This window comes from Symphalangus syndactylus, chromosome 23 (genome assembly GCF_028878055.3).
Source record: "Symphalangus syndactylus isolate Jambi chromosome 23, NHGRI_mSymSyn1-v2.1_pri, whole genome shotgun sequence".
Classification (NCBI taxonomy): Eukaryota; Metazoa; Chordata; class Mammalia; order Primates; family Hylobatidae; genus Symphalangus; species Symphalangus syndactylus.
The window spans coordinates 37,978,757-38,086,270 of NC_072445.2; the positions used below are offsets into that span (position 1 = coordinate 37,978,757).

Genomic DNA, 107,514 nt, shown 5'->3' on the forward strand with positions numbered 1-107,514 from the left:
ACATGACAGGAACTCAGGGCCAGCTTCATGGGTGTGTGGCCTGCACAGTCGCCCAGGGCCCTGCACTCAGAAGGGGCTACATTTGCTTTAATGCCCTGCTGTCATTGTCTTGAAATTCTTAACAATTTTTTTAGAGACAAGGTCTCACTCTGTCACCCAGGCTAGAGTTCAGTGGTGTAATCACAGCTCACTACAGCCTCTGACTCCTAGGTTCAAAGCAGTCAAGCCATCCTCCCACACAGCTAAGACTATAGGTGTGCACCACCACATCCAGCTAATTTTTTTAATTTTTTGGAGAGCTGCGGGTCTCGCTATGTGGCCCAGGTTGGTCTCGAACTCCTGGGCTCAAGTGATCCTCCCACCTCCAAGTGGCTGTGATTATAGGCACAAGCCACCACGCCCGGCCTTAATAATTTTTTAACAAAGGGCTTTACATTTTCACTTTGCACTGGGCCCCAGGAAATGATACTGATAGAGTGATCAGGGCTATAGATCAGTGAGTAAGTGAATGAATGAATGAATGAATGAGCAAGCCTACATTCCAACCAGGTCTGTCAGACTCCATAACGCTACTACTTAACCACCGTGCCAAACAACCTCCATATGGAGGAAGAGAGGTGGGCAGGGCAGTCAGAACCAGAGACAACCACAGCTTGACAGAGAAGCTAGGGTACAGGGGAAGGGAGCACCTTAGGAGGAAGCATCTGTTTGCGCTTCCTCTGGAGCCCAGCGTTCTTCTCAACCTCTCATTTTCCTTGTACCTCAAGCGGCATGAAAACCATTTGCTGCCACCTAATGTTACTTTTTGGTTGCCTAAGACAGAGGGACCTTGGCTCTGCCTCCCAGGACAGATGTGGACCAGCCAGGTGCTCTTCAAAGCCACAGCTATGACAGCACCTCGGGGCACCCAGCACAGCCCTAGGTGCCTGGACCTTGGTAAGTAAATAGATACAATCCTTGCCCTTTGTGCCTTAGGGCTCTCATCAAAAGTACGTGGCTATGAGGTGAGGATGGAGCAGGGAGGGACTGTTGGGCTGGGAACCTGGTGGGGTTAATCAGGGGAGCTTTCTGGAGGAGGTGCCTTTGGGCGCCTCATTTTCCACTCCCCCTGAACTCTCCTTACCTCAGGTGGGCATCACACATTCTGGTCCCCAGAGGTTTTCCTTTAATGGTCTTGACTCCTAACATCTTCGGAACAGTTAAAGCCATTCCGTTTAAAATCACCCATTGATCGTTCTTCAAATTAAACTCCTCCCTCTCTTTCCCATTGCCACCCTAGGCCTGCCTCTGGCTGTTCTTGGAGCCATCCCTGATCTTCTCCCACTCTCCCCTGAACAGCAGACATGTGTTTCTCCAAACTCTCTAGCATTGTCTAACACTTCAGTTAAAGCTCTCATCATCTGTAACTTTGTATCCTGGTTATGTACACATTCCCAGACTTGGCCGTCAACTTCTTGAAGGCAGGACTCTCCTAGATTCACCTTTAAAATGTAGGTAGGGCAAGAAGGAAAAGGTTTGGAGGAAGCAAAGTTTTGTATACATTGGATGGTCTTGGCTAAATACAGGACAGTGGAGATACACGGGGGGCTGAGGCTTTCTTATGAAAAATGCAGACAGTGGGACAGTCTTTTGAGAACAAAAATCAGTCCACATGGTGATGTAGCTAGAGACATATAAGAGAAGACTTGGCAAAACAAACACATTTTAATGGGAGAAAATATTTTGAAATCACATAACTGTCAAGGGAGTAATATCTGGAATATACAGAGAACTCCTAAAACTCAATAACAACAACAACAACAACAACAAAACCCGATTAAAAACAGGTAAAGGACTTGAATAGATATTTCTTTTTTTTTTTTTTTTTTTTTTTTTTTTTTGAGACGGAGTCTCGCTCTGTCACCCAGGCTGGAGTGCAGTGGCGCGATCTCGGCTCACTGCAAGCTCCGCCTCCCGGGTTCACGCCATTCTCCTGCCTCAGCCTCTCCGAGTAGCTGGGACTACAGGCGCCTGCCACCACGCCCGGCTAATTTTTTGTATTTTTTAGTAGAGACGGGGTTTCACCGTGGTCTCGATCTCCTGACCTCGTGATCCGCCCGCCTCGGCCTCCCAAAGTGCTGGGATTACAAGCGTGAGCCACCGCGCCCGGCCCTTGAATAGATATTTCTCTGAAGATATACAAACGGCTGATAAGCACATAAAAAGATACTCAATATCACTAATCATTAGAGAAACGCAAGTCAAAGCTACATTGAGATACGGCCCTCACCCATTATGATGGTTACTATCAAAAAACCAGAAAATAACAAATGTTGGTAAGGATGTTGAGAAACTGGAACCCTTGTGCACTGGTGGTGGGAGTGTAAAATGGTGCAGCTGCTGTGGAAGACAGTATGGCAGTTCCTCAAAAAACTTAAAATAGAATTACCATATGATCCAGCAATTCTACTTCTGGGTATATACCAAAAGAACTGAAAGCAAGGTCTTGAGATGTCTGTACATCCATGTTCATAGCAGCATTATTCACAAGAGCTAAAACATGGAGGAAACCTAAGTGCCTGTCAATGGATGCGTAAACAAAATGTGGTATATACATGCAACGGAATATTACTCAGCCTTAAAAAGGAAGGAAATTCTGACATATGCTACAAAATGAATGAACCTTGAAGTGAAGATGTTATGCTAAGCAAAATAAGCCAGTTGCAAAAATACTGCAGGATTCCACTTACATGAGGTACCTAGAGTAGTCAAAATCATACAGACAAAATAGAATGGTCGTTGCCAGGGGCTGGGGGGAGAGGGAGGAGTCGGGATTTATTGTTTAATGAGTATAGAGTTTCAGTTTTACAAGAGTTATGGAGATGGTGTGATGGCTGCACAACATTATTCAGTGCTATTTCATACCTATGAACTGTACACTTAAAAATGGCTGGCTGGGCACCATGGCTCACACCTGTAATCCCAGCACTTTGGGAGGCCAAGGCAGGTGGATCACCTGAGGTCAGGAGTTTGAGACCAGCCTGGCCAACATGGTAAAACCCTGTCCCTACTAAAAATACAAAACATAGCCAGGCATGGTGGCAGGTGCCTGTAGTCCCAGCTACTCGGGAGGCTGAGGCAGGAGAATCACTTGAACCTGGAAGGCGGAGGTTGCACCATTCACTGCACACCAGCCTGGGCGACAGAGCAAGACTCCATCTCAAAAAAAAAGGTTAAGGCCAGGTGTAGTGGCTCACACCTGTAATCCCAACACTTTGGGAGGCCAAGGTGGGAGAATCACTTGAGCCCAGGAGTTTGAGACCAGCATGGGCCACATAGCAAGACCTTGTCTAAAAAAAATGGCTAAGATAGTAAATTTTGTTATGTGTATTTTACCACAATACAAAATAATAAATTGTAAAGAAAAAAAAAAGTTTTTCTAGGCTGAATCAACCCAGTTGGCATTGCTCATGCTAGAAAACCTGGGCCTCCCAGAGAAAAATGTCTGGCTTATAAGGGATAGGAAGGGGGGAACAGAAGGGATACTAACAGGGACTGGGCAGAGAGGAACAAGAACTAGGAAGCACTAAAGAAGGAATTGAGGCAGAGTACCAAGGGATAGTGACAGGCACAGGGGCACCCACGAACAACGTTCAAACATATCTTCATCCAATAACCTGTATTTACATGCAAATGTATTGGTTTATGCAAAACAGCGGAGGCCTCGGAGGAGGGTTTTTTAGTCTCAAGCTTGCGCAGTCATTGGACGTGGGGTACTCCACGTCCGCCTTGCCCCTGGAATCTGGGCCGGTTCCAGGAGGACGAAGACTGAATTAGCTCGGCTTGCAGAGAAAGGCAAGTAGCGCCCCTACCCGGAGAGTAGCAGGGCGCCTGCAAAGTAGCGCATGCCCACTCCAGCCTCCCGCCCCACTCCTAAGGCAGGCGGCGAGACTTAGTGCGCAAGCGCCATCCCTCGGCGCCGACTCCTCCCCCTAAGGCGGGAACACGCGGGGCCCAAAATGGCGGCTAGCCGGTACCGGCGTTTTCTTAAGCTCTGTGAGGAATGGCCAGTGGACGAGACCAAACGGGGCCGGGACTTGGGCGCTTACCTGCGACAGCGGGTAGCACAAGCCTTTCGGGAGGGAGAGAATACCCAGGTGACTGGCGGGGAGGCGGCTGGGACGAGGGGAGGAAAGGACGAGGCAGGGTCGGGGCCAACGAGCGTGCAAGAAGAGGGATCTGCGCATGCGCGCGCCCTTTTTCCAGGCAGCACGTGAGCACCGACCCCCTTTTCCCCCCAGGGAGCTACTGATAGCGACGCACGTTGTATTCAGCGCTCTCCCCCGGCTGCACCTTGGAATTGCCGAAGAAGCTTTTTTAAAACTCCAGATGGGCCGGGTGCGGTGGTTCACACCTATAATCCCAGCACTCCGAGAGGCTGAGGCGGGAGGATCGCTTGAGCCCAGGAGGTCAGCCTGGGCAACATAGTGGGACTCCGTCTCTACAAATCAAAAAACAAACAAAAACTTCAAATGCAGAATCTCTAGGGGTGGGGTCTTGACCTCAGAGTTTTAAAAGCTCTCCAGGTGATTCAAGGTGCAGACAGAGTTGAGACCCACACCACCAGTGGCAGCTGGTGAGCTTTTTGCTCACGTGTCACGGTACCATCACCTCATTATTTCGCAGTGTTGTGTATTGACTGAGGTAATCCCCAGTTAACTCTGCAGGTCCCCGCTAAGCGTTTGCGTTCTTCCTGAGCCTCTGTAAGCCTGTGCAGCATGTTTGGGTCCTCAGCTCACGCAGCTGTGTGTGAGTAGTAGGCCTGTGTTCTTGCTCTCCTCCAGGTTGGTGCTGCAGCTCTGGGATTCATTCATTCATATAGCTCGTATTTATTGAGCACCTACCATATGCCTGGAACGGTACTAGGGAAACAGCAGTGTTAAACAGGTGAAGTCCTGCCCGCATGAAGTTTTACATTGTAGTTCAGGACACAATAAGCAGGTAGGTGTACGTAAGACGGATAAGTACTGTGATCGATAGAAAATAGGGTAGCATGATAAAACGGTAATGTTATTAGTTGGGCCTTTCTGAGGAGGTGACACATAGGTGAGACCTAAGGCAAGAGAGGATGAGCCAGCCATGTACACTTGGCGGGAAGGACATTCCAGACACTGCACATGTCCAGAGGCAGGAGGCAGATTGACGTGTTTTAGGACAGAAAGCAAGCCAGAATGGCTGCAGGGTAGTAAGTAAGGTGGAGTTTGCTAAGGTGGAGGTCGAGAGCCAGGCACAGTAGGATATTATCTGCTCTGATTAGCTGTTAGACCTCGTTGTAAGGCCAGTGAGAAGTCACTGGGGATGTTTAGTGAGGAGACTGATGTGCCCTAATTTACTTTTTAAAAGACTGTTCTGGTTGTATGTGGTGAGTGGGTTATAGGGGGCAATAACAAAAAAACAGAGGCTGGAGAGAAGCCGATTATGGTACTATAAGCGAGAGATGGTGGGGGGTTGGATGAGGATGGCAGCACAGAAGATGGAAGTGGCTGGATTCAGGTTATGCGCAGGTTGAGTCAGCAGGACTTGCTGATATGTGGGATGTGGGATAAAGGAAAAGAGAGGAACCAAAGATAGCACCTAGATATTTTTTGGCCTGGGCATCTAGGTCTAAGATGGTGCCGTTTACTGAGGTAGGAATAGGTGAAGTGTAGGAAGACTATCCTGAGTTTGGTGTTAAGCAGGTTAAACCTGAGATGTCAAGTACACCGATTTCCAAGTGGCAATGTCAAGTAGGCAGTGCTATATTTGAGCCTGGGGCTCGGGCAAGAGACCAGAAATGAAATGAGATGCATATACACACAGTCTGAAGAAATGACTTGTGAAACTTGGCCAAGACTTGTCAAAGAAGGAACATGGTCTTTTTCTTTTTTTCTTTTTTCTTTTTTTCTTTTTGCAGTTTAACCCAAAACAGAGCCAAGCCAGCCCACCTAAAGGAGCAGGAACACACCCAGTGGCATCATTGTGACTGGACTGCAGATTGGCTGGCAGCCTGGGGAGTGTCTGGTCCAGGTTATACGATACCCAGGGCCCTCCCATCATTCATGGTGGTCTTCACTGGCCCAAAGTGTAAAGATCTTTAAGGCAAGAATCTTATCTAGTCCCAATTCTACAAACCCCGTGAACTTTCTAAAGCTGTACTCCCTGCATATTTTTAGTATGAGCTTCCTGAAAATAGAGATGATGCCATTTTTATCTTTCCCCCTCTCCCCTAGCAGTGTCTAGCATAGTTCTTGGCCCATAAAAAACACTCAGTAAATGTCTGAATGGATAAGTAAATAATTGGTTGTGGCTCATGAGACAAAGATAATTTGAATATATTTTCAGATGTAGCAGAACTAGATGAAGAGAAGTTGTGAAGAGTGAGAAAGGAATATTTGTGTGTCCTGAGTGGTGAGAATTGATTTGAGAGCTTACCATGTTTGGGAAATTTCAGGATCTATGGAAGAAGGCCATAACCTGGCCCTCACCACCAAGGAGCTTACAGTTGGGCAGTCAGAGGCTCCATCCTTGGGGAGGTGAGAGAGCGTTACATTCACTTGCTTGGTTGTTAGTGTAAGAGGAGCCAGCAAAGGAGGAAAGAGTTTTCTCTTTTGGAGTTGTCGTCACCTAGGGCAATCATTCCTGATCAGTCAAAGGCCCACACAGGTTTGAGTCCCAGCTGCAGATGCAAGTCATGGCTCTGTTAGTGATTCTGTAGCAGCTGATGAATGCATTCCTGGTAGAGTGAACCAGTGCATCACGATGGCAGCAGGTGCATTACTCAGGACCACTGTTGCAGTACCTCATCCTAACGTCACCTGAGAATGCACCTGGCCTTAGTAAATCTTTGTGGTAATATTTGAAGGGCGCAATTCCTCGCTGGAATTGAAAACACTACTGCGAGTCACTGCTACTGACATCCCCCAGATCGTTGATAAAGATCTTGAGAAAGCAAGGTGATGTGATTCTGGTAGGCTCTTCGTTAAACTGGCAGCAGGAGGTGGGGATTAGATCCAGTTGACTGACTAGCATGATTATGCCGGTTGCCAGAAGACAGGACTGGAGGGGAAAGTAGCTCTGCTCATGCCGTCTTTCCATTCCCGTAGAGGAGAGGGACAGTGAGTCCTCCTCTCAGCCTCTTGGCTTCCTTCGTCTTAATGATCACCCCAAAAGGTACACAACACACCTTTGCCGGCATGATCTCATTTAATCCTTAGTGCAGCTGAGTGGTAGCCATTACTGTTCCCATTTTACAGATGAGGAAACAAATCAGAAAAACAAGACAACGCACTGGGGGTTCTGTAACCATAAGAGACAAGCCAAGTGAGAAACAGACCCAGCCCTCCTGGCCCTAGTGTGCATCATCTCCTGGGTGCCTGGCCTTTCCTCAGCTGCTGTTCCAAGTTATTGTTAGAACAACCTCTTATTCCATGAACGTCAAACCACTTCCTTCCCCTGGTTGCCTGTTCAAACCTTTTTGGGCCATAGTTTGGGCAGCAAATGGAACTCCCTGTGTTTACCCACCTATTCTTTGCCCCAGCCACTACCAGTCCAGATGGGAAGAAAGATGGTCCTGGGTGGGACACCAGGCGGAGAAAAGCTGGGTTAACTAAAGGGCAAATTAATAATTCATACTCAAACCCAGAGTACAAAAAACCACTGCCTCCATTTATTCCACCTCAAATTGCCCTCTGGGGAGTCTTATGGTCCACCCTAAACCCACCAAGTGGGGAGGTGGTGGTGGGAGCAGGAACACATGTAACTCCTCTTACACCCCATATCCTATTGTGTAGTTTTAAAAAGTCAGTGTTTATGGGCTTTGCCCATTTTGAATACAGTTTGTCTAAGAACACATGTTTCCTACAGCGCTGAGAGCTTAATAAAAGAATTGCAATGTGGGGAAAGGTGGCACAACAACTGTAATTGTTGACTTAACAACAGAGAAAGGAGCAGATCTTTCTAATGAGTTCATTAGGTGCTTCCTAAAAGATCCCAGACTGCACACCAGCACCCACTTATGTAGCACAAGGTGCAACTCCAAGGGGCGTCCTGGAAGAGCTGCTGCTCTTCGCCCACCAGGGAGTTCTAACTGTATTGTATCCAAGTTTAAGTATAATAACATTGGCCCAGTTTGAAAGAAGTTAAACTTTTTCTTGGGTTTCTAATAATGTAAATGGTATTTCCACCTTCTCAGAGGAGAATTCAAAGGGTTTTTTATGATTCTGTTTTCTCAGTCATCCAGTTGAGGCCTGGTCCTTGTCATTCCTCAGTGTGGCAGGGAGCTAGCTCCCAAGCCACCTGGCCTAATGCTGGCCACAGTGAAGCCATCTCAACGTTGCTCACCCCCACTTGTGGGCCCCCTGAAGTCATGTTTTTGAAGAGTGTCCTAAGAACAGATTATCCTATTTTTAGTTATGTATTGAGCCCATCGAAAACCTGGAGTTGTAAGGAGAATCATCTCTAAGAGGGAATGCAAACATCTCCATCTTTTTTTCTCTCCCAATTCTGAATGGTGCCAGTGTGAGCTAGGGTAGTATTCACACCAAGGGGTGGCGTTTATCTCTGCATATGTAAAGCTGCAATGCTCCACCTGAAGGGGATAAATTCTTGGCCACTTCTGGTGGGTCACTACTTTATTCAAAGATCTTTGGGGTCTGCCCGTTGCCTCCTGGACAGGTGGCAGGCAACTTTGTGAGACCTGCAGTGCCTCTGATCCTTGGTCCCAGCCTGTGTTTCCAACCTTGCCTCTCACCACCCCAACACGAGCCCCAGGCTCAGCAAGGGTATCCTCTCATGGTCTCCCAAACTGGCCATGGTACAAGCGATTCTGATCCTTTGAGACTTAAGTGCACTGTGGATCACTGCACCCCTACAACCCCAAAACAAACACAGAGTTTATCAAGAATTTGGTGGCTTCCAAGGCTCTTGGAGCCCTCCCTGGGTTCCCCTTAAAAGCCCTGCCTGCCTAAAACACCCTTGTCCTGTGCCTCTTCATGCCTCATCCCCCCAGTCATTTCTGGTCCCCGTGTCACGCATGCCCAGGTCGGCACTCCTCACTCTATGCACTGTCGCTGCAGTGAAACTCAGCCCTTCCCTGCCACACCTCCCCATCAGCACAGCCTGGTGCCCAACTCCTACCTCGGGACTCGTGCAGCAGCCCGTGCTCTGCAGTTCTGGCTCTCGCTTGCACACTGCCCCAGGCAGGGTTGGTTTCTAATTCATGTGTATCTTGTCTCTGTAGTGTGCCTGCCAGCTTCTCCACAGCCGGCCTGGGTCTTCTTCTTTATGGCCCCTCACAGTCCCCTAGTGGAGCACTCTTTCTATAGTGGGTGCTCAAGAAATACATTTTCAACCCAATCGAAGGGAATAGGCTCCCATAACAGAATGAACTCATTTCAGAAGTTCATTACCAAGTCTTGAAAACCTTTTTTTGTAGATCCTCCTGGACCGAATCCAGCTCTACCTTAATTAACAAAGCAATTTGCAACACCCTTTCCCAAAAGTGCTTATGCGTCCCTTTGTGTGACTAGAATAGGGGCCGCTGTACCAATTGCTGTCACCACCCAAAATTCAATTTGGAAAATCGAAATCAGTGCCTGTGGCACTGATGTAGATTTGTATGTATAAAAGTTTAATATGGTAAAGAGAAATTTACTGATGACTGACTGAACAGGGGAAATGCAAAAGGAGCAAAAATAGAGCTATAAAGGACACTCGTCAGATGAACGTCTATTTTATTCACATTTGGGGAGCAGTGCTGAATTTTTCATGATGTCCCCACTGCTGCCTTTTTCAAACCCAGCACTGCTATTAGTCCTAAAACACCTAATGATCTCATTAGGTGTGAATGCAAAATCAGGTAATTTAAAGCTTGTATTAAGAATATTTCTAAAAATGCAGTCCATTTCATCAGAAAAACTGCATTTCAGAACTCAGGAATGTTAGTGCTGGAGTCTGTGAATAAAGTGTAAGCTATAGGAACGTGGTGAGGCTTCTGGAATTCGACAGATGTCTCCACTGACATCCTTTTAAGTAGTAAGCATGACTTTTTTAATTGCTGAGCTTGAGTTATCTGTGGCTAGGAACCCAGCATTGACCAAGGCTTCATCACTCCTCAGGCAGTAAGAACTTGGCTAGAAATGGGCATGTCTCAAGCTCCTGTCACCTCCACTGAGCTGCTTTTACAGCCTCAGTTAGACACCTTCTGACCTCAGACGGGAAACTGGATGGCAAGTCTGTTTTTAGGACTCAGGTGTTTGGTTTTCTTTCTCAGATTACAACTGAGTCCAGGAATTCTGGGAACTCTCTAGGAGACTGTCTCTTTCACACAGAGGAAGCTTCAGAAGTGAGAGTGGTCGGGCGCGTTGGCTCAAGCCTGTAATCCCAGCACTTTGGGAGGCCGAGGCGAGCGGATCACAAGGTCAAGGGATCGAGACCATCCTGGCTAACACGGTGAAACCCTGTCTCTACTAAAAATACAAAAAATGAGCCAGGCATGGTAGCGGGTGCCTATAGTTCCAGCTACTTGGGAGGCTGAGGCAGGAGAATGGCATGAACCCAGGAGGCGGAGCTTGCAGGGAGCCGAGATTGTGCCACTGCACTCCAGCCTGGGCAACAGAGTGAGATCTGTCTTAAAAAAAAAAAAAAAAAAAAAAAGAAGTGAGAGTACCTGAGGGTCACTTTGCTTTTTGCACTGAGACTGTGCACTTTGCTCTTACAGGAGCAGCACTCTGCAAGGGTGACCCGCCCCCGTGCCCCTCCTGTCTGTACTGCTGCTCATCAGGGATGGGACTAGGTGGCAAGGAAGGCCAGCACCTTATACCACACCTGCCTGAGGGTGTGATATAAGGTTGCTGAGCAGCCTACTGGTGACTTATCACTGCTAGAGAAGTTGGAGCAGGAAGGGAACTTGAGTTGACAAGGTGTTTGAGGGTGCGGATCTGGTCGGAATGCAGGTTTATCAGGAAGCAGTGTTAGGAGCCCAGGAGAGAGGCAGAGGCTATGGGAGGAAGGCAAATCAGCGTGTGGACTCCTTTCCTAAGAGCTTGGTTGGGAAGGTGGTGGGGATGGTGGCAGGATGGGAAGGTCCAGATAAGCGGCCATCAGGTGAAGACCGGGTTCAGCAAACAGCTGCTCTCTTGGCAGACCATGGAGTGCTCAGTGACTGCTGAGGGCCACCAGGGTCAGTCAGGAGTGAAGCCTCAGCAGTTTTTCATCCTTCCTCACTTCCGTTTCTAGCGCCACCCTTGGCATTGCACACCAGCCATGCTGATCCACTGATAACATGCTGACCCATTCTCTGGGCACGGGCTCCACCTGGTCCTGTGCCTGGAGCACCCCACTCCCTTGCTGGTACATGCGCCCATCCTCAGCTGCTCATCCTCTAGCACTTCCTGCCTGGCCCCGCAGGCCCATAGCACCTTGTACGTGCCCCTTCGTTCCACTCCCACCATGGTGGTTCTGAACTGTTCTGTCGTTTCCCCTCTTAATTTATGAGACGGGGCCTGTGTTTACTACAACTCTTTACTACTAATAACTGTGAGAAAAACTAATCACTCACATTTATTGGTGTTCCAGGCCCGGAATTCAGAGCAGCCCAAGCATTACCTCATTTATCCTCACACTACCCTGGGAAGTAGGGGCTATTATTATATTTTCTTTTAAAAGAAAGGTTAAGTTGGCCAGTATGCTTCAAAAATGTTCAGTGCATGGGAGACAAAGGCCGAGGAACTGTCCCAGATTAAAGGAGACTAAAAGATACATGACTGTTAAATGCAGCAGGACATCCTGTTTTTCCATAGATTATTATTGAGACAATTGACAGAATTGGAATATGGACTGTGCATTAGATAATAGTGTTGTATCGATGTTAAGTGGCCTGAATTTGATCATTGAACTGTGGTTATATAAGAGAATGTTCTTGCTCTTAGGAAATGCACACTGAAATATGGGGTGAAGGGGCATTATGCTCCTACTTTCAAGCGGATCAGAAGAAAGATATGTATGTACAGATACAGAGAAAGATAAACTGTGGCAACTTTTTTTTTTTTTTTTAAGTGTATTTCATGGGGGAAGAGTGAATGGTTTGCCTGACATCACATAGCTGATAAGGGATGGTGCCAGGATTCAACCCAGGCAGTTTGACTCCACTGCTCCCTACAGCCTTGGAGATACTCATTCACCCAAGTGTCCCCTGCTCATAGATGGGTCAAGCATGCTATAGGGTCTCGATGAATGTCTGTTAAATTTATAAGTGAGTGCACTTTGGGAGGCCGAGGTGGGCAAATCACAAGGTCAGGAGTTCCAGACCAGCCTGGCCAACACGGTGAATGCTTGTCTCTGCTAAAAATACACAAAATTAGCCGGGCGTAGTGGTGGGTACGTGTAATCCCAGCTACTTGGGAGGCTGAGGCAGAAGAATCACTTGAACCCAGGAGGGGAGGTTGCAGTGAGCTGAGATCTCGCCACTGCACTCTAGCGTTAGCTCTTGGCTGTGCGCGCCCTGCTGAAGAAATGTTCCAGATGTGTTTGTCCAGATGTGTGCAGAATTCCATTCTAACGGGACTTTCCCCAGAAGAGCTGACCAGCAGCAGGGAGACACTAGCCTCATACTTTTCCATTCATTCTGTCCACTCAGATAATGACTTTGATTATTATTCGGCAAACACTGGCCACCTCCTCAGGCCATAATCCTTCCTCTTCTGATGTATCTAGCTGTACATTCTCATGATGAGTAGCCTGAACCCAGGAATGGGTCAGGTAGAACTAAATGATGGATTGTCTTTTTTGTTTGCTGTAAAGTAGGGACCTCATTTGACATGCACAGAGAGACAGCAGTGGAGCTGCCTATTAAAGTGCGTTACTACTGATTTATTTATGCTCTGCCTTCTCCAAGGAAGGATTTAAGTTAGGAAAAAATCCATCATTTGAATTCTGGGTGAAAAAAATGTAAAAGAGAAAGTTTTGTTCTGGGGAGCTTTTCAAAATTCTTGGCAGAAAAATGTAAAGAACTATACATAAATAATGGCAAGGACAGAGTAAAGGGAAAGTTAGAAGAGGTGCAAGGGAAAAGACCACGCCTCCTCTGTACGCTGCCTGTCTTCCTGAGAATGTCCAGCAGGGGCACCGCTGTCTCTGGCACCAGAGAATTGACTTATATCCCCCTTTCTATGGCAAGGCCTCAGTGTTCTGGGCCATCTCCTTTCTAGCAGGACCTAACTGTGGTCCCATCTTGGTTCTCCTCAGTTTACCCATTTTATCTTAAATGTTGCCTTCTTCATGTTTCTTTCCTTCTTGTAGAGTTTCAGCAGCTCCCCACTTATCACAGATGAGAACTCAGATGATTTGTTTTTTTGCCTTTGCTAAAAGAATCTGTTGGTCTGAGGCCGGGCATGGTGACTCACGCCTGTAACCCCAGCACTCTGGGAGGCTGAGGCAGGTGGATCACTTGAGGTCAGGAGTTCGAAACCAGCCTGGTCAGCATGGTGAAACCCTGTTTCTACTAAAAAATACAAAAATTAGCTGGGTGTGGTGGCACATGCCTTTAATCCCAGCTACTCCGGAGGCTGAGCCTGGAGAATTGCTTGAACCCAGGAGGCGGAGGTTGCAGTGAGCCAAGATTGCGCCAGTGCACTCCAGCCTGGGCAATAGAATGAGACTCCGTCTCAAAAAAAGAAAAGCATCTACTGGTCTGGCCTGAAGCATCCCACAGGATTCCTGCCTCCTCTTCCTTGCTGACGGCATCTCCTCCCCCAGGAAGGCCCGCCCTTCTCCCTTCTGCCTGCTGACCCCTGTGCTTCCTTCAGAACCTAGCATCGTCTCACTTCCATCATGCACTGACCACTTGAGCATGTGGGGACTCCCCCACTGAGTCCCTGTAGCCCACTCTGCCCAGTACCCCCTTTGTTAGGCATGCCTTTCCAACCTTACATTTCTACTGTGGCATCTCCCACTGCATCTGGTGTCGTGGCTCACAAGTCACAGATGCTCAACAAATGCTTGTTTGCTGATTAATTGATCTGATTTTTCTGCAGGTTGGGGAGTTGATGAGGCAGAGCTATGCCTCCAAAAAGTAGTTTCTAATAGCAGAGCCGTAGTCCAGGTTTGCTTCCCGCAGAGTGGAGAAGCCAGTGCTAGCTGCAGGCCTACTTCATGTGAACGCTTTATTAAGTGTGGTCTTTCCTCAAGGTACAGACACTGTGGGAGGCAGGACTCCTTTGCTCACCTCCTTTGGGGTTCTTTGCTTTTCAGGTTGCAGAGCCTGAGGCCTGTGATCAGATGTACGAGAGCTTAGCACGACTCCATTCAAACTACTACAAACACAAGGTGAGTGGGCCACAGTCTTTTATATCCCCAGCTTTCTGATGGGACAACTAATAAGAATGAGTGAAAATCTGACTATGTAATGTTTTGTAAAGACTTGGCTTTGCTGTGTTCAAATGAAACCAGTAATTTCAACCAAGCCAACAGAGGTGCCTGGTAGAGGCTTTTAGGCCACCTAAATAAAAGCTATTTAAAATTGTGAATATAGGGAATAGGGAAGAAACAAAGAAAACCAATTATGAATAGAAGCCATGTATTTGATATGCCAGTGTGTGCTCCTGGGAGTATCTGACAGCCATTGGATTTATACCTATTTTCCCATCCACTCTGATGGAACTGACACCTCACCATACACTGGTGATAAAGATGGGATGATTGGGAAAGTGCCCTCCTTTTACAGAGCTGGGCCCAACATGATTACCGTCAAATTCCATTTAGAGTGGTTTTTCCCATACTTGAGAAATATGCTCAGTAACTCCACAAACATATGTGGCCATATGCCTATGTGGAAAATTGATTTTTTCTAAATCCTCCCTACTAACATGTGATCCATGAGCAGCAGCATGGGCATCACCTGGGAGCTGGTGAGAAATGCAGAATCGGGGGCCCCACTCATACCTGCGTTTTCCAGGGAGGATTCATGGGTACGTTATAGTTGGAGCTGCCTGCTGGAGACTACTGGTTCTTGCGAGGCCAAGTCTTGACCTCAAGATGGCTCTGCTCTTCTCCTTGCTAGGCCTCCTGGCCTCTGGTTGCCCAGGGCCCAGGTGAAATGCAGTTAGAGAGCAAGGCTTGTGTGCTGATCTCTCCCCTTCCTTCACTTCCTCTCTGCCCCGGTGACCAGTACCCTCGCCCCAGAGACACCAGCTTCAGTGGCCTGTCGTTGGAAGAGTACAAGCTGATCCTGTCCTCAGGTAATGAAAACACAGCTGCCTTTTCTCATTGGTTTGCAAATGATTCTGAGTTTGAGTGGCCAAGGAGAATTGTCTAGGAAGACAGCTTTGCTTGATGGAAAGTCTTGTAGAACAGCCCAGAGGAAATTCTGAAGCTACAGGGCTCATGCATTTTGACCATATACTGTGGAGAAGGTCAAAGGCGTTATTTAAAAAAGAAAATCTATCTTTAGTGCTTTTAAATTCAAGGCTGCGCAGCAGGGAACAGGGAAATACATATTTGCCAAATGGAAGTAGTTGAAATCAGGATGGAAGGAAAATAATTTTATTTTTATGGTCTTAAGAGGGCTTTATAAACAATGAAGGTTTTAATTAAAACAAAAAGCCATTCAATAAACGTATTTGGGGATATCCGCCTAAGAGTTATCTGACCCAGGGGACGTGGTCTGTGGGTTAGATATGAGTTTAACTAGGTATGTTTTAGAGTCATTGATAAACTCTGATTATCAAGAAAGGAAACATCCTGCCGAGCCCATCCTTTCCTTACTTCCCTATCTCCACTGTCCCTAAGGATGGGGGCCAGAGAGCCAGGGATGAAGTAGGCAGGTACTGGAAAATTACTATTTTTGTTGCCAAGTATATTATATACAAAAATAGGCTAACCTTTTCTGGGAGGCCATGGCCCTGACACATTTCCTTCTGGTATTCTAGAAATATGTCTTTCCTCTTCTTCTGGCAGCCTTCAGCAGCTTAGTTTTGAGGATTTGGGCTTCTAGAAAACTCTCTTCTGAGATTAAAACCTGGTGGTGTCACCTGCTATTACATGTCAACTCTAACCCTATTTTTATTCCAGTACTCTCTGGGAAACTGCGGTGAAGATATTTTGGCCAGGCAGAATCAATTTATTGGCAATTTTTTTTTAATGTGTAAATTTACTCCTATATCCCTGGGTCCATGTAATTAGCAGCATTGATGCACATTATTGAGGGCCCTGGACAGTTTGAGCAAAGTTTGAACTTGAAGTGAGGGTGGAAGTAAGTTCCAGAGGCCCTGCCTCTGCCCTCTGTTTTGTTCACCTCAGGGCAGGCTCTGCAAGTGGAAAACAGGCAGCAACGAAGGCTGAGACATAGTCCCGCCATTGGTCCGCGCTGCAGCTTGTTCTGGCTGCGAGTTTAGTTCCAGGAAATTTGCTGAGAATTTGTTTTCACAGCAAGCCTCATATTTTTGTTGCAAATTGTGTGGCGTAAGCTTACCAAATGTTTCCTCTGAAAGGACAAGAAAAGACCTGCAGCACCTTGTAGTGAGAGGCTTTGAGGGCCTGGCGAGTCTGAAATGTACTGTGTTCTGGGTCACGTGTGTGTCCACCCTGGGATTGGGGTCATGGAAAGCGCCTAAGGGAGGCCTCAGGGCTTGGTGGTGGACAGGATCCCTCAATGTCCACCTGGACACTGGAAACATGGACTTCTGGAAAAGCTCCAGAGCGAGGGCTTTTTTCTGTTACCTTTTTTGGTCAGAAAAGATACTCTTTTTTCTCCAGTAGTTTTGTTAACATGAAAATTCAGGCCGGTAAAGCAAAACAATATTATAAGAATATCTAAAATTTAACATACACGTAAAATTAGGTTTCATGGAACATTAGCCCTAGAGACTTTAGACAAATGGTTCTGTACTGGGGGGCGGGGTTTGCCCCCCCAGGGGACAAGTGGCAATGTCTGGAGACATTTTTAGTTGTCACAACTGGTGGTGGGGGCAGCGGTGCTACTGGTATTAGTGGGTAGAGTCCAGGATGCTTCAAAACAGCCTTCAGTGATGCACAGGCCAGCCCACGACGAAAAATTATCTGGCCCAAAGTGTTGGTAGTGCTAAGGCCAAGAAACCCTGCTTTGGTTCCTGGGTGTGGGGACGTGTATTTTCTTAAACAAGAGACCCTCCCGCCTGCATTGTGGTGGAGATGGCTGCCTTTTCATTGAGTGCAGGCTGTATGCCAAGCGAGTTACTTCCATGATTTTCTTTAATCCTTACAACTTTTGAGGTACGTGTGTTTTTTGTCTTTCTTTTTCACCTCTCCCCAAGTTGTCTGCAGATGTGTTTTTATCTTCATTTTACAGATGAGGAACCCGAAGTGTAGAGGGTTAAGTAATTTGCTTGAGCGGACCCAGAGTGGGAGATGATGGGCTGGGATTCATGTCCAAGTCCATCCCCCTCCCAGTGCCTGCTCAACTCCACAGCATGTGCTGGGTCCACACACCAGGATTCAAATCCCTGCTTCACTTCTCAGCTGTGCAACCTGAGCAGGTTACTTCACCGCCTCCTGCCTCAGTTTCCACACCTGAAAATTGGGGACAGGAAGAGCTGTGTGGAGCAGGCCAAATTTTGCGATGAAGCATCTGGGTCTGTGGGTTGCACAGCGGACAGCGCAGGGCCATTTCTTTGCCCTCATACGGAGCAGGGCAACGAGCAGCACACCCCGCTTTGATGCTGAGGGTGAGGAGAGGGCAGGAGACCACTGAGAGCGTGCTGGGCACAGAGCCTGGCACACAGTAGTCAGTCACCACGAGTGGTCACTTCTGTTACCTTGTTTGATCTGCTCTTCAGAAGCTGGGTCTACACCTCCCTTTTTCAGGAACACACTGTGTGAAAAGCAAGGCATGCTTGTGTCGGGAAAGCCCAGTGGGTCCAATCTATGTTATCAAGTTTTAGACTTCAGTCCCTCTCTCTTTTTGTCTTCCCCTTTTGCAGACACCTTGGAAGAGCTTAAGGAAATGGATAAAAGCATGTGGAAGAAACTGCAGGAGAAGTTTGCCCCCAAAGGTCCTGAGGAGGATCATAAGGCCTGAGCTCGGGCCTTACCCCGTGCACATACCTAGGTGTGGAGTCTTGTACATTGCCATCGTCAATAAAACTGCCCCAGTTTCCCCCTGACCTTACGGTTTGGGAATCTCCTCTAGCTTTCCCAGAAAGGAAACCCTTGCTGCTGTAAAGAAAGTTTCAGCCTGAGAAGGGATGGTGATTGAGCTATCTGCTGTGACTGCTGCTCAGGGTAGGGAAATCTCCTGGGGAGAGGAAATGCAGGTTTCCCTCTGGGCCTGACAAGGGAGGGTAATGGGGCCTAGGCACAAGGTGCTTCCTGCATTGCCACAGGAGCCCCCGCCCCTCCAGCAGGGGTCTGGTGTCTCCTGGCAAGATACTCAGGCTCCCTTTTGTTGTAGGAGCACCTGGGAGAAAGCCAAAAATAGCAGTAAATACTGAAAAGGGCATCCTGTTGCAAACAGAAAGCAGCAGAGAGGTGTGAGGCCGAGAGAGGCAAAACGCCTGCTTGGCCCTCATCCCCACTGACTCAGAGGACGGACCTTAAGCCTCTGTCCCTGACCTTGCAAAAACCCACATTGCCCAGTTGGCTTAAGGGACAGGGAAGCTATAGACAGGCCTTGGCCAGGCGGGGCCTCAGCTGCAGTTGGCTTCAGCACTGTGGGCAGGTTCTGTAGGTGGCCACAAGTCAGAGGCCCTGCTGGCTGAGGACACACACAGGGTCACCTCATTATTCCATGGAACCTTGATATTGAGCATCCTTCTGTCTGGAACCATGAGGGACAGGGGTGGGCCCACAGCGCCCCTGGTGGGTACAAAGTGGAAGTGGGTTCTTAACCTAGTCTGTGTCTAGACTCCTCAGGATGTTCTGAAATGCATAAAATAAAATGGACAGGACTGCCGTAGAAACCAGTTATGCCGAAATGCAGTTCTGGGTAGGGAAATCTCAGGGGAGGACCCCTGAGACAGGATGTCACTCAGCGCATCTCCTGAGAGCCTGAGAGGCAAGGCCAACAGGGAGGGGCTCTTGTTCCTGTCTTCTGCCAGTGTGTCCTGTTAATCCCCACAGCCACTGGGGGAGTGCAGGAAACACATCCCTTTTTAACGGACTAGATTTCTATTAATTTATTTAAGGCAATTAACATATTAGTTCTCAGGCCAAAGGATTTGTAAAACATTACACCAAAAGGAGAAAAACAAGCGGTCATGAAACAGCCACGCGAACGCAGCTCAGCCCTTGTTTCCTGGGTGTACAACTCTTCCCCAGGAAGCCTGGGAAGAGGCAGGTCCCGGGAGTAAGATCGTCCATCATGGAGTCATCAGGCCACCTGGAGCTATGCCGGGGGTGGCATGGACACAACAGTGAGGTCTGCACTGGCTACAGCAGATCTGAGGCACAGAGGGAGCTGCACAGCCATGGGCAGGGCTGAGCACAGCACCCTTGGAATAAGTTAAATAACAAAGCCCTAAAATCACTAGTAACAGCATTACTGCCACCTCCCCCAGAGGCCGGCAGCAGCCAAAATGTAGTGCTTGGAGATAAAGGGGTGACCCCACTCTTAACTACCCACAAGAGGACTACAAAGAGTTGTCAGTTATTGCTTTAAGGAACAAAGGTCTCTAGGTAGGATTTATCTTCTGCTAAGGCATTAAGGTAAACTGAGTCCCAGTGAACTTTCAAGTCTTTTTTTTTTTAAGGGCTCTAAGCAGGACTGTCAGCTCTGAGGCTCCCCCTCCATGCTCTTCAAAGCCTGGGTGGGTGTCGGGGTGTCTGGCAGAGTGGGAGTGGAGGCTGGCCAGCTGGCTGGGCCACCCAACCCGAGGGAGGGGGCAGTGTTCTTCCCAGTCGCAGTCTCCAGTGATGAGCATCCCCTGTTGGGGCCCTCAGTGGCTCTCCTCAGCGGCTCATGCAGTTCTGGACATCCACAAAGCCTAGGCGTTGCCTGCGTTTCCGCTGCTCCGTCATCTAGGGTTAAGCAGATGCCAACAGGCCTGGTCAGGCCGCCTGGCACCTTCATGGGTGCTGTGGAAGGGCTTGGCACCCGTCTTCCCCTGTGGGCCCAGCTGCTATTCAGCACTGGCGGTGGGCCAGGGCCCCTCGGGGTGCTTTAAGGATGTCGATGTCAGCACCAAACCCTTGTTCTCAATTAGCGTGTCACAAACCCTGGATTTGATGCAGCTGGGAAACCAGCCCACTAACAGGCTGCCTCATCTTCATGCAGGCACTGCCAGATGCAGAGGAGGATGTCTAGGCAAGAGGGCCTTAAACTCCCCATCTCCAGTGACAGGGATCCCCTCAAAGGACCTACCTGGCAGCTGTAAGAGGAAGGGGACGAGAGACAGAGGGCCCCACCACCCTGTACTAAGTTTCCACTTGGCCTTGTCTTTAGTGGCCGAAGGCAGAGGTTGTCAACCCCAGTCTGACTTGCCATGTAGGGGAGAGTGGGTTTGGAACCTGCCTTCTCATCCAGGCCCAGGGCCAGAGGCCAGTGGGGAAGAGGGTGGGGCAGGAAGGATGAAGGCAGGCAGGGACTGCCCAGGGATAGAGCCCAGGGTGGGCCTGGGATCAGGCGGGGTGCACACCTGCTCCTTGAGCTCGTTGAGCTGGGCAGTGAGGTGGGACACCAGCTTCATGGTGGAGTTGAGCTTGTCCTGGAGAATCCGAATCTCGTTCTGCTCCCCCTCGCCCTCATTGCTGACAAGGGACATGGCCCGCATCCGGGGGAACCAGTCCAGGTTCTTGTTCTGAAAAACATCACCAGTGGGGTAAGCAGGCGTGGGCCTGGCCTAGAAAGGCCTCATTTAGAAAAACAGTAATGTGGGGGGAGGCTTCTGCCACACCCTTGACAAAATTACTCGTCAGGGATGTGTCATGGGAAAATCTGAATTGACCTGGTCCTCCCTGGGGCCAGAGTGAGCTGGCAGTCAACCTCTGTCAACCCTCTGCCACCGAGACAGGCTGACTTCCGTTAGGCAGCGTCGGCAGCTGAGTTTGAGTCCTTTGCTGGTATCAGCACCATCTGTTTACTCTCATAACACCCCCTGAGAGGTGGAGGAAGGCCTCTGCACCCAGACAGACCCTGGATCTCCTTCCTTCCTTCCTTCCTTCCTCCCGCCCGCCTGCCTGACAAGCACGCCCCAAGCCCCGGGAAGACGCGAGTCAGACAGATGGCAAATTGAGGGATCGGGAGGCTCTGCTGAGGAGAGCTGGCATCTGACACGTGTCTGGGAGGCAAAGCCACGTTTCCCAGGACAGAGGAGTGGGGAGGGAGGGGGCACCAAGCAATTCTCAGCTTCCCTGTAGTAAGCTGTGAATTCTCAGACCAACAGATAAACCTGTACACAGAGATCAGTTTGAAATACAGACTAAACGATAAAGAATTCCTTCTTTATGATTCATTGCCTTCACTCCATTATTACAGAAATTGGACAGATGACATTTGATTTCTCTAAGTGATTTTTAAAGTTTTTCCAGGCTCCCCTTCAGCCCGGGACCATCTAATTCAGACTTTTTAGGAAGCAGCCTGCCTTCCCACTGAGCTAAAAAACACTCCCTGAGAGCGGCCCACAGATCACTGGCCACGGGCAGGGTCTCCCCAACTCCAGCCTCCTCAGCATCACTGCACCGCAGGCCCAGGGATGCCACATGTGTTCTTCAGGGCTGATGGGTTTGCTGTAGGATTTTTCCTGACACCCAGAAGTGTGAGGAGGCCCCTCCGCAGCAGGGGGTTTCCGTGCAGCCCAGAGCTGCTTCCAGCTGCTGCTCCTCGCCCTGCTGACCTTTCAACAAGTGTCTGCAGCTGTCCAAGCCCCTCCGCCTGGCCTCCCAGGGCCAACAGACAGACAGGGCCACTCCTCTCCAGAGCCCAGGGTACTCAGAAGCTAAAACCATGAGGCCTCTGGTGCACAGTGATGTTGACTCTAGAATGGCTGGTTTGGGTCCACAGGCCCGGCACAGCCCCTGCTCACACCTTGATCATCTGGGCCACGTAGCTCTCAGGGCCCGTGTAGTCGGTCTTGTTCTTCACGCGGACCAGCACAATGAAGTACAAGTAGTTCCACATGTTGTGCTCCAGCTTGATGTGTTCCTCAAATGACACTGTCTTGTTATCAAACTTGTCCCTCTCCAGACCTGAGGGTGCAGAGGGCGGGAATGAAACCATCAGCCTTTAAGAGCCACTGCAGGGTCACCTGCTGGAGGGGACCCAGCTTCCGGGGGGTGGAGGCATTTGTTCTCGGGATGAGCGCTTCCAACAGCTCGCTCTGGGCTATTTGGGTCACTTCTATTTAAAGCAGCAGCCACTTAGTGGAGATCCTGCCCTGCCGCAGCTGCAGCCCTCCCGCAGCGGCAACCGAGGACTCTAGGAGTAAACGCCAGAATTCCCCGAACTCAGGGGAAGCACGAATGGCTGAATAAGCGAGGTCCTACAGGCCATACAGGTGACACCTGCCTGAGCCCGAGGTGGCTGGTGAGGGGACTAGCACTTCATTTCAGGGGTGGGAAAAGCACTAGACTGAGACCAGAAGCTCCAGGCACTGACAAGGCTCGTGTCTCGCTCCCTTCTGACTCCAAGTTCAGGCAGGGTCATGTTCTCCCCAGTTCTGGGATGAGCAAATGCATCAAATCATCAGCCCCAGGCCAGGGTTCCCCAGGGCACGAAGGGCCAAACCGCCACCGCTGCTGGCATCAGATGATGTTCCAGCCCCGCTGCAGCCTCCACAGAGCAGGAAGCAACCCTCACCGCAGATGAAGCATGTCGTCTTAAGAATCTCCTCCTTCTTCTGCTTCTCACTACGCAGGTCAGCGAAGGTGTCGATGATTACCCCAAAGATGAGGTTCAGCACGATGATGATGACGATGAAGAAGAACAGGAGGTCATAGACCACTCGGGCTGGGAAGAGAGACTCCTGCAGGGGGTGAGGCAGGGAGGCTGGGCCCGGTGGTCCCCACATTCGCCCGGGCAAGATGGGACTCAGTTGGGGCCAGGGTTGTGATATTGGGGACCCAGCCCCCAGCAGAAGGAAATGAGGGCCTCTGGCTTGGGGGCCATCAGATGGCAGAGCGGACCCAACCTGGCTCCACAGAGCAAGAATTGCAAGCAGAAGCCCTGAGTTTGGGTTAGGAAAGCATGGACTCAGGACGCCGCGGTGAAGGCCTGCAGGAGTCTGGCGGGGACGTAGGGCTACGAGTCTCGGCGTGTCTCTGCCCCTAACATTGGTTAGGGAAAGAGGCAGCTCTGAACACCTCTGCCCACCCTCAGGACGCCTGGCCTCACACATCCCAGAAACCCTCTTTCTGGCCAGGGAGGCGGCCTCTCACTCCCAAGCAACAGGGAAGGCCTGACATTCAGGAACGTGGCTGCCCAAGCCAAATCATGAGGCCTCCTGATAAAGCTGACTCAGCTCCGCCCTCTGCCTGCCTGCTGTGGGCTAGGAAGGCCAGTGGTCACCATCCCTAGCCCTGGGGCAAAGTTTGGTTCTCAAAGTCTTTCCTTATGGAATGCGAAGGTGAGGGGGGCAGCTGAGCAGTAATGTCATGGAATTGGCCAGGTGTGGAAAGCAGGGAAAAGTGGATACAAGTTCGGGGGAGGGGGTTCAACCCTGAATATCTGATGCGAGGCCAAGGACAGGACTCTCCACAGTTGCTGATCTGGACAGTGGCTTGGGCCCCACAGGGTTGGGAGTGGGCAGGAGTGCTCACATCTTTGGAGGGCTTGCGAAGAATGTCGCCCACGCCACCACCGTTGCGTAGCCCATGGTTCATGACAGTGACGATGCACATCAACAGAGTGTCACAGGCCCGCTCTGTGCTGTCCGGCTCCCCATCCTCTGCAAGCAGAGAGTATGTTGAGGCCCAGGCTGCCTGCTCCTCCTACCCCACCCAGACTCCTGCACACACACCACCCTCACCTTCCAGGACCTCGGGCACCGAGACCCCTGAGACACAGTCCATCTTGTCCCCACTGCAGGTGTCCACAAATGCAGCAGCTCCATGTGGCATCCCCAGGGGGCTGGCTGGAGGGGACATGGATGAGATCACCAGGAGGTCCAGTGCCTGGCCTTATCCCCTGGCTCTGTCTCCAGTGTCACATCCTCCAGGAAACCTTCCCTGATCCTGCCAGCCCTCCACTGTCCGGCCACAGTGAAGGGTCGTCACGCCTCTCCCCCACACTGGGTTGCACACTAAGGGCAGGGAGAGGTCTCTGTACCTCTAGGCCTGGCACACGGGCAGTTTCTGCAAATACTGGGTTTAACATGAATGACAGTTCAAGGGACTCCAGCCCTCAAGCAAGGGGTTCCTTAGGGGCCAGAGACCCAAGGCTTTCCCACCCATTCAGTGTGTTCCAGAAAAGAGCGAGGCAGACTGCTGTTAGCTAGACATCCCCAGAAGCCAAGAGGAGAAGCAGACAGGAGCCTGGTGAGGTAAGTGCTGCAGGTCCTGGTCCTGACGCCAGACATTTGTGAGACCCAACCTCATTCCCCACAACCTGCCCAGGAGAGGAAGCCTCCAAGACCTGTGGAGTGGTTGTTGGGCAGCCGGTCGACCTCGAGAATGAAGTCATCCTTGAGGAAGAGGAAGCCAACGATGGAGAAGAGGTAGACCAGGATGAGGGCCAGCAGGGCTGTCAGCAGGATGGAGCGGCCATTGCGGGTCACACTCTTGATGACATTGAACAGCGTCTCCTCACGGTAGATGAGGTCAAAGAGCTGCAGGATGGGGTTGAGATAGGGATGGTGCCTTGAGGGGCTGGGCTGGCCAATCTCGCTGGGGATGCCACTGGAACCCTGAGGGCTGCCTGGGCTCCAGACAGTTTCCCAAGGCTCCTCCAGGGAGGTCTGCACTTAGTCGTAACCAAGCTGGGTGGGCCTGTCAGGGGAGCTTCTCGAGGAACCTGGAATTCTAAGGTCACAGAAAGGGAGTGGCCCAGGGGAAGGCATGAGGGGTGAAACGGGTGGCTGAATACCAGCCAACTCTTACAATGCACTTGCTACATGCCAGGAAACAGTGTAAGTGCTTTCCATGCATCAGCTCATTTCATCTCACAATTATTTTAGAAGGCAGAGGCTGTTATCCCCATTTTACAGGTGAGGAAACTGAGGCATGGGGCAGTTAAGAAACTTGCCCAGTTACACAGCTAGTAGTAGCCCAGCTGAGATGCAAACCCCTGGTCCAGCTCCAGAGTCCAGGCTTGAACCAACACTGTACAGGAGAAAGGGGTCAGATGGCCACCAGGAGTGGCCATCAGGGCCTTGAGGGCCAGGCTTGGGTCAGGCAGAGGAAGACTCTGAAATTTCACTGCTCCCAGTCCAGCAGCAAAAGGACTGGACAGAGAGACTGGTGCTGGGGAACTGCCAACAACTCATGCCCCCATCCAGCCCCAGCCCGCCCAGAAGGCCTCACCAGGATGCTGTAGAACAGCTCATGAGCAAAGAGGCCCAGGACACTGGTCAGGATGTAGCCCACGTGGTAGAGGAATTCCATGTCCATGACCATGGCCTTATAGCCCCGGATGAAGGTGCCACGGTTGCCCACGAAGCTCACCACAAACACGATCTTGTTGGTCAGCTGGGGGCGAGTGCAAGGCATGAGGGTCAGTGCCCTACCACCTACCCTGAATCTGCACACATGCCCCCCAATGCCCAGCTCAGAGCCTGGGAGGAACGGCATTAATGAAATTGCTTCCAGAAATGCATCTAGGCGCCTGGGACTCAGAATACAGAGGCAGCCCCTTGGGTCCTCAGTTCCAGGAAGACAGTGAGGTACAGGCAAAGGAGGATGGGGACAGAGAAGATCACTGACTGGGTCTATCAGGGAAAGGTATTCCTTGCTCAAAGCTCTTTATTTCCATCTGTCAGGAGATTGTCATTATATATGAATCTTCACGTCTGCCACGTAGCAGTGCCTCTGGGCAGTGCACAGCCAGTACAGTGTGCACAGCCACCCTGACCCTGTTGCTCCAAAGGGACTCTTGAATTTCTGTCTCTGAGTGCCAGCTGCCCTCAGGTGTTGAGGGAAAGGAAGAAGGTACAGAACAGTCCCTGCCACCAGTCTATAAGGAACTTGTGAGCCCAACAGAGAGGGGGGGATGGGACAGAGCAGTGGCTCCTGGAAGCAGCAGGCCAGCCTGCCGTCTGAATGCACAGTGAGCATGAGCTTGTTTGGGAATGGGGGCTCCCTCTGGCACTCACATTGAGGGCACCCAGGATGTTGAGCGTGGGCCCGATGCCCAGATAGTAGATGGAGCGCAGGATGAGCGCCACGATGAGGGGGCGGATGCTGTAGCGCTTGGTGAACAGGGCCGCGATGGAGAAGCAGATGAGGATCCAGAAGAGCAGTGAGATGAGAGGGGAGTCCAGCACGCCTGGGGGCCAGGGGCAGGGTGAGCAGGGCTCCCTCAAGCCCACCACGGCCCCAGAGCAGGTCCAACAGGTGCCGAAAAGCCACCTTCTCCTGGCAGCCTTCCCGGTTAAGTTCCTGGTGCCTGGTTTTAGCCTCCTTCATTACACCTGCCTCTCAGGCCTAAGCGGGAGGCCCTGTCCAGCTGCGGCTACCAGGTCTTGTTTCTGGCTGACACATCTGTGCATGTGCACGTGACTGCATGCGCCATCTCCCATGAAGTCAAATACCCTGACCATCCCCTTGGACTGCACCTGTGTCTCCATGATGGGGCGAGAGCCCGCAGGATGGCACAGGGGGTGCTTTTGCACACTCTGCATCTGGTCCCCTCAGAGGCCAGCTGGCCTCAAGGCTCTGCCCCAACCCAGGGAGGAGGCATGGCAGGGCCTGGGGAACCTGCCGGCCAGCCCTGTGTTCTCACCTGTGGATGCGCCCTCCATGTAAGGGTAGAAGAAGGCAATGATGATGTTGATAAACACGGCCAGGTTGAAGGAGATGCTGCCCCACAGGGTCATGCGGCGGGAGAACCAGTAGATCAGCGGCATGCCTGAAGAGGAGGGCAATGGTGAGCTGCTGGAGGGCCCTGGTGAGTACTCCCTGCCGCTTGCATGCGGGGCCCCACTCAGGAGGAAGCCACGCGTGGAAGAGCCCTTCCTTGGGGTGAGGCGGGAGTGGGCGCAGGGCACCCACAGGCAGGCAAGGGAGGCCGTTATAACAGGGCATCAATGAGCAGCTCCAGACCGCCCCACCCTCCCGTCCTTGGGTCCTCACTGCGGAGCTTGCGCTGCCACTCCATCTCATTGTGCAGGAAGGAAGACTGGTCGAAGAAGTCGCTCACTTTGCTGCCCTGCTCGTCCTGCTCGGTAGTGGTGAAGAGTCGGTGCTTGGTTTCCTCCGTCAGGAACTGGCAGATGCCAGGCACTGGGAACACGATCTGCTCCATGCTGCGGTCCTGCCGCACAATCTGAGCACACACAGCACATGGTCACACCCGGCGCAGGCCCCCGTGCCCGCCCCTGCTGCCCACAGGCCCACCTCGATCTGGGACGTGTGGTTCTCGTAGTAGGCCAGGGGGTCTTCCTCCTCCTCCTGTGCTGGCACTGAGGACTTGAGCATCTGTGACAGCTGCTTGTTGTTGAGGCTGAGCTGGAGGTGGGGAGGGCACGGAGGTCAGGCCCCAGCCTCCACATCCAAGCCTGGCACTCAGCCCCCACCCTCCCAGGCCTTCGCCTAGCTCTGAACTACACTTCAGCGAGTGTCCCTGCCAAGCCAGACCAGGCCAAGCCCAGCCTGACTACCACTGAGCCTTGAGAATCTGGTGCCAAAGGGAGAGGAGTGGGAGCCATGACCAGAGAATCCCAGAGGATAGTGGGGGCCTCCTCAGTCCTGCCCAAGTGTAGCCCGGGTCCTGCTTGAAGCTTCCGGACCCACCCCAGACCCACCTGAGCCTTGCTTCCATTTCTGTCTGGGTTTCACCCCTGGCTGCCAGTCCCAATCAGCCCCCTGAGCTGTACCCCCAAATTCTAGCCTGGCTCATATTCTAGGGCCTCACTGTGTTCCAAGCCACGCCCTTGGGTCGAGGGTCCTCCCTGGGCTCCAGGCCCCGCCCCCACCCCAATCTCGGGGCCAGCACCCACCATGGAAGAGATACCCTCGGCCTCCTCCTCTTGAATGCGTTTCACCGGCTTCAGCAGGTGCTGAAGCTGTTTATTGTGCCTGGAGAGCTGAGGGAAAAGGCAGCACAGTCACCAGGGCATGGTGGCTGGGGGACATGGTGGCTGGGGGGCGACGATGGCGACTGGGGGGTGATGGCAGCTGGGGGGGCATGGCGGCTGGAGGACATGGTGGCTGGGGGACATGGTGGCTGGGGGGCGACGATGGCGACTGGGGTGGGGCATGGTGGCCAGGGGGTGATGGCCGTCAGGCACCCAGAGGGCCATGGGTGGAACTGGTACCTGCAGCGCCAGGATGTAGATGTTATGGCCCACGTCACGTGGGCTCACCTCCGAGTTCTCACGCTCTTCCTCCTGCAGGTAGGCCTTCTTGATGACGTCCACCTGGAGGGGCAGTGCCTGTTCCAATGCTCTCTTCCTAGGGCGGTAGGGCCAGCCGGGCCCTCATCCCCATCCCAACACACTCCACCTGGTCCCGCCCCACCTGCCCACCTGCCCAGCCTCACCAGCTCCTGGGGTCGCAGGCTGATGAGGATGCGTTCAGCATTTTCACTGTCATGCCGGCTCTCCATCAGAGCCAGGAGCAGCTTGGAGGCATTGTCCTGGGTGGAGGGGCGGAGGAAGGCAGGCCAGTCTTAGGACACCATGCCCCTGACAACTTCTCCCTCATTTCTCTCCATAACAGCTCTCCCATCTCACAAAAGGTCAGGTGCCATGACCTTCCCATCCTCCCTCCCCCGGCTTAATGAGAAGCATCCTGCACAGCCAGCCTACCCATAGGCTTGCCTTCACCCCCACTGTGGCAAACACTCAGCTACCCAGACAGCAGACACACACATAGCAAGTCCTCAGCTAAACCAGAACATATTTGCATCCAGAGTGAGTGTATGTTCCAGCATGCTTGCTCACACGTGCACTCATGTACATATAAACATGTGTATATTACACACACACCCTGCACACACCACACACTTGTGCATCCAGATGATGCCCCATCACACACACAATGCTAACACCCACACCTTACACACCACTATGCACACTTGACACACAAGTCACACATACTTGCATGCACATCACATGCACACCCAGCACTCATACACCTGCCACTGGGCCCCACCTTGAGCTGCAGCACCAGATCCATGCGGTACTTGCACAGGGGGCTGATGTCATTGAGGATCAGTGCAGTGATGATGTCTATGCCATTGGACTCGTGAGTCACAATGCAGGTCTGGCAGGAGGCAGTGGGGGACACAGGGCCCAGGCCCTCTCAGAATTGTGGCAGCTCCAGAGACCTCAGCCTCTCTCCCTGCCCCAGCTGGCTCCATCTACCCGCACGTCCACACTGCCACCCTGGCTGCCACTTGTGCCACCAGGACAGCTCACCTGGTTCTCATGGCAGGGGCCCTGGCAGTACTCAGTGAGGGTCTCCAAGGTCTGGATGACGAGGCCCACATTGTCCTCATTGATGTAGAGCCCCAGCAGCCCCAGGCCACCCGTGGTGCTGCCGCACATGATGTCCAGGAACTGCAGCGTCTCGCACACCAAGTTGTAGTTGGTTTTGTTGTTCTGACAGCGCAGGAAGTTCTGCGGGGCACAGAAGGGTTGGGCACAGCACAGCTGCAGCACGGAGAGGGAGGCTGGCCTGGGGAGCATGATCTTGTGTGCTGCAGGAGTAGGGGAACCACTGGCCACAAAGCAGCAGTGCCCAGGCAAGGGCACACATGCCATAGAGGGACACCGGCCACAGTGCCTGGTCTGCATGCCGGCTGGCCAGCGGGGGAAGGGGCAGGTGTGTGGCGAGGCGCTCACCTGCAGGTCCCGGTTGTGGTTCTCGCACAACAGCTGCAGAAAGCGCAGGATGGGCTGCATGATGAGCACGGATGTGCCCATCTCGTTGCTCTGCACACGTTCGCTCACCTCGTGCCCCCGGCGCAGGCTGGAGCCCAGCGAGTAGCGGGATGAGGAGCCAGGTATCGAGAAGGAGGCCAAGCGGCCTGTGGGCGAGACCTGGTGAGGCTGGAGGTGCCCACCCCCTTGGCCACCCCCCTGCACATCTTATCCTGGGAGCCCCGTCATGCCGTGCCTCTGCCTCAGACCCCTGACCTTTGGTGGTGGGGTCGACTGGCTCGCGGTCCTCATGTGGCTGGCTGCCCAGGTCATTCATGTTGACTGCCACCGTGGACTTGGTCTCCTGCTGGGCCCGCTTCATGCGGTCGTGCAGCACCTTGAAGAAGCGCTCTGACTTCTTGTCACTCATCATCAGGTTGTGGAAGGATTTCTGGAGGTGGACAGTGGCCAGGGAGCAGCCTCAGCACTGGGCCCTGCTCCTACTCAGGGCGTGGGGCAGGCACACCACACTGCTGGGGCCTGGCTGCAGGCCTGGGTGCTGGCGGCTAGCATCCATGGCCACCCGTGGGCGGCTCCATGCCTGATGTCTGCTCCTGTGTCACATGGTACTTTCATCACCCCCGCATACCCCTCTGCCCCAGCCAGGCCTGAGCCCGTCTCCTCACCATCCTGCCCCCATCACACCCACCCTTCTCACCTCTCAGCCACTGCCCAGGCCTCTCCTCTTTCACACCCTCCTCGGCCTTCAGTGCCCAACTCAAGGCCCACCTCCTCCAAAAAGGGTGGGAGGCAAAGGAGGGCATATCCAGGCCCCAGGCCCCCCACACCTGGATCTCTGTGTTGCCACCATCCAGCAGGCGGATGGCCAGGCCGATGCTCTCCTGGAAGATCTTCTCGTTCTTGGTGCTGGTGATGAGGTCGCAGACCAACTTGGTGGCCCCCTCCTTGTCCAGCCGGCACTGGGTGGCCGCGATTGCTGACCAGTCTGGGTCCAGGCCTGGAGGGGGGACTCGGTTGAGGGAGAGCTGGTGCGACAGGAGAGTGGAAGGGAGGGCCCGGGGGCAGGGGAAGGCGATACTGACCAGTGCCCATGGGGTCAGGAAGGTCCCCCCGCGAGGTGGACTTCCGGTTCTGGAGGTAGTTTTGCAGCAGCATCTTGCGCAGCTGGTTGCCCTGGGGGAGGATGGGAGTGAGGCCCCATTGTGGGTACAGCCCACCACTGACCACTGGCCTGACGGGCTTGACCCTGAGCCCCTGGGCACTCCTGACTGGCCCACCCAGCACTTGCCCCACCGGGGCACTCACCCGGTCCCCGTACTTGGTCTTCTTGAGCAGCATCTGCTGCAGGGTCCGCAGCACCTTGATGCACAGCTTCTCCTCCGACTCCATGAGGTCCTTGGTGTGCTGGATCAGCCTGGGCCGGCCAAGGAGGCAGCTCAGGGCAGCCCCACACTGCCTGCCTCCAGCTACTTCCCCACCCATCCCAGGCAGGAACACCCCCAGGCCCTCTGACCCTGTGAGCCTGTTTAGTCCCTACCGGGCCCTTCCCTGTCCTCCGCCGCTGCACCCCTGCTGCCCCCACGCCCCAGTGTCTTGCTCACTTGGACAGGAAGCCCCCACTCTCGCAGCGCTGGTAGGCCTCACTGCCCTCCAGGAAGAGCAGCTCAGGCCAGTGCAGGACGTCCACCAGCACGGACAGCTCAGCCTGTACCAGGGGCTTCAGCCGCTCCTCCAGGGCTGTGATGATGTCCTGGGGTGGGCAGGGCAGGGTCATTGCCAGGCCCAAGAAATGACCTGGGTGTGACTGCCATTCCCCCGACCCAAACGCCAAACAGCCCCACAGATTGCCCGGCCTCTGTCTGAGGGGCCCACACCCACAGAGACACCCTGAACACAGTGTGATGCCTGTCTGCTCAGAGCCCTGGCTGGGAGCTGCAAGGCCTGGCTTCTCTCCCAGCTCTGTGTGACGTTGGGCAAACCCCTTACCCTCTCTGAGCCTCAGTCTCCTGCCACGTGGGGAAAATAATCCACCACACTCCCTCTACAGGCCAACGAGACAGCGCACAGAAATGTGCTGCATAGACAGGAGGGCGCTGTAGGAGTGAGGGGTGGTCCCGATCCCCTCATGAGCTCCAACCCCACTAGCAGGCCCCTGGGTTCTCCAGGCTTCCTCTGGAAGGAGGCTCCCCAGTCCCCTGCTGCTGGGCCGGCCCTTAGCAGCCCCAGAGTGTAGAGAAGCCAACCAGCCCCTTCCTGGAAGTGTGGGCAGGCCAGGAAGAAACACTCCCCAAGAACGTGCTCCTCCAAAGTAGGGGAGCTGCTGAGTCAACCAGGCAGCTCCCAAGGCAGATGCCAGGCAGCCCCACACCCACCTGCAACTTCTCAATGATGTTCTTGTAGTCCCACTGGTTGGCGGTGGGGGTGACGCGGGGGAAGGCCCGTGTGGTTGCCTTGTAGCTGGAGGCGTTCCGCTGGGCGGCAGCTGCACAGCTGGCTCCACTGCTGAGCATCGAGCTGATGTGGGCGTCCAGGTCCATGGGCAACAAGATGGCCCGGCCCTTGGCTGGGTGGGAAGGGAGGGGGTGCTGGAGTGCTGGTGCGGGGGCAGTTCAACCAGCCAGAGGCCAGGCTCAGGGGTGCCACACCAGGAGACAGAGCAAACTAGACCAAGGGTCTGGGGACAGAGACCTCCCACCCTGGCCTATGCTTGAGGGACTGAGAGGCTTTCTTCCCCTTGTTGGGTAAAAGGAGTTTCTGCCTCTTTGATTCCCCCCTGGCTCTACCCTGACTTCCCCTTCCTCTCTCTCACCTGTCCTGTCCTCTTCCCCAACTGTCCCTAACAATCCACAGGCCTCCCTCCTGCCTGAGCCCATCTGCAAATACCCATAAAAAACTCTAGCTGGAGAATATCGGCGAGCATCCTTCTCTGGGGAACTGACCCACAAGAGAAAACAGCTTCTCTCAATTGTCAGGATGAGGCAGACACCAAAAAGAACTTACTGACAACCACCTGGGAGCAGGAGATGGGCGAGCTTAGGGATAAAGTGTTTATTAGGAGGGCAGGCGTCCCCACTGCGAGCGGCAGGAGGAGTGGTTTGGAGCTGGCCAGTGCCCCGGCACACTCACCCACCATGGCGAGGGTCCGGATGCAGGCCTCCACGGAGCCCTTGTGCTGCTGCTGTAGCCACGGACACTCGAGGAGGCGTGTGGTGGACTGCAGCAGCTGCACCACAATCGTCTGGTGTGTCTGCAAGAAGTCACAGAGCCCGCTGCTGCAGCCCAGGCCCCCACCCTGGGCAACCCCAGGTCCAGGAACCAGGGCCCAATCAGAATGGGCACGGGTGGAGAGACGGAGCCTTCACTAGCCACCATGTGCCTCTGTGCCAGTTGGAAAAAGGTACTTCTATTCCCTTCAGCAGTGTGTGACCTGCCCAACTGCGCATGGCAGCCCTGTAACTCCCCAAGGCCGTGGGCTCATAGCCATGTTGCTGACCCTTTTAAAAAATGTTTAAAAAAATTAATGTCATAAAAAGGTGATGGATTTACATGGTTCAAAAACCAAAAGGTTATTTAAAAGATAACACTTTGAGGCCGGGCGCAGTGGCTCACACCTGTAATGTCAGCACTTTGGGGGAGGCCACCGTGGGTGGATGACTCGAGGTCTGGAGTTCGAGACCAGCCTGGCCAACATGGTGAAACCCTGTCTTTACTAAAAATACAAAAATTAGCCAGGCGTGGTGGTGGGCGCCTATAATCCCAGCTACTCGGGAGGCTGAGGCTGGAGAATTGCTTGAACCTGGGAGGCAGGGGTTGCAAGTGAGCCAAGGTTGTGCTACTGTACTCTAGCCTGGGACACAGAGTGAGAGTCCATCTCAAAAAAAAAAAAAAAAAAACGTAACACTTTGAGAAGTCTCTCCCCCATCACCCTCATTGCCCTGGAGCTGATCAAGGATGGGGAAAGCTGATACCAATTACCAGAGTTCCATCATCCCAGTGGGATCCCAGGGCCCAAACAATGTGTGTCAAAATACACCACCCTTCCTGGGAAGGCAGGACTCAGCATTTCTCCCCCCAATCTTAGAAGCACTATCCCACCCCACCCCAGCCCCTATGCCCCTAGGTAGCCCCTTTTGTTGGTTTCTTTTGTATGCTTCCAGTGTTTCTTTGATTTTGGTCATGTAGCAAGGCCCCTCCTTAAGGGAACCTGGCTCGCTTTCATTCAGGGGGCTCTGGGCTGAGCACTGGCTCGAGTCTGGGAATCTGGGGATTGACCGAGGAGCCAGAGATTTGAATCTTTCGAGATTCAAATCGGGCTTCTGTACACTGGCCTGGAGCCCTTCTGCTTAGGCCTTCAGAGGGCTGCCTGCCTATTTCAGTTCTAAGATCACTGTGATCAACTAGCCAGCACGAAGGATCTCTGCCAGGGAGACTGTCGTGATCCCTGCTTTGGCTGTACCATCCCATGGATGGCACGTCTACCTTATCTTTGGTGAGTAAGTGCTGCCACTCTGGGATCCGCCACACCCACTGGACTTAGGAGTTCCTTCTGGATGGTACCATTCCCACTGTCATTCTGGCCCACAGAAACTGAGATAGCGAATGCTTGTTGTTTTAACTGCTAGGTTTGGGGATAATTTGTTAACATGGTATAGATAACTAATACACTTAGGCTGGGCGCGGTGGCTCACGCCTAATCCCAACACTTTGGGAGGCCAAGGCGGGCAGATCATGAGGTCAGGAGATCGAGACCATCCTGGCTAACACGGTGAAACCCTGTTTATACTAAAAATACAAAAATTAGCTGGGCGTGGTGGCGGACACCTGTAGTCCCAGCTACTCGGGAAGCTGACGCAGGTGAATGGCGTGAACCCAGGAGGCAGAGCTTGCAGTGAGCAGAGATCGCGCCACTGCACTCCGGCCTGGGCCACAGAGTGAAACTCCATCTCAAAAAAAAAAAAAGATAACCAATACACTTACGTATCCTTTTGTTACTTCTTTCTGTAGTATAAGCAAATATAAATAAGTATTCTTATTTCCCCCCTTCCCTTCACAAAAGCTAGGCAAGTCGGCCCAGGGGTGGGGGGAGAGGAGAAGCTCACCTGCAGGGAAGTGCTGTTCTCGGAGAATGGGGAGCTGAAGAAGGCGTTGATGGTGTCCAGCACGACGCTCAGCACGTACTTCTCCAGGGCGGGGTCAGCCACGCGCTTCTCACGCTTGCTGCAGACCTGAGGCAGGAGAGAGGGATGGCTGGGGGCTCCTCACATGGGGCCCCTCCACTCCCACCCCTCCTGGGGGGCTTCGCCCACACCCCTCACGGGGACAGACCCGAGCCATGTCCAGGGTGAAGTTCTCAAAGAGCGTCCAGATGTGGTTGCTGGTGTAGATCTCCTTCATCTCCACCTCCGTGTCCACGTAGCAGTGGTTCACGAAGTTCACATAGGCCATTTTCACCTGGGCAGCGGGCGGGAGGTCAGGGGCGCAAACAGGGCCACCTGGCCAGGCTCTCCCTGCCACATTGCTCCTGTCCCCTGGCCTCCCGGTTCCTGCCCACTTCCCTGGCTTTGCTTCACCCACTCTTCCTGTCCTGTGGCTTTACCCACCCCTTCGCCCCATCTCCAGCCGTCTTTCCCAGTCCCCTGATCCCCACCTCGGTGATGCAGTCCTCATGCGTCACCACAGACACCACGTCCTCCAGCGGCAGCAGCGAGGTGCACTTGATCTCAGTGTAGACATTTTTGCCCTCGGCACAGGCGGCCAGCAGGTCCACCAGGGAAATGTGGTACATGAGGGGGCTGTGGTCCTCCACGCCGTCGCGGGCGGCCTTCATCATGTCCAGCAGGTGGGCCAGCGATGCCTTATCATTGTAGAACACGACCACATCGTCACCTGCATTGGTCAGCTGCGGGCGGGAGGGGGCACGTGTCACACTCTCGGTCCAGCAAGCCCTGGGTTCCCCTCTCCGTTGCTTACCAGGGAGAAACTGGGACTCTGACCATAGCCCTTACCTGAAATCAGGAAAACCCTCCCCTGGCTGGGATTTGGGGGTTCCCCAGCTGATGTCTCAGGCCCTCTGCCCGCAGAGATATTGACCCCAGGACCCAGAAAGTCCCCACTTCTCCCCACTGGAAAGAAGTCCCCATAGGGGTCATCTCAGAGGCAGCTTCCTCCAGGAAGCCTCGCTAATCCCACCCTGCTCACCCCCTCCCTCTCCTGTGCTCCCGCAGCAGTTATTTAAACCCTCCTCGCTGAGTACACACTGCATCCCTCTCGTGCCAGCGACTGCATTATTCGCAGTAATATAGTAATAGAAATTAATAATTAACACTGCACAGCAGTTCCAGCACATCGTGTCTTGTTTATGATGTCCTAATCTCCCTTCAGTGTTTGCTCCTTTCTCCCCCTGCCGCCTACACTGTCAGATGCTCAGGGGCAGAGACCACATCTGTTCCAGATTTAGACTCAGCCCTTTATCCTTCATGCCTTCACTCAACAGGTGTCTGTTGAGAACCTACTATGTGCCACACACTGGGGCCCTGGCGATGCCCACAAAGGACGGGGTCCCTGCCCGTGCCCCCCAGGAGCTGACACTCAGCTGATGTCCCCCATGCATGTACAGTCTGTGGCACGTAGCAGGTGCTTCCTGATTTTAAATAAACAATGACGAGTGACAAGTGAAGGAATGCATGCTTGATTTCTTTCTGGCCTATTGTCTGAGTTCTGCTAGGTGCCTGATGCTACTGGGACCCTGCTTGAGTTCTATCAGGCCCACAGGCTGAGTTCTACCACATCTGCAGCCTCACTTCTCCCTCTGCGACCCCTCTGTGGTCAGCAGCTGAGTGTTCCTTTTGTGACCCACTGTCTGACTTCTCTAACTCTGTGGCCTTCCCGCCAAGCCTCCGCTCCGGTCCCCCACCCCAAGACGCCTGAGCACCCCTCAGCCCCGCCCTCACCTCAGTCATGATCATGTCCTGGCACTTCTTGACGTACTTGCCCTCGGCCTTGATGACGGTGTGCAGGAAGTCCAGGTACTGCACATGGCGCCCGTGCGTGGCCAGCAGGTGCACGAAGTGCTGCAACACAGGCTCACTGATCTCGGAGCAGAGCTGATAGTTGTTCAGGAAGATGTGCTGCATGGTCTCTGCCTCCAGGAGCTGCAGTGGGGGGCATCTGTCAGAAAGAGATCTGGGCCCCGTCCCCACCCCCCATCCCCTGCCTCGCCCAGGTGCTCCCAGCCCTGCGCCCTCACCCCTGGCGTGAGGAAGAGGTGCAGGTGCTTGTGCAGCAGGGCCTGGTTGCCGGGGTTCCCCGCACAGAACTTCTGCAAGAACTGGTGTGTGTAGCGCAGGATCTCCATCATCTTGGCATCACCCTGGGCACAGGAGGCAGGGAGAGGGTGTTGGGCCCACCAAGGAGGGAGGCGAGGCCCCGGCTGAGCTCTGACAGGAGCAGCGGTGGGTCGGGCTTGGGACTGGGACCGTGAAGAGGCCAGCGTAAAGGGAAAGTGGGGCCCCCAGGTCAGGATGGAAATGTGTGAGGGGCGGGAGCTCAATGGCCGAGATGAGGCTGGAGTTGGGGCAAGGTGACAGGGTCACGGTCAGCGTCAAGGTGAGGCCTGGGACATACTGAAATCAAGATCAGTCATGGCAAGGGGCTGAGGGTCAAAAGGGGAGATGAGACTAAGATTGGAGTCAGGAGCCAGGGTGGGCCTGGGGACAGGTCAGCATAAGATGTCAGGATAAGGAATCAAAACCAGGGGTCAGGACAAGGCCAGCATTGATGTCATGGGTCAAGGAGAGGTTGGGTTCAGTTAGGGTCAACATGGGTCAAGGTAAGGAAGCTGAGGGTCAAAGGCTGAGATGAAGCTGAGATTATCAGGGTTAGGCTAGAGAGCGGGAAGAAAAGGGAGTCAAGGTCAAGAATCAACATGAGGCTGGGGTTAAATCAAGGTCAAAGGGGATTAGGATGAGGGGTAGAGGGTCAAAGGTTGAACCGATACTAAGACAGGGTTCAGGGGTCAAGGTGTGCCTGCAAACAAACAGGGAAGTGTAAGAGGCCAGGCGAGGCTGGGAGAGGTCAGGGTTCAGGGGGAAGCCACCCTGGGGAGTCAGAGGTCAGAAGTCAGAGCCACCTTGTCGTAGGGGATCTGCAGCAGGTCCAGCATGACCTTGTGGGCATCCATGTTCTTCAGCAGCCGTTGCTGCTTCTTCCTCATTTGCTCCCCGACCCCGCACATCTTGTTCAGCCGTTCCAGGATCTGCAGGGGAGGTGGGTGAGCCAGAGCCCCTTCCCTACTTCTCAGGCTGCCCTCTGCCCAGCCCACCACAGCCAAGCTCCAGCTGGCACCCAGGACAGGAAGGAGGAAGGAGGTCACGGGTGCTGAATCAGACCCTCACAACAGGCCAGGGAAGCACTAAAAAAACCAATTCCACCCATAAAAGTAAATAGAACAATATGACTGTGAAATGGAATTTCATGGAATTCCTTCAGCTTTAAAATAATTCCATCTGGACCTTGGCAGGGCTGTTTTTAATGTGCAGCAAAGGCTGGAAGATGTCTATTGTGAGGGCCAGTGGCCAGCAGGAGAGGCACAGGTGGCCGGGCCAGTGGGAGCCCCCAGGACCACTGGGGCTGCAGAGCCCTACCCCGAGGACCCTTGGCCACTCACGCCCTTGACGATCTGGTAGTTTTCACTGCTTTTCTCCCCTGGTGGGTGCAGAAAGCCCTCCTCATCCGTGGGACGCTGAAAGCAGAGAGAGGATGGAGGTCAGCCAGGCCCAGCCCTCACAGGGAGGCCTGCCCTGGTCCCCTGGAGCCCCACTTACCTCCTTCTTGTCCTTGGCGGCTCCTGCCTCCACCTCCTCGCCCTTGCTGCTGCCCTTCTTGTCCACCCACAGCTCTGACTTCTCCACCATGGTCCGCAGCCGGTCCAGCTCCGACTTGATCACCTTGTAGTTCTCCACGTCCTGTGCTGAGATCAGCAGCTGGACCTGAAGATGGAGGATGGGCCTGGCTGGTGAGATGGGCTCCAGGTCCATGCCACTTAGAGACCTCCAGCACCTTCCCTGCTCGAGGGTTCCCCTCCTGTAGACCACCTGGCCCTCTCCACCGAGCCAATTCCCACTCAATGTTTCTGGCTCTGCCAGAAGCCCACCACCTCCAGGAAGCCTTCCCTGATGGCCACAGGCCTCCCTGCACTGCCTGCCCTGAGCTGCCACATAACCTGGCTTCAGTTACTCACTGACTATTGTCACATGTGGCTGTGGTCTGTCACTTATCCACTGAGACCCCAAACAGGCAGGGCAAAACATATTGGCAGCCCTGAACCCTGAATGACCCAGGCCTGTGTCTGACTGCCATCATCCTCGCTCTGGGTCAGTGGGCAATGGAGGAAAGCTCCCTGGGCCTGGATTTCTCCCCGCTCTGGAAATGGAGGGAGAGTAGTAACCTCACTGTCAGGACTGCTGTGAGAATGCCATGCAATAATGCAAGTCCAGTGCTCAGTGCCTGGTACATGGCAGGCACTTATTTTTTTAAAGGCCAAAACCGACTGGTATTGATATTTCACAGGGATTGTCGGGACTGCGTGACATCACAATAGCAAATGCCAGTCACGTCAGTGAGGGTTGTCTGCATGCTAGGCATGATTCGAAGCATTTAGCATAGGTGCATATAATAGAGTTTGCAAACTGTAAAGTGCTGTCCACATCATAAGAAATGGCAGGCACTGAGCCAGGCCAGGAGACTCAGTCTTCACCTAGGAGCTCAGCAAGGCTGAAAACCCCAAATGGGCATCCCAAGTTACCCCCTGAGCTGTGAGCTCCTTAATCATCGTTTACTGTCCCCCCGTGCCCAGTGCAGGCCTCATGCTCAGGGCCAGGGCCAGGGCCAGGTAGTCCTATCACCTGCTTGAAGGTGTGCATGGCCTCCTGGCGCTGGCTGAAGTGCTTGAAGAGCAGCTGCAGGGCACCCGAGACCAGCGGCGCATAGTCGTGCATGGTGAGGTGGATGAGCACCCGCAAGAACATGCGGCCGCCCTCGTCGTCCACCTCCAGCATGCTGCTCGTCTTCCTGCGGGCACAAGGGTGCAGGGCGCACGGGTGAGACCGGCACGCTCCCTGCTGTCCGTGGCGGGTAAGGGGCCCTGGCACAAGCACACTCTCCGCCACCCAATTAGCAGATGCAGGGCCAGTCTAAATGTGTTTAAAATATTAGGCCGGGCGCGGTGGCTCACGCTTGTAATCCCAGCACTTTGGGAGGCCAAGGCGGGCGGATCACAAGGTCAGGAGATCGAGACCACGGTGAAACCCCGTCTCTACTAAAAATACAAAAAATTAGCCGGGCGTGGTGGCGGGCGCCTGTAGTCCCAGCTACTCGGAGAGGCTGAGGCAGGAGAATGGCGTGAACCCGGGAGGCGGGGAGCTTGCAGTGAGCCGAGATCGCGCCACTGCACTCCAGCCTGGGTGAAAGAGCGAGACTCCGTCTCAAAAAAAAATAAATAAATAAAATAAAATAAAATATTGACACTTTCTCAGCAGTTTAACAGCCACTCCCCTGAATCCCCGGAGTGACCCATGTCTCTTGGGATCTCTCGGGACTCCCCTTGATTAAGCAACTGAAGCAAGGACTCTTTTTTTTTTTTTTTTTTTTTGAGACAGAGTCTTGCTCTGTCACCCAGGATGGAATGCAGCCAGTGCATGATCTTGGCTCACTGCAACCTCCACCTGCCGGATTCAAATGATTCTCCTGTTTCAGCCTCCTGAGTAGCTGGGATTACCAGTGTGTGCCAATATACCCGGCTAATTTTTGTATTTTTAGTAGAGACAGGGTTTCACCATGCTGGCCAGGCTGGTCTCGAACTCCTGACCTCAAGTGATCTGCCCATCTCGGCCTCCCAAAGTGCTGGGATTACAGGCATGAGCGACCACATCCAGCCAGAAGCAAGGACTCTTAACACAGATCCCACTGCCACCATGCAGGGGATTCATGGATAGAAGCTGGGCCCATGAACAGAGATGGAGAAAATGCTACATCTTTATTTTTCCCAACCTCTAACCAAAATACAGCATTTCCTTCAATGAGGAAATATTTGTGGCACCTGTAAGTCTGTCACCAATAAATATAACAGATGTTTTCACATCACCTCAGAGTTGTTAAGAGAAATCACAAAATATCGTTTATATTCGTCGCTGCCTTGAAGTAATGGTACTAATTATACCCGCCGGTGCGGCTCGCTACTTAACGTATTAGTAAAGAGGCACATATATAACTGTCACTACTAATTTGTTTTCTCCAATATTTTGATAACTGTTGCTCCAAGCCATTGGTTCCCTTTGTCTTGTTATGTGCTTTATTTTATGAGTTTACAATCACCATTCTGAAAAGCAGTCCATAAGCCCTGCTAGACCCAGGCACAAGCCTGGCCCCAAGATGCTAAGAGCCCCCAGTGAGCCTCTGCCTCCAGCCCCTCAGGGCTTCGGGTGGATGGGATGCACGTCCCCACACTTCCTCCCTGCTGTGGGACTGGGGACGTTGTTCCAGCTATCCAGCTACCTGACTCAAGTCCACTGCATAAGAGAGGCACACCTGCCCTGAGTAGGGGTGGAAGAATGGCGGGATGACTGGGAACCAAAGGGCCCCCCAGATCTCTGGGACTGGGGAGGCAGGGGAGGGGCTGAGCACAAAGCCCGGTGAGGGTCTGCAGAGGGAATGGCAGAGAGGAAGGGCCAGCCCCCAGTCCAGGAACCCAGACCAGCCCAAGAAGGGGTGTCAAGCCTCCCACCCCCACACACCCCTGCAACTCAACCCTGGCCTCACCCCACTCCAAACATGGCCTCCGCCTGCTCCCCGATGCGATCCAGGTTCATGTTGGCAGCTGTGGGGAGAGGGGCAGATGGAAGCAGGTTGTAGGCCCAGCCCAGGAAAGAGGGGAGCACAGGGAGACACTCAAACCACCCTCTTCCCTGAACTGGCTGCACAGCAGCTGCTCTGCCTGCCCCTTTCTGGGAAGGAACCAAGTAGGGGAGGAGCCACAGCCCTCTACTCCCCTGCAGGGCAGTACAAAGTGGGCAGAGATCCAGGCTAGGAGTCAGAAGACCAGGTCCCGGTCTGGCTCAGCCTCTGACTGGCTGTCACCTTGAGCAAGTCCCTGCTCTTCTGTGAGCCTCAGTTTCCCCATTTGGAAAATGAAGGGAAGGATCCCTGCCCTTCCCCCTCACTGAGGCAATTAAATGAGACAACGGAAAGAAAAGGCCTTTGCAGACTAGAAAAAGCAGCAGGGCTAAGGAGCTGGCTCCACCCCACTGCTGCGTATCCCTGGGGGGGTCGCACAGCCTCAGCCTGAAGGCAGGGCAGGGACTCACTTGTAGAGTCGAAGGCAGGGGCTGTGCCATCAGCCCCGCTGTCCTGCATGGGAAACACTTCCACAAACTCCTTCTTGAAGACAGACAGCAGGTAGGAGATGCGGTAATCCAGGCGGACATTGAGGATGAACTGGAGAAGAGGGGAAAGAATAGGGAAGGGGTCAGGTGAGGACTAATCTGAGGTCAGAAGGCCCTTCCTACTTTATGGGGGGCAGGGGGCCCCCAAATAGGCTCTAGCACTTGGGGCAGTGGGGTCCTCAGCACAGTCATTTGGGATGCTCCAGGATGTCACAGCAAAAAAAACAAGACCCCTCTCCCCAGGTCCAGGGTGCCCTCTCCCCAGCTCCTGCCCCAGTGATGGAGGACGGGGGCCTCCTCTCAGCATGAGGCAGCGAGCACCCCTGCGCCCGGCCCACTCAGTCCCTTTTCCCAGGCCAGACACTGACAGGAAGGGGAATGAAGCCCCCAGGTCCAAAAACTGACTCTTGTCCTCCTATCCTGCTCAGCCAAACAGACCCTAGATACTCATGGGAGGAGAAACTGAGGCCTGTGAGGGAGGAGGAGAGGCTGCTGTGGGGCAGACGTGAGGATGCAGGGCTTGCAGACATGGGTGAGTCACACAGCCTCATGGGGCACTGAGCCTTTGGCCAAGCCCCAGGATGCAGACATGGAAGGCCTAGCCCTCAGAATGAGTCAGAAGCTCCCTCCACTCTGACCGCCAGAGGTCCCCCATGGAGGTCACTGCACTACCCTTCCTGCCCTCTGGTGACAGCAAGGCAAAAGCAAGCACCCTCATCCCGCCTCGGGGATGAGCCCCTTCCTGGGGTGTGGCTGGGGAGTCTCAGATGAGACCAGAACAGGGATGACTGCATCCACCTTGCCAAGAAATAGGTTCTTAAATCTCTAGCTCTGCTTCAAAATCCCTGTGACCTTGGGAAAGTCCCCTCCCCGCTTTTACTTCCCCCATCTGTAAAATGGGAGAATTGAATTAGAGTTCAGTGCACCTCAGAATCACCTGGAGGGTTTGTCACAACACAGCCCACAGGGCCCCTCTCCAGCATTCCTGACTCAGTAGGTCTAGGGTGGGGCCCGAGAATGTGCATTTCTGTTTTTCTTTTTATTTATCATTATTACTATTTTTTAAATAGAGACGGGGTCTCACCCAGGCAGGTCTTGAACTCTGAGCTCAAGCAATCCTCCCACCTTGGCCTCCCAAAGTGCTGGGATTATAGGCGTGAGTCACTGCACCCAACCAAGAATGTGCACTTCTAACAAGCTCCCAGGTGAGGCTGGCCCAAGAACCACACTGTGGGAACCACTGAGCCTGACAGCCAATCATGATGGAGACTTCCAGTACTAAATACTGAGATCTGAAGGGGTTCACCCTGCCCAGCCTCCCTGTACCTGCCCCACTACCTTCTCCCTATACCCAACACCTCCCACACGGTCCTGGCCCAGGCACCTGAAGGATTTCCAGGATCTTCAGCTTGGTCTCCATCACCACAATGTCCTCATTCTCCTCAAATTTGCTTCTGTCCAGCGGCTCAGCAGCACTGGACCCAGCAGACAGGCTTGGGGCACTGAAGATGGACTGCTTGCGGCTCAGCACCATGGTGGACATCATGTGCCCCACGCCCTGGATGGACCGCCGCACATTCTTGCCTGTGGAGCGGGGAGCAGAGGAGGTTGCCAAGGAGGTTGTAGAGGGTGTACAGCAGGGGTCCCTGGTCTGATGAGGGAGGCAGAGGATGCATAATCTGTTTATGTCAGCTGCAGGGCAAAGCCTTGCTAAGGAAGGGACAGGGCTAACCCAGGAAGGCTTCCTGGAGGACATGAGCTTTAAGCAAATCTGGGAAAAGAAGGAGGTGTCAGGGCAAAGGTGAGCTGTGTGGGGAGATGACTGAGAATTGTCTGTAGGAAACCATGAGAGCAGCTACACAGCCTGGGGACTGAGAGGACACTGCCGGGAGGACAGCCCCGAAAACCAGTGCCAGGCTCCAGGCACCTTTTGTTTAGATGAGTTTATGCAGCCTGCGAGTGTCTGGGAGGGCAGGGCTGCCGCTCAACCCTCAGACAGGCTGTGCCTCCCTCCTCCTCACACACACGACGACAGAGCTGTCTCGCTCCTCTCTCACTATCTCCCCTCAAGACCAAGCAGGGTTGGAAGGCAACTCCCACAGACCCGGGGTCTCCAGGGAGTCCGGGCAGGGACCCCTCTGGTCCCGCTGAGGTGGGAGGGGCTTGGGCCCCAGATATCCCCTTGAGGCAGAGCCAGGTTGGGTGGGGGGAATGTCGGGCTGGGGAAGGTGTTGATCTGAGGGAACTTCCTGTGCTAGGAGGAGGATGAGGACCGCCAGGGTGGCCCGAGCCGGGCAAAGGCCTCACCGCCGGGGTCCTCATAGGCCTGCAGCATGGCCGGGGGCCCCTGCACACAGTCGATGATGCCCAGCAGTGTGCGAGTGAGCCGCAGCAGCTCGCTGAAGCTGTAGAAGCCGAAGTAGATGAGATTGTGCGCCAGGCTGACCACCTGCGAAGGGGGCGTGGCCGAGGTGAGGTGGGAGGGGACAGCGCGCAGGGGCGGGACTTCGTGGAGGGCAGGCCGGGACCGGGGAAACTAGGGCGAAAGGGGCGTCATGAGGGCGGGGTTCCCAGGAGGGAAAGCGGAGCAGGGACAGGCAGCCCTTTCCCAGACATTGGAACAGGAGCCTGCCTCTTGGAGAATCCCAGCCTTCTATGCGGTCCCCCTGCACTGGCTGGGGACACAGAAGGAAGAGGGGTCATGGATCCCACAGCCGACTCCTGGGTGCAGACTGAGGCCAGTGTGGGGCCAACCAGAGCCCCACGGACCCTCAGCCCCTGGGCACTCCCCCAGCCACCTCAAAAGTGAGCTTGTTCTTCTCCTCATTGGCAAAGGGCACAGCCTCGCTGACCACATTGTTGAGGTAGTCCTCCACGAACTCCATGGTGTTGGCAAACTTGTTCTTCTTGTCATCTCGGGATGCGTTGAGGTTGGAATCATAGCTGAGGGTGGAGGCCATGCGGCATGAAGGTCCCTGAGATACACCCACCCCAGCCTCCGCCCATGCCCCGCCCACCCTGCCTCTACCCCTCTTACTCTTTGATGGTGATGGCTGTGGGGATCTCAGTCCAGAGACGGGCAAACTTGACCGGTGTGACCAGCTCCTGGGGGTCACGGTCCACATGCACGTGCAGCATCAGGTGGCAGAAGGAGGCGCGCAGGTCAAAGGGCAGCATCTCGTCTGCCATGCACAGGAAAATCAGGTCCACGCCCAGCTGCTGGGAGATCTCATCGATGGCCAAGTACTGGCGGTCCAAGCACATGCGGGCAAAGAGCTTCAGCTGGTACCTGCAGGACAGGGAGGACCGTGAGGACACGGCAGATGGCAGCCGGGGGGCTGCTGGCACTGGGCACTGGACTTGGTGAAGACTCAGTAAAGTGGCAAAGGGATTAGGTTAAAGATGCACCAGCTGCAGTTCTGAGTTAGAAAGGTGAACAGAAAACCTGTCTGTGATAACGAGTACTTGCAATTCTCCCCCTCCTGGCTAAGGCTCAGCCAGGACAGGTCTTTATGGGAAGAGGGACGTCTGAAAGGTGAGGGAAAGGGTGGGAGATAGGGGACAGCAGTGAGGTGAGAAGAGCCAGCCTTGGCCAGGGAGGGTGAGGGCAAGATGGGAGAGAGAGGAGGAGCAGGTGGGTAGGTGTTGAAAGGGGCGTGACCTTGACAGAGGGGATACAAAAATGAGGAACGTAGGAAGCTCTGTGCTGCCCTGGCAATACCAGGCCCTCTGCCTCCTCCTCACAGACACGACTTCCTGGGGGCTCTGGAGCCAGATAGCCTGGGTGTGGGCCTTGGCTCACTACCGATGGCTGTGTAACCTTGGGCAAGTTCCTTTACCTCTCTGTGCCACTGCTTCCCCAGCTTTACAACAGGAGTAACTGTAATAGCTACAAGAAGGGTTGTCATGTGGCTCAAATGAGGGATCAGGACAAGTGCTTAAAAAAGTGCCCGCTACATGGCAAGCATTGTAAGAAGGGCGTCTAAAGAGATTATTATTATTATTATTATTATTGAGACAGAGTCTTTCTCTGTAACCCAGGCTGGAGTGCCGTAGTGTGATCTTGGCTCACTGCAACTTCTGCCTCCCAGGTTCAAGCGATTCCCATGCCTCAGCCTGCCAAGTAGCTGGGACTACAGGTGTGCGCCACCATGGCCAGCTAATTTGGTGAGATTATTTTAATAATATACATGTTTGGAAACAGTCTGGGTTTCTTTGAAGCCTGGTTCCTGTGCCGAGCTACCCAGTGCTATTCGGGGCACACAGTCCTCTTCACTCAGCCTTCCTGGAATGAGGCTCCGTGGCAGGTGAGTGATAGCAGGGACTCCGCTTCCGAGGAGGCAGGAGCCCCACCTGAGGCTGTCAGAGCTCATCCTCAGCAGGGATTGGCTGACGGCCTACTGAGAAGGCCCAAAGGCACAGGAAGAGGGAGGGGAGGAGCTGGGGCGGGGCACCTGTAGTAGCTGAGCACATTCTCATCATGGGCGTTGCCGGCTCGCGCCTCCTGGGCCAGCTGCCTCACACTCTTCTCATGATGCTCGTTATTCTTGTCAGTCCACGTGAGCCACACTTCCTCGTCTGAGTACTCGATGCTCAGGTACTCGTGGGACTGGGCCATCTCCTTCACGGGCCGAAGCCTGCAGACCACCAGCAACCTGTCACGGGGAGCCAGGTCCAGGGCGCTACGCCTGGACCCCTCCCTAAGCACACCCGGCCGCACGGTGCCAGCCACCACGGGACCCAGAGAGACCATATGCATCTCAAGGGCAGGGTCCGTGGCTCATTCTTTTCTGTGCCCCTTCCCCACTCCCCCACAGTGCCAGGCACACAGCAGGGCACATAACAGGCACAGAGTTCACAGCTGCAGAGAACAAGGGTGCCAGTTCCAGCCTGAACCCAGACAGGGCCTAAGCTCTAAGGCAGCTGGGGGTCAGCAGCGTGGAGCCCAAGTGCAGGCAGGGGGCACAGGGCTCACTCGGTCCGGATGAGAATGTCACTGTTCTTGGGGTCCAGCACACATTTGCAGATGAGCTCCTGGGTGACGGGGATGGCGATGTGGTTGGACACACACAGGTCAGAGAGGTAGTCCAGGAACCTGGGGTGGTGACAGCCAGCAGTGGGGAGAGGGTCTCAGAGGCTGGTCCCTCTAAGGACAGAGTCCACCCTTCCCCTTCCGCTTCTCCAGCTGGCAGCACCGCCACCCTGGAACTGGCTCCCTCCCAAGGCTTAGAGATGGGTGGGATGGACTCCCAGCTCCCCAAGGAGGGAAAGCCCCAGGGCATCACCCTGGGGTCCGGGAAGGCTTGATGGGGGTTCAGGCGGACAGGGTGAGGAGGCGCAAGGGCCGAGGTGACATTCAAAATATTTAACACCTGGTTCAATACAGGTTCTGACTTTGTCACTGGAGAAGGTCTTGGGGGCCTCTAGTGGTACGAGGAGTCATTCTCATTGTTGCTAGAGTGGGCCAAATTTGGGGGGATCCCAGAGAAGGGCTAGGGAGGCTAGGGCCTCCCAGTGCTGAGCCACCCAGTGCTATTCGGGGTGGCAGTTACCAACAGGTGCAGGAATAGTTCAGTATTCTCACAACCAGCAGACTTTCTACCCAGGCAAGGGAGGAGGGAAGGGCAGGCACCGGCCGGGGAGGGGGTTCGGACCCACCTGGGCTCCCGGTTCTTGCGCACAAGGCTGACGAAGGTCTCCACCTCGGTCTTGGTGATGTGCTTTTCGAGGAGCTTGCGGTTGTTGTGCAGCAGGGCGGTGATGGTGTCCTCGGCCAGGATGTCGTAGCCAATCTGGGACTGCATCATCCCAAACTGCTTGGCGATGTGCTCCTGGGGGGCAGACAGGCTGGGGGTCACAGAGAGTCACAGGCGGGCCACAGGGCCCAGCTCTGCTCTGGAACTCTGCCCCCAAACCCCAAGGTAAGGACCCAATACCCTAGAAAGGAGGAGGTCCAGGAAAGGAAGCAGAAGAGTGGCTTAGATTACATAGCTATTTAGCTTGTGGGCTGTTTCCCACCAAAGCGAAACCTCCACGAGGGCAGGGACCTTGTTCGTGTGGAAGGATTGGCTACATAACTTCTAGGGCCCAGCGCAGAATGAAAGAGCAAGACCCTTGCTCAGCAGCAGAGCATCTAACCCAGTGCAAGGCCCTTGTGAGCACCGGGCCAGGTCCCATTCCCATGAACCTGGCCCTGCTGTCTGGTGCCCTACCGGACCCCAGGCCCCAAAACAGTGCCTGGCACAGTACATGCGCCTGAGGAAATTGCTTGCTGAGGAAGGAACGTGTAGCCAGCGAGTGGGCCAGCGGGGCAGCGGCGCACCTGGTTCTTGCGGTAGTCCTCCTGGGAATGCCGCAGCACGCGGTAGCACAGGCGGAACATGTGCTGGTAGGGGGCGTTCTTCTGGTCTGACAGCTCCTCCAGCCGCACCAGGGGACCTTCACCCCCCTTCTCACGGAACGGGGCCTTCAGAATGCCAAAGATCTGGGGGAACACAGAGGGTGAGGACTGATTCCCCAACACCCGTCTGCACCCCTAAGTCATCCCAGGAGTCATCCCTGAGCCCCAACTGACTCTGCCCTAAAGCCAGCCCAGATATCAGCTTCAAGCTGATTCTAAGCTGGACCACAACCCCAGCCCAGCCATCCTCAGCCCCAATTCCAGCCCCAGCTCTCCCTACTCCTTGTTGGAATCCCAAAGCTGACCCCAGTCTATCCCTCCCTGATGCGGATTCTAATCCCAGCTCAGATGTGGGGCCTGGGGGAAGAGCAGAGGGTCTCGGCAGCTCAGGGTCTAAGGCTAAGAGAAAAGGCAGGCTGGGCCGCTGTGGGCAGAGCTTAAGAGATGAGACACAGGCCTGTCTTGTCAAAGTAAAATGTTACATAATTACAAAAATGTTTTAAAGATTGGGGCTAGGTGGAGAGGTGAAAAATTGTTCTGAAGCAGAGACCAAAGTGACAGAGCAACAGAATGGAATGAAAAAACCTTAACTGGATCCTCGTTTCTAAAAAAAAAACAAGCTTTACGAAGACATTCTGGGAATATTAGAGAAATGTGATATGGACTTGGTGTTGTAATTTTCTTAGGTGTGATCATGTACTGTGGTTATATAAGGCAACGTCCCTATTGTTAGGAATGCCTGCTGAAACTTTTGGGTGTAAAATGCTGCCTGTTTTGAAATGTGTGAACGGAAAGACGGATGCGTGAATAGAGCTACATAAAGCCAACGCAGCAAAATGGTGAGGCACCTTGTTCACTGTGCTATTCCTCCAATACTTTCTCAATATTTGACGATTCTCGTAATAAAAAAAATCAAAAATTTTTTTTTTGAAGCACAGCTCTGGACCCGACATCCCGAGCTCAAATCCTGGCTGCCGCTTCCTAGCTATGAGCCCTGGGCCAAGCAACTCTGGCCTGTGTTTCAGCTTCCTCACCAGTAAAACGGGGTAAGAATCACGGCGCCTCCTCCAGGCAGTGAGGATCAAATTCGTCAACACACGTGGGGTACTTAGGGAAGTGCCTGGCACGTGGTCGTGCCCCATATATACTGATTTTCGTTAAAGTGGGGGATGAGCCTGCAGTTGAAGGCATCCCTCTCCCGGGCACCTGGCCCCTCCGCGTCCCCTCATGAGTGCACACGCACCTGTTTGAGGATGTTCTGCTCCCTCATCAGCTTCTGCCGTTCCCGGTTGGGCTTGGTGACCATGATGTCTAGGACATTCTGCCCATTGTTGGGGACATCGCTGACAAAAAACACCAGGTCTTCCAGCAGCTGGATGACAAACCTGGGTGAGGGGACCCGGGGATGACGAGTGTGAGATGCCCACCCAGCAGGTGCCCCTCGTGGGGAGCCAGTCCCTCCCAAAACATGGCTTTCCTGAGTTCACTCATCGGCCCCCAAAGCACAAAACCTATCCTCAGCCTACAGTTCCTCTCCCCGGCTTTCCCCTGAAGTGTTCTCCAAACACACCCATCCCCACCCACCCTGGATTCCAAAGTGGCCCCAAGACACAGAATCTCAGAATATCCCAACCTGGAAAGGAAGTGCAGGGCACAAGGCGGGGAGTCTGGTGTGAAGGGGGCTGCATTTCATCCTGACTCTGCCACTTACTAACTGTGTGAGTCTCGTAACCTCTCTGAGCCTCAGCCCCATCATAACTGGCCTTGAGACCAGGCTCAACACAGTAACCAGTTCCATCATAGGGTTAGCTCTGGGAGTACCTGAGCTGTGAGGCACCCAACTCCTGGACCCAACTCCAGGGTCCCAGGCTCAGCCAGGGCCCCACAGGGGCCAGTCCCCCACTCTCTCCCCAGTTTGCCCGGCTTCTGCTTCATGACTCCTTTCTTCATGAAATGCAGGACCTGGGAGGGCAAGATCACTCAGAAAACCTCTGTGCCACTGCAGCCCACCTGCGGTCATTCTGGCTGATGAAGCCCTCATTGAGTTTCTCCACAGCGCTGGCCAGCATGGAGCTGGCATCATTGGCAAAGTCCAGGTCTCGGATCTCGGACACGGGCACTGACACGATGGCAAAGGCCTCCTTGTCCTCCTTGGTGGGGCAGGTGCCCAGCTGCAGGGACAGGGGTCAGCAGGGCACCTGGGAACAAGCTCCGGCCCTGGCCCGAGCCCCACCCCCACCCCTAGGGACCCGCACCATGAGCCGGATGGGCCGCTCCTCCTCGATGTCAATGGGCACATTGGTGCTCTGGATCCACGTGTTGGTGCAGAGGTGCCGCAGCCGGACATACGAGTTCCTGCAGGCGGATGGGAGGGCAAGGACTCGGGGAGTGCACCACAGAGCGCGTCATGCTGCCTGCCGGCCTACCTCCCCAACACTGCCACAGCTGCCACCCTACTCCACACCCTCAACAGCTGTGGGACAGGAGCCACTGGTGCTCCTCCAGATGAGGAGGCCGAAGCCAGAGAAGAACAGCCAGAGCTAGCCCTGCGCCCAGGCCCCTTCCTGACCACTGCACTGACACGGGCAGCCTTGTCCACGCTTCCAAAACCAAAGCTTGTTTGTACACTTGGGACCAAAATTCATTTGGACAAATGAGGGCATTTAACTATTTATCCCATTGAATGTCAACATGCACACATTTCATAGAAACACATGCATTACACAAAAATACTCAATGTCTATGATTACAAAATACAAGTTTACCTTTCTAAAATGAAAAAAAATCTGAATACCAAATCCATCTGCCCCCAAGAGTTTCAGGGAAGGGACTGTGGGCCTGTGTAGTGACTCAGTTGACTCTCCCATTAGCCCTGTTGACAGGGAAACTTGATGTTCCCACTAAAATGACGGAGGCAGAGTGAGTAGCAGCCTGAGGTCATACAGCTTAGGACATGCCAAAGCCTGGATTGACACTTGAGAAGTTTCTTGATGTTCCGTCCTAGAATCTCAGGGTTGGTGGGACCTCAAAGGCCAGAGAGTCTGGCCTCCCCATCCAGTGTTTGGGTTCCCCATGCTGCTGTGTCCTAGACAAACTGCCATGCAGCCTGTGCTTGAGCACCCAGACCAACTGGGGCAGGCGCCAGGCACCAGGCAGGCATGCAATGGTGGTCAGCCGCCGACAGACCTCAGAGCTGGATCCCCAGAGGGATGGGAACTGCAGAGACCCCAGAGACCAAAGGACCTCAGGAGGGAGGAGGAGTGGGGGATTCAGAGTCCCAGAGACAGGAGGGCCCACCCTAAGCACCACCAGTCAACCCCCAGGCACATGGCGCATACCCACCGGGGCACAAAAGAGTCGGTTTTCTGCAAGGTGGTGGGGTCCAGCTCAAAGAGAGAGGCGATGTCGTTGCCATGAGGCACAGCCACCAGGCGGTACTTGATCTTCTCCCCAGCATTCCTGCGGCCTGCGCGACCCTGGGCCCCCTGGATGAGGACCCCAAATCAGGTAGAAGGCCCTCCCTCCTCTCAAGCCCACGAAGCACCTGGGATCCCATCTGAGGGGTTGTCTCCCTCCGGCCCACCTCCCAGGGTTTCACAGCCTCCCCTGCCCCCGCCTACCCCCAGGGCAGGCCCATGGTCTCGCTGGAGACCTGCTTTGTTCCTCACCATTCCTGCTACCTTGGGATCCGAGGCATCACCTTTGTAACTGGGGTTCTCCTGGACAGAGATACAAGATGTGGGGGAGCTATTGGACACCAAACTATACCCACATGACCCAATGCAAAACATGGTCACCTACATAGGACCCTGGGTTTGGGCAGGCAACATGCACCCTCCCAGGGGTGCCTATATCATTCCAGAGGAGCCCTTCATGGCCCCTCTCCATAGAACCACAAATGAACACACACACACATACACACCAATGCCCCAACACACACAAGTGTGCACATTACAGACAGATGGGAAATTTTGCTCACTCTGTACCCCTGTGCCTAGAATACCGCCTGGCACATAGTAGGAGCACAGTGACATTTATTAGACTTCTTTACAGTCATGCCTTTATTTGATAATATTGGATAAATGCATGAGTGCAGAGAAGTCAGGGTCCATAGGCACATGTGCCACATATGCAGATATGTGCACACACACTCCCGCACACCCACGTGTACATGCACACAACATGAGCCCCAGGATGCCCTCTGCCTCCCGCCCACCTCAGCAGCCAGGTAGTTGCCCGTAGCCAGGTGCTTGAAGCGGTACAGGCCATTCCAGTGCCCAGCTCCTCCACGGCAGGGGTCGTGGTGGACCACCTAGGGGCACGCAGGTGTGAGGCAGGAAGGAGAGACTGGACAGGCATAGGGAGTCAGACCCCAGGGAGGCCTGGAGACCTCTGGGTAGGTGGGTTCTGGACCCTCCCTGGCCTTTTGACTCTGGAGGGACTCAGAGGGAGGTATCCCACCCTCCAGGATGGTGGGGAAGAGGGAGGGGTGGCATCCAAGGCTGAGTCCGGGGTGCCAGAAGCAGGGCTCTTCTGACCTCCACCTCCCAGAGAGCATTGGAGCTGGTAGCCGAGGTGGCAGACTGGCGCAGTGTGGTTCGCAGGAACACCTGCAGCTTGCCCTTGTACTCATCACACGTCAGGAACTTCTCCTGCTCCGCATGGAACAGCCGCACCACGTCTCCCTGCAGGCAGTGGGGTGTGGCTCAGGATGGCTGCGGCCCCTCCAGGCTCAAGGACCTGCCCAGGGCCCAGCCCCACCTGCCTCAGACAGGGGTAGCTGCTGGCAGGGCCCCTTTTCCAGAGCCGGCACACAGAGAGGGGGATGCAAGCTGAGCCCCCTAGAGAACAGCCAAAGCCCAGGCACTCTGCCCTAAGCTCACATCCCAGACCCCAAATCCAGAGCTCTCCCAGGCCTTCCCATGTTCAAACCCATCCTGGACCGCCTCCCTCCCTATCTGTACCTCTAGACACCCCGCCTAACCTCTAATGGCCCATCTCCAGTCACCCCTTCCATGAAGGAGGGGGACCTCCTCAGTGTCCCCGGGGCCATGGCTGCCCCTCTCTCAGGGCCCTTTTTGCCTAAATATTGGTAGGTTGTGCCCACATCTTTCGCTCCCCTGTTGGATAGGGGCAGCATGGAGGGCATCTCCATGGTTTTGGACACAGATACCACGTTTGGATCCTGTCTTTTTTTTTTTTTTCTTTTTTTTTTTTTCAGAGACATTCTCACGCTCTCGCCCAGGCTGGAGTGCATGGCACGATCTCGGCTCACGGCAACCTTCGCCTCCTGGGTTCAAGCAATTCTCATGCCTCTGCCTCCTGTGTAACTGGGACCACAGGTGTGTGCCACCTAATTTTTTTATTTTTAGTAGAGGCGGGGTTTCACCATGTTGCCCAGGCTGGCCTCAAACTCCTCAGCTCAGGCAATTCACCTGCCTCAGCCTCCCAAAGTGCTAGGATTACAGGCGTGAGCCACTGTGCCCGGCCTCTGTCTCTGCTCTTAAAAGCTGTGTGACCTCAGATAAGTTCCTTAACATGTCTGAGCCTCAGTTGCCTCTTCTGTAAAATGGGAATACTATGACCTCCTTGCAGAAATTATGAGGATTATAATACACGTGATGAAGTCACACTGCACACTTACTGCATGCCAGCCACTGTGCGAGCACTTGGAAGCTTTCTCACCTGATCCTCACACCAACCCTCTGGGTAAATACAACATTAGCCCCATTTTATGGGTGGAGAAACTCAGGCATAGAGAAGGTAAGTATCCTGCCGAGGGTCATGCAACTAATGGCAAATAGGACATGAATCTGTGGCTCAGTTCCAGGGCCTACACCTTCATCATTCCATCACCTTCCTCCTGCTGAGAGCCTGCCACCCAGAAGGCACACAATGCATGGCTGCCACTCTTGCTATCATCACTAATGGCATTTTCTGTCTTCCCTCCACTGAACACACACTAGACACAAAGCATTCAGTGAATACCTGCAGAGTGAATGCAGCAGTGAATGCAAGAATGCATGAATGAATGACGATATAAAGACTGGGTCAGTTACTATGGCAGAACCTAGTGACTTCTGTGCCCCAGCAGCGCAGTGCAGGGGCAAAAAAGCAGTGGACTTAGCATCAGAAAGCCTTGCTTCTGAGCTGCCTTGGAACCATGGAGCCATGACGGATTCCCCAGAAATAATTCTATGTACAACACAGAGTGAGGCCCAAGTGATGCTTCATTTTATTTATTGGTTTGTTTGTTTGCTTGTTTGTTTTTTTGAAATGGAGTCTCACTCTGTCGCCCAGGCTGGAGTGCAGTGTGGTGCAATCTTGGCTCACTGCAACCTCCACCTCCCAGGCTCAAGCGATTCTCCTGCCTCAGCCTCCTGAGTAGCTGGGATTACAGGTGCCCACTGCCATGCCCGGCTAATTTTTGTATTTTTAGTAGAGAAGGGCTTTCTCCATGTTGGCCAGGCTGGTCTTGAGCTCCTGACCTCAAGTGATCCACCTGCCTCGGCCTCCCAAAGCGCTGGGATTACAGGTGTGAGCCACCCCGCCCGGCCAAGATGCTTCATTTCCTAAGTGCTGCAGAGATTCAGGGCTGGAACATTAGGGAAGGCTTCCAGGAGGGGTAGTGCATGGCTACCCTGATTAATGTGTGGATGATGTGCAGACTTAAGGGAGGGAGGGAGGGAGGGAGAAGGCATTGGGGCAGAGCATGGGTGGACGGGAAGCAGCCCAGGAGGTAAGAAGGATGAGGAGGGTGGGACTGAGGCAGCCTGAGCAGGGCAGGAGAGTCTAACAGAGCAGCTCAGTGGGGGGAGGAGGGCAAAGGGAGCCACTGCAGGCTTCTGAGCAGGGAGGAGCATCTAAGCCTCCTTAGGTGGCTGCTCTCAGGCCTGTCACCTGTCCCCCTAACAGGTTTCACAACCAATGTTCCTGCCTGCTCCCCTAGCTGGAGAGCCTCACACTCTACAAATCTGCCCTCCCTCAAGACCGTCTACACCCCGTCTGCTGGTTCCATCCCCTGCAGCCCCACCCAAGAGACATCTGAACTCTCCTCTCTCGCCCACATCTGGTGTTCAGGGTTTCTCGAATGGTCTCTCCGTTGGCCCCAGACAGCTCCCTCTGCCCTCAGTCCTGGATCCTCCTGAAGTCTTCACTGCAGTATTTCTCAGGCCCCCCTTCTCTCCCAGAGCCCACACCAGCATGTCTGGGACCAGGAAGGAGACAGGCGGTGACCCCTAACTCAGCAGACAGGGCAGCCTCACTCCCTTGCCAATGAGGGCACAGGGCAAGGGGCAGGGGCCTGGCGTGGATCCAGGCAGCAGGAGTCGGGGAGAGGAAGGTGCTCAAAGGCTCTGGATGGGGGGGGGGATGGAGACCCCCAGTCCACTGACACCCCCTTAAACAAGAGAGAAAACAAAGACCAGGCAGGACCCAAGGAGGATGGAGAAGCGGGCTGTGGCCAGAGACAAGGGAAGTGGCAGTCCTGGTAGGGCCATGTGGGTGGGGCCCTGTGGAGGTGGAGGGAGACTGGGGGGTGCAAAGCCGGGGAGAGGGTAAGGGCCTGAGGCCTGGCGGGTGAAGAAGGCAGGATGAGGGCCCTGGTGGGGAGGGCTAGGTGGCCAGCTGGGCAGGGCAGGGGTTCCCAGTCCTTACCCCTTTCAACACCTCCTCCAGGTGGTCCCGGAACTGCATAAACAGGTTGATCTTCCAGCTGGTGTTGCAGTTCACAGAGTTGACCTGAGGAAGGGTGACAAGACTCGTGATGCCAGGTAGACCCCAGCCACTGAGGGCCCAGAGCGGGGCTGAAGGTAATAAGCAGCCCAGCCACCATTACAGCACAAGGACAGGGTGTCTTCTCGTAGCCAGGGTCCCCAGACCCCAGCCCGGCTACCTTGGGGCCACCAGCCTGTGGGGTGGAGAATGAGGGCAGCGTTGGGAAATGGATGCAGAAGCCGCGAGGCCCAGCTTGTCCAGCAGGCCAGATGGGGCTGGAGGCAGAGACCATGGCGGGGAGTGGGGTGTCTACACCACCAGGGGTGTGTGGACATCCCTGCACTGCATGGCTGACCCCCCCACCCCCTCACCTCTTTGCAGCCAGCGTTGTCGCTGAGCTCGTAATTGCTGGCATGCAGAGGCTGCCCGGCGTTGACAGGATTCAGGATCACCTTGTCCCCCACGACCACCTGAGCAGACAGGCGGGACAGGTTAGGTGGGAAGGGCAGGGCCCTCTTGTCGCCACACCTCCAGGCTTCCCTCTGGTCTCAGTCTGCCCTTCTAAGAAATAGGCGTGACCTTATCCAGTCCCCACACCGAAGACCCTACAGAAGCCCCTCCGGAGTTCCACCAGGCCCCTCCAACCCGGCCCTGCCCTCACATTGTCCCCGTTGCTCCGCAGCTTCCAGAAGGGCTGGATGAAGAGCCAGGAACCCTCGTTGCCTGTGGCATCCAGAGTCACCCGCATGGCGTTCTTCTCCAGCAAGGCCGGAAGCCGCTTGTTCACTGTCAGGTACTTGTTGCTCTTCATGTGCAGGAGCTGGGGGTCAGGTGGGGTGCGGGAAGGTCACCAGGCCCCAGGAGTCGGCCCATTAGGGAGGGGATATGGGGGGATCCCCTAAACCCTTGGTCACATTCTGGCTAACACATAGTGTCAGACACCTGTCACAAACATACAGGCTGACACCCACAGCCACAACCACCGTCACACACAAGCATGCACACAACAGGCACACCCCCATGGACACACTGGTGATCACAAGAAAGAAGCTGTTCTAAATACATTACATAGATTAGCTCAAGTAACCTACAACGATCCAAGAGGGAAGTACTATTACTGCCTGATTTCACAGATGGGGAAACCGAGGCGCCAGGGGACATTAAGTAACTTGCCCAAGTTACACCATTAGGACTGGCAGAGCCAAGATTTGAATCCAGACAACGTGGCTCCAGACTCCATGCTGATGGCCACCATGCTATAAACACACCCATGGCACAGCTACTCAGGCCACACAGCAACAGACACATACACAGTCAGACGCACAGCTACACAGGTGGCCCTAGGGCCACTCATTCACCCGAGGACACACATGCACAGAGGGCAATGCCTGCCGGCAGCCCTCACCAGGCACCAGCCCAGCCTCTTAGGCAGGGAGAGGGGCAGGCGGGAGAGAGGCAGGCCAGCCTCACCTGGATCACACTGCCATACTTCACGACATCCCCGTGCACCTTCTTGTTCTCCGTGTCATTTTGCTTCTGCTCCATCTGCGCCGCGTGCTGGGCAGACACACACGCAAGTGAAGGGTGGGCTCAGAAGCTGCTCCTAGAGGGAGACATACCCCAGCCCCACACATGCACGCACACATGCACACAAACACACACACACACAGTCACCTTGGACTCCAGGACCCCTCGGACCCCTGCCCCAGCTCTTGGTGCTGCACCCAGAGTGCTGCACTCCGAGTGCGGAAGGCGGCCTGAGGTCTCACAGCACACACAGCCCAGGGAGCCAAATCCCTAACCCTCCCCAGCCACCTCCCCTGGAGAGGGCATGCCAGTAGGACCTTAAGCATCCCCAACAATCCCCTTACACCTCCAGGAACCTAAAGCTGTGTGTGTCTCACCACCCACTCCCACCTCACCAGACTCCCGATGCCCCAGACATGGGACCCCTGTCCCAGTCCAAACTCTGGCAGGGGCTGCTTGGTGCCATTTCCTGGCTCCCATCACCACCCCTACTCCTCTGCAACCTTCCCTCCCAAAACTGTGTGCATTCAGCCCACTGCCTCCAGGCAGCCCTCCCTGAGTGGTCACATCCCAATCTGATGGATCCACTGCTGGTGCCCTTCAGGATTTGGTTTGCATCCCGTTAAGAGACAGCTTTTTAGGCTCTTCTGTCCCTGTTAGACTGGAAGCTGCCTAAAGATAGGTGCCCTGCCTCCTCCACCAGATTAGGAGTTCCTGGAGGGCAGGAGCCCTGTCCCCTCCATCAGACTGGCACTCTCTGAGAGCAGTGGTCTCTGCCCTTTCCTCCTCCTCAGTCCTTTACTGAGACCGAGGCGAAAGTGGCAGCTGGAGAGCCTTGCCATGGACCATGTGACTTTCCACAAAGCAACAGCATGTGGCTGTGTGACCGCTTGCGGTTCTGATTATGTGGCTCTGCATAGGTGAATGCCCTCCCCCCAGGCCAGATCCCCAGCTCAGCCTCTACCTGCCGGCAGCAGGAAGGAAGCCTGTGGCAGCCCCCACCCCAGAAAGAGAGCTGGGGTATTAATACCAGAGCTCAAGCAGCCCACTGGCAGCTCCCTCTCTCCAGCCCAGTCCACAGCTATAAGGCACAGCCCAATGTCCCCATTCTAGACCCACCTCCTCTGGGCATGGGGCTTAGAGGAAGGGGACAGAAGGAAGCAAGGTTTGTATGACAAGGGGTGGGGCAACAGGGCCCGGGGCCCAGGCTACAAAGTTCTTGACCACAGCCAAAGCCTCCCACTCTCTTCGTGGTTTGGGGAATGGGGTTGGGACCCCGAGATCTGCCCAGGATGTGAACTGAGCCACTACCCACAAGGGGCTCATGAGCGACCACCACATCCCAGCATCATGGCATGACCCACATGTCTGAGGAAGCTAGGGTGAGCCAGAGACCTGGGGGCCATTTAGGCTCTACTGCAGACTCACAGGATGACCATGGACAGACCAGTCCCATCTAAGGGCCCCAGGCTCCAACTCTATAAAACAAGGGGGAGGTTAAGACTAGATCCAGGGCTCCCAAATTGGGTTCCCCAGAGCCACTGTCTCCAGGAGCCACTGGCAACTCCATGGACAGCTGTACAGGTTGTTTACTGCTCTACGGTGTCGACATTCCACTCTCTGAGCCATGCACCCTGGCACAGGGCTGTGCCAGCCTGGAGGAAGGGGCACTTTCTTCTCATTGACACAACAGAGTTATACAGACTGGTGGGTCACTGGGAAGGGATCCTACTCCCCCCACATCCCCTCCTTCACAGCAATTCACACCAATCTCTTGCATATTGAAATTTATATTTTTATTTTTTATTAATATTTTGTAGAGATAGGGTCTTGCTATGTTGCCCAAGCTGCTCTCAAACTCCTGGCCTCAAGCAATCCTCCTGCCTCGGCCTCCCAAAGTGCTGGAATTACAGGTGTGAACTGTCACGCCCATCGAGTTTCAGAAACCACTCAGCTCAGCCACAGAGCCCCTACTGGATCCGACAAGCAGCACCGCTGCTTGTGTACCCAGGTTCCTGGTACATGTGCACAGATGCACGCCCGCACACACACACACATACCTGCAGCTTCTGCAGCAACACCACGTCGGCGATCTTCTCCTTGTCCTGCTTAGTCTGCTTGGCCTTCCAGTACTGCTTCTGGGCCGAGTAGCGGTTCATGGGGCACACCTTGAAGAGGCAGTCTGTGGTGGGGCAGGTGGGGGGTGAGGGGAATGGTTCATTTGGGGCTCAGGGCCCTCCCTGGAGAAAACCCCAGCCTGCAGCTCTGCTCTCCCAACCCTTCCCCACCCCTGTTCCCTGCTGCAGGTAGAGAGGAAGCGGTTGGAAGAACCTCACAGAATTTGGAGCATCCTGGAATACACTGAGTAGAATGGGGAGGCTCAGAGGCAGGTTTGAGAGCAGTGCATCTCACTTGGTGGGGCGGACACGTGCCCTCTTCCCCTGGGAGATTTACCAGAGGCTGCTGGGGCCTCACCCTTACGCCATGTCTGTGCCCAGCTTTTGTGATTATTGGCAGCTAACAGCTCACATCTGCATCCTCCTTTAGCTAATTGCCTTGGCTGATGGAAACCATCTTGCACACAGATGCCTGGGAAATGACATACCCCTCTCCCCAGGGGCAGCCCCTAACCAGTGACTGACACAGGCATAGAACAGCCCAGCCTCTGGAGGGGACAGTCCGAGGAGCAGCTCACAGTCCTGAGCTCCCCGAGGGGTCAGGCTGAGGCGCTCCCCGAGGGGTCAGGCTGAGGCGCATCTTCCCCTGAAACCACACCCTTGCTCAGCTTCTTCCCCTGCCCTGTACAGAGAGGAAGAGGTTCCCTCACTGTGTTCTCCTGAGAACTTCCTCAATAATTCACCCATCTTAGGCTCTGCTTCTAGGAATCTGACCTAAGACAAGGCAAATCCAAATTCCAGAAACACGTTCTCAAATACAATTTTTATGTTGGCAAGTAGATAAAACAAGTGTCATTCCCATAAGCCTAAGCTGCAGGAAGGGTGTCCAATTTTTCTGCTTATCCAAAGGAGGCAGGAGTTGGAAAAGCCTGTTCGAAAGCTTGGTAGGAGGGGAGGGAGGATTCTGGGTGCTGGTGAGGGGCTGGTGTGGGTGACTGGGCCTGCGTAACAATAGCCTGGGCTGGGCTGGGAAGCAGTGAGCTCCCCATCACAGGAGGGATCCACAGCCTGGGCACAGAGCAGGACTCAGTGGCCCTGAGATCCCTCTCATGCTGCAGCTGTGTGAGCCCCTGATCGCACAATGCTCCGGCAGTGTGGAACAGAAAGGAGACAGCTGTGCGGGGAGATTGGAGAGGAGAGAGCCACTGGAGGGTCCCAGAAACAAAACCCCTTCTTCAGGTCCTTTCCTGTTCCCTCTAAGAAAGCTGTGTCTTTTCTCTGGTCAAAGCTGGTCATCCAGTCCCAGGGACCAAAGAAAAATTAGATTTTCTGTCCAGTTCACAAGGAGGCAAAAGCCCCATGGGACCATCGGGAGTAGAAACCGAGTGAACCAAAGATCAAGGAAGATAGAACTTCCTAGAAAGGAAAGGGAAAAATGGCAATTCCACAAGCAGATGGAGCCACCAAGGGCTGCCCCGCCTGGCCCCCTCAGCATTGCCAGCATGAGCGGACATCACTTCCGAAAGAGCACTCAGTTTGTTGGAGAGAGTGTGTCTTTTTTTTTTTTTTTTTTTTTGAGACACAGTCTCACTCTGTAGCTCAGGCTGGAGTGCAGTGATGCGATCTTGGCTCACTGCAACCTCCACCTCCCAGGCTCAAGCAATTCTCCTGTCTCAGCCTCCCAAGTAGCTGGGATTACAGGCATGCGCCACCATGCCTGGCTAATTTTTGTATTTTTAGTAGAGACGGGGTTTCGCCATATTGCCCAAGCTGGTCTTGAACTCCTGACCTCAAGTGATCCACCCACTTAGGCCTACAAAAGTGCTGGGATTACAGGCATGAGCCACCGCGCCCGGCTGAGAGTGCATCTTTATGGGTTCGGCTCGGCCCTCAGGAGGCAGCTGGGGTCCTCCTGCTTCTTCAGGCTGGATTGGCACTCCCAGGGCTTCCCCACATCATTTTGTGGATCTCACTGCCTTGTTAGAGGCAGGCAGTTCCCAACAGAGTGGTGGGGAATGGGGCACACCAGGGAATGTTCCAGAAATTCAGTGGGCAGGGAGTGATTTGGGTTGTACCACCAATTGTCACAGTGGCATTTAGTGAGCAGAACAGGGATGCTAGACACCTACACCACAGAGATTATCCTGGGTGATGCCTGATGGCAAATGTCCTGCCCACACGCATAGGTGGACATCTATGAGCAGTGTTCTGGGCCTAGAGCTATACACAGAGGCACAAATTTTTTTTGCATGGATTTAGCAAACACTGAATTTTCCAGGAATGCAACTCCAATATAAACTGAGGGAAAGCTGTCCTTTACGTTGTTCAAATTTTCCCAGGAGTTTTCTGCTATTTCCGAAAATACATCACTCATGGCCACACCAAATGGGTGCATGTGTGGCTGCCACATTCATGATTTAAAGGCAAGTGGGCTGGGCACAGCAGCTCATGCCTGTAATTCCAGCACTATGGGAAGCCGGGGCAGGAGGATCACTTGAGGCCAGGAGTTTGAGACTGGCCTGGGCAACATGACGAAATCCTGTCTGTACAAAAAAAAAAAATTTAATAAAAAATTATCAAAGGCAGCAAGTGGTGGGAAAAAATAAAAATCATTTTAAAAAATAAAAAATTAGCCAGGCATGGTGGTGTGCATCTGTAATCCCAGCTGCTCAAGAGGTTGAGGCAGGAGGATCGCTTGAGCCAAGATTTCAAGACCAGCCTTGGCAACATAGCGAGACATTGTCCCTACTAAAATTCAAAAAAATTAGCTGGGCGCGGTGGTACATGCCTGTAATCCCAGCTACTTGGGCGACTGAGGCAGGAGAATCACTTGAAACCAGGAAGTCAAGGCTGCAGTGAGCCCTGATCATGCCACTGCACTCCAGCCTGGGCGACAGAGCAAGACCCTGTCTAAAAAATAAAATATATATATTTTTAAAATTACTTTCCTTTCTTTTCTCTTTTTTGTCACACTTAGGACATTAAACTAGCTCATTCCCTCTCCCTGGCTCCAGGCTCACTCAGACCCTGGCTCTAGACTGCCACCATTTTGCATTATATAAATATGGATATATAGGCCAGACACAGTGGCTCACACCTGTAATCCCAGCACTTTGGGAGGCCGAGGCAGGCGGATCACGAGGTTAGGAGTTCGAGACCAGCCTGACCAACATGGTGAAACCTCATCTCTACTAAAAATACAAAAACTAGCCGGGCATGGTGGCACGCACCTGTAATCCCAGCTACTCAGGAGGCTGAGGCAGGAGAATCGCTTGAACTGGGCTTTGGGGGCGGAGGTTGCAGTAAGCTGAGATCACACCACTGCACTCCAGCCTGGGTGACACAGCAAGACACCGTCCCAAAAAATAAAAAATAAAAATATGGATATGGATAGATTATATTATTTATGAATTCCACTTTATGTTTTTTGCTACCCTCACCAGACTCAGGGGTGGGCAGGCTGGCAGGGCCTAGTTGAGCTCATCACTGTTTCTCCAGCCCCTAACCTGTTGGCTCAGCAAGCATCTGCCGGATGCATACATCAACCCAGAAATGACTTCCTCCTGTATAAGGAGGTAGGGTTTGATTTAGCCTTGGAGGGAGGAAGAGGTTACGAGGCACACAACTGGAGGAAAGGACAGGAGGTGGGAGAGGATATGGCACATCTAGAAACAGAACAGAGGTTCCTCCTGGCAGGGGCAGGGAGCTCATGCAGGAAAGAGGGGCCAGGCAAGGGAGGTGCTGAGCTGAGACCAGAGGGGCTGAGAGGTGCAGGGCCCTGTGTCTGAGCCCACAGGTCCTGGGGATTGTCAGCTACTTGGTCTCCACATGGCCCACCAGCCTCTTCGACCCCTAGTCCAGACAGGAGAAAAGGCAGAAAGGGACAGGTACAGCCCTTAGAGCAGGGGTCTCAAGCTTTTCCGACCTTGACTCACCTAAGAAATAAAACTTAGATCACCACTGCTTAAAACGGCATGAGGACTCCCTGCCCCTGCTCATGGTACCAGGCTCCAGGTCCGACAGGGCTGAGAACCATGGTGACCATCTATGGTGACAGAAAGCAACTAAAACAATGGGATTTTTTAAATGTGTGTTATGCTAAGACTTAAAGAATCAACAAGACGGTAAAGAATTACCCAACAAAAAGAGAAGATAGAAAGGAAAACAAAAGAGATAGAGAAACACCCAGCTACTTTTGCCTTGAGGCGACTTCCTGATTCCCAGAAGCATGGACTTTTATTTTGACAGCTTCTTCAGATGGAAGGATCAGAGGTCCAAGCCCAGGCCCACAGAAGGTGAGGGGTCAACAGGAGACCAGGACCCTAAAGGGATACAGTCTCAGACAAGGGCTGAGCCCACAGTAGAACAGCTCATGCCAGGAGCTAAAGATACCAGTTGGAATCCCCCAAATGGTTCAAGTAACCCCAAACGAGCTGGGCTTCAAGTGGGCTTGAACTGGTGAGACCCTCAGGAGTCTGGCAGAAGGAACAGCAGGGCCTTCCTGGAGGAAGGTACCTTCATCCTAGACTCAAACCAGATTTTTCAAATGCAATAACCAGTATATGCTCAAAGAAAAGCAGGAATCCTTGGGAACCAGACACCACGAGGGAGAACAAGCCCACAAAATAGACGCTAAAAACAGACACACGCAGAGACTTCAGACGCAGACATCACCTGTGAAACAGATATGTCTTCTCTGCTTCAATCAATAAAAAAAAAAGCTTGAAGATCCCTGCAGAGAACAGAAAACGATAAAAAAATGGCACAGCAGACTGAAAAAAGAACCAAGTAGAACTTCTAGAAATAAAAAAAGCTTCAATAACCAAAATTTAAAACTCACTGGACTTATTTAACCAGAGAATAGCCAGAGCTAAAGAATTAATGAAACCATAACAGCCCTATAGGGTGGATGCATTCCAATTCTATCCTATCCATTTCTGTCAATGATGGCTGAGCCAATACAAGTGACTTCACAGCCCACTAGCAGGTCAGAACCTGTGCCTGCATGAGACACACTACCCTGAAGCATCCCCGGGAGAGCAATGAAGTCAGAAAACAAAAAAGAGCCCTCCCTGCTCCTGACTCCTCCATATCTTTCTTGGAAACTTAATACCTGGAACTTGTGGATTCAACTTTTTCTCTCACATAGATCCTCCCTCAGAGCCTTGCCCACACATACACGTGCCAGAAGATGCCGAATGAACAAATAAACAGGTAGGTAGACTTGGGGCCCGTCGCCATACACATCCCATGCTTCTACTGCGCTGCGCTCCTTGCCCAAAGGCAGCCCTGTCAGAACCCCAGAAGGCGCCTGAGCTTTCCCTGTCACTAAACCACAAGGCTGAAGGGCAGAGAGGAGGGTGGATGCGTAGCCAGGAGACTGGGCCCACACAGGAGTTGCAGCATCAAAGGCCATGAGAAAAGGTGGAGGGTCCAGGGAGGTTTCCTGAAGTAAGGATTGTGTGTCCTGGGGTGTGTACCTGTGGATGACGGGGCACAGGGCTGATGAGGCTGCAGACAAGAGGCTATTCATTTATTAAATAAGGTCAGTCAACATTCATCCAATACTGACTAAGGTGCCTACCACTCCAAATGCCCACTGCCACTGCATACCATCATTCCAGGGCAAGGGGGATAGCTTTAAAATACACAAACTCCCAGGCCCTCCACAGATCTTGGCAGGTCTAGGGTGAGGTCTAGGAATATGCATTTTTAAAGGCACCTCTCCTCCACTCCCTTTCTACCCCAGATGGTTCTGCTGCTCCACCAAGCACCAGAGTAGAGGATCCAAGTCAAGGACAGAGAGCAAAGCAAGTTATACGGTTGCAGTAATGTCCAAGCTCTGCAAGAAATAATGCCTGCATCTGCTTCCAATCATCTTCAATGTTTAGACTCAACCTATAGAACAAAACACCCAAGATGTCATTGTGGTTATGGAAGAGAATGGAAAGGTCATTCAGTCTTGATGACTTAAAAATAAAAATAGGCCGGGCACGGTGGCTCACGCCTATAATCCCAGCACTTTGGGAGGCCGAGGCAGGCGGATCACCTGAGGTCAAGAGTTTGAGACCAGCCTGACCAACATGGAGAAACCCCATCTCTACCAAAAATACAAAATTAGCTGGCCGTGGTGCAGGCACCTGTAAGCCCAGCTACTTGGGAGGCTGAGACAGGAGAATCGCTTGAACCCGGGAGGCAGAGGTTGCAGTGAGCCGAGATCGCACCATTGCATTCCAGCCTGGGCAACAAGAGTGAAACTCCATCTCAAAACAAAAACAAAATAAAAATAAAAATAAAAATAAAAATACATGTGGCATAGGCCGGGCGCAGTGGCTCACACCTGTAATCTCAGCACTTTGGGAGGCCAAGGCGGGTGGATCACGAGGTCAGGAGTTCAAGACCAGCCTGGCCAAGATGGTGAAACCCCCGTCTCTACTAAAAATACAAACAAATTGGCCGGGCATGGTGGCGCAAGCGTATAATCTCAGCTACTCAGGAGGCTGAGGCAGAGAATTGCTTGAACCTGCCTGGTAGGTGGAGGTTGCAGTGAGCCGAGATTGCACCACTGCACTCCAGCCTGGGAGATAGAGCGAGACTCCGTCTTGGAAAAAAAAAAAAAATACACGTAGCAGCCTGGGCATGGTGGCTCACACCTGTAATCCCAGTAGTTTGGAAGTCCAAGGCAAGAGGATCACTGAGCCTAGGAGTTCAAGACCAGCCTGGGCAACTTGGTGAGACCCCCAATTTCTACAAAAATTTTTAAAAACTAGCCGGGTCTGTTGACATGCACCTGTGATCCCAGCTACTTGGGAGGCTTGAGGCAGGAGGATCACTTGAGCCCTGGAGGTCCAGGCTGGAGTGAGCCATGATTGTGCCACTGCACTCCAGACCCTGTCTCAGAAAAGAAAAAAAATACACATGGCAGTAGTGGGAGGGAGACATGGACAGAGTGCTTGGAGGAATTGACAGAATGAGGAAGAAAAAAAAAAGGGTAACTGAGACTCTCAGGTTTATAAAGGTGACCCTAGAGATTCTACAGGCCACAGGATGCTGTTGGGAGGATGAGGGGGGCAGTGGAAGAGCAGGCCATGAAAGCTAAATTATCATCTATCTTAGAAGGGCACCAACAGATACTCTAAAATTGGTAAATCAAGCAGTAGTGGCCAGGCACTGTGGCTCATGCCTGTAATCCTAACACTCTGGGAGACCAAGGCAAGAGGATTGCTTGAGCCCGGGAATTTGAGATGGGCCTGGGCAACACGGTGAGACCTCGTCTCTACAAAAAATAAAAAAAGTAGCCAGGCGTGGTGACGCACGCCTGTAATCCCAGCTGCTCAGGAGGCTGAGGTGGGAGGATGGCTTGAGCCTGGGAGGTCAAGGCTGCAGCGAGCCATGATTGTGCCACTGCACTCCAGCCTGGATGACAGAGAAAGACCCTGTCTCAAAAAAAAAAAAAAAAAAAGGAAAGAAATAGAATAATCATAACATTTGGAGACATGGGGGTAGCTAGCAGAAGAAACCATGAAAAGAGTTAAAAGGGGTTGCTTTCTCTTATTACATTGCTGGTGAGGGTGCAAAATGATACAATGGCAGTGGGGGGCAAGTGGCAATCACAGAGCTCCCACCCTCTGCCTCAGCAACCTCAGTGCTGGGCCTGCATTCTCGGAGCGCACCTGCGCTTACATAAAACGACCACAGAAGAGGGTCTTTGCTGCAGCACCAACAGGAATAATAAAAGACTTGAAACAGCCCAAGAGTCCATCGGGGGACTGCTGAAACAAATTACAACAGAGCCACATAACCCTATGTGTGCAATGCTATGTAGCCATAAGAAAGAGAGAAATTCTGACAGATGCTGCAACATGGATGAACCCTGAGGACATTATGCTAAATGAAATAAGCCAGTCACAAAAGGGCAAACACTGTATGATTCCACTTATATAAGGTACCAAGAGTAATCAAATTCATAGAAACAGAAAGTAGAATGGTAGTTGCAGGGGCTGGGGGGAGGAGGAAATGGGGAGTTATTGTTTAATGGGTATTGAGTTTCAGTTTTGCAAGATGAAAAAAGTTCTATGGATGGATAGTGGTAATGGTTGCACAGCAATGAAAATGTACGGAATGCTGCTCAACTGTACTTTTAACGATGGTTAAGATGATAAACTCCTTGTTATGTGAATCTTACCACAATTAAAAATAAGTGACTTTTGCCAGGCACAGTGGCTCACACCTGTAATCCCAATATTTTGGGAGGTTGAGGTGGGCAGATTGCTTGAGTCCAGGAGTTCGCTTATTTTCCAGCCTAGGCAACACAGTGAAACCCTGTCTCTACAAAAAATAAATAAATTAGCCAAGCATGGTGGCACGCACCTGTAGTCCCAGCTGCTCTGGAAGGTGAGGCACGATTGCTTGAGTCCAGAAGGTCAGGGCTGCAGTGAGCCATGGTGTCACTGCACTCTGACCTGGTCAACAAAGCAAGACCCTGTCTTAATAAATAAATAAATAAACTTTTTTAATGTTTAAGACAAATCACTATGTTATTTGTAGGAGACTATTTTCTCATGGTTGTTCAGGATATGCAACTAAAATGAATATACTTTTTTTCATCTTTTTTTTTGAGACAGGATCTCACTATGTCGCCCAGGTTGGAAAGCAGTGGTGCAATCACGGCTCACTGCAGACTTGACCTCCTGGCCTCATGCGATCCTCCCACCTCAGTCTCTTGTGTAGCTGAGACTACAGGGGTGTGCCACCACATCCAGCTAATTTTTGTATTTTTGTAGAGACGGGGTTTCACCACGTTGCCCAGGCTGGTCTCAAACTCCTAGGCTCAAGCAATCCACCTACCTGGGTGTCCCAAACTGCTGGGATTACAGGCATGAGCCACCACGCCTGGCTAAAGTGAATATAATTAATGAAAGAGAGAGAGAGGAAGTTTGAGCTTCTATATATTAAGAGAGAAAGATCTCCAGAAGGGTCTGTCTACAGCAAGATTAAAAAGCAAAACCAGCAAAAAACAGAATAGTGTATATAGAATGCTATCTTTCTGTAAGAAAAGGGAAAATCTGGATATATGTTTGTATTTGCAGAATGGAACACTGGAAGAGACATAAGCAATTAAAGACAGTGATGACCTAAAAAGGCAGTGGTGGAGGGGGTGGGGGGTGGGAAGAGGGTGGGAGCAGACTCTCAGTGTGTGTTTGTATGATGTTTTGATGTTTTAACTGAATGAATAAATTACCTAGTTAGATTTTCTTATATGGTTGCCCCTGGAGAGGGAGAAAGGAGGTTGAGTGAGGAGGGTAGAGTGGAGCACCAGGGTAGAGTGGGGGATCCTAGATCATGTATTTCTCTTACTTTTATAAAAAAGGAAAAAAAGGAGTAAGAGTACATTTTCAGCCAGGCGTGGTGGCTCACGCCTGTAATCCTAACACTTTGGGAGATCGAGGCGGGTGGATCACGAGGTCAGGAGTTCGACGCCAGCCTGACCAACATAGTGAAACTCCGTCTCTACTAAAAATATAAAGATTAGCCGGGTATGGTGGCACGTGCCTGTAATCCCAGCTACTCAGGAGGCTGAGGCTGGATAATCGCTTGAATCCAGGAGGTGGAGGTTGCAGTGAGCTGAGATCGTGCCATTGCACTCCGGCCTGGGTGACAGAGTGAGACTCCATCTCAAAAAACGAAAGAAAAAAAAAAGAGTACATTTTCAGTGACCAAAAAACTTATGAAAAGGTGCTCAACCTCACTAGTAGTCACAGAAATGTAAATGAAAACCACAGTAAGATGCCATTTCACACCCAGCAGGCTGGAAGAAATTTAAGTGGGACAAGACCAAGTGTGGCAAGGATGTGGGCAGAGCGAAGGGAGCTGCCCCCACAGTTGCCACAGGGTCACTTCTCATGCCATGGAGGTGCATCCCTCTCACCTAGTAATCCCCCCACTCAGAACATACCAGAGGAACCCGAGCACACGAGCCTAAGGAGGCTCACTGCAGCATCGCAGGCAATTGCCAAAAGCTGGAAATGAGCTGAAAGTCCATCAACAGGAGCGCCAATGAAGGGATTCAGTTTATCACCCAATGGAATGCAACATTGCAGTTAAATACATGAACTACAGCCGTGTATCAACTCAGATAAATCTCGAAAACAGTACAGAATTTATTTTTATTTTACTAATTTTTTGTTTGTTTGTTTGTTTGTTTGTTTGTTTGTTTGAGACAGCGTCTCCCTGTGTCACCCAGGCTGGAGTGCAGTGGTGTGATCTTGGCTCACTGCAACCTCCGCCTTCCGGTATCGAGCAATTCTCCTGCCTCAGCCTCCTGAGTAGCTGGGAGTACAGATGCCCACCACCGCACCCGGCTAATATTTGTATTTTTAGTAGAGACGGGGGTTTCACCTTGTTGGCCTAGCTAGTCTCAAACTCCTGACCTCAGGTGATCCGCCTGCCTTGGCCTCCCAAAGTGCTGGGATTATAGGCATGAGACACTATGCCTGGCCAGGAACCAGTATAGAATTTAAAAAGTGCAAAAGGATTTGTCCAGAACGCTACCTTTAATATATGGGGTTTAAAAAATATAAAAACTCAGCCAGGTGCAGTGGCTCACACCTGTAATCCCAATACTTTGGGAGGCCAAGGCGGGTGGATCACCTGAGATCAGGAGTTTAAGACCAGCCTGGCCAACACGATGAAACCCCATCTCTACTAAAAATACAAAAATTAGCTGGGCATGGTGGCGGGCGCCTGTAATCCCAGCTACTTGGGAGGCTGAGGTGGGAGAATCACTTGAACCCGGGAGGGAGAGGTTGCAGTGAGCTGCAATCGCACCATTGTGCTCCAGCCTGGGCGACAGAGCAAGACTCTGTCTCAAAAAAAAAAAAAAAAAAAAAAAAAAAAACCCATATTGTGCACGGTTACATCCCTATGCATTAATTAGCAAAAGCATTAAAACAGACCCCTGGTCAAAGCTTTGTGTTAGGCATGAATAAAAAATAAAAATAAAACAGGCCCTTGAATGATGCACACCAATTTCTGACAAGTGTTTACCTCTGGAGAAGGCAGGAGAGGAAGGGGAAGGGAGGAAGATGTAGGGGGCTTCGGCTACAGCTATGTTAATTCTTTAAAAGTAAAAAGATCTGGGGCAGGCGCAGTGGCTCACGCCTGTAATTCCAGCACTTTGGAAGGCCGAGATGGGTGGATTGTCTGAGGTCAGGAGTTCAAGACCAGCCTGGACAATAAGGTGAAACCCTATCTCTACTTAAAAAAAAAAAAAAAGTAAAAAGATCTGAAATAAACGTAGCAAAATGGATTTGACAAAGCTCAGCAGTGCGTGCATGGGGTGTGTGTTATTTTTCTCTTTCTTTTTTTTTCCCCTGAGACAAAGTCTTGTTCTGTCACCCAGGCTGGAGTGCAGTGGCACGATCTCAGCTCACTCACTGCAAACTCTGCTTCTTGGGTTCAAGCAATTCTTCTGCCTCAGCTTACCAAGTAGCTGGGATTACAGGCACATGCCACCATGCCCGGCTAATTTTTGTGTTCTTAGTAGAGACAGGGTTTCACCATGTTGGCCAGGCTGGTCTCGAACCCTGCACCTCGTGACCTGCCTGCCTCAGCCTCCCAAGTGCTGGGGTTACAGGCGTGAGCCACCGCGCCTGGCCCTATTTTCTCTTTACTATTGTGTAGACTTGAAATATGTCTTAATCACAATAACAATAAGCCGGCCTTGGAGCATGGACAGGTAGAGGAGGCGTAGGCTAGGGAAGGGGGCATCCAGTCACGCAAACGGAGGGCAGTCACCTCATCACTCTCCTCCCTGGCACCTGCCCCCACACACTTGTCTTGGGGGCACTGGGGCTGGGGGTGCAGGCTTTTGAGCTTCCCTGAGGTAGACTTGGAGACAAGGGCTACCCAAGTCCCTTGCCCCAACAGGAGGAGGAAAAGAAGGAAAAAGGGCTAGGAGAGGGAATGTGCCCCAGGCTCAGCCCAGTCAGCAGCCTGGGACTCACGGCAGCCACAGCCTGAAACGTTACAGCCAGGCAGAGTTCAAGGGCTGGCCTAGCGTGGGTGGCACACATACCAGGGCATCAGCAGCCTGGGCCTCCCAGGGCCTTGCCCAGCTCTGGAAATAATTCCCTGAACATGTTGGGGCTTAGGGTGGCTTTGAAGGTGGCTGGAGCTGAAGCCACAAGCAAGGAGCCATGCAGGGGTTCCTTCCTGACGTGGGGGTGGTGGGGGCTTTGTGAGTCCAGCCTCCAGGGTCAGCAAGTGAAAGGGGAGCTGGCAGGGAGCCGGGCAGGGAGCTGGGAGTCCCAGCAATGGCCAGGCTCACCCCAAGATGGTGGGGAGCAGAACTTCTGGAAGTCTTCAGGACAAGGCCATTTCTGATGACCACCAGCCAACTTCTAAAATGCCTGCCATAACCCCACCCCCTTGCTGGGTCTCACCCTCCAGGGCCAGTGGAAACACTGAAAGCCAGGACTCCTGGCTTGAGGCCAAGCCCCATCTTTTTCTTTTCTGGGCTCCAGTGTCAAAACTGAAGAGGCTATAGTCCATGTCTCTCGTCCCACATTCTAATGCCCCAACTTGTACTCGCCAGCCACAGGGTGTACGGAGGCCTGGCTCTGTCCCAGAAGGTCGGCTCCACTCAGGTCCCAACATGGCCATAGGGAGTCCAGAGGGGCCTCTACCCACCTCACCAAGACATCAAGGAACCAGAAACTGGGGCAGAGAAGAGGGGGAAGGAGATGGAGTCTGAACCTTTCTCTTCCACATCACTTTGCTGGATGGACCCAGCAAGGATGAGACCACAGGGTGGCCCAGGTAACCTGGGGTGGGCCTCATTCACAGGCTTTGGGAAAATGGAGAAGAAGCAATGAGGGGCCTGGGGGAGGAGGGAAGGGGAAGGCGCAATGAAGACAGAGGAGGGCAAGAAGTCAAAGGTGCATTTGTTCTGCTAAGTGGCTTTGTTGTTGTCAAAAACTGGCCCCAAACTGTCCACTAGAAGCCTAGGGCAAGTCTTCCTCGGTCACACCCACCTCCCTGTCACCAGCCTGTCACACCACACAGCTGCCCACACACACCTCAACACACATGCAAAGCTTCCCCTTCCAGTCCTGGCAGAGCCCACCCATGGGACCCTCACCTCTCTCTCTTTTTCTCTCTGTCTCTAAGTTCTTTCCAAGAACTAGACTAAATCCTGCTACTAGACGGCAATCCACCCTCCATCTGCAGCCTCAACGCCCTCCCATTTTCGACTCCAGGAGAGGCCCAGGCCTCCTGTCTCTACCCGTCCGTCCTTCAGGGAACTGGGACAGGCGAGGTCAGAGCTGTGCCTCCAAGTGAGCACATGAAACCCACAGAGCCTGGGCTCCACTGGGGGAATTCACAACAACAGGACATGGAGCAGCCAGGCCTGAGTGAGGAGCAGGGCAAGAGGACGCTGGGGAGGGGCCCTGTGCATGCATTGATTACTCAAATGTGCTCGGGGACCCACCGTGTGGCAGATACTGCAGGTAAAACAGCAAACAACAGCAACAAAAACACAGAAATCCCTCCCCTGGTAGAACTGACATTCTAGTGGGGCAGAAAAATGGCAAACACAAATAAATAAAATACACTGAGCACAGCAGATTCACACTACAGAGAAAAAGAAAGCAGGGAAGGGAGGTGGGCCCAGCAGTGCGATTTTGTATTGAGTGGTCAGGGAAGGCCTCGCTGAAGATGTGAGACCTAACGCTGCTGAGCATCTGGGCTGCATGGATATTTGAAGAAAGAACGCTCAGGGCAGAAGGAACAGCAAAGATGTGGAGGCGGGTGTGTGGCTGGTGACTATGAGGAATGGCAGGGAGGCTGGTGTGGTTGCAGGGAAGTGGGAGGGGGCAAGGGGGAGAGGATGAGGTGGAGAGGCAGCAGGGGCCAACGGTGTAGGGCGAAGGGGCCTTATGGTGGTGAGGTTCGTCCAGGGCCAGGGCAGTTCCCACCTAAGACCTCCACCAGCCAAAACCCTCACTCAGAGCCCCGTGATGGAAGCAGGAACAGAATTCCAGACAGGGGACCCCTCTGCAGGTTCCAAGTGATGGGCAAGGCCCCCGGCAGCCAGCCAGCCAAGGATGCCGCCAGATTGTCTTAAATCCCGCTCCCCTTCCAGCATCCCCCTCGAGGACAATCCCAGCTAAGCTTTCCCCAGAGGAGCAGCCACGCGGGCAGACTTGGTGGCAGCAGGCCCAGCGTGTTGCTGCCTGCTCCCACCCTGCCCAACACGCCCAGGACCTGTCTGTCTGACTGTCAGTCGGTCTCAGCCCTCACAGGTAAGCACAACAATAGCACCTCACCCTGGCTTGGCATAATGACAGCCAGGCTATTGTTTAATCCCCACAAAGGCCCTCAGCCTGCTGGGTGGCCTGAGGAGCCTACTGACCACGCAGGACAAGGCCCCGTGAATGAAGTCGCTTGCTCAAGGTGAATTCTCACCAACTTCCCACCAAGGGCCTTTGTCATTAGAGCCTCCTGCAGGGCAGGACTCACACACAGGAGGGGGCTGAGGACACAGCCAGGGTCAGAAGAGTTCTGGAAACCATGGGGTCCAAATCTCTTACCATGCAGATGAGGAACTGAGGCACAGGGAAGGGCTGTCACCAGGGCCTCCTAAAGTCTAAGACAATTCTCTTTTCCACCCGTTCCCTCAGAAAACATCCAGTCACACAGACAAAGAAAGCCCTGTGGCTGTGGAGATTTTGGAGGGAGAATGGGCTCCTGGCCAGAAGTGGGTGTGCCTCTGAGAAGTGGGGTGTGGCCCCGGAAAATGAAGGGAATGGCACGTCTGTGCCAAGATGGCAGCAGTGCAAGCCAAGGGGGATTCCGCCGACAGCGGAGTGAGGTCTCCAGGGCAGTGTCACATCTAATCCAGCCACTGGGGCTGAATGCAGTTGAATAAATTCCATCGCAGGTCCAGGACCCTGCAGCCTGGTAGGGGCGGGGGCAGAGGAAACGGAGGTCTTACCTCGGAATTTCTTAGGGGGGTTGTCCAGGTCCCCGGCCGCAGGCTCCACCACACAGCGGTCATCCACCAGCCTGGGGAACAAGGCAGCTCAGTCAGCAGGAGAGAAGAGACCTATCTCCCACAGCATCCCTCCCGTAGAGCAGGGGATGCCAGGGCACCAGTGAGCCCCTAAGATAATTCCTCCATCTCTAACAAGCTCCCCACCATCAAGTCATTCTTTCCTGGCACCACGGTTGAAAGGCAAGGTGTCTCTTGGGGGTGGGGAGAACCCCAGGAAGAACACAGAAGCACAGCCAGCCCACCCCAACCCCTGACTGGAGCTGCAGCTGTCCTGGGGGGACTCCGCCACCAGTTGGGCCTGTCACATGCTGCAGGTGTATCTCCTGTTCCAGCCCTGAGACCCTGCTGCCCTGATGGGACGGGCAGTGGGTGAAGGGGGCAGGAGAGGAGGAGAAAAACAAAAGCATAGAGGAGTGGAAGGGAGGGAGACAAAGAGAGTCAGAAAGACAAAAAGCATAAGAAACAGAAGCAGAGAGAGACCAGAGACAGACAGATGAGAGAAGCACAGGAGATACCAAACTAGCGGCATGAGTCTTTAGGTCTCCAAGGAAGGATGATGAGTCTTACGCCTTCCCAGCCTCAGTCAGGCCTCATTTCAAATGAACCTCATTTGGTTCACCCTAGGACAATTTCCCTCTTATAGCCATGCTGGTGTTAATCTTGCATCTCTTGAGGGCATTCATTTACCCATCCATCTATCCACCCATCCACTCATCCCTCCACCCATCCATCTACCCAGCCCCCCATCATCCATCTATTCATCCACCCACCCATGCACCCATCCATCCACCCATCCACCCATCTACCCATCCAGCCACGCTTCCTGCATTTAAAATTTGTCAATGCCACTCCAGCCTCTAAGATAAAGTGATGCTGATCACCCACCATGTCAAAGGCCAACTCTGTCTCAACACCCCCATGCCTGTTACCTCTGAATTCTCACCAACTTCCCAGCAAGGGGCTTGTTTTTAGTGCCATTTTACTGAGGAGAACACTGAATCTGAATATTAAATAACTTGCCTAAACCCACAGAGCTGATTTCAAAGCCCATGCTCCTTCTGTACCTCCTCTCCCTGGGTTGGTTAACAAAGTCTTTTCTGTTTTTTTCTCGAGACAGAGTCTCACTCTGTCGACCAGGCTGGAGTGCAGTGGCGCAATCTCGGCTCACTGCAACCTCTGCCCCCCGGGTTCAAGCAATTCTCCTGCCTCAGCCTCCTGAGTAGCTTGGATTACAGGCACCCGCCACCAGGCCTGGCTAATTTTTGTATTTTTAGTAAAGACGGGGTTTCACCATCTTGGCCAGGCTGGTCTCAAACTCCTGACCTCGTGATCCACCTGCCTCAGCCTCCCAAAGTGCTGGGATTACAGGTGTGAGTCACCACGCCCAGTCTAACAAGGTCTTTTGTGATCTGACCTCTACCTACTCCCTAGCTAGCCTCACTATTTCCTTGCCCCAACTCTACTAAACCTCCAGTTGATCCCAAGGTCCCTGGAGCTCTCATCTCTCCAGAGGCAGTCCTGGCAGCCTGCAGTGCCTTAATACTCACTCCACCCTGGCCCCATGAAGCCACAGGCCTAGCAAAACTCCATCCTTCCACCCTTAGCTCTGCTCTCCTACTCTGCAAAGCCTTCCTTGGCCAGCCCCTGTGGGCCTCCCTCCTTCGTGTTCTGGCACCTGGTCTTGGCAGTGTCTCTCCCTACTTCTTGACTTGCTGTGTCTACACTGTGAGTTCCTTGAGAACGGAGCCCCTGTGTGTTTTCTTTGGAATGATTAACACCTTGCACAATGCAAAGCGTTATGATATAATAAGAAATACATATTTGGTCTTCATCCCGGCTCCTGGCCAGAGCTCTTAAAGCCCTTGTAAAAAGCCGGGCGCGGTGGCTCACGCTTGTAATCCCAGCACTTTGGGAGGCCGCGGCGGGCGGATCACGAGGTCGGGAGATCGAGACCACAGTGAAACCCCGTCTCTACTAAAAATACAAAAAAATTAGCCGGGCGTGGTGGCGGGCGCCTGTAGTCCCAGCTACTCGGAGAGGCCGAGGCAGGAGAATGGCGTGAACCCGGGAGGCGGAGCTTGCAGTGAGCCGAGATTGCGCCACTGCACTCCAGCCTGGGCGACAGAGTGAGACTCCGTCTCAAAAAAAAAAAAAAAAAAAAAGCCCTTGTAACTTCCTAAGTGATAAAGGCAAGAAGAGTTACAATGTTTAGATTTTTGTATCCAGTTCCTGAAATAGATCGGAAGCAATAAAGATGAAATGGCATGAATTTTGTTCATTCCAAACCTATTTCAACCATACCTGGTTTTATGTTAATGAGGTGACTTCTGGAAAGCCCGAGGATGGGGCTGCCAGGGGAATAACTGTGTAATTTGAGGGTTCCCATTTTCAGCACCACCCCCGTCACAACCTCCTCCTGGAAGGAGAGAGCCGCTGAAGGTTAGATTAAACCACCAATGGCCAATGGTTTAATCCATCATGCCTATGTGGCCGGGCGCAGTGGCTCACGCCTGTAATCCCAGCACTTTGGGAGGCCGAGGCGGGTGGATCATGAAGTCAGGAGTTCGAGACCAGCCTGACCAACATGGTGAAACCACATCTCTACTAAAAATACAAAAATTAGCTGGGTGTGGTGGCACGCACCTGTAATCCCAGCTACACAGGAGGCTGCGGCAGGAGAATCGCTTGAACCCAGGAGGCAGAGGTTGCGGTGAGCCGAGATCACGCCACTGTACTTCAGCCTGGGCGAAAGAGCAAGACTTCGTCTCAACAAAAACAAAACAAAACAAAACAAAATAAAAAACATGCCTATGTAAGGCAGCCTCTGTAAAAACCCAAAAGGGGCCAGGCGCCAGTGGCTCACGCCTGTAATCCTAGCACTTTGGGAGGCCGAGGCAGGCTAATCACCTGAGGTCAGGAGTTCGAGACCAACCTGGCCAACATGGCGAAACCCCCGTCTCTACTAAAAAAAAAAAATAGCCGGATGTGGTGGCGCACGCACACCTGTAACCCCAGCTACTCCGGACGCTGAGGCAAGAGAATCGCTTGAACCCGGGAGGCAGAGGTTGCAGTGAGCTGAGATTGAGCCACTGCACTCCAGCCTGGGCAACAGAGCAAAACTCCGTCTAAAAAAAAAAAATTAGCTGGGTGTTGTGGCACACGCCTCTAACCCCAGCTACTCAGGAGGCTGAGGCAGGAGAATCGCTTGAACCCGGGAGGCAGAAGTTGCAGTGAGCTGAGATCAAGCCATTGCACTCCAGCCTGGGCAACAGATCGGGACTCCGTTAAAAAAACAAACAAACAAAAAACCAGGTTGAGAGAGCTGGGCTGGTGAACACATGCGAGTACTGGGAGAGGGTCACCCCTGGAGAGGGCCTGGAAGCTCTGTATCTCCTGCTCCATATTAATCTCTTCCATCTGGCTGTTTTTCTGAGTTCTGTGAGCCATTCTAGCAAATTATTAAACATAAAGAGGGGGTTGTGGGAACCCCTGATTTATGGCTGTTTGGTCAGAAGCACCAGAGGCCCAGACTTGCGACTGGTGTCTGAGGTGACATTAGTCTTGGGGGACTGAGCTTTCCACCTGTGGGATCTGACACTGACTCCAGGTAGACAGTGTCAGAATTGAATTGAACTGCAGGACATCCAGGTGGTGTCCCCAGAGCACTGGAGAACTGCCTCATGTTTTCATATATTGTTATTTAAGTTTCTAATTCTACTTTGTTATTTCCATTTTGCAGACAGAGAAACCAGGGTATGGAGATGTTAAACAATCTGCAGAGCCAGGCTTTGAAGCCAGGCAGCCCAGCGTCAGAGCAGGCGCTGTGCAGGACTGCAGAATGACAGGGAGGGCAGAGGGTCCTCTGTCTCCTTTCCTCTCCCCGCCTCCAGCACCTGCTTAGTCCCCGGCCCTCTTCCCTTCTCCATCTGCACTCACGTCGTTGGGCATCTTGACCACACTCATGAACTTAAAAGCACCTCCAATACATTCACTGAGAACTCCCACATTCACCTCCCACGAACTCCAGCCTCAGAGATCTAACTGCCTGCTCGGCATCTCTACTTGGGTGTCCACAGGCATCGAAAACTCAGCCTGTGCAAGCTGAGCTCCTGGCCTCCCACCGGAACATGCTCCTCCGGGAGTCCTCCCCATCTCAGTTGATGGCTGCTCCATCCTTCCAACTGCTTGGTCCAAAAATCCTGGACCTAACCTTGGCTACTCCCTTCCACTCACACCTCACACAACCTGTCAGGAAATCCTGCGGGCTGCATCTTCAAAATACACAATCAGGTACAGAATTGGACCTCTTCTTGTCACTTTCACCATCACATTGTCCAGGCTCCCACCAGCTCTCACCTGGATTTCAGTAACTACCTCCTCATTGGTCTCCTGGGTTCCCCCTCCACTCCCTTCAGCCTGTTTCCCACACAGAAGCAGAGGGATCCCTTTAATATTTTATTTTTTTGATATGGAGTCTTACTCTGTCACCCAGGCTGGAGTGCAGTGGCATGATCTTGGCTCACTGCAACCTCCGCCTCCAAGGTTCAAGCAATTCTCCTGCCTCAGCCTCCCAAGTAGCTGGGATTACAGGTGCCTGCCACCATGCCCAGCTAATTTTTTTTTTTTTTTTTTTTTTTTTTTGTAGAGACAGGGTTTCACCATGTTGGCCAGGCTGGTCTCGAACTCCTGACCTCAGGTGATCCGCCTGCATCGGCCTCCCAAAGTGCTGGGATTCCAGGCGTGAGCCACCGTGCCGGCCAGGGGATCCCTTTAAAAGGTAAGTCAAATCAGGCCCGCACTCCACTCAGAACCCGCCAGAACCACCCATCTCAGAATAAAACCAAAGAACTTACATGACCTGAAAGACCCTCATGGTCCACCCCCTCACCTCTCTGATCGCATCTCCTCCCCAAACTCCTTCCCTTCACCCCTCTGCTCCAGCCCTGGAGCCCCCTCCAGGCTCCTCAAAGCCCCCAGGGGAGTGGGCACTGGCTCTTTCCTCTGCCCAGAACCCTCTACCTCCAGGATCCTCACCTCCTTCAGATCTGGGCTCAAACAAGCCTGTTCCCATGGAGACCCTCTCTCCCATTTTTATTAAAAATTGCAAACTGCTTCCTGCCACACTCAGTATGCCCCTCCCTGTGTAATTGTTATCCACAGCCTTTAGCATCACCTGGTTTGCTAGCTAGTTTACTTATTTTGTTTACTATCCCTTACCCTGACCCCATGGAATGTTAAGTGCCGTGAGGGCACAGACGTGTCTGTTTTGCTCCCTGCCGTATCCTCAGCACCCAAACCACTGCCTGGTGCAGAGAGGGGACACACAAAATACATACTGAGTTAACTAATTCGTTTTACTAGCTGTGCAGTAAAGTACACAAGAAGCAAAAGACAAGGTCCCTGCCTCAGGGAGTTTAAAATCTCATTGGGAAGACAAATCACATACTCAGAAGATAAATAATATAAAGAATATGTGTCAGAGCGGACTGGTGGTACCAGCCGTGGGTTTCATACAAATTCAGGGAAGGGAGATGTCACTGCTTGGCCAATCAGAGAAGGTGTGGGAGAAGCAGGAGCTGCTCAGAGCCTTGAATAATTCATAGAATTTCCTGTAAGATATTAGTGAATCAGATTAGCTGGTTGTCTCTTAGCAAAACCCTGAAGTGAGGGGACACAGGATGGATGAATTTTGATGGTGAGAGAAAGCAAGCATTGACCAGGGGTGATGGAGCAGCAGGGCAGCATGGAAGTTGTGCAGCTGAAGAGAGGCTGGCGGCAGTCCCCACAGCCCCCATCTTGACCAGCACACAGGGCCTTGTAGCGGCGGAAAGAGGAAGAGGCCGCAGAGTCCCCCTCCTCAGAGGGTCCCTGTCTGAGGAAAAAACTCATCCTCATCCCTGATCCCTCCACGCCTCTCCTGGGAACTCCCTGTCTGGGTCACACATGCAGGAAAGACATGCAAATTTGGGGGCCAAAGTGTTTTTCCTCACCCCTCTGGAGAAGCCCACCTGGTCATTAGGTGGATGTCCATTTGTCCGAGCCCACGCTGGCACAACTTCTGAAGCCCCGCCTCTCCAGCTCAGCCCTTCCCCATGCCAGTGCCCAGCAGTCCACAAAGAAGCAAGGAGTGCAAACAGAAGCCACTTAGAGAAGGGAGGGACGGGTCAGAAGGGGAGCACGGACCCCGGAGGGGAATTCAAACAAGGTTGGGAAGGAAAACATCCCAGATGTGCAGCTGAGCAGACGACAATGGTCTGTGGAAGGGACTGGAGCAGAGAAGCAAGCCCTGGGCAGGGCTACGGAAAGCAGGGAGGGTCGGTCAGGAGTGAGGACTTGGGAGGCAGGAGATGGGACCTTGGGCATTTTCTCCTGGGTCCGCCAGGACCAGCAAAACAGGCATATCTGGGAATGCTAGGCTCCATTCTGTGTCCCCCAAGAACCTCCAAGGGGTGGCACCTTGCCACCTTGCCTTCCTTGTTTTATTCTCCAGCTAGTGTTGAGCGCAGCCCCCACCTGGTGTGTGTAGATAAAGAAGGTGGCCCTGGGCAGATGTTTGCAGGGTCCCGCCGTGCCCCCAAGCTCCCCTCACCCGTGTCTTTGTGCATACTCATTAGGCCTAAGGGATCCCAAGAAGGTGATCTCCGGCGACAGGGGAGCAGGAGGGGATGGGAGGGAGCGTCGCGTGAAGTCATTAACAGATAAGCAAGAAAGCTCTTATCAGATGGGCTGTCGGGAGACCTGGGGCCAGAGGGAGGCCCGAGGGCCGGGACACAAGTTAGGTAAGTTTGGATGGAGAGGCAGCTTCACCAGGCGAGGCCGAGACCTCCCCATCGCTGCGTGGTGGGAGCGGTTCTGGGTCCGCGCGGCTCGGGAGAGCTTCGGTCTGGCCGCCCTGGCCCCGCCCCGGCCCCGCCCCGCCCCCAGTCTGGCCCGGCCCGCGAGCTCCGGGCGTCCGGCCCCGGCCCCGCCCCCGCCCCCGCGGCGAAGCGAAACTCGCCGCCCCACGTGCAGCCGTCTCCCCCGACGCGCCGCCGCCGCCAAGGGAGGGCCAACGCGGCCTCGCCCCGGCCTGCCTCCGACTGCCGGCCGCTGCCAGGACGCCGCGCCTCCGCCAGACGCGCCTGGAGGCGGGGCGGGTGATGTGCCGCTGCGCCCGCGCTTTCCTGCTCTCCCCCGCTCATCTGCCCGCGGAGGGCGGCCCCGGGGGACCCCTCCCCACCTGCTGGCGCCGACGTCCCTGGCCTTAGCGCCCCACCCCGACTCTTCCTCATGGCGGGCACCTGTGTTTATCAAACTAGCCGGACCACAGGTGCCCTGCTGAGTGCGCACCTGGCGCTGAAACCGAGCCGCGCTCTACATGGGTAAGTGGCCGCTTCGCTTCACTCCCCTCTCCCCAACGCCTCCCAACAAGGTCCCTCCACCCACGGGCCCCGGAAAAGGCCTGTTCCCACCCTTTACCAGCCCACCGATCTCTCACTATCCTGCCTCTACTTGGATGACGCCCCATCCCACTCCTGCCATCTCAAGACCAAGCTGAGGCTCCCGCGTGGTTCCCTGCCCACGCCCCTCTACGCCCACCACCGGCATCGCCCCTCACGTAGAGGCCGGTGGTACCCCAGCCAAGATCACAGAAAAACTGCCCCTCCATCGCGCGACTTTACAGTTTATCAATCGTTTTTACATCCAGTATCTCATTGTGTTCTTACCACAGTACAGTGTGAGGCCCACAGAGTGGATGGAACCCCTGAGCCACACAGCTGGTCAGAGAATGGCACAGACACAACCCAGGTCTCCATCTACTCAACACACCTCACTACGAGCCTACTATGTGCTGGGTGTGGTCCCCACCTTCCGGGATTTCCTGCGACCACGCTGAGTGCCGAGGACAGGAGCCCTGTCTACATCTGTGTGTCTCCTTCTCCCCTCCATTCAGGACCAGCCCGGCAGAGGCTCAGGAGCCCAGACGACAGTCCCTGCAGTGCGCCTTCCATCCACTGGGAGGCACAAGACCAGTCTGAACAGCAGAGGGAGCAGGAGGATTGGGCTACAGGGAAAGGGTCCTGGCTGGAGGCCTGTGGGCAGGCAGGGCTGTTCTGGGCCCTCTGGAGAGGAGCTGGTTGACAGCTTGTTCTAGGGTTGCAGGAGGACACAGTCCCTGAAATGCCTATGGGGTCTACACCCCAAGACCTTGATCTGAGGTAGGAGAGGAGGACAGCTGCATCCCATTCTACCCCATTCCACCCTGCGTGGACTTTGAGATCCAGGTGGGCGCCATGGGAAAGGTAGCAGGGCGGGTCAGTGCTGTCTGGAAAGATTAGATAAGGAGGAGGAAGGGAGCTAGATAGAAGTGGGGCAGGTGACTGTCAAGAAGCCTGACTCAAAACCTGCACCTACCAGCTTGGCCACCATCAGAGCACCAAGGGAGGGGGAATCACAGACTGGGGGAATGACAGACTGGGGAAATCCCCGAGGGACCCTGAACAACCCCCGGTCCCCATTCAGCTGTGGATGAGAAAACTGTCCCTGGGGCATGGAGGGGAAACTGACCAGCCCAGGTCACACAAGTTAATGGAACAGCAAGTTCCAGATCCCAGGTCCTCTGGCTCCCAGCCCCAGACACTGGCTGCGGGCGGAGGATTACCCAGGTGCCGAGGCAAGAGACTGAAGGCACAAACTGTTTCAGTATAATAAAGAAAATAGTTAGAATAAGAATAGTCATAATACAAACTAGATATAGAGATGATCATGGACAATTAGCAATCACTATTAATCTTTAGCTTTTAATATTACTCTTTGTTGCATTACTAATGTAACCTAGGAATAACCGGTGGGTATAGGGTCAGGTGCTGAAGGCACATTGTGAGAAGTGACCTGGAAGGCAAGAGGTGAGACTTCTGTCACACCCACATAAGGGCCGCTTGAGGGCTCCTTGGTCAAGTGGTAACGCCAGTGTCTGGGAAGGCAACCGTTACTTAGCAGACCGCGAAAGGGAGTCTCCTTTCCTTGGAGGAGTCAGGGAACACTCTGCTCCACCAGCTTCTTGTGGAAGGCTGGATATTATCCAGGCCTGCCCGCAGTCATCCGGAGGCTTAAACACCTCCCTGTGGTGCTGTGCTTCAATGGTCCCACTCTTTGTCCACTTTCATGCTCCTCCCATACTCCTGGTTCCTCTTTGAAGATCGCAGTAGATAGCAGTAGAAGAAATAGTGAAAGTCTTAAAGTCTTTGATCTTTCTTACAAGTGCAGAGAAGAAAACGCTGACGTATGCTGCCTTCCCTCTCTGCTTCGGCTACCTAAGAGGGAAGGGCCTCCTATCCTGTAATCACATGACTTGCTTCACCTTGTCAATCACTTAGAAGATTCACCTTCCTTACCCTGCCCCCTTGTCTTACATGCAATAAATATCAGCGAGCCCAGCCGTTCGGGGCCACTACTGGTCTCCGCGTCTTGATGGTAGTGGTCCCCCGGGCCCAGCTGTTTTCTCTTTATCTCTTTGTCTTGTGCTTTTATTTATTACAATCTCTCATCTCCGCACATGGGGAGAACACCCACTAAGCCCCGTAGGGCTAGACCCTACAACTGGCCACCACTCCACAGATGCAGGCCAGCCCCAAGGAGGCCACTCCAACAGCAGGCACTGTCAGAACACTGGGATGGGCTGGTGGTGGGTAGGAAGCCTGGGGGGCTCTTTCTCCAGACAGCCAAAGTCACACCTACTAGGCGGAATGTTAAGAGAGGAACCCAGATTCACTGGTTGGGGCTCCTGGCTCATCAGAGAAAAGAAATTAACTCCTGCATCCCTGCAAAAGCAACAATTTCCTTTACCTCTACATATCTTTACCAAGAATCCACCCTGTGCCAACCAAGGGGCCAGGCAGTATATGGAATATATGGAATTTTAAAACAAGTACAGCTAAAGCCTTCAGAAAGCTTAAAGTCTAGAACGGACAATAAGCCGCACACGCAGAGAACCCAAATAGTCTCTCCAGGAAGAACGGAGATAGCAAGAACAACTAAACTTGGCCCAGTAGAAATAAAGGTCGGGGCCAGTGTGCCACCCTGCCTCTGCCACAGGCCTGGGTTTCTGGCTGTCAGGGTCAGGCGGGCTCTCTGACAAGTCCTAGGGTCTCTACAGCGGTGCTGGGTGCATATCTGTAAGGCCAAGGACATATCTGTAAGGCCAAGGAGAAGAAAGACAGGGAGCAGGAGACCAAAGGGAAAGCTGGGAAGAGAGGCAGAAAAGGTGCAACCATGGGCCGCCAGCCAGCCCTTGCCTCATATATTTGGCCTGCCAGCCCCAGGCTTGTCTCCCACTCTCCGTAACCCAGAACTGGACTCTCTCAGTCTTTCTCACTTGACAGAGTAACTGAGGCTGTAGGACCCTCGGCAGGGCAGACCCTCAGGCCAGCTCGCCCTGGCTCCAAACCTCCGCAGAGCTCTCTGGGAAACAAAGCAACAAAGGCAGCCCTGACAAATCAATCCAGAAAGTGAAGCAGCCTGCACCACAACCCCGCCTTGCCAGAAACTCAGTGTTCATGGTGGAAAAGGAGATGGGGGCGGGGCGCTGTTTTAGATTAAAGGAAACTGAAGAGGCATAAGAAAATGTAACACGAGTACCTTGACAGGATCTCGATGGTTTTTTTTTTTTTTTTTTGACAGAGTCTCACTCTGTTGCCAGGCTGGAGTGCAGTGGCGCGATCTCGGCTCACTGCAACCTCCACCTCCCGGGTTCGAGCGATTCTCCTGCCTCAGCCTCCCAAGTAGCTGGGACCACAGGCACGCGCCACCACGCCCAGCTAATTCTTGTATTTTTAGTAGAGACGGAGTTTCACCATGTTGGCCAGGATGGTCTTGATCCCTTGACCTCGTGATCCGCCTGCCTCGGCCTCCCAAAGAGCTGGGATTACAGGCATGAGCCACTGCCCGGCCTAGGATCCTGATTTAAAGAAACCAATGGTCAGGCCCGGCGTGGTGGCTCACGCCTGTAATCCCAACACTTTGGGAGGCTGAGGCGGGCAGATCACCTGAGGTCAGGAGTTCAAGACCAGCCTGCCCAACATGGTGAAACCCGTCTCTACTAAAATACAAAAATTAGCTGGGCATGGTGGCTGGCACTGGTAATCCCAGCTACTCTGGAGGCTGAGGCAGAAGAATCACTCGAACCTGGGTGGCAGAGGCTGCAGTGAGCGGAGATTGCACCATTGCACTCCAGCCTGGGCTATGAGAGGGAAACTCCATCTCAAAAAAAAAAAAAAAAGAAACCAATGGTCGGTCAAACACAGACTGAACCTGGGCTCAGTGCCTGTAATCCCAGCACTTTGGGAGGCCAAGACAGGAGGATCGCTTGAGCTCGGGAGTTCAAGGTTACAGTGAACTCTGATCGTACCACTGAGGACAATGGGCACATCTGACTATGGATTGGGCCCTGAATGCTATTAGGAAACTATTAATTGGTGTGATCACAGCACGGTAGTTACATAGGGATGTATAATAAAATATGTACAGGTAAAAAAGATGCAATGTATGTAATTTATCATAAAATACTTCAGCAAAAAATACACGTATCAAATGTGACCACTGTAAACAATGATTAAGTCTAGGTGGTAAGCAAATTGGTGTTCTAAATGCTTCTCGCTACTTTGCCTGAATTATATTTATGCCTCAGGCTGTGAGATCATAGGTAAAGGCCAGGGCCACCCAACGTAAGTGATCTGTAAAGTCTACCCACTGCCATCATCATCATCAACTTTGAGACACAGACTTAATTCTCCTTCCCATTACCTATATCACCCCCATCATCTATTTCTAGACTCATACTGGAGAAGAGGGCTCTCCTGCACTGTGCGGGAAGGGCTAATGGCTGGCTGGCTGGCTGGCTGAGTGATGGGGAGAGCAATTTGCTAACCAAATATGCACAGGTGTCTGCCTCAAGCACCTGCAGCTGCTCCTGGACTGAGATTTGTGTTGACAGCCCCTTCCGGCTCTGCCCACCTGCTGACCAAAAAAACATACCACTCTGGTCATTTTACTCCCTCACTGAAGCCTCTGCAATGAGTCTCTCCTGACTGTCTCCCCAAGTGGAAATCCCTCTGTAATGTGGCTCCACCCAGTTCCATCCCCAGCCCACACCCTGGACTCACTCTGTTGTGAACGCCCAGCCTCATTTCTGCACCCACGATTTCTCTCACAGTCCCTAGCCTGAAAGGCCCTACAACCTTCTCTCCTCAGTCCCCTGCTGGGTGACCCCAAGCTCTCCAAGCCAGGGGTCCTGACTGCAGGGAATTGTGACTGCAGGTACAAATGCTGGGTGCCACTGGCACCTTTCACATGACCAGCCTGACATACCCAGGGGGCTCAGAGCTCGAATTCAGAAGTCTGTTATGAACTTAGTAGAGATCTGGGTTCTGCTTTCCTCCTTCCCCCACCCCAGGTTTCCTCCCCTCCACTCACGCAGCCCTCACTCCCAGAGAGGGGTGCCCCAGCCCCACACGGGGTGAAGTCTAGAGAGCAGGGCTGGGGGTGGACATGCAGGGACTCCAGGCATGTGTGCAGAGGTCATCCAAACCCAGAAACCTCCCCCTAAGCTGAAAACAGAAAGCTGGTGTGGCCCTACCCTAAAACTCAGCATGTGTCCCCACCCCCAACCCAAGCCACCGCCCCAATGGGCCAAGCTAGGGAGGGGATACGGGGTCAGGAATGTAGGGCAGGGCAGAGTGTGAGCAAGTGGCTCCAGCAGGATTCTTTCAGGCCAGCAGGATTCAGGCCGAGCAGCTGGATGCAGCCTGAGACCCTGGAGTCCCAAGGTGGATGTGTGGCACTGGTTCTAGGCTGAGCCAACCCCACACCACCCCCTCTCCACTTCATCCCTTCTCCATCACATCCTCGCACTGCCCAGGAAGTGCCTAGTACCTAACCTTAAGGGCAGAGGCTGGTCTTACTCCCCACATGCTAGTGCAACACTCACACATGACATGAATCGTGTCTCACCCTCTGTGGCACCAAGTTCTGTTCCTATACCCCTCCACCACCACAGAAACAAAAAAAGTTAGACAGCCTAAGAGTTATAAAGGTGTACTTTGTCTTTGATCTCCATTTCTGGAAACGTACTACCTGAGAGGGTAACTATAACTAGACAACTGTTCAGGCATGTATGCACTAAGATGTTCAGGGCAAATTGTTCTTAACAGCAAAAATTTACAAACAGCCTGAATGCTGAATACTAGAGTTGCTTAAATAAATTAAGGTACAGCATACCATGGCTGTGCAGCCATAACAATGGTGTGTTGGCATGGGAAAATACAGCTCACTATATATGTCCAAAAAAGGACAGGGTACAAAGCCATACGTGCAGTTTGATATTGTTTGTAAATGTTCATTTATGAATATAAAAGGCTAGAAGGTCATAGGGAATGTTCACGTAAGCCATAGTGGTATTACAGATCACTTTTTTGAGTTTGTCACATTTTCTCCATGAAATATATATTATTTTTTTAATCTGAAAAAATATATATATTTTCAAAAAATGAGTTGCATGGATTAGGCTAAGACCAAGAATCTGCCTTGGGGTACAGAACAGAAGTCTAACATCTTCTTCCAGTGAAATCACAGTTAAATGAAAGCCAAGCCGGGCACAGTGGCTCACGCCTGTAATCCCAGCACTTTGGGAAGCCGAGGCAGGCGGATCACCTAAGGTCAGCAGTTCAAGACCAGCTTGACCAACATGGAGAAACCCCATCTCTACTAAAAATACAAAAAAATTAGCCGGGCATGGTGGCACATGCCTGTAATCCCAGCTACTTGGGAGGCTGAGGCAGGAGAATCGCTTGAACCTGGGAGGTGGAGGTTGCGGTGAGCTGAGATTATGCCATTGCATTCCAGCCTGGAAAACAAGAGCAAAACTCTCTCCAAAAAAAAAAATAAAAATAAAGCCAAGACAGGTCTGAAATCCACCCAGGGAATGCTATCAGCAAGGGAAAGGCAGTCGCCCACTCCTGGAATTACATGTGTCTCAGAGACTTAAGGCTCAAAGGGCCCCGCTGCACAGAATGGAACAAGCTGGACCTGTGCCTTGATTACCACTGATTCTGCAGTGCCTAAAACAGTGCCTTGCCTAGCACATGGTAGATGCCTAATAAATGTTTGTCTGATGAGGGTAAAGAGATGGGCCTTCTAGGCTGAGGGGCAGGTAGACCTAGCAGGCAGGCTTCCTCACAGCCTGTCAGCCTGGGAGGGCCCTCAAATCAGGGATCCAGGCCCCAGGTACTCATTAAAACCACCTGGAGAACTTTTTAAAAATCTAACACCCAGACCTCAGCCCTAGAGATGGTGATTCAATTGGTCTGGCATGGGACTTGGGAGCTGAAATTTTTTTTTTTAATCCCCAGGCGATTCTCAGGTACAGCCAGAGCACCTTAGAGGATAATGCAGGCTGACAGAAACTCACTCTGAGAAGGCAGGGCCTTGTTCAAAACACCCAGCAACGGCCAGGCACGGCGGCTCATGCCTGTAATCCCAGCACTTTGGGAGGCCGAGGAGGGAGGATCACTTGAGCCCAGGAGTTTGAGATTAGCTTGGGCAGCAAGGGGAGACCCCGTCTCTATAAAAAATACAAAAACTAGCCAGATGTGGTAGCACATGCCTGTAGTCCCAGCTACTCGGGTGGCTGAGGTGGAAGGATTGCTTGAGCCTGGGAGATTAAGGCTGCAGTGAGCCCAGATCGCACTACTGCATTCCAGCCTGGGTGACAAAGACCCTATCTCAAACAAAACAAAACAGAAACCACCCAAAAAGCTGGTGATGGAACATGAAACAGACACCCTTCCTGAGAGCTATGCCTCTGAGGTTTCCGACCTAGGGATCCTGAGCCTGGAGACTTGCTCTATATTCACCTCTATATGCTCTATATGCTCCTCCATATTCACCCCCATACATACTTCTTGGGTCCTGACCTCCAGTGAAGCAGGTCAGGCTGGCAGGTAGACAGGGAACCCCATGGGTAAGAGGCAGCGTCTCCTACTCACTATGATTACCCAGCCCTGGGTGATCCAGGTCCAGGGGCCCCGAGAGCTCCAAATGAGGCTCCAAGGCCGAGCCATGGGTGGGCAGAGGCACTTTGACAAATGTTGAAAGCTCAGCTCCAAGACCCAGTTCACCTGCACTCCCCCAGTTTACTTTCTGTGGGTCTGGGGCCACCTCTCCAGGTACTCAAAAGAGATCTTCACCAGGAGCAGTGGCTCACGCCTGTAATCCCAACACTTCGGGAGGCCGAGGCGGGCGGATCACCTGAGGCCAGGAGTTTGAGACCAGCCTGACCAACATGGAGAAACTCAGTCTCTACTAAAAATACAAAATTAGCCGGGTGTGGAGGCACATGCCTGTAATCCCAGCTACTTGGGAGGCTGAGGCAGAAGAATCGCTTGAACCCAGGAGGCGGAGGTTGCGGTGAACTAAGATCGCCCCATTGCACTCCAGCCTGGGCAACAAGAGTGAAACTCTGTCTCAAAAAAAAAAAAAAAAGAGATCTTCAAGAGATGACTCGAGATCCTGACGGGTCCACCCTGTGTACCCACGGCCAGTTCTCCCTGGCCACTGGCCTGAGGACACACTCAATCCTCCACTTTTTGTTGGCCCTAATCAGCTACTCCAGCCCTGGCCTCTGCTGCTCCCACCTAGGGTGAGGGACAAAGCAGTGGCACTGGCCTTGCTCTCCTGCCAGGAACAGGCGTGGGCCTGCTTTCCCTTGCCGGCCAGCAGTCTCAACTGCTCCTGGATCCACTCCCCAGACCCCTCCTGTCCTTCCCACCTAGAGTTAATGTACAATCTTCACCAGGACCTCAAATTCTCCAGGAGGCTCTAATTGGCCTCCTCCACTTTGCACTGAAGAGCTCTGGCCAGAATCTGAATGCTGCCTCTGCCTCCCTCCCCAGCCAATGCCCCCTTCCCATCTCCCAGGTGACCTGGCCCATCTGCCCACCAAGGCCACCCCTGCCTTCAACACATTCATTTATCCAGCCCTTACTGGATACCTCCTGGGGCCCACACACTGGGCACTGGGTTAGCCCAGGAATTCAGTCAAATCAGCCTATGGGTTCACAGACATGGGCACCAACAGCCTCGGGAAAAGCAGAGGGGAGCAGAGTTCAGAAAGGAGGCAGAAGGATTCTGAGGATGGGGCAGAGAGAAAATCACTCACAGCAAGGCTCCTCATACTTTAATGCACCAGTCCCCTGGGGATCTTAATAAAATACAGATTCTCATTCAGTAGGACGGGCACGGGGTCTGAGATTCTGCATTTCTGACAAGCTTCCTGGTGACGCTGAAGCTGCTGGACTATTACTTACAGCACTTACAAATCATTCCTTCTGTGACTCTTAACTTCCAAGGAAGCAGGAAGCACAGCTCCCTTAATCACCACCAAGTCCCCAGCACCCAGTACAGTGCCTGTGGACCTGCTAAATATATGAATGGTGTTAATCCTGGCAAGGTGCCCAGCATTAGATGGGCCTACAGGGAAGCCTCCAATGTGTGGAACACCAGAGAGTGGTTTGTACAAAGCAGTTCAAAAGCATAGAGGACAAAGGGTTAATTCTGCCCTGGGGTAGGGGAAGCTGGGTTTCTCAAAAGAGGCCACTTTGCATTAAGCCTTAGAGGGTGGGACAGATTTACCCAGGTGGAGACTTGCTAAAGGGCGGGAACAACCCAAGAGCAAAGGTAAAGAGACTGAGAGCGCTCGACAGGTTGCAGTCATGTGGTGCACCTGGAGTTCCAGGTGTGGGAAGGTGAAAAAGCCCCAGAAAATTATGAGGCAGACCTGCACAGGCCGATGCTAGAAAGCCATGCTAGGAGGGTGGACGTCCGCTGGTGGAACATCAGATGTTGGAGGTGTTTGCACAGGGAAGGGGCACCCTGGCGTAGAAGGGCTTTCTAGAGGTCACCAGTATCTGCCCCAGGATCAAGGTGGACTGGAGGAAGCAGTTCCTGGGGCGGGAAGGGCCAAGGTGGGAGGAAGTTGTGGAGGCAACACAGGGAATCCTTTGTGAGGGAGTGAGGCCTGCACGAGGGCAGGGGAAGCAGCAATAAGATGCTTTCCCTGATTTTGTTAAATCTCACAGGTGCTAGGCAGGGCACGGTGGTTCACGCACTTTGGAAGGCTGGGGTGGGCGGATTGCTTGAGCTCAGGAGTTGGAGACCAGCCTGGGCAACATGGTGAAACCCAGTCTCTACAAAAAAAAAATACAAAAATTAGCCGGGTGTGATGATGTGCCTGTAGTCCCAGCTAGTTTTGGGAGCTGAGGCAGGAGGATTGCTTGAACCCCGGAGGTCGAGGCTGCAGTAAGCCGAGATTGCATCACTGCATTCTAGCCTGAGTGAGAAAGTGAGACCTTGTCTAAAAAAACTCACAGGCGCTTGAAAATCATCATGTGTTCAGCCCCAAGCCAGGCACTAAGCAACAGAGGTGGTCACTTCCCAGAAGTCCCTGGTGCTCTTCAGACACTAGAAGGGGACTTCCACGATATTTCCCTATGTCCCTCCCAGCCCCCACACCCTCTCCTCCTTCCCTCAGCTTTATCAGAGGTGTTTACTCTGTACCTACTATGGGCAGCCCTGGCCTCAGGGCAGCCAGGGCCTAGTCACTGCTCTCTGGAGGAGGCCTGCACAGATGCTGGCCCAGATGTGGCTCCACCCCCATCCTCTAGGGAGCTGGGAAGAAGTCAGATCTAGTGGAAGTGGGGACAAATAACCAGGGATTCCACGTGTGAAGGGGAGGGCACCAGTAGGGACCTGGATGGTTCTGCAAGAAGGCGAGCAGGGCACGCTGGAATGCCAGGTGAGAACTCCCTGCTTGGCAGAGCCAGCCCTCCAATCCCACAATCCATTCCCTTTACATCGAGATGAAAGCTAAACTCCCAGCAACCCTGGGAGACACCAGTGACCCCTCACCTCCCAGGCTTGGGGTGAGCCAGGCCCTGTCCAGCATCAGTACTGAGCTGAGGGTGCCAGGTTGTCTTCCAAGGCCATCAGAGAGAAGGCACCACACGGCTGGCTGGTCCCACTGAGTGGATCAGCAGAGGAGGGTGGGTGTACCTTAGAGGACAGCCATGTGTGGCTGGGAGGATGAGACAATTTAACCCAGGCCCCCAGACTGAAAAACGGGACAAAGGTAGCCAACCCTGCCCTGGAGTCTGGCTGGAGAAACCACCTATGCTCCCATCCAGCGAATCACCCAGCTGCTCCTCTGAAGATAAACCCATCCTCTCTACCTAATTTCTCTCCTGCCCTCTCCCTGCTACAGGCCTGGCCCTCTCCAGGGACGTGAATTGATTCCCTGTTCATCCAGACCCTGGGAGGTGGCGGCCAGAATTAATTAATGTTTGTGAAGTGCTGGAGAGAAGCTAGAACCAAGGACCCAAGGGCGCCAGATGACCGGCGCAGGAAATTGAATGGGAGAGGCGGGGAGAAGGGGCAGCTGGCCAGGACCTTGAAGCCTGGAAGGGGAGGGCTAAGAAGACACTCCTACTAAAGCTGGGAGGAACAGGGACAGAGCTGTGAGGAGGTGCGACCCCTCAAAGGCACCACGGGATCGGTAATAGAGGATTACAGGCTCCAAGCTGAGCCTGCCCACTCCCGACAGCTCCGCCCTACCCTCAGAGCCGGGCACGTCTCGGCCCGGCTGCCCTTCCCCAACTCAGCCTCCAGCCACCCACCTGCCCGCCCCCCGTACCACCTGCAAAGGAAGCCTCGGCCCCTCCGCCCCCTCCAAAGGCGTGCGCGGGAGGGTAGAGGCTGCGCCGAGGGGGGCTCCTCCTGCCAACTCCAGTAGGGCGCCCGAGTCCTACCTGAGCAAACACTTCACTTCCTTTCTCTAAAAGAAGGAGGCGAGCCGTTCCCGCTCCTTGAGACTAGGGGGACGTCCAGGCCCTCTGTCGGGGGACGGCGGCTGCTGGACGCACGCAGCTGGCACCAGAGCCCACGGCGCCGCCTCTTTACCCGCGCCCCTCTGGAGCTCGGCTCACTCACCCCAAAGTGCTGATGAAGCCATTGACGGAGCCCTCGGCGTACAGGGAGACGATGTCCCCGATGTGAAGAAAGCTGGACATTTCACTCATGGCTGCGGCCCTCCGGGGCCCAGGGTGTGGGGGGCGCCTAGGGGCGCGTGGCCAAGCTCAGTGCTGAGGACTGAGGCGTCCTGGGAGCGGGGAGGGGTGCGCTCCCACCTCGGAGCCCGACGCTCGGTGCGGCCGGGGCGGGCTGGCGGCCAGGGGAGCCAGGAGGCGGCGCGGCGGGGCCCGGGGTCCGGGTGAGGAGGTGCCCACGTCTTGGCGCGCCCGCCCCCTGCCCGCCCCGCCCGGCCCGCGCGTACCTGCAGCGTAGAAGGAGCAGGAAGTCTGGGGCCACCACACACTTGCAAATCCCGCCCGGGAGGCGGGGAGGCCACACCCCGCCCCCCCTCCCCCGCAGCCCGCCCGCCGGCACCCATGTGCACCGGCCCGCCTCCCTGCGCCCCGCGCTCCTCGCGCGTCCGGGGCCCGGCCTCCCGGATGCCGAATGCGCCACCAGCCCTCCTGATTCCCAAAGGCGTCCTGCACGGCACCGGGTCTAGGGGGCTCTCGGAACTGCCATCCCTGGGAGGCCCAGGCGCAGTGGGGAGCTCTCCGGCCTCGGGGTTCCGGGACTATCTGCACCCGGGCCCTCGGCTGGCTAAGAGCCAGTGCAGGCGCCCGCGGAAGGGGGAGTCCAGCTCTCCGGCTGGCGTCACCCCGGAGCCGCTCGCTGAGGACGCGCCCTGGAGCGCCCTGGCCGCGGCCGCCCTGCGGCCACCGCGCGGTCTCCGCGCCCAGCTGAGAGCAGGCTGGCGCCCAGAGGCGCGCTCATCCCTTTGCAGAGCAAATTCGGGATTCATTTTTCTCAACATGAAAAGCCTTTTCATTGCACAATAGAAAGTGCTCAGGCTTGGAGGGGAAATGAAGCAATGGGGTGGGTTTTGTTTTTTTTCTCTCCGCATTCCTGTGTACAAAGAGATCCAACTTCCGAATCAGTTCAGCCGCTCCCTCTCCAGGACTTGGCTCCAAAACTCTTGGCTCCTTCCGTCTTTCCTTTCAAAAAAAAAAAAAAAAAAGCAGAGATGAAAATTACCTTCGCTAGCTGATAGCGCACCCAAGCGCTAACGATGCCAAGTCTGGGTGCCGGCACCCTGGGAGTGACCCGCTGCGGCAGCGCCGCCAGACTCTGGCTCCCGAAGTCCTGCCCTCAAATTCGCGTCCCCGGCTCGCTTACTTTCTGTTCTGTTCCCCGGTGCTTGGGTGTTTGCTTCCTAGTCCTTTATTTGAACGCCTAAGATAGGGTGCCCATTGCCACCGCCATTCGATCACTTTTGCTGCCTTCGGATCTCCCAACCCCACTTCCTGAGTTGTGGGGGGCGTTTGTCCCTGGAAGAAAGGGAGGAGGGGACTCGGTGACTGAAGCAGGAAGAAGAGAGGCTAGGGGAGGGGTGGAGACAGCTAAAAGCAAAGAGACAGCTGCTGACCCTGGGAGGAGAAGAGCCCCAGGCAGTGTTTTTGTTGTTGTTGTTGTTATTTTGTTTTGTTTATTTGTTTGTTGTACGAAGACCCCAGGAACGATGTGGGAGGGAAGGACACCTCCAGGATCGCTAAGTACCATGTTTTACAGTTTTGTTTTGTTTTTTCACCAGGGCAAACAGTAACAAGTTTTACAGCAGACCAGTCCACACCTTCATCTATATATAAGCAAAACAATAGTTCCCCAAACAATACTTACTCTTATGACCTTTGATGCACGCTGATATTTTCTATTCTATTTCAGTTGTGTTCTTATTGTTGCTTTAATGCTGATTGTAACCCACTGAATTGGTTTTTTTAATGTCCCAAATGGGTTGCAAACTGCAGTTTAAAAAACCTCATCCAGTCCACTGTGCCAAAAAGAGATGACCAAAGCCCAGAGAAGGAACACCACCCATCAAGGGCACACAGCAGGTTCCTCGCAACTGGAGGCAGAAGCCAATCAAGCCTCTGATTTTTAGCCTGGTATTCTCCTATTACCCCACACCAACTGAGCCACAGCGATGGGTCACTGGAACCTCACTGAGAAGGGGCAGCCCCTGGGACAGTTTCATTTGCTCCCAGGAGTCAGGCCTCCTGTATCTTCCCCAAAAGTTAGAAGGGAAAAATATGCCTTCATTCCATAAGCATTTATTGAAGGCCTGTTATGTCAGGCCTCTGCTGGGCACCAGGCTCTGATCAAGCTGTCAGCCTGGGCCCAATTGCCTTTTTCCCTTCCCCAGACCGTGAGGATGAAGAGGGACAAGTTGAAAACTTGCCTCCAGTGGCTGCATTCAGAACTTGTGCCACAGCCACACCCAGGAATCCACCTCCTTCCTCCCCTGACATCCATATAGGTGGTTCCATAACTCAGCCAAGGTGTAGCAGCCAGGAATGAAGGTCACTTCACTTTGGGTCTCTCTGGACTAAAGCACATGGCCTTGGTTCTCCCCACCCCTCTCCATCCTAGGAGTACTTAGAGCCTCTGTCTCTCCACCAACCAGGAGGTCTCAGAGGTGAGGGCTCTGGGCCCCTGTCACCTGCTTCTTCCAAATCAGCTCCACTGTATGCTATTTTATATACCTGCGTTCTGAGTTAGAATTTGTTTCAAGAAAGGTTCTGTTGGTTAAACAACAACGAAGACCAAAGTTTAAGAAACAGATGGTACAGCTCCAGTGAGTTCCCTCCCCTGCTTCCTGCTTGAAGCCTTCCTATGCCTCCTCACTGCCCACAGAAGTCTACAGAGCTGAGCCCAGCACACTGGACCCTCAAGTCTTGCTGTCCTCCCACCCTCTGCAGAAAACAAAATTGCTCCTCAAGGAGGATCCATGCTGTGGACTGGCCAAGAGTGCAGACTCTGGCTGTTTTTTTGTTTTGTTTTGTTTTTAACTCGGAGTCTCACTGTGTCACTCAGGCTGGAGTGCAGTGGCACGATCTCAGCTCACTGCAACCTCCGCCTCCCAGGTTCAAGCGATTCTCCTGCTTCGGCCTCCCCAGTAGCTGGGATTACAGGTGCCCACCACCACAACCTGCTAATTTTTGTATTTTTAGTAGAGACAGGTTTTCACCATGTTGGCGAGGATGGTCTCAATCTCTTGACCTCATGATCCGCCTACCTCGGCCTCCCAAAGTGCTGGGATTACAGGTGTGAGCCACCACGCCCGGCCGGGACTCTGACTCTTACAGGCCTGGATTAGAGTCCCAGCCCTGCCACTTTCTAGCAGGCATTCTCTCAGCCTATTTGCTTATCTGTTAAATGGAGAGAGTCCCATACCAACATGTCAGCACAGCATCCCAGGCAGGAAGGATTCAGTGTGTCCCTTCTCATTTCCCCAGGACCTCATCCACTCATACACCTGTGCCTGGGCTCCTGTGGCTCTCTCTAGCACTTCCCCTAGTAAGCCTTCTTCCCTAAAGTACTGGAGCACCAATCTCTTAAGTGCTATTATGAAATATTTTAAGAAGTAATAGATAAAAATACAGTGAGTGCCCTGTATCTTTCCTCTAGCTTTGTCAAATCTTTGTATTTTGCCAAATTTTTTTTTTTTTTTTTTTAAAGAATTAAAACTCAGGCCAGGCGCGGTGGCTCACGCCTGTAATCCCAGCACTTTGGGAAGCCAAGGCAGGCGGATCACCTGAGGTCAGTAGTTCACGGCCAGCCTGGCCAACATGGTGAAACCCCATCTCTACCAAAAATACAAAAATTAGCCAGGCATGGTGGCACATGCCTGTAGTCCCAGCTACTTGGGAGGCTGAGGCAAGAGCATCACTTGAACCCAGGAAGTGGAGGTTGCAGTGAGCCGAGATCATGCCACTGCACTGCAGCCTGGGCAACAGAGTGCAATTCAATCTCAAAAAAAAAAAAAAAATTAAAACTTAAAAAATTTCAGTTGTGTCCAGGCAAAGTGGCTCACATCTAATCACAGCACTTTGGGAGGCCGAGTCTGGAAGATCACTTTTGCCCAAGAGCCTGGGCAACATGGCAAAACCCTGTCTATAAAATAAAAAAAAAAAAAAAAAAAAATGAGCCAGGCATGGTGGTGTGCACCTGTAGTCCCAGCTACTTGGGAAGCTGAGGTGGGAGAATCACCTGAGCCCAGAGAGATCAAGGAGGCTGCAGTGAGCCCTGATTATGCCACTGTACTCCAGTCTGGGCAACAGAGTGAGATCCTGTTTTAAAAAGAAAAAAAATCAGTTGAAGTTCCTTATGCCCCCTTCAATTACATTCTCTCTCTCCAGACAGCCACTATCCTGATTTGGGTGGGTTTCATTTCATGCAGGTTATGTCTGTGTCACATTTCAGTGTATCCATAAACAATGTATGATATTGTGTCCAGAATTGGTGGGTTCTTGGTCTCACTGACTTCAAGAACGAAGCCACAGACCCTCGCGGTGAGTGTTACAGCTCTTAAGGTGGTGCGCCTGGAGTTGTTCATTCCTTCTGATGTTCAGATGTGCTCAGTTTCTTCCTTCTGGTGGGTTCATGGTCTCGCTAGCTCAGGAGTAAAGCTGCAGACCTTCAGTGAGTGTTACAGGTCTTAAGGCAGCACGTCTAGATTTGTTTGTTTCTCCCGGTGGGCTCATGGTCTTGCTAGCTTCAGGAGTGAAGCTGCAGACCTTCACAGTGAGTGTTACAGGTCATAAAAGCAGTGTGGACCCAAAGAGTAAGCAGTAGCAAGATTTACTGCAAAAAGTGAAATAACAAAGCCTCCACAGCATGGAAAGGGAACCAAGCAGGTTGCCACTGCTGCCTCCGGCAGCCTGCTTTTATTCTCTTATCTGGCCCCACCCACGTCCTGCTGATTGGGAGAGCCGAGTGGTCTGCTCTGACAGGGCGCTGATTGGTGCGTTTACCATCCCTGAGCTAGACATAAATGTTCTCCACTTCCCCATCAGATCAGTTAGATACAGAGTATCGACACAAAGGTTCTCCAAGGCCCCACCAGAGCAGCTAGATACAGGGTGCACTCACAAACCCTGAGCTAGACACAAGGTGCTGATTGGTGTGCCTGCAAACCCTGAGCTAGATAGAGTGCCGACTGGTGTATTTACAATCTTTGAGCTAGACACAAAGGTTCTCCAAGGCCCCACCAGAGCAGCCAGACACAGTGTCGATGGGTACATTCACAGACCCTGAGCTAGACACAGGGTGCTGATTGGTGCATTTACAATCCTTGAGCTAGACATAAAGGTTCTCCAAGGCCCCACCAGAGCAGCCAGATACAGTGTCCATTGGTGCACTCACAGACCCTGAGCTAGACACAGGGTGCTGATTGGTGTATTTACAATCCCTGAGCTAGGCATAAAGGTTCTCCACCTCTCCACCAGACTCAGGAGCCCAGCTGGCTTCACCCAGTGTATCCCGCACCGGGGCTGCAGGTGGAGCTGCCTGCCAGTCCTGCGCCGTGTGCTACTCCTCAGCCCTTGGGTGGTTGATGGGACTCGGCGCTGTGGAGCAGGGGGTGGCGCTCGTCGGGGAGGCTCCGGCCGCACAGGAGCCCATGGAGGGGGTGGGAGGCTCAGGCATGGCGGGCTGCAGGTCCCGAGCCCTGCCCTGCGGGAAGGCAGCTAAGGTCCGGTGAGAAATCGAGCGCAGTGCCGCTGGGTCGGCACTGCTGGGGGACCCAGTACACCCTCCGCAGCCGCTGGCCTGGGTGCTAAGCCCCTCACTGCCCAGGGCCGGCCGGCTGCTCCGAGTGTGGGGGACTGCCAAGCCCACACCCACCCAGAACTCCAGCTGGCCTGCAAGCGCTGTGCGCAGCCCCGGTGGTTCCCGCTCGCGCCTCTCTCTCCACACCTCCCTGCAAGCTGAGGGAGCCGGCTCCCAACTTGGCCAGCCCAGAAAGGGGCTCCCATAGTGCAGCGGTGGGCTGAAGGGCTCCTCAAGTGCCACCAAAGTGGGAGCCCAGGCAGAGGAGGTGCCGAGAGCAAGCGAGGGCTGTGAGGACTGCCAGCACACTGTCACCTCTCAATACTTTGCAGGATCTTATGTTTTGTATAAATGTTATCACCCTGTGTGCATCCTTTGATACATAGCTACTGTGTGATAGTCTACTTCCTGACCACATCACACTTTGCTGGTGACAGGTCTCAGATAAAGACTTATCAAAGTTTTGCTATTGCAACAATTTTGCAATAAACATTCTTGTCTCCTTATACACAGACATGCATGTCTCTAGGGCAGTGTTGTTCAAACTATGGATTGAGATTGAGGCCCATTAATGTGTTAGGAAATCAACTTAGTGGATTGGGTGAAGATCAGCTTTTTTTTTTTTTTTTTTTTTTTAGACGGAGTCTCGCTCTGTCGCCCAGGCTGGAGTGCAGTGGCATGATCTCGGCTCACCGCAAGCTCCACCTCCCGGGTTCACGCCATTCTCCTGCCTCAGCCTCCTGAATAGCTGGGACTACATGCGCCCGCCATCACGCCCGGCTAATTTTTTATATTTTTAGTAGAGAAGGGGTTTCACCATGTTAGCCAGGATGGTCTCGATCTCCTGCCCTCGTGATCCGCCTGCCTCGGCCTCCCAAAGTGCTGGGATTACAGGCATGAGCCACCATGCCCGGCCAAGATCAGCATTTTTAAAACTAAAAATTGACTAGGAAATATCAATGCTTGTAACACATCATCAGGGTAACTAGTAGGGTGAAAGTTGTCTATGTGTGGTATGTGTGCTGTTGGTCACAATATATTTCTTATTGAGGATACTTGTCAAAAAGCCTGAAAAGCCCTGCTCTAGAGTATAAACTCAAAGAGTACAATTGCTGGATTATAGAGAAGGTGCACTGTCAACCTCCGAGGAGTTGCCAAATTATTCTCCAACTTGGATGTTCTAATTTACCCTCTTGCTAGCTACGTGGGAATGTGCCCAGTGAACCGTATCCTCACCAACACAGAAAACATGAGATTTCTTTATTCCCCCACTATCAGAGAACATACCATGAGCCATCTTGGATTGAAACACTCTGTTCTTTCTGGGCTTCCTGAGACAACTGTTAGCTAGGTGAAGGAAGCTATGTCCACTTCACTTTGTGTCTCCAGACCAAGTCAGGAAAATAGTAAGTGCTTGCTTGGTAGGGTGCAGTGGCTCACACCTGTAATCCCAGCACTTCGGGAGGCCGAGGCAGGTGGATCACCTGAGGTCAGGAGATCGAGACCATCCTGGCTAACATGGTGAAACCCCGTCTCTACTAAAAATACAAAAAATTAGCCGGGCATGGTGGCAGGCACCTGTAATCCCAGTTACTCGGGATGCTGAGGCAGGAGAATGGTGTGAACCCAGGAAGTGGAGCTTGCAGTGAGCCGAGATCGTGCCACTGCACTCCAGCCTGGGTGACAGAGCAAGACTCCCGTCTCAAATAAATAAATAAACAAATAAATAAAAAATAAAAATACAAAAATTAGGCCGGGTGTGGTGGCTCATGCCTGTAATCCCAGCACTTTGGGAGGCCGAGGCAGGTGGATCACTTGAGGTCAGGAGTTCGAGACCAACCTGGCCAACATGGTGAAACCCTGTCTCTACTAAAATACAAAAATTAGCTGGGTGTGGTGGCAGGCGCCTGTAGTCCCAGCTTCTTGGGAGGCTGAGGCAGGAGAATCACCTGAACCTGGGAAGCAGAGGTTGCAGTGAGCCGAGATCGTGCCATTGCACTCCAGCCTGGGCAACAAGAGCAAAATTCCAGCTCAAAAAAAAAAGAAAAAGAAAATAGTAAGTGTTTAATAAATTTGTGCGGAATTGAACCGTCAAGGAGGAATAAGTGGGGAAAGTATATAAACTACACCAGGAGATACATACACAAGGAGACTGTGGGAGCCCCAGCTTAGGGTGTCACGTGCCTGGGTCCCCTGGGTGGGGAATACAGAGCTCCCAGAGATGCTCTAAGGAATTGGGAAGAACTGATGGGCTGCACCTCTTCTGAGTGGCTTGAGTGGAATGCTGTTAATCTGGGGCCAAGTTCAGGCCCAGGAAGGAGGTCACCATCATCCCCTTCATGACCAGTCTGCTCGGCCCAGGCCCCAACCTCAATGGCTGGGTATCTCCCAGCACCCACTAGCCGCACCTCCCAAAGGGAATAAGAAGCTCTGATCAGGATTCCCAGGAAGCTAGTGATTTTAGGGGTCTCTGTGTGGGAGGTCTGGGGGCCAGAGACCGGTGAAAGGATCACTTTTTACCCTATCTCTTTTTAAAACTTTTTTTTTTTTTTTGAGATGGAGTTTCGCTCTTGTTGCCCAGGCTGGAGTGCAATGGCACAATTTCGGCTCACTGCAACCTCTGCCTCCTGGGTTCAAGCAATTTTCCTACCGCAGCCTCCCGAGTAGCTGGGATTACAGGCGTGCACCACCAAGCCCAGCTAATTTTTTTTTTTTTGAGACGGAGTCTCGCTCTTTCACCCAGGCTGGAGTGCAGTGGTGCGATCTCGGCTCACTGCAGGCTCCGCCCCCCGGGGTTCACGCCATTCTCCTGCCTCAGCCTCCCGCGTAGCTGGGGCTACAGGCGCCTGCCACCTCGCCTGGCTAATTTTTTGTATTTTTAGTAGAGACGGGGTTTCACCGTGTTAGCCAGGATGGTCTCGATCTCCTGACCTCGTGATCCGCCCGCCTCGGCCTCCCAAAGTGCTGGGATTACAGGCGTGAGCCACTGCGCCCGGCCAAGCCCAGCTAATTTTTTTTTTTTTTTTTTTGAGACGGAGTCTCGCTCTGTCGCCCAGGCTGGAGTGCAGTGGCGCAATCTCGGCTCACTGCAAGCTCCGCCTCCCGGGTTCACGCCATTCTCCTGCCTCAGCCTCTCCAAGTAGCTGGGACTACAGGCGCCTGCCACCACGCCCGGCTAATTTTTTTTTTTGTATTTTTAGTAGAGACGGGGTTTCACTGTGGTCTCGATCTCCTGACCTCGTGATCCGCCCACCTCGGCCTCCCAAAATGCTGGGATTACAAGCGTGAGCCACCGCGCCCGGCTGAGATGGGGTTTCATCATGTTGGCAGGCTGGTCTCAAACTCCTGTCCTTAGGTGATCTGCCTCAGCCTCCCAAAGTGCTGGGATTACAGGTGTGAGCCACCACACCTGGCTTTAAAACTTTTACATTTCAGACTATGTGGCTGTATAACCTATAACCAAAAATAGATACAACTAAAGATGTTCAAAGCACTACCCCCAAGCTCCAAGTGCCAGCAGAACGCCCCTAGGAAACCCTCCTCCTAAACTCTGCATCCACCCTGGGACTGAGAAGACAAGGAAAGGAAGGCAGGCAGTGCCCAGACCTTCTCCCTGACTCAGAAGAGGACACTGGGGTGGGGGAAGGGAACTGGGATCTGGGGAGGGGCAAGCAGCTCTAAACCTGGGCGTCCTCCACCAATGTCCTTCTTTCCCCTCCACCTTCTAGAGACTTGCTCTCAGCTCTGCTGTGTGGCTTTGCACAAGGATCAGACCTCTCTTAAGTTTCAGTGTCCACCTCGTTGTAAACAGGGTTCACATCGCCTTCCCAGATTCCACCCTTAGCTCTGACTGGCCCTCTCTGACTGTGATAGGGAGGCGTAGGAGAACACCCTCTTTATGGCAGCTGGCTGTGCAGACAGTCTCGTGGTTGGGGGCAGATAATAGGGAGTTCTCAAGGGCTCCTCTGACCCTCAGTCCTGATTTGACAGCAGGGCCAAGCAGGGTGGGGCGAGGCTGGGCCAGAAGGCCTGACTCAGTGTAGCAGCCATCCGGCTGGGTCACCCGCCGTGGGTGGGGTGCCAATCCAGGCCCGCTGGGGTTCCCAGAGAATTCCTTCCCCATGCCATAAGCAGCCCTGGGCAGGCACCCCAGCCCACAGTAACCATTTAGCCACAGCCAGGGAGAGTGTACAGGGCTTCCTGCCCCAGGAGCCTACACACACACACACACCCTTATACACTTTCACACTCATACACCAACACTTTCACTCACATACTCTCATCCACATACTCAGACACACTGGCACACCCGATTTCTTGGGAAGGCTAGAAAGGAGACAGAACTTGTTCTGTTTTCCTCACCCCCACCCCCATGCCCCAGTCATCAATGCCACATCTATTTCTTTCAGATATTTGCTAACCACCTACCACATGCAAGGGACTGGAGGAATGCAGCCAGCTAACTCCAACACATGGTCCTAGCTTGATGAAGCAAAAGATGAAAGCCAGCCGCTGCCGAGATTCCCACCAGCCACAGAAGAAAGCCTGCCCCTTGCCCTCTTCTGGTGTTGGCCTTGGAATAAGCCCCCTGGTGCTGGAGTCCTGAAACCAAGGGGCCTCTACTCCAGGTCTTCCCCAGGCTAACACTCCATTACTAGGTGCCCCCTTCTCCTCTCCCCTGAGAGGATAGGTCATAGGGTAGGTAACCTATGACATCTCTTAGGGCACCTTCACAGTCACAGTGATAAACAAGTCCTGGGCTGGGCGCGGTGGCTCACACCTGTAATCCCAGCACTTTGGGAGAATGAGGTGGGTGTATTATGAGGTCAGGAGTTCAAGACCAGCCATGACCAACAGCCCCATCTCTACTAAAATACAAAAATTAGCCAGGTGTGGTGGCGGGAGCCTGTATCCCAGCTACTCAGGAGGCTGAGGCAGAGAATTGCTTGAACCCAGGAGGCAGAGGTTGCAGTGAGCCGAGATTGCTCCACTGCACTCCAGCCTGGGCGACAGAGCAAGACTGTCAAAAAAAAAAAAAAAAAAGAGAGAGAGAGGGAGGGAAGGAAGGAGGGAGGGAGAAAGGAAGGAAGGGAGGGAGGGAGGGAGGGAGGAAGGAAGGAAGGAAGGAAGGAAGGAAGGAAGGAAGGAAGGAAGGAAGGAAAAAACAAGTCCTGGAGCAAAGTTACTGGAGTCCTAGCTCCAGCCACTAACTGGGTAGAGAAGCTCCCAGTCTTTCTGGGTCTCCATTTCCTTCTATGTAAAATAAAAATGTAGACCTGTATCTGCCAGGTCCTGGCAGGAAGTTGGCAACACACCCCCAACAGGTGATTAAAGAGAGGTTAGTGGACTGGCATGGTGGCTCACACCTGTAATCCCAGCACTTTGGGAGGCCGAGGCAGGTGGATCACTTGAGGTCAGGAGTTCGAGACCAGCCTGACCAACACAGTGAAAACCTGTCTCTAACTAAAAATACACAAATTAGCCAGGCGTGGTGGTGCACGCCTGTAGTCCCAGCTACTAAGGATGCTGAGGCACAAGAATAGTGTGAACACAGGAGGCGGAGGTTGCAGTGAGCCAAGATCGTACCACTGCACTGTAGCCTGGGCGACAGAGTGAGACTGTCTCAAAAAAAAAAGAGGTTAGTGAATGGATGGACTTGCAGAGGTGTGGGCACCAAGGGTAGTGCAGCACCCTGGAGCTGGCAACTGCAGGAATCTGTTACAACTCAGGCCTGAAAACGCGAAGGAGGGGAATACAGCCTTCCAGAGGGCAAGGCCCAGACACTGCCAGCCTGGCCTTGGAAGTGGGGACCTGATGGAACAGATACCCCCACCTCTCTCTCCTCCGCCCTCCAGTCTCTTACCAGTGCCTCCCATTGGCACAGCTTAATGGGAAACCAGAGGGCAAGGGAGCTGGGTGATTCAGGCCACAAAGGTCAGCTTCTTGGGGCACAGAGCCAGGGCAGAAGAGTGGGCAGAGGAGCTGGAGGGGCAGATAGAAATATCTAGCATAAGTAACTACTTTGTAAAACACCTCGCTCAGTCAACAAATATTGTCTGTAATTGCCATTATTTGCCTAGACCTGAGGATTCTAAAAAAAAAAAAAAAAAAAAGACAAGTGCGTGTAGATCTAAAGGAATGACCATCTAACGTTGGAATTTTGTTTTGTATGGATGACCAAGAATAGGACATGTATAAGGCAAGATTTTATCAAGATCTCCACAAATCAGGCCTCCAAGTCCCCTTCCCTGTTTAGTAATCAGTTTTTGAGTGCCTGTTACACCTGTTGGCTAGGAGGAGGAAGCCGGGGGGCTGGGCTGAGCTGCCAAGCCCCCGAGTTCTGAGTCTCAGTTGGGAGTGGCGGGGATTACAGTGGAGGCTAATTACAGTTCGGAGTTGCCCTCTGAGGTCATCCCATCCTGAAGCCCAGGTTGGCATCCTGGCAGGAGCTCCCAAGAAGAGGAGGTGGCCTCTGGCCATTCTTCCTGTCTCCAGACTCTGAAGGGGGGACCCTGCACCAGGAGGGAAGCAGTGCAGGTCTCTGTGAGTGTGCCCAGATCTTGGCACTTCACCTGCCAACAAGAAAGGTGGGTTGGGAGGGGAAGCATCAGCCCTGTTATCCTGTTGGGAAAGGAGAGCAGCATGGAAAACTTCCCCGGGGGCAGGGCCAGGCAGGAAGGAGCAGGCTTTGTCTGACAGAGACAGAAGTAAAAAGCATGACGTCAAGTCCACCTGGGCTGGGCCTGGCCTCTAGCCACACCCCACCCCACCTTGGCAGGACTAAGGCCCTCCCAGCCAGTCCTTGCCCTGGCTGCCCAGCCAAAGCTGGGAACAGATGAAATAGAGGGGTTCACCCACTATACAGGGCCTGCTCCCGCGCCGGGTTTGTCAGCCTCTGTTTCCGAATCATTCAGAAGGAAAAGGTCATGCATCCAGGGCTGTGCCTTCCGAGGGGGCAGGGAGGGGTCACAGCTGAGGCTCCAGAGTGGAGAGGGAGAGAAAGGCCTGCTGTTTGTAAAAGCTGAGCAGACACTGGGGCCCTTGTCCTGGGGCAGCGGGGGAGGCTGCTGGCCAGATGTAGAGCAGGCCTGGCCTGAGCAGTCGGCCTCTTCCTCCCACAGCCCCACCGGCTGCCAGGCCAGCCTAAGAACAGAGGAGACCTGACTGAGGTCTGCAGAAGCGCAACCCCCAACCCCCGGCCAGGCATCAGAATGCCGAGGCAACCAGGGCACTCAGAAGCATCCCCAGGCGCTGAATGCAGTGCTGCCTTCCTGAGGCCCTGGCGCTGCAAAAATCCTGAGAGTCTGGCCTTCAAAGTTGGGCAGGTTTTCTCTGGAAGGGGCTCTCCAGTCTGTGGTTGACCAAACCCAGCCTCTAACTTTCGAGGCAAGCAGTCTGGTGTGGAGGGCTGCATTCTGCCACTTGACAAATATTTATTGAGTCTGCGCTGTGTGCCAACTGCTGTACAGGATGCTGGGGTACTATAGTGACCCCAAGTAGACACAGCCCTGCCCTCTTGGAATTCAAGTTTGAGTGCAGGTCTGAATCACTTACCTAAATTATATTCCAACTTTGCCATGTGCTGTGGGAGAGT

The 107,514-nt window shown here is 53.4% G+C and overlaps 2 protein-coding genes and 1 long non-coding RNA gene across 8 annotated transcripts; 2 read left to right on the forward strand and 1 right to left on the reverse strand.

The window, feature by feature from the left end:
• The first annotated feature begins 3,714 nt into the window (after nucleotides 1-3,714).
• UQCC2 (ubiquinol-cytochrome c reductase complex assembly factor 2) lies at nucleotides 3,715-18,152 on the forward strand. Of its 3 annotated transcripts, none has more exons than XM_063632355.1 (4): nucleotides 3,715-3,834; nucleotides 14,266-14,340; nucleotides 15,074-15,251; nucleotides 17,970-18,152. In XM_063632355.1, exons 2-4 carry the CDS (start codon nucleotides 14,293-14,295, stop codon nucleotides 18,065-18,067), a joined length of 324 nt encoding a protein of 107 aa, XP_063488425.1. In that variant the 5' UTR covers nucleotides 3,715-3,834; nucleotides 14,266-14,292; the 3' UTR covers nucleotides 18,068-18,152. The 3 variants fall into 3 exon arrangements, with proteins under 3 accessions (XP_063488425.1, XP_055120688.1, XP_055120687.1); XM_055264713.2 differs by lacking the exon at nucleotides 3,715-3,834 and adding an exon at nucleotides 3,909-4,136 and having other exon boundaries at nucleotides 15,182-15,251; XM_055264712.2 differs by lacking the exon at nucleotides 3,715-3,834 and adding an exon at nucleotides 3,951-4,136.
• Nucleotides 18,153-19,136: 984 nt separating this feature from the next.
• ITPR3 (inositol 1,4,5-trisphosphate receptor type 3) lies at nucleotides 19,137-94,363 on the reverse strand. 4 transcript variants are annotated; one of them, XM_063632333.1, is made up of 59 exons: nucleotides 94,233-94,322; nucleotides 92,026-92,434; nucleotides 75,156-75,226; nucleotides 60,101-60,222; nucleotides 57,984-58,070; nucleotides 57,175-57,333; nucleotides 56,885-56,983; nucleotides 56,454-56,537; nucleotides 53,336-53,482; nucleotides 53,014-53,109; nucleotides 52,466-52,516; nucleotides 52,140-52,282; nucleotides 51,053-51,152; nucleotides 50,808-50,968; nucleotides 50,041-50,182; nucleotides 48,720-48,881; nucleotides 48,056-48,228; nucleotides 47,373-47,492; nucleotides 46,852-47,034; nucleotides 45,435-45,686; nucleotides 45,196-45,340; nucleotides 44,705-44,846; nucleotides 43,782-43,981; nucleotides 42,320-42,449; nucleotides 41,775-41,832; nucleotides 39,863-40,028; nucleotides 38,783-38,947; nucleotides 38,626-38,700; nucleotides 38,089-38,214; nucleotides 37,207-37,329; nucleotides 36,911-37,111; nucleotides 35,608-35,859; nucleotides 35,286-35,411; nucleotides 35,060-35,185; nucleotides 33,087-33,207; nucleotides 32,333-32,523; nucleotides 31,562-31,710; nucleotides 31,266-31,374; nucleotides 31,043-31,133; nucleotides 30,788-30,957; nucleotides 30,216-30,390; nucleotides 29,922-30,106; nucleotides 29,496-29,696; nucleotides 29,230-29,340; nucleotides 28,616-28,711; nucleotides 28,392-28,493; nucleotides 28,074-28,160; nucleotides 27,472-27,582; nucleotides 27,208-27,400; nucleotides 26,858-26,983; nucleotides 26,229-26,401; nucleotides 25,441-25,605; nucleotides 24,554-24,746; nucleotides 23,949-24,053; nucleotides 23,740-23,867; nucleotides 22,781-22,946; nucleotides 22,010-22,170; nucleotides 20,622-20,783; nucleotides 19,137-20,004 (listed from the first exon to the last, which is right to left on the reverse strand). In XM_063632333.1, exons 2-59 carry the CDS (start codon nucleotides 92,082-92,084, stop codon nucleotides 19,936-19,938), a joined length of 7,986 nt encoding a protein of 2,661 aa, XP_063488403.1. In that variant the 5' UTR covers nucleotides 92,085-92,434; nucleotides 94,233-94,322; the 3' UTR covers nucleotides 19,137-19,935. The 4 variants fall into 4 exon arrangements, with proteins under 4 accessions (XP_063488403.1, XP_055120674.2, XP_055120675.2 ...); XM_055264699.2 differs by lacking the exon at nucleotides 92,026-92,434 and having other exon boundaries at nucleotides 94,233-94,363; XM_055264700.2 differs by lacking the exons at nucleotides 92,026-92,434; nucleotides 94,233-94,322 and adding an exon at nucleotides 77,859-77,951.
• LOC129473789 (uncharacterized) lies at nucleotides 82,196-84,703 on the forward strand. Its single transcript, XR_008654365.2, has 2 exons — nucleotides 82,196-82,576; nucleotides 82,927-84,703. It is a non-coding gene; the product is annotated as an uncharacterized lncRNA (long non-coding RNA).
• Nucleotides 94,364-107,514: the final 13,151 nt, after the last annotated feature.

Bases quoted from the DNA above. Each gene is read 5' to 3' on its own strand.
- ITPR3 (XM_055264699.2), bottom strand. From the start codon at position 94,321: ATGAGTGAAATGTCCAGCTTTCTTCACATCGGGGACATCGTCTCCCTG. The intron at 38,948-39,862 runs GTGATAGGACTA...CTCCATCTTCAG, and splicing joins CCATGCACACCTTCAAGCAG to GTCCAGCTGCTGATCTCAGC. The intron at 30,958-31,042 runs GTCAGTATCGCC...TCCCCCCTCCAG, and splicing joins TCCTGACCCCATGGGCACTG to GCCTGGACCCAGACTGGTCA.
- UQCC2 (XM_055264712.2), top strand. From the start codon at position 3,999: ATGGCGGCTAGCCGGTACCGGCGTTTTCTTAAGCTCTGTGAGGAATGG. The intron at 4,137-14,265 runs GTGACTGGCGGG...TTTGCTTTTCAG, and splicing joins GGGAGGGAGAGAATACCCAG to GTTGCAGAGCCTGAGGCCTG. The intron at 15,252-17,969 runs GTAATGAAAACA...CCCCTTTTGCAG, and splicing joins CAAGCTGATCCTGTCCTCAG to ACACCTTGGAAGAGCTTAAG.